Raw genomic sequence first — 144179 nt, 5'->3', positions numbered from 1 at the left:
GAGAGGATTTTGGAGGCAGAGATGGATACATACAGTTAAGGACCAACAGAATAAATGTAAAGATACATGGGCAGGATGGATATATCACTCCCCTGAAATAGGGACAGATTAAGCCTGGTGGATTGGGGGGTCGGGCAGGGGAACAATGAAGGCCCCTTGACCCGCCCTGCACTAAGGAAAGGGAGCCTTGACTGCTGGATGCTTGGCAACCAAGCGGGGCGTCAGCATAAGGAGGGAGTCGGAGTGGCTCCGCTGGGATTGGCTACGATGGTACGAGGTGAGGGGGTGGAGCCAGAACTCTAGAAATAGCTACACAAGGGGCACATCCCACTACTTCTGAAGAATTGACGTCACAAGAGTTGCCCACCCACCATGGGCGGCCATGGTGTTTCGTCACAGATTCTTTGGCGGTTTTACCTGGCCAGCAATTGGCATTACTTTTTGGGCTAAGCCCTCACGTTGAATTACAGGGTCAGTTTAATGCCTGTCTCGCACTGATGGTGGAAACAGGCCTCTTAGACTAGACACTATCCATTAAGGTTACGCTGAGCCATCACTTTGTGGACATGTCTCCTCCACGTGCCCCCGTTTGGACCTCCATACGCCTTATGCTGCCACAGCTCCCGGAAAAGATGTCCTCCCAGGGGAGTCCTCGGGCCTCAGGACACCCATTCACAGAGTGTTCGTGAGTACTGCCACTTCAGGCTATTTGATATATACCATCTTCAGATACAGTAGATACCCGCTGTTCCTCCACCTCACTGACACAGACATTTCATGTCTTATTTCAGACCAGACATTGCTGCTCCTGAAGAGTGGATATCAATACTCCACGAAACGCGTCGAGCCTTTGTACATGCAATGTTTCAGCCGACCATGTGTATCTCTCTACACTCTCATGGACATTTTGCACATTATTACGGTCATTGAGATGTTATGATACGGGAAGGTTCTCAGATGGTGTAGCACATACCCCTACCCACTGTCATGTTTATCATGTTCCTATGTACATATATGAATTTTGCTGTGATTTTATGTATTTAACCCATGGATTGTCATTGATTTACATTTTAATACATCATTTTCTGGTTCTTTACTGCTGACTGCGTGTCTCATTCAAAGTCCCGCCCTCCTAATTTCATAGACTAGACAGTTTGTTCAGAGATGCTCACGGTGAAACCGTGACTGGCATGGTTTTTGGATTTGAAGTTTGTTATAACAATATGTTTCAATAAAGCTGTGGCCTTGCCCACTTCCAACTTTAAATGGTCTGTGCGTAATTATTGGGGGGGGCAAGGTTTTTGTTATGGTTGATTGCTTCTCAGCAGTCAAGGGAGGATCTTGATATGTGGATGGTATATGTATATCATGGTGAATACCATCTCCTCCCTTCTTCCCCCCCCCTTTTTTTTTTTAGGAGGTTCACTGCCTATTATACACAGGGGTAATAAAACACAATAGTAACACATAGTAAGGCGCTAGTAAACTGCACTAACTCACTAAGGGTGACTCACTGGATATTGTATAATTGTGTAATGGCGCATATAATAAGGTGCCCTTAAGCTCCTTTCTTAATACAGTGGTTTATTTTTTGTAGGATAAGTTTTCAAAAGGGGAAAAGGAAGAAGGGAGTCCTTTTTTTTTCTCTCCCACTATATGGGGTTCACTGGACACTGCATATGGGTGCAATCACACATATAATAAGGCGCTATTAACCACTTAAGGACCTTGCCTGTTTTTCAGATTTGGTGTTTACAAGATTAAAACTGTTTTTTTTAAGAGAAAATTACTTAAACCCCCCAAACATTATTTAAAAAAAATTCTAACACCCTAGAGAATAAAATGGCGGTCATTGCAATATTTTTGTCACACCCTATTTGCGCAGCGGTCTTACAAGCGCACTTTTTTGGAAAAAATTCACTTTTTTGAATTAAAAAAATAAGACAACAGTAAAGTTAGCCCAATTTTTTTTATATTGTGAAAGATAATGTTATGCCGAGTAAAATGATACCCAACATGTCACGCTTCAAAATTGCGCCCACTCGTGGAATGGCGTCAAAATTAAAAATCTCCATAGGCGACATTTAAAAAATTCTATAGGTTGCATCTTTTGAGTTACAGAGGAGGTCTAGGGCTAGAATTATTGCTCTCACTCTAACGATCGCGGTGATACCTCACTTGTGTGGTTTGAACAACTTTTTCATATGCGGGCGCTACTCACGTATTCGTTCACTTCTGTGCGCGAGCTCGACGGGGCGCTATAAAAAAAATGTTTTGTTTTCTTATTTATTTTATTAATTTTTACACAAAAAAAAAAAAAGGGTCACTTTTATTCCTATTACAAGGAATGTAAAAATCCCTTGTAATAGAAAAAAGCATGACAGGTCCTCTTAAATATGAGATCTGTGGTCAAGAAGACGTCAGATCTCATATTTAGACTAATATGCAAAAAACAAAAGTGTCATTTTAAAAAAATGACAACAAGAAAAATGCCTTTAAGAAGCATGGGCGGAAGTGACGTTTTGACTCAGGGTTACATTTTTGTGCTAGGATCGGTAACCCCGAGTCAGATTCGGGCTCGCCTCGCAGCATCCATAGGCAGGGTTTACTTGCCTTGTCCCTGGATCCAGCGATGCATCCCGCTGTGTGAGCGAGCGGGTCCTCGCTCGATTCATACAGTGTCCCCGTGTGCCGCCGATCTTCGTTCCCTGCGACGTTACGACGCACGGGGGCGGAGAACGGCGCTAAATTCTAAAACATAAACAAACACATTACATACAGTAGACTGTAATCTTATAGATTACAGTACTGTATGTAAAAAATACACACACCCCTTGTCCCTAGTGGTCTGCCCAGTGTCCTACATGCACTTTTATATAATAAAAACTGTTCTTTCTGCCTGCAAACTGTAGATTGTCCATAGCAACCAAAAGTGTCCCTTTATGTCAAAAATGGTTTTAGAGCAGCTAGAAAACAGCGATAATAAATTTATAATCACTTGCAGAATTGAGCGATAGCGATTTGTGGGGAAATTCGTCATCAAACACTGAAAGTAATGACAGCGACAATTCTGCAACTTGGCAAATTTCAGTGATTTTGAGTTGATTCCATTATTGAATAATTTTTATTATAATTATATTATTATTTGTTATAATTATTTATTATATTATAATTTATAATTTTGTTTTTAAAAAAAATTCATACCCGGGATGCCTACTAGACTCTTTTTTCGTCAGATTTAAGTGAGTTATTCCTAAGAATTACAGGCCTACAGTATAAAACGCCAAATTTCCTTGCAAATAATGGTACCGTTTTCAGCACCTAAAATCTGAAATAATCATACCGCCAGGGAGGTTAAGTGGTTAAGCTTCTTTCTTAGTGTTTTTTTTTTCTCTCTTCTAAAGAGGCGAGAGAAGGAAAAGAGAAAGATTTATATAATTATTATTTTTCTTCTTTCCCACTATAGGGTTCACAGGACACTACATATGGGTGCAGTGGCACATATAATAAGGTGCTATTAAGCCACTTTCTTAATATGGTCTTTTTTTTTCTTTAGTGGTGTTTTTAGAGAAAAGCAAGCAACCAATGTGTATCCAAGGAGAAGGGGGGATAATATGTTTTATGAGGTAAAGAAGGTAATTTTATCTGTGTTATGTGTACGTTGTATGTTGAAATTTGTGATAATAAAGGAAAAAAGTAATTATAAAAAAAATTCAAAACATATGGAAAATGTGCCAAAAAAATTCCAACCCCCCAGAGATGAGGATCTCACACAATCCTGCAGATGGGAAAGAAAACAAGAGGCGAGTATCCTCACTGAAAACAAGACAGAAATTATAAATAGATCATAGTGAATCTCTTCCAGTTTTGTTTTAATTTTCCCCAGTATTTCTTCTTCATTTGCCTGATTGTCATTTTCATTCTGTCAAATGGTTTGCTTGTCAGAATGTTTAAGCCAATTTATTTTGGCAATAACTATGTTTTGCAGTCTGACTGCATTGATGCTATGCACTATACACCTCTGAACTTGTTTTGAGTGTTGTGATCATGTTGTCTTGCCAGTATAAATCGATAAACAAACTTCTGATTACTAACTTTTTTGTTGTGGTATATCTATTAATATTTAAAATTTTTAGTATATTCTTTTAATTTTGTAAGATTCATCTCCCAAATTAGATGTGCCCCTTCAAACCTCCCCTCTTCCCCTACTCTCTCTCCTTCCCCCGTTTATCATCTGGGCTTTCCACTTTTCCTGCATGGACGTCTGGGCAGTCTGGTTTGGATTTTAATCAATCAATCCAATAAAAATTCTCTAAAATGCAGTAAATTGCAACTATCTCTAGTATACTCTAATTGATTTTTTTTATCTTGTTTATATGTTTTTGCATTCAAATCCACATATGAATGCTATATATATATATATATATATATATATATATAATATGCATTTAAATGAGCGCTCATATTCTTTTTTTGTTATTTCCAGTACATTAAAACACCATCAATTCATCTCCTGAAGAAGCTCTTTTGGGAGCGAAACATGTCGAGAAAAATGGTCTTGCATGTACTTTCTTAGGAAAAACTAAATCTGTTGTATATGTACTGTCTCATGTTTTTATTCATTTTATAATAAAATTATTTTCTAAATTTCTGTGTTGATCAGTATTTGGTCATTATATATATATTTTGACACCGTTAAAATCTCAAGGTATCTGACCTCTCGCCCTTTCCTTTTTGCCCTATGTTGAGGTGGTTAAAGTGTTACTTAACCCACAACAGTAAAATCAGTCTGTATATGCAGTAAAGCACGCTTGTTATACTCGCTGTGTAATCCAAGGGGTTAATCCTCTGCATTGTGTAAAAAGGTTGTTTGATCCGGTCTCCTCTGATCCCCCCCCATTCTTCCAGTCTCCATTACATCTTCTGATAGTTCAGAGGCTAGGGGACAAGCTGCACATGCTCAGTTTGGCGTCTATTGCTAGAGGTTTTTTTGTTTGTTTTTTCTTGGGAGGGTGCACGTGATCAGCACAGGGCCAATCAGCACTGTTCAGAAAGAGGGTCAGGGGCCCTGCAGCCTCATAGGACAATTGTAGGAGAATGAAAACTCCTACAAGCTTTAACCAGATAGTTATAGAAGTCACAAGACTGCTCTAACTTTTGAAAAGGTATTTACATTTACTAAAACTATTGCATTTTCATGTTCTGTTTACTGTGGGAGATCAGATATCGTGAATGTAGGGTCCTGGGTTTAGTAACACTTTAAGTAAATCAGTTACTTTTGCATGACAGTTTTGGATGGTGTGGGAACATTGGAGTGCTGGCAAGCTGCTATCTGAGGGGTACTATTGAATGTGTGGCAGCATGGAAGAATACAGAGGGGTTTTTTTTTTTCTTGGAGTGGTGACAGAGGTTTCCACTACAAGAAAATACTCAGTGGGAAGAATCCTGACCTTTCTTTAATCGGGGTTGAAACAACATTTGGCACCGTATACCCAATGCAATCTTGTTCTAGACACTGGTAGCCTCCTATTTGTTTAAGACCTTTGCACAGGGTTCCTCATGTAGCTCCTTCTGTACAATCTCCTGTGATTCTGTAGAATTGGAATTTTGTTTTCTTTTGGCAAAAGCAGCCCTTTGAACCAATCATGAATATTTCTCTGTTCACCCCCACTAACAAGGTTGCATTCCTTGTTATCACCTCTGTGAGGCAAGTGTCTCCAGCTGGCGGCCTTGTCCTGTAATTAAACATTTCTAATCCTATACAAGGATAAATTGTCACTGAGACCTAGAGCTCCCTTCCTTTCTATGATAGTTTCAGCATTATTCCTCAACCAGAATATTGTTCTTCGATCTGTAGGTCTGGCTCCAGTATACAAGATGGAAAATTCCCTTTACTGCGTGATATAGCTCGTGCTGTATGGTTTTACCTCTCACCCACTGCTACTATTAAAAAATGTTTTTGTCATTCCTGATGGTTCCCATGAAGTAGAATCAGCTTCTCACCACACCATTTCTTAGGCTGAGTTCACACTGGCATTAAAGCAGAGGTCCACCCAAAAAAAAAAATGAAAAACCAGCAGTTGCACATAATGCAGCTGCTGGCTTTTAATAATGGGACACTTGCCTGTCCTGGAGTCCAGCAATGTCGGCACCACAGCTGATGTTTCCATCAGCTGCTGGAACCATTGCGGCTAAGGGTACCCAGCAGTGTAGCCTTTCGGCTTCACTTCGGGAACCCTACTGTGCATGCGCAAGGCTCCTCTCCTCTCTCCTACTGGCCCAGCGACGGGGAGTAGGAGGGAACCCTAGCCGTGATGTCAATATCCGCAGCTGAGGCTCCTGGAAGTGGGAAAGGATACCTGTCAAAGGCAGCTATCGTGACCCCCCCCCCCCCCAAAAGGTGGCGGGGGAGGAATCAGATGAGCACTTTTGGGTGGAACACCGCTTGCCGACCACCGATGTATGTCGGCAGAATGGCACGGCTGAGCATATTGGCGTACAGGTACGTCCCCTTTAATATGCACAGCCTGGTCGGGTACTCCGTGAACGCGCCCGCGGGACCCGATCACCGCCAGTGTCCCGCGATCGGGTCACAGAGCTGAAGAACGGGGAAGGGTAAGTGTAATCAAACCTCTCTCCGTGCTTCCTTGTTGGACTGTCAGCGATCGTCTGTTCCCTGTCACATCGTGGCATGGCGTGTCAGTGACATGACACCCCCACGCAGTAGGAATCACTCATCAGGGCACACTTAAACCCTTCAGTGCCCCCTACAGGTTAACCCCTTCACTGCCAGTGTCATTTTCACAATAATCAGTGCATTTTTATAGCACTGATCGCTGTAAAAATTACAATGGTCCCAAAATAGTTTCAAAAGTGTCCGATGTGTCCGCCGTTAGGTTGCAGTCAAGATAAAAATCCCTGCTCTAGTAAAAAAAAAACTATATATATATATTAATAAAAATGCCATAAAACAATCCCCTATTTTGTGCAAACCAAATGCTTATTGCGATTTTTTTTCCCCCAAAAATATGTAGAAGAATATGTAGCGGCCGAAACTGAGGAAAAAACAATTTTTTTTTATATATTTTTGGTGATTTTTATTATAGCAAAAAGTAAAAAATATTGAATTTTTTTCAAAATTGTCGCTCTATTTTTGTTTATAGCGCAAAAAATAAAAACCGCAGGAGGTGATGAAATACCACCAAAAGAAAGCTATTTGTAGGAAAAAGGATGTAAATTTTGTTTGGGAGCCACGTCGCACGACTGTACAATTGTCAGTTAAAGCAACACAGTGCCGAATTGCAAACAGGGGCCTGGGCCTTTAGCAACAAAATGGTCTGGGGCTTAAGAGCAGGCATTTGAGAGGCGTTAAAAAGGCCCCTTAAATGCCTATGCACAAGATACAATAGACCACACATAGCATTGTTCACAATAAGCGTTTGCGTTGCTTTAAAAATTGAAGCCTTGTTTCGATTCAGGAGGCATTTGAAGCCTTTCAGCAAACCAATTTTAACTTCACCCCAAAAACAAGCTCCTCAACAGAGGAGGTCCAACAGTAAACAGCCGCCTGCAAAACCTAGCAACCGAAAGCAGCATCAGAAGATGCACTCACAGCAACCATGTAAAATCTGGAAAAAGTGTGGACAGACGACCAAGTCACCGCCCCACACACCTGTGAGACAGACGCATAATGTTGGAAAACCCAGGAAGCACCAATTGCCTTGGTCGAAAGTGCCGTGACCGGAAAAGAGGCGCCCGCCCCCTAAGAGCATAGGTCTGTATGATGGCCTGCCTCATTCACCAAGAAATGGTGGTCAACAAGACCGCCAGGCCCTTTTGTGGACCAGAAACCGACACAAAAGTAGGGTCAGATCGCCAAAACTGATCTGTAGCAGGCAGGTAAACCCGCAAAGCACGTACCACGTCTAAAGTAAGAAACGCAACCTCCTCCGGCCGAGGCCATAAGGATAAAGTCCTCATTCAGGAGAAAGGCCGAAACCACTTTCGGAAGCACCACCACGTAATCCTAATGGAGGATCAAGCATGGCGACTTGCAAGGCAAGACCGCCAACTCAGAAACCCTTCTGACAGAAGTAATGGCCACTAAAAATGCCATCTTCCGAGATAGTATCAAGAGAAGAATCTCTCCGTTTCCAAAAAGGAAGGTTTCTGAAAAACCAAGAGCACCAGAGTCCAAACTCATGGGGGGGGGGGTGAACCAAGAGGGGGAAGTATATGACAAACCCCTAGCACAAAAGGGTACCCACCGCAAAAGGCCACTGACAAAAAACACAGCCAAGGATGAAATCTGCCCCCAAACGGTGCTTAAGGCAATTTTTAGATCCATTCCAAGCTGTAAACAACAGCAGGACCATGTACACCGAGTACGTCCGTGGACATTACCCCATCTCTTTGCACAGAGACGTAGGCCTTCTAGGTGCGATGGTAAATCCTCCTGGAAGGAGACTACCTTGCTTTCAGCATGGGTGAGATGACCGAGTCGGACAGACCCTGGTCTCAAAGTCTGGCTTCTAACAGCCATGTCGTGCAAGCCAGCGACTGTACCACAGGAGGAAGTAAAGGACCTTGAGACAGAAGGTCCTCCCACCCTGGCAACCACCAGGGTACATCCACCACCAAGCACCCGAGATCGGTGTACCAAGGACGCCGAGGCCAATCTGGAGCGATTAGAATCATCGGGATCCCCTCGGCCTCCACTCTGGAGCAGCCGAGGAAACTACAATGGAAGAAAGACAAAGTAGCCGATACAGACCCCACAGGGCCACCAACGCGTCTGACGCGTCCGTACAGGGATCAATAGACCTGGCCACGAACTCTGACACCTTGTGGTCGAGATGAGCGGCCAGAAGATCCATGCCCTGTGAGTCTCAGAGCAAAGCTCACCAGCCACCCAGGAGTCATGGAGTATGTTGTGGCAGACCCAGCCTCCTTTGCAAAGATGTGCTCACGCTCGCTGGCCGGACTGAGTAGACTACAAGGATCTATATATCCAGCCTGTCTCTCAGCCGACAGTGGATAGAAGATTCTTTCAAGAAAAAATTAAATACAATTTTTCCTCAGAGCGCTGGGCCCAAAGGGAGCCATACATACTTCTTTGCTAGGCAGAATGAAACTGAGGCTGCATACTGCAGGGAGGAGGGTTATGTCTGGAGGGACCTCCCCCTGGGCAGGCCTGTTCAACTCTGTTAAAGTAACATGTATTTAATTATCTAACATGTTTCTGCCTAGTCCTTTCCTGTAAACAGGGAACATAACCCACTTGTCAAGATTTAAGGAGCCATGTCTGTCCATGGACGATAAGAGAAAGTCCGTTTGGGTCAACTAGGCACAAACAAACTATTTGGAGTCGAACTAGACATGCAATCCTGCTTTAAATAAGACAGGTTCCATCTACATACTCACAAAGGCAGTCCTAATGATTCGTAACCCAATATGGAACGCACATTCTATTTTAATGCAATTTTGTTGATATAGATAAAAAAATAATTTCATATTCCATTTATTGCAATTTATCGCCTTTATCTGGTGAGCACTTGAATGAAGATCTAATGCTCGCATGTTTAACGATGTTGGGGGGGGGGGTTCCATAGTAAAGCCACAGCTAGAAAGTCATAGCAAAAGATGACTAGAGTGCAACATAATTAAACATTAAAGTTGAGTTCTACCCAAAAATGGAACTTCCACTTTTTAGAATCCCTCCCCCCCTTCGGTGTCACATTTGGCACCTTTCAGGGGGAGCAGATACCTGTGTACTACAGGTATTTTCTCCCACTTCCTGGCATAGATCATCGCAGTGACCTACATCATATCCGGTGCCTGCACTGTCCTCCCCCACGGTCTTCTGGAAAACACACAGGTCCCAGAAGACAGCAGGGACCAGTGAGGACACGCAGCACGACTCACGCATGCACAGTAGGAAACCAGGAAGTGAAGCCGCAAGGCATCACTTCGCGATTCCCTCACCAAGGATGGGGGCGAGGGCAGCCGATAGCTGATCAATCGCTAGGCTTCAGCTGCTGACATTGCGCAGGCACCCTGGACAGGGAAGTGTCCATTTATTAAAAGTCAGCAGCTGCAGTATATGTAGCTGCTGGATTTTAATTTTTTTTTTTTTTTAGGCTGTACTCCGTTTTAAGGCCACTTGGCCCTTTTTGTTGAGGACACTGAGTGGCATCATAAGATCAGTATATGCACAGGGCTTCCATTTTATACATCGTTTTCTGGCATTTTGAAGGTTGGTCTTTTATAAGAAGATATCCATTGAGAAAATCAACACTGACATAAATCATATTATAGTCAACACATTACAAATAAAGAGTACTTTTTGCAGTGACTAAACAGTGATTTTCAGTATCGTTTTGGTCTGTAAATTTATTTTCTTCAAATTCTCACTTTTGTGCACCTGATTATAGTTGCAATAAAAACATATTCCAAACAGGCATAGATGTGTTATTATGTGGAATATATTATATACAATTTAGTTTGTGATTTTACACTTTAGAGATTGTAACATTAACATTTAAAAAAAAAAAAAGTCATTTATTCAGTTAAGGGTATGCAAATCCACCTTAGAGTAAAAAAAAAAGGGGGGGGGGAATGAAATACAATATGCCAAGGTCTTCACCGATGTTCCACTTCTGTCAGTACCACAACAACCAGTCCATCTCACCATTGCCAGCCCATACACAAAAGTAGCCATGGAACTGCAAATTGGGGTATCATGAAATTGCAATTGGGATGCAACACCTGAAGAAGAAAGGGAAAAAAAACATGAAAACATGAATATAGTTCATTAAAATGGCCATTGATCTCTTGAAATGCTCTATTTTCTACACAATATAATCCTGGTGTGGGTGTAAATTTTAAATGTGGTATACTTTTCCTTTCTATAACTCCAAAAAGCCCTCCAATTTGCTCATCGCATACCACAAGTATAAAAGATTGCTGTGTGCAAGAATCAAGTTTAAAAGGGTTGTAAAGTCAGAAGGTTTTTAGCTTAATGCATACTTACCAGAGCCCCATCTCTGTACAGCGATGTACACAAGTCATTTGAGACTCGCACGATTAGCTGAGACACAGCAGCAGTGCTATTGGCTCTCGCTGCTGCCAGTCAGTCAACCAATCAGGAGAGAGAGAGGGGGCACACATGGAGCTGTGACTCAGCTTGGGCGCCTCCATAGCAAGCTGCTTGCTGTGGGGGCACTCGGCAGGCACACAGAAGGAGGAGGATCTGGCCTGCTCTGTGCAAATACACTGCAACAGAGCATGCAAGTATGACATTTTTTTTTCTCATAAAAATAACAAACAAACACAAGACTTTAAAATCACTTTAACAAGGAAAGAGAAATTAGAGATCATTGTAAGCCATGAGATCCATCTCAAGCCATCTCCAAAGAATATACAATGACACAACTTCATATTGTAGAAGCTATGGTAGTTCTAGTATGAGAATGTAATTGTATTAGAGATAATTCTCTTAAGTGTGGCATGGGAGGGGGGTAATAAACTGACCAACTGCCTACCAACTACCAAATGGAGCTACAGAGCACAGGCCTGGGTGGGAAATGGAGGAAGTAGGAGTTTGATGCATTGGGGGAAATAATTTGATACCCAGCAGATTGTCAATTTACCCACTTACAAAGAAATAAAAGGGTCTGTAATTTTTATCATAGGTGTATTTTAAATAAGACAGAATATCAACCATCATTTGGTTATTTTTGTTGTTGTTGTTGTTGTTTTTCCCTTTGTTATCATAGTAACGCTGTAGTACTATTTATTCAGTTCAGTGAGTAAAATACGTTTTTGATCCCCTACCAACCAACAATAATTCAGACTGTCTACAGTACGTGGTACACAGATTAATCCTGTCAATTTAAGAGCTCCCAACAACAACTTGTTATGTGTATAAAAGATACCTGTCCACAGAATCTTTCTTGCATTCAAACCTCACTTCCATTGGCAAGACCAAAGAGCTGTCAAAGGACGTCAGGCACAAGATTGTAGGCCTGCACAAGGCTGGAATGGGCTACAAGATCATCAGCAAGAAGCTTTGTGAAGACAACTGTTGGAGTGATTATTCCCAAATGAAAGAAATACAAAATAAACGTCAATTGCCCCCGGGCTGCATGATTTCGCCTCATGTGGCAAGGGAACAGCCCAGAACTACTCAGGAGGAGCTTGTACATGAGCTCAAGGCAGTTGGGACCACAGTCAAACAAACCACTGGTAACACAATACACCGTCGTGGATTGAAATCCTGAAAAGTGCCCTCAAGGTCCCCTTCCTCAAGAAGGCACATGTACAGACCTGTCTGAAATTTTCCAAGGAACATCTAAAATCAGTGGTTCTCAACTCCTGTCCTCAGGACCCACAAACAGGCCAGGTTTGCCAGATAACTGAAATACATCACAGGTGATATCATTTTCTGCTCAGTGATTGCAGTATTGCATCTCCCCATAATAATACTTAAAATCTGGCCTGTTAGTGGGTCCTGAGCACAGGAGTTGAGAACCTCTGATCTAAATGATTCAGAGGATTGGGAGAAAGTGCTGTGGTCAGACTAGACCAAAACTGAGCTCTTTGGCATTCACTCGACATGTTTGGAGAAAGGAAAATGCTGACTATGATTTAAGAACACCATCCCTGCAGTCAAGCACAGAGGTGGAAACATCATGGTTTGGGGCCGTTTCTCTGCTAAAGGTACAGGCAGACTTTGCCGCATTGAGAGGCCAATGGTCAGGGTCATGTATTCTAAAAATTTTGTATGAGAACCTTCTTCCCTCAGCCAGAACACTGAAGATGGGTCTTCCAGCATGACAATGACTCAAAACCTACTGTAATGCCCTGGTCACACGACCGGTTCATCCGATGAAAACGGACTGATGGATTTTTTTTTTCCCCCCCCAATAGATATCCGATAAAGTTGACATTCAGTCTTGCCTACACACCATCAGTTAAAAATCCGATCGTGTCCAACGCGTGACGTAAAACACAACGATGTGCAGAGAAAAATTAATTTCAATGCTTCCGAGCAATTCTGAGCATGCGTGGAGTTTTGACCGATGAATTTCCCCACAGAAGATCGTTTTTTTCACCATCAGAAAATTTTAAAACGAGTTCTATTTTTTTTTTCACCGATGGGGAAAAAAAACGATGGGGCCCACACACAATCGGTTCGTCTGATGAAAACGGTCCATCGGACCGTTTTCATCAGACGAACCGATCGTGTGTACAGGGCATTAGAGGCAAAAGAAGTGGCTCAAGAAGAAGCACATTAAGGTCATGGAGTGGCCTAGCCAGTCTCCAGACCTTAATCCTATAGAAGGCACATGGAGGGAGCTGAAACTTCGAGTTGCCAAGAAACCTTAAGGATTTAGAGAAGACCTGTAAAGAGTAGACCAAAACCCCTCCTGAGATGTGTGCAAACCTGGTAACCAACTGTACTTGCCAACAAGGGCAAGCATGTTTTGCTTGGGGATCAAATATTTATGTTACTCACTGAACTGCAACTCAATTTAGAACATTTGTATCTTCAGTTTTTTCTGGATTTTTGGTTTATATTCTGTCTCTATTATTTAAAATACACATATTATAAACATTACAGACCCTTTATTTCTTTGTAAGTGGGTAAACTTACAAAATCTGCAGGGGATCAAATAATTATTTCATCCCACTATATCTGTGTGAATAAAACAGGAAATTACTGGGACCTGTAAAGCAAGCAAGCAAGAGATGTGGTGGGTATATATGTACTGAGGTGAATAGTGCGGTATGACAAGTATATTAGTGTTAATGGCATTGTCCCTTACGAGGACAGCTGAATATATTGTGGTGCAGAGTGACGCATTCATCTTGCACAATGCCAAATGTATTATAAACAAATGTAGCCAGTTTATTGAAAGCATGATGTGGTATGTTGAATGTATTGTGGCACCTTGGGGCATTAGGCTCAGTGTAAAAAGGTTAAAGCCACGCAATTAACCTTTATGGCCACTGAGATATAACAACCTGTTGCTTATCTCATTTAGCAACACATTGATTTCCATGTGTGGAAAATGAGGATAATGCTAAAAGTTCTATCTCTTAACAGAGAGATTAAATTGCTAGTGCAGCACTAGTCCAAATATTTACTTGCTGCATTTACCATATTTAAAAATTAAAGGGAAACTGTCACCTGCCCATTTAAAACAAAGTGACCATGCCCCGCCCCACCGCACAGTGGCAGTCGTGGGAAAAACGCCACACCCCAGAGTGGTGCTCAGTAGGGAGAATGTCTCACCCCACAGGGGCAGTCGGTGGGGAGAATGAAACTACAGCCATGACCCCCGTTCTAACCACTGATCAAATGGATCTGCACAAAGACAAACATGTGAACCTGGCCTAAGGCTGGATTCACACTTAGGCTTTTTTGTAAATTTTGCAGATTTGCACTGCAGAACGTGTTCCATAGGAAACCATAGTAAATGGACTGTAGAGCAAATCTGCAAAATGCAATAAAACTGCATAGGTGCGAGTCCAGCCTTAGGAGCTCTGAAAATTATCCCTCATTCACACTTGAGTGTGAGTGTAGATGGGCGATTTAGCATAAGCAACTTATAGTACAGGAGCCCAATCGTGTATTTTTGCCCCCATAGGCTTTGAAATGGGTGCACCTGAGAAAGTCGCGTAAAAAAGGTGTCTTTCAGGTGCTTCCATTAAAGTGTTTTTAAACCCTTGTACTAGTCAAGAAAATCAAGAGGCATCATTCATATACCCGATCGAATATATATATATATATATATATATATATATATATATCCACACAATATCCTAGTTGTGCCTAGAGAATATCTCTGTTGCCCTGCCTTGAAACCACCCACGCTCCCAGCACTATGGCAGTACACACTATTAGCTACATTCAATCCAAGCGGCCAGCTTCTGTCGGACCAGCTGGCATACACATGGCCCAAATGTCTTTATTGAGTCAGTTGGCATGCAACCCATGTGTACAGGGCTTAACCTTCAGCAGGCCTAATTGGATGAATTTAAAGCCACCAGAAAGCCCATCACCCGTTCAACATATCTAACCACTTCCAGCCCAGGCCAATGCTGGCATTTCTCTCCTACATGTACAAATCCTTTTATGCTAGAAAATTACTGAAAAAAAAAAACCACACACACACACACTTTAGTCAGAGCTGCACAGTTTTTTTTTTTTTTTTTCCTACAAGCACCCCACTTGCAAAGGCATTTTTTTTGGTAAAGGTGAACCAAGTCCGTAAAACAGGGGTCTCAAACTGGCGGCCTTCAGCCGTTGTGAAACTACAAGTCCCATGAGGCATTGCAAGGCGACAGTTACAAGCATGACTCCCACAGGCAGAGGCATTATTGAACTTGTAGTTTCAGAACATCTGGAGGGCCGTCAGTTTAAGACCCCTGCTGTAAAGTCTAGGAGGCCAATATGATCTGCAAGCTCATTAAAGCGGAACTCCACCCAAAATGGGGAAGCACAGTGCCACATTTGGCACTTTTTGACCGGCTTTGACAGATACCCACTACAGCTTCCAGCTCAAATCGCCCCTCTTATTCCCTGTCTTCTGCGACACATCACATGTCCCAGCAGACTACGGGGCAATTGGCAAAGCGCAGCTCGGCTCAAACATGCGCAAGGCTTCACTTCCTGCTTTCCTTTGAAGAGATTTTGGCGCCTGCACCCAGAGCTGACTGAAGAACTGGCTCGGGTGATGACATCACTGGATCCCTGGACAGGTGAGTGTCCTTATAGTAAAAGTCAGTGGCTACAGTGTGTGTGTGTGTGTGTGTGTGTATATGTGTATGTGTATGTGTATGTGTATATATATATATATATATATATATATATAATTTTTCTCTTCAACTTTTTCTAGCTTCATGTCATAGGCAAAACTCTCAGGTGTGAATAGGCTCATTGAGACCATTGGTATCCTTCATCCCGAGCACTGTCAGGCTGCAGGACTTACAGGACAAAAAGGTCTGGGGTGAGATGGAGGTCAGCCACACAGCCAAAGTAACAATGTTTATCCCCTAGAAGTGTCGGCTCCCAGCCCAGTCATGGCGCACACTCTTACCTGCCATTGCTGGTCCTCTACACGCCCGGCTGTGGAGCCATCAGGTCAATGTCGGCCATGTTTCTAGCCACCCACACTCCAGCAGCAAACAGGCCGAGGTTCACAAGGAGATTCCTGCCAAGAGAAGACATGGTGATATTATTCCTAGCGCCACATGCAGGGTCTGTCCTGACACACCTGTTCACAACCGCGCACATTCATACCGGCGAAAGTCATTTTTATCGGTGATAAAGTGACACATTCCACGAATCCATCCCCGGCTACCTCCACCCGAGCTGCCGGCTCCCCTCTCCACGTTACTGGCCGCCATAGTGTCCAGGCAATAACTTCCAGGTGACCTGAAGTGCACTTCCGTCCTTGCCGCAGAGGACACACATTCACACACTTCCGGTCCCTCCCATCACCACCACCGAACGGAGTTTTTTGCACATGCGCACATTCTGCCTTGCGCTGTGAGGTATTTGCTTGGAGACGCCACAAAGCTGAATAGAGCATTCGGTGGGAGAAGTAAATAACCATAGAGCCCTATGCTGGAAATCTCTTCACTGCCTGCTGGTTTCCCATTGTGTACATTTACTTATTGATATAGACATATATAGGACTGCCTACTTTCATTTAATTCAATTATAGCTCATTTGTTTTTTTTGTAGTGAGGATTAGAACCCCTTTCAGGTTTTGATTGCGGCCTGTGTCCCCATTAGGGAGATTCACACTATGTCACGTTTACCATTTCAACTAAAAGTGCAAGAAAATCCCAAATATTGGGTAAGGCTCCATTCACACTTAAAGCGGAACTCCACTCTAAGGCTCCATTCACACTCAATTTTTCTCAACTCCAGTCCTCAGGGCGCACCAACAGGTCATGTTTTCAGGATTTCCCTCAGATGAAACTGCTGTGGTAATTACTAAGGCAGTGAAACTGATAAAATCACCTGTGCAAAATAATGGAAAGCCTGAAAACATGACCTGTTGGTGTGCCTTGAGGACTGGAGTTGAGAAACACTGGTTTAACCTGTTTATAGCTGGTTGTTAAAGGAAATGTAAAAAAAAAAAAAAACGCAAATCGTGGTAAACACGTCAAAAAACGCAGCAAGCACCGCAAAAAGCAGTGCAAAAATGCTCAAAAGCAACATGCATAGGTGTGAATCGAGTCTAAAATGGAACTTCCGCTCAATGGAACCCTCCCCCCCTCCAGTGTCACATTTGACACCTTTCAGGGGGGAGGAGATACCTGTATTTGCACCCACTTCCGGGAGTCCTCCTGTGAGTAATTCGTCACTTCCCGCACCCGCCCGTTTTGTTCTGGGAAACACTCAGCTCCCAGAACACAACAGGGACCAGTGAGGACGGCGCAGCGCGACGTGCGCATGCGCCGTAGGGAATCGGGCAATGAAGCCGAAACGCTTCCCTTTATTATGGTTCCCTCACCAAGGATGGCGGTGGGGGTAGCAGATAGACAAGCGATCGCTCGTCTTCTGCTGCAGACATCGCAGGCTCCCTGGACAGGTAAGTGTCCATATATTAAAAGTCAGCAGCTGCAGTATTTGTAGCTGCTGGCTTTTAATATTTTTTTAACGGCGGAGCTTCGCTTCAAAGTGAAGGTCCACCCTAAAAATTTTTTTTTTTTAAAGCTGCTGACTTTAAAAAAAAAAATCGCGGGTGGAACCCTGCTTTAGTAACTGACCACACTCAGCAGGAGAGCAAACTGTGGTCAGTTCTCTAGCTATGCTGGGAATTCGGTATGCTCTTCTCCAATGATCAGACTTGTCCTGACATGCCTGGGAAGCTCAGTGTGCTGCTGCTTCTCCTCCTCCCCCCAGCTCTCATACGGCTAAGAACAGAGGGAATGCGATTACTTATTAAAAAAAAGGGAAAAAAGTATTTATAATGTTTTTTTATATCTATCCAAAAATGTTTTGCATTGCATTTCTATTTTAAACTGACTGGGTTGTTTTACAAGTTGATCGCAACAATCATTTTAAAGAGGAACTGCAGTCTGCTCACATAATTTGTATTCAGAAGCTTCCCCCCAACAACTTTGCATATTATTTTATATATACTGTGATTCTGTACTTGCCAAATATGCTGCAGAAATCTCCCTCCACTGAGTCTGGCTGCAGCCATTTTAACTGTGGGCAGCTGAAGCTGCTGCCTGTTCACTTTCTGGATTTTACACACTTCCAGCTCTGCAGCTCTCATTGGCCCTCCCCCCTTCGTTATCAGACTAGCACAGGGCGCCAGACACTGTCTGAGAGTCCTCCCACACCAGCTCTCAGGTGGCCTGCCGGTACCATGGCAACCCCCCCACCTATCACACACCTCACCCCCTTATAAGCTGAGTGTCACCCTTCACTAGTTACTTTCCCTCCCGCCTGTAGTGTACTCACACCTGTTCTGGGAGTCTGGAGAGGAGACGAGGACAGCGTCACAGCATGCAGCCGCGCGCCTCATGTCTGCAGTGTGAGATGTGACAGGCTCACTGGCTCAGTAGGGAGGAGGAAGAAGGAGAAGCATGCACACCAGGTGCGGCACTGGAGGTGTTGTTACAGCGGGGTGACAGGGGTCAGCTGTAAAAAAAAAAAAAAAAAAACAGGGCTTTCCTCACCCTCGGGATAGTCGGGGTGGTGCCACCTCTCTAGCGGGTGTCACCCGGGTGCGGACCACACCCCCCGCACCCCCCTTGCAACGCCTCTGGAATGGAGACAGATGCCATTCAATGCCCATTCCATTTTTTTCTCCAGTTTACAAACAAGGAAACCAGGACCACTGTAACCCCTGTGGCTGGCTGGATGTAAATGGTCTGCAAATGTTTACCTGGATGCAAAATTACTGCATTCTATCCAACAAACTTGAATGGACCTGAGGCTGGTTTCACACCGCAGCACGGAGCATCTCCCAGCAGGGGCTCGGTGCGTCCCAATTCACTGTTTCACGTCCAATTTCAGCCCGAATTTTGGCTGAATTCGGACCTGAAAAGGATTCTGTGCAATTTGCACCAAAGCTGCTCTGGAGATGTGTGAACTTGCTCCATCCATAGAGAGCCACAATCTCCTGAGTCCTGGCATGCAAATTGAATGTGGTAAAAATGCATCCAATTTGCAATAGTGTGAACCTAGCCTTATTGTAAATAGATTCAGGAGCACATCCATTCACATCCAGGCACCCGCAGGGAAAGGTTGTAGCCAGTTTTTGATCTATTTAATCACAGGTCAAAAACAGACTGATGGAACACCCGATGTGAAAAAGGCCTAAAAGGCAAAGCTAGAGGTACAGTAACTCACAGATTGCACCTGACTCCTCAATGCCTCCTGTAGAATTACATTTAAAGGGGAAGTAAAACCCTGATGGGCTTTACTTCCTCTTTTGTTTCCTAAAAAGTAAAAGCACAATCATACTAGCCCATTATGTGGCACTTACCTGCAAATGAAGCCCGCGCTGTCCCCGATGGAGGGCGCATCCATCTTCAGCCCTCTTCCTTCCGGGGCCGTGGGACGGAGGGCCGTTTCTTCACAGCTCATCCGCCAATGACATCATCAGCACGGTACAGAGTAAATATCTCCTAAACGGCGCACGTACCTATTATTATAGGCTTACCTATAGGTACAAGATGAAAATGGAGGAGTATTTTAGGGAGTATTATGATAACCGATTAATTTTGTCTAGTAAGAGACAAGACACTGCTACTTCTAATTTTTAGTGACAAGGCCCAGCTACAGGGGTCCCCGGGTTACGAACCCGTTAGGGACTTTCTTCCTGTTTGTAGATTAGAAATGTTCGTAAGTCGGTCGCGCATGAGCAGACTGGCATTTACGGACATTTCCAATGTTCCGTTGAATTCCGTTCTGCGCATGCGTGGCCAATTACGGACATTTCTGACATTTCCCGAGGCTCCACCTGGCCGCACATGCGCAGAACAGCAGACAGTCCACGGAAAATGGCAGGGGGTCCCTGTAGCACCCGGTTCGTAAGTAGGAGAAGTTTGTAACTCGGGCGTTCGTAAGTCAGGGACTCCCTGTACTTCCCTTTTTGGTTGTTAGGCAGATAAGATATATTAAGGACCACCCTTTCAGCTCCTGTATAACATTCTATGGAATTTTTAAAAGCTACCGTAAGTCCTCTATGAAAAACCTTGTATAAAATGTGTTTAGCAATGTGCTGAAGCATATGTACATTTAAAGGCTAAATCCATATTCTGCAAAAAACTGTGGTAAAGGTAAAAGTTTTTTTTTTTTTTTTTTACCTTAATGCATTATCTGCATTAAGGTAAAAACGAGGGATACACCGACACCAGACATTTGAGCGAGTGTCGGTACTTGCTCAAATGATACCGAAACCAATACTTTGTGGTGCGATTTGTGTCACTACATTTAAAGTCCCCTTGACCAATTTTTCCACTTTCTGCAAACACAAAATGAATAGGCGCAAATCGCACTGCAAAGATTTGCATGTGATTTGAACAGAAATGTGGTGCGATTCCTGCCCAAATCGCATGCAATTTCCCCCACTGCTCTTGTGTGTGTATGTGTGTAAAAAAAGATTAACGCGCCATCTAGTGGGCAGTTTAGTACATATCTGGTAGCAAATCAGGGTCACTGAAGGTGCTCACACGGTTGGAGGAGATGTAGAAGCAGTCTGCCCCCAAGATGACCCTATACCCACGGGGTCCCGAAACTTCTCCAGCCCTGTGAGCACCTCTAGTGGCGCTGATTTTCTACCAGATATGTCCTATGAGCTTTAACATTGTTTAAACTGACTAGAGGGAACTTTAATCCCTTTCTACACACACCGCTTGCGATTCTTTGCAGTGCGATTTGCTGCAATTTTTTTGTACTGACACAAATTGCACTTGACCAAAAGTATCGATACTCGGTATCGGAGTGTACTTGACCAAAAGTATAAGTACTCGCTGATAAAAAATAGCAACCCTAGTAGAAACCCTTCTGTGAACAGGATCTCTTCCACCCCCCTCTCCTCACTGGGCATGGAGGCAGCCTGTGAGGAAAGAGCGAGGGCAGGGTCCAGCCATGCTGTGTGTCTCTATGTGTGTGTCAGGATCAAGCCCACATGAAAAAAGGTCTCCCTTGATGATTTACATAGTTTATTGAAGATATAAGTAACAAGTAGAGCCAATGCGTTTTGAGGGAATTGCACCCCCATTCTTTTAAAGGGCGAAATGATTCAGTGAGGGAAGAGTTGTCATCTACCTTTCAGTCATTCAGAGTTTTATTGCATGATTTCTCAACCTCCCCACCCCCCCCCCCCCTACCCCTCTCTTGACAAACACACACACCCTGCCAGTCAGTTAGTCCTATCCATGGCATCTTCCCTGGTTCATGATGATAACGTTATCACAGTGCTTTCCAATGAGACAGCAGGGGAGTAATTTGTCAGCAGAGAAAACATCAAAAGGAAAATGCAAACAGATCTTTTACCTTCTGATAATGAACTAATAAAAACAGTTCTTGCCATTGAATTCATGAAGAACCCAAACATTATCTATCCATGATAAGATGTGTAAAGGGTTGCAGGAAGTTCTATACTTTTCCAGTTACTGATACTCTACAAGGGTCTCATAAACAGAATAGAAATAGCTGGGAAAGGGGTTGTTTTTACCTTCCAGTCTTTAAAGGGGTTGTAAAGGTAAAAAAAAATCCTAAATAACTTCCTTTACCTTAGTGCAGTCCTCCTTCACTTACCTCATCCTTCGATTTTGCTTTTGAATGTCCTTATTTCTTCTGAGAAATCCTCACTTCCTGTTCTTCTGTCTGTAACTCCACACAGTAATGCAAGGCTTTCTCCCTGGTGTGGAGTGTTGTGCTCGCCCCCTCCCTTGGACTACAGGAGAGTCAGGACGCCCACTAACACACAGCTCATTTCTCTATCTGCAACGTAGAGAGCGTCCTGACTCTCCTGTAGTCCAAGGGAGGGGGCGAGCACAACACTCCACACCAGGGAGAAAGCCTTGCATTACTGTGTGGAGTTACAGACAGAAGAACAGGAAGTGAGGATTATTTCAGAAGAAATAAGGACATTTAAAAGCAAAATAGAAGGATGAGGTAAGTGAAGGAGGACTGCACTGAGGTAAATGAAGTTATCTAGGATTTTTTTTTTTACCTTTACAACCCCTTTAAACAAAATTCCCCCTTTCTGAAGATGTCCTAAACTGTGGGACAAATGTCTAATGCCGCGTACACACGACGTTTTTCGGGTTGTAAAAAATTAATTTTTTTTTAATGTCACGATTGTGTGGGCTCCAGAGCATTTTTCACGATGTAAAAAATGGGCATTAAAAATTTAGAACATGCTCTAATTTTTCACGACGTTTTTAACGTTGTCGTTTTTAACATCGTAAAAAATGATCGTGTGTGTGGGCTTTAACGACGTGAAAAAAACACGCATACTCAGAAGCAAGTTATGAGACAAGAGCGCTCGTTCTGGTAAAACTAGCGTTCGTAATAGAGTGAGCACATTCATCACACTGTAACAGACAGAAAAGCGTGAATCGTCTTTTACGAACACGAAATCAGCAAAAGCAGCCCCAAGGTTGGCGCCATCCGAATGGAACTTCCCCTTTATAGTGCCGTCGTACGCGTTGTACGTCACGGTGCTTTGCTAGAAATTTTTTTTTCACGATCGTGTGTAGGCAATGTCGTTTTAAGGACCGGGTTGAAAAAAAATAATTTTTTTCTAGACCATTAAAAACGTAATTTTTTACAACCCGAAAAACGGTTGTGTGTACGCGGCATAAGACCCCTTTCACACTGGAGGAGTTTTTCAGGCGTGTTAGTGCTAAAAATATTGCCTGTAAAGCCTCATCTGCCGTCCCAGTGTGAAAGCTCAAGTGCTGTCACACTGGGAGGACATAAAAAAAAGAAAAAAGACCTGCAAGTAGCATCGTTAAGGCGCTTTAGAAGCTCCTAAACCCCTTCCCATTGAAGTCCATGGGCAGCTCCGCCAAAGCGCCTCGGCAGCGGCGATTTGTGGGCTCTTTTAACCCCTTTATTCGGCCGCTAGCGGGGGTTAAAAGCACCCCGCTAGCGCCTGAAAAATGCTGGTAAAGCGCTGCTAGTTTTAGTGGCGCTTTACCAGCGTTTTTTGTGTGAAAGGGCTCTTAAAGTCAACGCGTCTTTGTCACGTTTGAGAAAAATACAGATCTATTAAACCCGCACTGATGTCTCTGAAATCGCCCCCCAAAGTCGGAACTGACATGCGGGAATGAAATAGTGCGAGTTCAGCTAAACTTGCACAAGTTCATTCCCGCTGTCAGTGTGAACCAGGGCTTAAAAAAAGGTGTTCAAGCAACATATTGCTTCCCAGTTGCCTCTGAAAAGTGACCCCCTTGCAGATTGCTTATCAGAGAAACTGCAAGGGCTGTCTGAACAAGACGTTACGCTTTGAAAATGAAAGCTAGAAGCTGATTGGTTGGCAGATTCTATTGCAGTTTTTATAAACTCCTCCAATGAATTCTTCTTTGTTTATGGAAAATGTAGTAAGTAACACAGCTTTACATTTGGGGAGGCGAACAACATCCTGGCAGTTGTGTTTATTTGTGTCCCAGCACTAAATACAACATTGTCTAAGAAATGTAGATGTCAGTCCACCTTCTATTGACAATGTCACATTTTATTGCTGGGACACAATCCTCTCCCCTATAGCCCATAGGTGGGAAGAGCTGTGCATAGTGGCTTGTGTGTGTGTTAGTCAGGGAGAAGGATGAACCATAGCAGTGTGTGGAGGAAGGAAGGAGCTGGACTGGGGACTGGGGAGGGGTCTAGATAAGCAGCTGGCCTTGGATGGGAGGCAATGTGAGAGAGGCTTTTCAGCTGTTCACATCCACATGTTCAGTTGGGTGCATTTCATAGCCTGTAATTCTTGTGCTGTCAAGCAAAGGGTAAAGCCTCCAGGTTGGTGCTGAAGATTCTGTACAGGCAGACAGAACGGACTGGGCATACACTGTACACCGACCGTACTGCAGAGAGGTGAGTGTGCGCTGTGCAGACCCTGAGAGGATGTGGGGGAGGGGCTATCACAGGAAGGAAGAGCTGTGTACACAGAGGAGTTCACTCCATAACACTGAGGGAGGAAGGAGGCACAGAGCGGAGGACTGGCCTGCTCCTAGGTAGGCACATGGCCTCCTCATTGTACATTTCTAGGGTCAATGTTTATCCTTTGTGGAATTGCTGGAACTAGACAGGCGCACTTTCTAGGAGCAGAAGACTCCAACATCATACAACTAGCTCCAACTTCCTCCTATACCATTAGCCCTGTACACAGAACACCTCCTTTCACTTTCATCCTATACACATCCTAATGCCAGAGCTTACTTTACACTCATCTATCCATGTGTATTCATTCAGGCTGGCATGTCTTGTTTAGTACCCCCTCCTTATATATATATTTTTTAATGTTTTAACCATTTGTCCTCCAGAAGGTTTTACCCCTTTCATGACCAGACCATTTTTTTTTGCTATTCAGCACTGCGCTACTTCAAAGCCTGGTAACACAATGAGAAAATGAACCCCAAATAAGTATGTTTTCTGCTTCACTGATGGGCACTGATATGCAGCACTGATGAGGAGGCACTAATATACAGAAAGACCCCCCCAGGGGGGTGGAGACAAAAGAGAATGGACGTTGTCTGACTCATTTTAATGTTTATTTGGGTGTTGGTGATGGGTATCCGAGAGTCTGTTTTTATGTAATTGTCAATTTGTACCAATAAACCATTCTTTATGCGGCACGGTCTACCCATAGTGAAAAGGGAAACTGCTGCTCTAGGTGAGTGCACTCAGCAATCAGTGTCCTCTTAGAAGCGTGGGTGCTGGCAACGCACAAAGCAAAGACCGGAGAAAAGACTGGACAGCCGCACTTCCACAAAATTCTTAAAAAGTTGCTTTTAATGGTAAAAAATGGAAACAGCACTACAAATCGCAGCAGGCAGTGGGGTGGATATCTGACGCGTTTCGCACTGGGGTATCAGCGCTTAGTCATAGTGCGGCTGTCCAGTCTTTTCTCCGGTCTTCGTCTACCCATAGTGTCTTCATCCAGTGGGTACCTCCTCTTTTGTCTCCCCCCCCCCCCCGGGGGGGGTGTCCTTTCTGTATTGTTATTACCTATGGAGACCGCACCTTAATGGGTGAGTCCGCAATTAATGGGACAGTGTGATAGGTGTACACCCTGCACACATTTGTCTGATAATTGGTGGGCACTAATATGCGGCACTGACGAGAAGGCACTAATATGCGGCACTGATGAAAAGGCACTAATATGCAGCACTGATGGGCACTAATATGCAGCACTGATGAGGAGGCACTAATATGCAGCCTTTATGGGCACTGATGGTTGACATCGATAGAAGGCACCGAGTGACATCACTAGTGGGCATCGCTGATGGGGCTGCACTGATAGTCAATGCGCTTATTATCAGTGCAGACCCCCATGTCAGGAGAGCCGTTTATCATCTCTCCTCTACTCACGCCCTGTCAGCGTGAGTAGAAGAATGCCGATAACTGGCACTCCCTAGTTACACTGTGATTGGACACCACTGATAACGTGGTAAATCGCCTACGTCATAGGTTCTTTACCGTGATCAGAAATGCAGTGTGTTGAAATAGCACACCGCACTACTGATCGCTGCGTGCCCCCACAGCTCGTTCTGAAGGATGTCATATGATGTTCAGTCAGAACGGGAGAGTCACCGCCCGGGCGTCGTTTTGCTGTAGGCCAGGAGGGATGTGGTTAATCAGTACAATATTTGTCTGTAAAAAATTGAGCAACCAAGATGGTGCATGCTTGGAAACAAAAGAATACATTACATAATTGCGGGAAGTCGTATTCTGTCTTGTGAGAATTTTCATATCTCTAATAACCTATTTGTTTCTGATATAAGACCAGCATGCAAAAAAAAAAAAAAAAAGGTCCAATCACTTGTCCGATATTTCATCATGTGTGCCAGACATAACTGGCAATTGTGCAGTCATGCAACATTGAATACAAATTAACTTTATATCATTTTTTTTCCACATAGAGCTTTCTTCTGGTCGTATTTGATCATCACTGGGTTTATTTTTTATTTTATTTATATAAACAATTTTATTTTATTTTTATTTTTTAAACAAATTTTTGTCCACATCTAATGCCACGTACACACGATCATTTTTCGGTATGAGAAAAAACGAAGTTTTTCCAACTTCATCATTAAAACGACGTTGCCCACACACCATTTGTTTTTAAAAATGCTCTAGCAAAGCACGGTGAAGTACGACGGCACTATAAAGGGGAAGTTCCATTTGGATGACGCCACCCTTGTGGCTGCTTTAGCTGATTTCGTGTTAGTAAAAGACGATTCACGCTTTTCTGTCTGTTACAGCGTGATGAATGTGCTTACTCCTTTATGAACGGTAGTTTTACTAGAACGAGCGCTCCCGTCTCATAACTTGCTTCTGAGCATTCGCAGGTTTTTAACGTCGTTTTAGCCCACACACGATAATTCTTTACAACCCGAAAAACGACATTGGTTAAAACGTCGTTAAAAAATGCAGCATGTTCGAAAAAAAAAAAAAATTTGGTCGTTTTTCAGAAGCGGAAAAATGATGCGAAGCCCACACACGATCATTTTAAATGAATTTTTTTTAAAACAACGTTTTTTTCATGGCGAAAAATGATCGCTATGTTTAACTACTTCAATACAGGGAACTTTCACACCCCCCCTTTTTTTTTTTAACCAAAGACATGTAGCAGAATATTTTTTTCTAGAATTTTCTGTCTTATATAATGTAATCAAATACCACCAAAAGAAAGCTCTATTTGTGTGGAAAAAAATGATACAAAATTTTGTTTGGTTAAAATAGCGAAGTGCTCAATAGCAAAAAATGGCCTGGTCAGGAAGGGGGGTAAAACCAATCTCCAGCTTTAGTTTGAGCTGGCCCAAATGAGCTAACATGTGCGTCTGCTGCATGTGCTGTATAAACTGCATGTAGCTGAAGCTGCATACAATATACAGCACTGTATACTGTGTCCTGTTTGTGAGACAAGACCTTCCTGTCTCGCACCCAGAACAAAACAGATGTCTGCATACTTAGATGTGCCTGTTTTAATCAACCATGTGAGTTGCTAAATGTTGAACCTTCAACCATATTGCTACACTAAAGGCCCATACTCACGATAGGACTTTTTGACAACAAACTTCAAAATTACCAGGTTTTTCAAAAAATAGGACTGTGTGTACGCTCCATCGGACAAACTTTTCGGTTTTAATCGGACAAAAGTTTGCTGTGCAAACAGACAAACTTCCGTGCAACAAAAGTCCTATGGTGCAAAATCCTGCCGTGTGTACAGAAACCCATCGGACTTAGGTCCAAAGTACAAACACGCATGCTCAGAACCAATGCAAAACATCAGACAACAATACAGAAGTTGACCAAAGGGTGGCGGTAAAGATCTGAAAAAAACACGTGATTTTGGGAAAGATTGCTGAAAAAGTCCAGCCGTGTGTATGGATACCAAGTTCACTGCCAACGCCCTTGGAACAAAAATCCACGGAAAAGTTTGTTTGAAGTCCGATCGTATGTATGAGGGTTTGAGTAGGGTTGTCCCGATACCACTTTTTTAGGACCGAGTACAAGTACCGATACTTTTTATCAAGTATTTGCCGATACCGATAATTTTTTTAAATCTCATGTGACCGTGGCACATGTCAGTATTTTTTTTCTTTATTTTTTTTACAATTCTTTTTATTTATTTTTTACAATTTGTTAAATTTTTTATTTTATTTTGTTACAATGCTTTCTTTTTTTTAAGGGGGTGGGGAGGAATGGACAGTGTTGTTTTTTTTTTTTTTTTTTTACAATTCATTTTTTTTATTATTTATTGCAATTTCTTTTATTATTTTTTTTTTATCAGCCCTGTTGGGGGGCTTTGGTGAGATATCAGGGGTCTTAACAGACCTCTGACATCTCCCCTCTGAGACAGAGAAAGGGACTAGGGACACTAATTCCCCAGTCCCTTTCTCAGCTGCACTGAAAATGAATGGAGAGAAGACAGCGGCTTCTTTTCATTCATAAACTGAAAACATTGTAAACACAGTTTACGATGTTTCAGTTATGTGAATGTACAGGGTCATCACTGACTTTGTACATTCGGAAAAGGTAGGAGACGGATTTACCGGCTCCTAATGCCGCTCTCCATCCTGACAGATCGAGGGGGTGGAGGAGGAGAACGGAGGGTAGACACGGCGGCAGGACACGGAGGCAGCATGGAGGGGGGACACGGCGGCAGCAAGGATGGGGGACACGGCGGCAGGACACGGCGGCAGCAAGGAGGGGGGACACGGCGGCAGCAAGGAGGGGGGACACGGCGGCAGGACATGGCGGCAGCAAGGAAGGGGTACACGGCGGCAGCAAGGAGGGGGGACACGGCGGCAGGACACGGCGTCAGCAAGGAGGGGGGACACGGCGGCAGGACATGGCGGCAGCAAGGAGGGGAGACACGGCGACAGGACACATCGGCAGCAAGGAAAAAGACAGCAGCATGGAGGGACACGGCGGGGGGCTGGTGGAGGACAGTCAGCGGTGATCAGTGCTTGTAACTCCCCCACAGCACTGATCACACTGACTGTCAAAGTATAGGGGGGAGCATCAGAGCATTTGCCCGAGTACAAGTACTCGGGCAAATGATCGGTATCGGTCCCGATACCGACACTAGTATCGGTATCGGGACAACCCTACTTTAGAGGCACATCTCTTCTCTTTTATACTCAGTTGTGACATGATGCTACTTGTATATCAAGACATCGCTTGTATATCAAGTCAAAATTTATTGAAAATTCGATCTTTGACTGGAAAAAAAACAGATCTAATTTATTGCTACAATATGCTCTTATGTTATATAATTGCAAATGGGCGTACACATTCATTATTAATTGCACATTGATGACCTATGATTACCTAATACAATCACAGTTAAATTTTTCACATCATGTCAAACTACAATCTATGGTAGGGTTTTCTTCAATTAATGTTTAACTACTCCTTTACAGGACATATTTAGCAAAAGTAAGCAGAATTTTTTTTTTTATTTAAGAGGGTATATTGTGTGTGTGTGTATGTATGTGTATATACATATATATATATATACACACACACACACACAGTGCCTTGAAAAAGTAATCATACCCCTTGATATATTCCACATTTTATAATGTTACAACCAAAAACATAAATGTATTTTATGTGAAGGACCAACACAAAGTGGCACATAATTGTGAAGTGGAAGGAAACTGATAGATAAATTTTCGTTTTTTTTTTTTTTCCAAATATATATCTAAGTGCCGTGCATTCATATTCGGCCCCCTTTTTACTCTGATACCCCGAAGAAAAAAACAAGTGGAACCAGCATCACCTGTGCAATTTTTTATTTTTGGTAGTATACACTATAGAGTTGTTAAAGACCTGGGACACCTTTGGGTGTCCAATAGTTAACAGTGGAAGGGGCTTAAAGGGGCATGGTTAAATAAAACAAATACTTTGTTTACCCATATTATGAGCTTAGATTAATAATAAAACTGTGATCGAGACAGCGTATGAACGCAAAACTGAATAAGGGCCCTTTCACACATACGGACAAACGGTCTGTTTATTACAAGTCCGTTTACGGACTTGTAATGAATCCCTATGGGATTGCAGACGTTAGCGGATGATGCATCCGCTAACGTCCGCAACCATCCGCGTCCGCAAAGATCCGCTTTTGCGGACGGAAGAAAACCCTATTTTTCTTCCGTCCGGCGGAACAGATCGGATGAATACGGACACACGGTCCGTATTCATCCGATTCCCCATAGGGGAGAGCGGAGGAAAGACAGGGTGGTCTCTGCACAGTGTGCGGGGACCGCCCTGTCCGTCGACAGCTCAGCGGGTATTTACGGAGGAATCCCCGCTGAGCCAAACGGGCTAACGGTGCCGATCAGCACCGATCGGCACCGTTAGCCCGTTTGGCTCAGCGGGGATTCCTCCGTAAATACCCGCTGAGCTGTCGACGGACAGGAGCGGTCCCCGCACACTGTGCAGAGACCACCCTGTCTTTCCTCCGCTCCGTGTGAAAGAGCCCTAAGTCTCCCGACAGAGTTCTCTGAGGTAAAAAAAATAAATAATTAATAAAACAAATGTCACTGTAAAAGTATAAACTTGGACTTCTTTAAAAGTGGGCAGGTCCGTGTCAGTAGGGCAGTGGCTGGTGTTGGTATTGGAACACTGACAAAGTTGCTAAATCTCTTATAACATTGGAGTCATGTCCTCCTTCCACAGACATCCAGTGCAGGTTGGGCAAAACACACTGGACTGAAACAAAGTGTGACACAAAAAAGAAAAAATGAGATTTTAGTGTGTGTGGTACTCTTGCCCTCCGCCTCCTCACTTTGTTTAGCCTCTAGCAGCAGTGGCCCTTCTGGTATCCTGGTTTCTTTATCTAACACAGCCTCTCTTTTCTCAGGCACCACCCCCATCCTATAGTGCTGTGGTGCTCCCGTCCTCGCACAGTCAGGACACTTATCTCACCAAGGAAACCAGGCAAACTTCCTACTTGCTCATATGACTCTCTGACAGCCAATGGCGCGCGGGACTGGGTTTCTAGAAGGGGCGGGACTTATGTTGTGAAGCAGGCTGGGGACATTGCTGACAGTTCACTGTGTGTGCCTTCAATGATCTATCTACGCCACAAGTTTGTGAAGAAAAAAGATGGCTCCAATGTCTCAGGGCCGCCCGATCTTTGCTGCAGATCTAGCACCTGTGATGTGGAGAACATCAGGTGCCAGGGATGCGATGCTGCAGGGGGAGAAGATCAGATGAGCCTGCCAGCACCCCTCTATGTGGCACTTGGGGCCCATGCCCCCCCCCCCCCCCAGTTTCGGCCCTGCTGGTAACTACCAGGATTTCCTTTTTTTTGGAGGGTTTTCCTCTCACTTCCTCTTTTGGCTATTAGACAAAAAGTGAATAGAAATCTCTCAAATGGGACACAGATTTTTTTGTTTTGTTTTTTAACTGACTGGTTATAACCCTTCCTCCCTCTAACCAAAATGGGGGAAAATTTGTTTGCCTTTTAGTTCTGTTTAAACTTTTCAATCATATGGCCTGTTGTACACGGGAGTAAACATTTTTATATCTGGATTGAACTCTTATTTGGTACAATTTTTATTTTTTTATATATAAATAATATCAAATCCTTTCTTAAGGACCGGACCCATCAAGTCCGGATGAACACATGCAGCTCGCCAATTGAATCCCTTCTTTATGGAGTCCCGCAGGGTTCGGCATTGTCTCCCCTGCTATTCAACTGCTATATGTGCCCTCTAGCTGACATCATTGCTACACACAAATTAGCTTGGCAGATCTACGCAGATGACACGCAGATCTTGGCTGATTCCGCCGAAGGGACTAACATGCACTTACATCTGAGAAATGGACTTCTCCATATACAAAAATGGATGGCCGATAACAAACTGGGCCTTAATGAAGTAAAGACACAGGTGATGCTGGTGGGCCCTCAATCTTCCACCAATTTCCTCTCAGCCTGGCCCACTTCCTTCTGCCCTATTCCAACGCCGGCAAAACAGGTCAGGAACCTAGGCATCATCTTCGATCCATGCCTGTCATTTATTCCTCACGTAAAACACTGTATTAAAGACTCATATGTTTATATACAGAGACTCAGAAAAATGTAAGAACTGTTCTCGCACGAAAACCGGCTAACTCTGGTGCAGGGCCTTGTGCGTTCCCGGTTGGATTGTTCGAACATTTTTTTTCTTGGACTTCCACTAAAGTGGCAAAAAAATTGCAAGTGACCCAGAATCAAGCTGCTCGCCTGGTCTCCGGATGTGCAAGAAGATACCACATAACTCCTGTGCTCACAAAATTGCACTGGCTCCCCATTGCAAAGCGGGTAATATTTAAGGCAATGTGCTCTATGTATAGGGCACACTGGAAGCTGGGCCCTATAATCTATTTGTCTGAATGGGCCTCTCACTATGTACCATCGAGAACACTTCGATCTGCCAATCTACATCTAACAGAACCAACAACTAGCAGACTACAATCCACTGGCAACAGATGCCTGGTCACAAAGTGCAATGAGCTATGGGACTCGCTACCATCGACCCTAAGGTCATTACCCTCCCTTCTGAGCTTCAGGAAGGGTTTAATGACCTTTCTATTTATCCAAGCCTACGGATAAAAACCTGACAATAATCCTGCTATATTCATGGTATCTCCCCATGCTCCCCCCCCCCAACTCTATTTGTTTTTTCTTTGTTCTACCTCCCCCTCTAATAGCTCTGTACTTTCAACCCAGGGCCCTCTACCAGTTTATTGGTCATCTAAGTTGATTCTAGGGTCAGTGTGTGCCTAGACGCACTCCTAAGGGGGTGTATTTGGCGCAGTATAAATCCTATATCATCATCATCATCTATATATAAAAAATTCATTACATAGGGGACAAAAGTCCCATATGTGATGATTTCTTGATGACAGGCTCGCTTTAATGAGACATCTGGGGTCCAAAAGACCACTGTCACATTTACATTTGGTGCAGCTGTGTGGGTGCAGTGTTCTGTGAAGGAATAAACTACAAGTCACTTCTGCTAGAGTGTGTATATATTCACCAGCACACCATAGATCTACAATCGCTGTCCGAAGGTTTTTTATTGCAGAGAGATCATAAAGACAAGTGCAACGTTTAGGAGTCGCGCAGGACCCCTTTGTCAGGCTTGGGATGATATCAGATCATCCCATGCCTGATGAAGAGGTCCTGCGTGACTCTGGAATGTTGCACTTGTCTTTATTATGTGATCTCTCTGCAATAAAAACCTTTGGACGGCAATTGGAGATCCATGGTGTGCTGGTGAATATATACACTGTCTTGATGTTTCCAGGATTCAGCTGGTAATCGCTACATCACCCACCATTGATGAGCCTTGTTTTCCAGGAACGTGTGCAACAGGAATATAGAGAAGACTTCTGCTAGAATGGCTTGGAGTTCTCAGTGGGTTATGAGTGCGCTAATTAGCGTGCTCACAGTTCATTCACAAGACCTTCAGCTTTATTTCAGCCCACACAGAGGTACAGATAGGCTTCTGCAGACATGTCCTGCAGATTGTGACAATGGCACCAGCAAATCACTGATTGCAGGCTCCTGTGGGGGGGGGGGATATAATTTTTTTTTTTTCGGTAAAAATATGTGAATTTATTTTCCCTAAAGATTAACTTATCCTTTAAGCCTAGAGCATTTTGTATGTTTGTTTTTGTAGCTGCTCTATAATGCAAATAATCTGGGTGGCAACAAATAAGAAAACGTTGGTTAACTTCAGAATGAAAAATCAAAAGAATTTTAGGTCCTATGTATTAACTTTTTACTTTTACATTTTAGGTCAAGCTGGCCTGGTTTGTAAGAAATGTATCATCGTGGAGGAGACAGGGGGTGGCATCAAAGACATCGGAGAGATGTAAGTGCTCTTAGTACATGTTAGGCTAAGGATTAGAAGGAAATTATTGCAGATATTCCTCACAAGTTTTATATGAATAAAAATACCACACAAATACTTAAATTATTGTGAAGGTTCAAGTACACTATGGGTCTGATTTATAACAGAGCAGGTATTGCTATTTTCTCTTGGTTTTACTATGCTGCAGCCCACATTGTATGGCATATTATTTTAGTCAATTGCTCCACATTTACAAATGTGCTTCCTGGAGTCCAAAGTTAGTGGTGCACAGTGCAAACTTAAAGGGTCAATAAAGGAATTTTTTTTTTGCTGAAATGACTGTTTACAGGGTATAGAGACATAATAGTTAACTGATTCCTTTTAAAAATAGATAAAAAAACAATAATATAATGTACCTGCAGTTTAGTTTTGTTTTTGCTGTTGTTTCCTGGTTCTCTGATGTACAGAGACAAAGAGCCAATAGAGGGCAGTGATGCTTTGTAAAACGTAACTGGATTGGTGCTGACACACAGTAATCACACCTCCTTGATTAGTCACCACAGTGAGAAATCTCCCAGTACTGTGGTGATCAGGAAACGGACAACCAGGAAGTGTCCAGAACAGAGAGGAGTTACAGCAACATCAAAGCAAAAACGAACAATGAGGACATGAAACCAGGACTGCAGTAAGGTAAAGGAAGCTATTTAGCTAAAAAAAAAATTCCTTTAGTGACCCTTTAAGCAAGAAAAAAAACAAGCCAGAAGGAAAACCTAAGAACTAGTTCTGGCCAGCAAAGTAGATTTTATACACTTAGGATTGTCCTAGGAATATCTGATTGCCTCCTGGGTGATCGGGAAGGAACTCTTAAGGTGGCGTGTCCGCTGCCCTACCTAATTTTGCTAATAGGTGTCCTTTGTTCCTATCTCAAAAAGTTGGGAGGGATGATTAAACCCAAAAACAGTAAAAGGCCTACCAATCCTTAGATTTGGCTGGTGGCTCCTTTTTTTAATTTTTTTTTTTTTTCTGTTTCCCTTTTTATTTCACCTGGTCATCCAGCCATAACACAATTGTCAGTCTAGGGAGATGGTAGTGATCAGGACACACGATACAAAAATCAGAAGTAAAATGTAGTCCGACGAGCGATCTGCTGATTTTTGCATCGTTGGTACGGTGCTTTTCGACAGCGGATTGCGATTTAATTTTTTTTTTGTCTGACAAAAGCTAGATTTGCAGACTGTACATTTTTTGTCGTACGTGAACTCAATGTCTGCTTTTTCGTTTAAGTACGGTTTCATCCAAAAAAAATCATAAGAGCAAGACTACGCATGCTCAGAAACAAAAGAATACATGCAAAACTATTCAACACATGATGTCAATACTGAAGTTGTATTCTGTCATATGAGAATTTTCGTATAGTGAGTAACCTCTTCACTTTTGACATGAGACTAGCATGCAACACAAAACGGACGAACGGTCGTCCGGAAATCTAAATCTGTGTATAAACTGAGGCTGGACTCTAGCTAAAGCTGGCCATAGATGGTTCAAAATCTTGGGTACAACCAGCATGTCGGATTTTTCATGCAATAATCACTGTGTTCTCTCAGCATGGATGGATCACTGCACACCCCCACCGGAAGAACACTATAGTTCCGTGTGATGGATTCCGCCATTAACACTGACCCGTGGTTGCAGAAAAAAAATTGCACCATCTATGGCCGGCTTAACACTTTTTATAATCAGTTACAGCAAACTGTTTGTTCTTTTTTGGGATACAGGTTTTACTTAATTGAATAAAAGCTGACCGTTATACACACCTCTGTTAGTGTTAAATGGTTTGTCTCAATCCTCTAACTGCTAATTTGTCTCAACAGCATGTTCTGTTAAAATACGTTGAAAAATAACAGACACACTGGCCAGATCATCAGGTGAAAATATTAAGGGAAAAACCTTAAAAAAAATAATAATGCAGCCACCACATCTAAGAATTGGTAAGCTGCAAGTTTAATAAAAAAAATATATATATTTTTTGGGGTGGGGATATTGTATGCAAATGACAGTAAACAGAAGGAAAGTATGGATGACAATGGTCAAACAGTTCAGTGTGTTACTGTAGCAGCGCTACAAACAGAGTGTTCACTCTGAAACAAGTTCTATGGTGACATAGATATCCCAAATAATGGTGCGGGTGGACAGCGACAAATAACAGTGTCTTTATCTCAATGTGCTTCTTATCACCAGGAATGTTAGTGTTTCACCGCGTGGGGGGGTATTAGCCCCTTATGGGGATGCACTCACCAGACCGCAAGTAAAAATCAGCATTGGATACATCAGCCTCTGCCACCAGCTTTGCACTCTCCACAACTCTTGCTTAAGTGAGTCTTGCTTGTATACATACAAAGGAATAAACTTCTGATAGTGTATTATCGTTTAAAAGTTTATTGAGCAAACCCACAAGTCCCCTTATAATATATGCGTACCATAGTGCAATCAAACATAAGCATAAATGTACTGTGCCTGTTTGTGAACAGTTTCTGGCGCTCCAGCGCGTTCATCTGTTCCTGATCCACCAGGTTGACAGTCTATCGGTCGTCTGCTGCTGGCCACACCCTGACGCGTTTCGTCATTGGCTGACTTCGTCTGAGGGTGTGGCTGTAGCATTCAGCGACCTGTTAAATAATGGAGCGATCATTTGGGTACCGCCCCTCATTCGCCGCGATCACGTCCGTCTTGCGCATGCGTGTTAGGCAACACGAGGTCAGCGTCATACGATGGGCGGGAGTAGGGCGTGTACTTTGATGTCCTGTCCAATGCGGACAGGATGCGTCTGATGCGGCTAGAAGACGCTGGCCCCACCTGAACGTATGGACGTCAGCGAGGCCAGTGCCAATAGCAGGGCGGAAGTCAGCTAAAAGCTAATTATCTCGCGCAGACGCACATTGAAAAGTGAAGCCACTGCCCATAATGGGTCCGGACTTAGCAATTCAATGTTGAGACAGAAAGACAGAATGGATGCGCGCGCATCTCAATGTTGAGAACTGCAGGCACGCTCATCCAAAACCTATCAGCCACTACATTTGTGGTGTCAGCAAGTCTCAATATAAAATCATACAACAATACCACTTATGTATTCGTCATAGCGGGAGATTCATACATAAGTGTGTAAGTCCTATTACTATGCCATCACCAAACAGATGATTAGTTAAATTAATAAAAAATCACCAATAAATATATATATATAAAACATGATAAAATACATATATAAACAACGGGGGCATCAGTAATAAAACATATCATACTCAAACATAAAATATTATAAAATTATATACTGCCCACATAAAATTAGGCAAAATATATAAAAGATATATATTAAAATATATATATATATAATCCTAAAAAGAAAGTTTTAAAATATATTAAAAATATCTATCAGAGCCGTATAGATATAGAATATATATTACATTATTTATTAGAAATTAGAAAGCATATCTAAAAAGAGGGAGGGCATTCTTCGAGTATAAGAACCAATAGCAATAATAATGAAAAAAATCATACTAGTACATAACACAACTGAGACTAGAAGGTCTTTAGTCTGAGAGATGAGTAATCTCATAGAAGTATGTGTATGTTATGTTTATTGTTATTGTATATGTAGGAGTGGTGCTTAATGTCTATAATGATACCATTGGAGGGTCTCATCCTTGAGCCAAATCATACGAGTACAAACCTAAATAGAATGTGACTTTAAATACCCTTCCAACGGACAAAGGTATACTCCGCAAAATGGATGAAAAAATATACATATCTTTATTAAAATCAATTTAAAACTTCATAATAAAACCTACAATTTGTACATGGACTTCAATTCTACCACTTGTTTTGTATTCTGTTTATACTAATATGACTTTAAGATGCATGTTGTGTTTTGCTTCTGGCTACCAGTGAAGCAAAAAAGCAGGCAGATGCATAGGACTAGTCCCCTGCATTGCTTGTGTTCTTCCTACAATTTATCTTTCCCCATTAGACCTCTTTCCCACTGGGTCGGTTTGCAGGTGCTATAATGCTAAAATTAGTGCCTGCAAACTGACCTGAAACAACCGCTGCTGTCTCTCCAGTGTGAAAGCCCCGAGGGCTTTCTCACTGGAGCGGTGCGCTAGCAGGATGGTAAAAAGTCCTGCTAGCAGCATCTTTGGAGCGGTGTGTATACCGCTCCTGCCCATTAAAATCAAGCGCCGCAAAATTGACGGTAAATCGCCGCTAAAAATAGTGGCACTTTACCGCTGGCGCCGCCCCTGCCCCAGTGTAAAAGGGGTCTTGCTAACTTGCAATGCCTTTTTCTGTAAACTGTCTTTTGTGTGGAGGTGGCCATTGTGGTACAAGCAGGGTTTTGCATTCTCATGCCAGAGCCTCCAGTAGAAACTGCAATGAGCAGCACAGTAGAGACCTCACCAAATCTCGCAAGGCAGACTACAGAGGCAGCAAGTTCCTTATTCTCATTTTTCAGATATACAGTGATGAGGCACAAGAATACATGGGCACCAAGATAGGAGGTGCTCTGCAATTTTTCAGGAGATATTCCATACAAAATGGCACATTTCTAAATTGCATGCATACATATGTGTGAAGAAATACATATTTTTATGCATTTACAAAATGCATGGTGAGCAAACGGAAGAACAGTCTAAATCGATTTAATATTTGGTGTGACCACCCTTTGGCTTTAAAACCAGTATCAATTCTTCTAGGTACACTTGCACACAGTTTTTGCAGGGACTCGGCAGGTAGGTTGTTCCAAAAATCTTGGAGAACTAACCACAGATCTTCTGTGGATGTAGGTTGCCTCAAATCCTTCTGTCTCTTCATGTAATCCCAGACAGACTTGATGATGTTGACATCAGGGCTCTGTGATAACTGCAAGTTTATCTAGAAGAATTAATGATGTTTTGAAGGAAAATGGTTATTTCACCAAATTTGGGATTACTTTTTTTTTTCATCTGTTCATTTACTTTCCATTTTGTTTATTGATGAGAACAAAGGCTGTACATGGTTCGAATCTCGGCCGGTTCCTGCTGCTCTGGCCAAGATTCAAACTGTGTATGGACAAGTTAAATGTACCAAGTTAATCTATCGAACTTTGATACAACCAGCATGCTGGAATTTACATGTGATTATCACTAGCAGCTGCTATAGCCACTAGCAATAGTCACTGTCTTTTTCCCGGCAGAGACGGCTGCCCTCGACCCTCAAACAAAGTCCTGCCTTCTATGATGGACAGCACACTGGTCCAATGCTAGGAAATTTAAGTAGTGTGATGTCCTATCCTAGAAGCCGGTCCAGAAGGTGAGACTTTGACAGGGGCCGGCATTTCAGATCCAAGCTGTGTCAGTGTGATCCTTCCTGTTGTTGTACTGATGGGCACAGATAAAGTTGTTGCTGATGATGATTCCTTTTGTACCTTAATACTGCATACAACATTTAACAGTGTCATTTCATGAGAAAATTTACAAGGGCGTGTTTAGGGGCGGTGGCAGGGTAGGGGTTTGGTGGGGCAACTGGAGACAAATAACTCTTAAGGCCTGGCTAGTAGCTCAGGACTTGAATTTTTTAGGTGTGTGTGTGTGTATACTCTCCCACTTCCAGCTGATCACCCAAAAGTTTGGCCCCCTCCTCCTTCCTCTTTCCCCCGCTGCCAAGCCATTCACAAAGCGCAGCTCGCTTTGCTCATGCGCAGTAGGGAACCAGTTTCCCTTACAAGAAATGGTCGGCGGCATTACCTGATGGCCGATTGGAAAATTGGCTGGGGTTTAGATACTGCTGGATTCGTGGACAGGTAAGTGTCCTAATATTAGAAGTCAGCAGCTACAGTACTTGTAGCTGCTAACTTTTTTTTTTCTAAAGGAGCCTGGAACTCCTCTTTAACCACTTGTCCACCGGGTCTATTTTGGCACTTCTCTCCTATATGTAAAAATCAATTTTTTTTTGCTAGAAAATTAATCAGAACCCCCAAACATTATATATATTTTTTAGCAGACACCCAAGGGAATAAAATGGCGGTCATTGCAACTTTTTTTCTTGCACGGCATTTGCGCAATCATTTTTCAAACGCCTTTTTTTGGGGGGGAAAAAAAGGTTTCATGAATTAAAAAATAACAAAACCGTAAAGTTAGCCCAATTTTTTTGTATGTGAAAGATGATGTTACGCCGAGTAAATAGATACCTAACATGTCACGCTTTAAAATTGCGCACACTCATGGAATGGCGACAAACTTCGGTACTTAAAAATCTCCATAGGTGACGCTTTAACATTTTTTACAGGTTACTATTTTCGAGTTACAGAGGAGGTCTAGTGGTACAATTGTTGCACACGCTCTAACGAACGCGACGATACCTCACATGTTGGGTTTGAACGGCGTTTACATATGTGGGCGGGACTTGCATACGCGTTCGCTTCTGCGCTCAAGATAACGGGGACAATTTTCATTTTATTTTACTTAATTTTTTTTATTTTTACACTTTAAAAAAAAAAAAAACTTTTTTATCACTTTTATTCCAATTACAATGAATGTAAACATCCCTTGTAATAGGAATCAGTGTGACAGGTCCTCCTTTATGGAGAGATGTGGGGTCAATTAGACCCCACATCTCTCCTCCAGGCTTACAAGCATGAAATCGTCATATGACGTCCTCCCGTGGACAAGTGGTTCAGGTAGAACTATAGGCAAAACTTATTTTTTTCTTTTTCTCATTTTGGATAGAGACAAGTGAGAGTTATAACCCCTGTTAAAAGTGTTTTTTTTTTTTTTTTTTTCTCTTTCTGTCCCATAGCCAAACCGGATTTGAGGGGAAATCCCTGCAAAAGAATGGATTCCCTTGGGGACTTCCCAACTTACCAGAACCAGTGTCACTGTTGGAAAATTTCCCCTCCTATTATTATATTTCTGGGGCAATTAGAAATTTGGGATTTTCTTTTACTGTCACTTTCCCTGGTAATGGTAAACGGAGGGGGTGAATCTCCTTAATGGGGGCACAGACGGCAATAAAAACTGAAAGTTTTTTGTATTGTTATACATTTTTTTTTTTTTTTATATTACCTTATTAATTTTTCCATATCCAAATATACATTCCACAAGTTACATTAATCTGCTCTAACAGGCGCTCCATAAAATTTATAAATTATACATTTATTCTTCCCCTTAACCCCCTATCCTATTTGGTGTGGTTTACCCCCTCTCTCCATGCCCCTGAAGCCGTTGTGGGATTCTCTATTCAGTTTGTCCATACTCTCTCATATTTCTCCCCATATCCTCTATTACACAATATGTCTCCATATATAATGGTAGATTACTGTTTACTAGATTTTTCCCAGTGGACCAATGAAGGGGCCTCAGCCTTCTTCCAATTCAGCACTATTGCCTTTCTTGCATAGAAGAGCAACAAACCCACCTGTGTTCTTTTTGTTGTAGGAGTGATATTATTCCCTACCAATCCTAAAAGGCAGATCTCTGCCTTTTGATCCAGAGAAACTGATGTTACTATAGCGATTGCTCTCAAAACCTTCCTCCAAAATACCACTATCTTCGGGCAAGACCAAAATATATGAATACAATTTCCTGGAATATCTGCACATCTCCAGCAATTTTAAGGATTCGATGGAAATATCATATATAAGTTATACAGCATATAATGGCTCCTATGTGTTCTCTTTATTAATCTCGAAGTGACACTAATATCTGAAATGGAAATGTTCATATCTCCTCCCAGTTCTCTTCTACTAAGAACGTCTCTTATCTAACATTCACATAATTTACTCATATATGACAATGCTGCTTTTAATAAATAAGTGTACAGAGTTGAAATTTATTTCTTTTCACTTATTTTCCTAACCATTTGCTCTAATCCTGATTTTACTAATTGTGGGATGCCCTAAAGGAACTGAGCTAATGGAGCATGTACCAGCTGCATATATCGAAAGGTATAACTCTCCAGTATATTCCAACATTGCCTCATTTCTACTAATGGGGAAAAAAAAAAATTCCCCATGTATTACTTGGGATAGTTTTTTAATCCCAAATTTGGTTCATGCCCCTTGAATAGATTCTAAATGTGAAAGACAAGGATTTCTCCATAGTGGGGTATTTGGGGATAAATTGGCTTTCAGATATTCCTCTTTTGCTACACCGACCCTCCATACCTTAACTGTCATTATCATAAAAGGGGCCAAGTCATACCCAGATTTTAACCCACGGAGTGGCAATGCCTGGAGTGCCTCCACAGAGAGTGCATCACTGCAGCCTCTAACATTGTAGCAGGATTATATTTATCAGGGTTCAACCATCTCCCCACCATTACCAATTGTGTAGCTAAATAATATTTGTAAAGATCTGGGAAGGCTAATCCTCCCTGTGCCGTTAGAAGCATAAGTGTGGTCAATTCTAGCTGGTTTATTTTTCCATATAAATGAGGAGAAAATGCCATATAGCTGTACTAAAAAAAACCTTGGGGAGGCATTGTGGAGAATTTCTAAACAAGTACAAAAATGTAGGAAGGATCTTCATCTTTATTAGATTTATGCGTCCCAACAATGACAGGGGCAACTCTTTCCATACCTTATATTTTTTCTTAAACTCCTGTATTACTGAATCCAAATTTAACATTCGGAATTATTCAACCTGTTAAGATACTATTATTTCAAGGTATTTAAATTCTGTCACCCATTTCAATGGCACGTTTGAGGCAGCTGTATCCTGCAATTCCTTGATCGATAGGGAATAATAAAGATTTACCCCAATTCACTTTAAGCCCTGTAAATAATGAGAAGCTATTTAGTCGTTCCAAAGCTCCCTGCAGTGATGGACCCACATCCTCCTCCAGCTCTCCCACACGATACCCTTGGATATTGGGGGAAGTCCTAAGAGCCTCTGCCACCGGCTCTATTGCTATCGCAAAGAGAGCCTAAGAGAGAGGGCAGCCATGTCTCTTTCCTCTGTATAGCTGACAACCTTCCTCCTAATTTAATCGCTGACATAGGTTTTTTTATATATTGTTCATATCCAGATAATGAATACTAATGGGAATCCCATCCTTCTAAGTATTTCCCATAGAAAGGACCATTCGATAGGATCGAATGCCTTCTCTATGGGAGGCCACCTTTCTAGATCCTTCATTAACACGATGCGTATGTATATTGGTGTATAATCTACATATATTAACATCTTTCGTTCTCTGTGGCATACATCCTGTCTGATCTGAATCTATAATAGTTTTTAATAGGGTTTGTAATCTTGGTGTTAATATTTTTGTTAGTATTTTTAAATCTGTATTTAATAGTGCTATCGGCCTGTATGAGGAGCATCATTTTTTGAGTTATATGTGCCTGTCTCATTTAATTTGGAAGGGCCCCTTTTCAACAATCCACTTGTAAATACTTCTGCAAGTTTTGGGGCTAATAAAACTCCATATTTTTTATAGAATTCCACAGGAATTCCATCCGGATCTGGTGATTTCTCCCCTGGAAACGTATGTATTATCTTCATAATCTCCTCACTTGTAATCGGGTAAACCAATGCCTCTCTCCCTATCCGCCAGCCACCTGGTCCAAAAGGTCCGACATGACCCTTGGGCAGAATTCGGAGGGGGGAGAAGAGGCATATAACGAGCTATTGTACTCTCTAAAATTCTCCAAAATCTCCTAGGGTTCTTTTACTATCTCTCCTTCTAGAGTCTCAATTTCTGATAGAATTTTTTCTATCGAAATTAATAATGCTGGAATCCTGACCATATTTTTTCTTCTGTAATTCTATCTGTATTTGTAATTCCTGTACCTTTTAGCCTTCTGTTTCTTGTTAACCACTGAATTGTTTGAAATATATTGTCCTCGCAGATACGCTTTAAATGCATCCCAAACAGTATCTACTGAGGACGACCCAGCATAATTTTCTCCAGTATTCCGTTATTATAGATCAAATTTTTCCCACTATTTCCGGGTATAAGACCCATTGAGGCACTAATCTCCACAATGATGCATCCCTCGGAGTAGGGATACGCATTGATAAAATTAGAGGAGAGTGGTCTGAAAGACCACTTGGTAAGTATGTGGCCTCTGCAATATCTGCTAACATTGTTGAATCTGCAAAGGCTAGATCTATTCGAGATGCTGTTTTTTATAAGAGGTGGAAAAACAGGAGTAGGCTTCTTTTTTTTCTGTTAGCCCTGTCGCCTGTGCCCAATTACACATTCAGCTGCGTATTGCTTGGGGGGGTTTTGGTCTTTCCAGCTCTGGAGATAGAACTGAATTAAAATCTCCAGTAAGTGATAACTTTGCTGGAAGATATTGAATAGTTTTCTCCATTATCTCATTCAAAATTCTAACAGAAAAAAGAGGTGGAATATATGCTGCCAATATAATATGTCTTTGTTGTCCAATCGTATATAGTAAGATAACTTACTTCCCTTGTGTATCTGTATAAGCCTTTTCTATTTCTCCAGGAAAGGATTTATTTACTAGGACTGATACCCCTCTAGCATACGAGGAGTAGGTAGCATGATATACCTTCTGTATCCAGGCTTTTTTTTTAAAGTTATTAATTTCCCTCCCTTTAAATTTGTCTCCTGGAGTTTAATTACCTGTGGACTATATTTTCTTATATGTTGGAACATTAATGCTTGTTTAAACTTAGAGTTTAGGCCTCAAATTCCAGGATATTACAGAATAACAATTATTTTTACTTGGCATTATACAGAAGATATGGGGACAACAGATGTCTCTTCCATATCCTAAACCACCGGGCTTTCAAAAGAGATGTCCACAGAGCCCTTAAACCACACCATTGCTGAGCCTCTAAACTCCACATCCTTACATTCCCCTAACCTTCCTCCTCCCATCCCACCCTATCCTTTTCCACTCCCCTCCCTATCCCTTTCCACTCCCCTCTCTTATTTACAACCCCATCCATACATGGATGGGAGTGGAGAGGATCTTTCACTGACCATAGTTTCTATTCTATACTCAGTATCCAACATAACCCAAATCAACCCCAATACAAAAAACAGTCGCCCTTCCTTTCAAATTGTCAGACGGGCTCTCTGATTGTCTATCTCAGATGCCTTATCAATAAATCACCATTTACCCCATCCCATTGTCACCTCAAGAGGATATATTATTATACATTGTTTAATATATAGTGCTGTTGTCATTGCCAAAAATCGATATTCATTCGTGTACCCCCCACCCAAAAATAAAAATGTTCTTCTTTAGTGCTATTATTATATCCTTTGCATTACTCCATTACTTGATAATTCCATATATACCCTCAAAAAATGGGGGGAGAGAGATCTATTCTGCTGCAGCAGTTGGTTTTTCAAAATACCGTGTGTATGTCCCATCGATCACCCTCAGTTTACTGGGGTATAAAAGACACAATTTTATCCCCTTCTCTCTGTCTTCTCCGTACTTCCGTATAGGCTCTTCTTTGCTGCTGAATCTCCAGAGGATAATTGGGGGGAAAAATAATAGTTTAGCATTTTCGTATTGTAAGTCCACCCTTATCCTGGCTGCTGATGGAATACGATCCCGATTTCTATAATTCAATAAGCACATAAAAAATAGTCGGGTGCCCCTGGTTTTGGAGAGCAGAAATAAATCCTATGCGCTTTCTCTACCGCAAAGGTTGTAGACATATCTGTAAGGCCGAGAGTTTTTAATCAATAATTTCTCTGAAAATTCAAAAAGGGGTTATTACCTTCCACCCGTTCTGGTAAACCCACAATCCAAATGTTATTTATTCTCAAACGGCTTTCTGTATCAATTGCTCTGACTTGTAGTGCACTAATTTGTTTTTTCAATATATGTCATTCTCTATTATCTGTTTTTATTTGTCTTCTACCTTTTAAAACACAGGTTTCCATTTCTAAAATCCTTTGCTGTATTTTATCAACTCATGCCTTATTAAACTGACATCAACTGCCGAGGCATACATTTTTATTGTAAGGGCCTCACTACTTGCTTTAATATCTTCCATGATAACTTTGCCAGTGGGAACCAACTCCACCTCTTTCTCTATTGCAGTCTGAGTCTGCTGATATTCCAGCCTGGGGGGATTTTATTGTTGACTGTTGTCTTCGCTGCCATTGATGTAGGGGAGGAACAGGGGGTATTTATCTGTGCTTTAGCACGTGGCTTATTTTGGGGCCATCCAGACCCACTGATTGGGTAGCCTTGCGGCTCCAAAAATTCCCCACTTCTCAGCAGAGATCCACGTCCTTCCTCACCTGGCCTCTCCTCTCTCCTGCGCATACAGTCTTTGCCCCCTCTTTCTCTAAGGCAGTTTTCAGCCTACCGCTCTGTCTGCTGCTCCGTTTTCACTCCTTTTCGACCAGGGATCTCACCATCACCTCCTCAGCCGTATACAGGGCCTAAACCGCGCTGCTGGATCCCAAGCATCACCTAAAGAGGGATCTTTTATCCCGTCAGCCAGTCCATTCGTCCGTCTTGGGAAGCTAGAGGGCCAAGAGTCCGGGACCACTCAGGAACACCTGCTGCCCTCCCTTTGCCACTTCACTGCCCATTCGGGAATCCCTCCTTGTGGGTTACCGTTCGGATCCGCCACAGGGAGGGAGATCAGCAGACGCTTAGCTGAGACCGGCGTTTCTTGCTGAAAGTCTTGCTAGATCAGAGTCCGCCACATCACACGCTCTCACATGTTCATCGCCATCTGCTTTAGTTATACTTTAGGATATTTCAAAGAATTTAATAGGCCAAGCATAGCCTAAAAGAAGATAATTAACAACTGTTCTGTTACAAACAATAGGAAGATAACATTACACTTCCTGTGTCCTATTAGCCCCAAAACTTGCAGAAGTATTTATGAGTGGATAATTGAAAGGGGCCCTTCCAGATTAAATGAGACAGCCACATATAACTTTTATATATAAGGAAATTAAGGATCCAAAATGTATGCTCCTCATACAGGCATACGATGGCACTATTGAAAATGTATTTTAAAATACGGACGAACTGCATTTACCTAACAGTATATTAAGCCAGTCCTAAATTCTTATAACAGTCCCGATTTTATCCTACTGGCCAGTGATTGATGGGGAAAAAAATGTTGGATGGCAAAGTTGGGGCCCTTGAAGAAAGCACAACAGTTCCCAGCAGACATAACAATGTTAGTCTCTTAACAGACCAATGGAGAACTCTTCTGGGTCTCCAGACATGTGCTCTGATTCATTTTAAATACTCAGACAGGGATAGAAGTTGCTATGATTTCTCTCTTTCAATCCTGCGGAGACGGTCACTCTTTTTTCTTTAGTTACAAGCAGTGGTGCTCTCTAGTAGTTTTAACACACCAGGCATCCAAATCACTCCTCACACTCTTCCAGGGAGAAGGTTCCCAGTCTCTGAGGCCAGATCTTGTGCAATGAGCTTTGCTTCTCTCAGGTCTGATTGTGATCAGCAATGGCAGAATTTTGTTCAGTCAGCAACTTAGTCCCTGTTCCAACACCCCTGCTATCCTTTCTGACCGTCCCCTCCTTTCCTCTCAACAGTCTGCAGACACACTTCTTGCTTTGTTAAATCTGCCAAACACAGTCCTCCCGACCCCAGAATACAAATACAGAGACTGAAAAAAAGCTCTCACTTATCGTTTTGTCGCTACAAGTCAGCGATAGATTCAATATTTATAACTAGGAAGCAGATAAGGCTATACGTTGACAGGTCGTCAACGTGCAGCCTTATCTGCTTCCTAGTTATAAATATTGAATCTATTGCTGACTTGTAGCGACAAAACGATAAGTGAGAACTTTTTTTTTCCTCTCTACACACATCAATAACTCCTCTATCCATTGCACAGTTCCTAGGAATTGAGACAGATTATGATCCTATCTAATCAAACTAAGGAGCTAAGACTCTCTATCATGCACTTACAGATTAGTGGTACTCACAAACGGCAACCAGTACTATATTTTTTAACATTTTGCTAGGCAAGCTCTATTTATCTAAATGATTTTATAAAATGGTAGTGCAGAATTACACAGTCCCTTTCAAAAGGTTAGAGGGCAGTTGGTAATACAATTTTGCCTTATGAGCACAAAACAGAAGTATACCAAGGAGTGTTCTAAGAGCTATTGTGGAGGCTACCTCTTCCACCAGTACCAGTAGACAGAAATAGATGCTCGGATGGACAAAGCAGTAACTTTTAGCTTTGAATTTGATTATCCCCATTTTAGAACTGTTGAATCAATGGACGTTGCCAAAAGATAGATGAAAGTCCGCGTAAGAATAAGTTCAATGCCAACATTCAGAGAAGAGTGACTGATTAGTAAATTCCTGGAGTGAAATAGATTCTATGTTAAAATATATAATGGATAAGCCTGTCTCTGACAGAGACTAAGTGCATGAATTGATAATCGCACATGTCTTCCCAATCTTCACTCTCCGCAACATCTCCAGTCCACGTTTTTCTGCAGTGTACCATTGAAGGAGGATGCACAGAGAATTTCTTTATAAGTTCTGGAAACGCGGCTTTCCCAAATAGTCATTACTGTACACCGTAACATTTTAATTTTGGAGCGCATCAGACAGGACAAACCAAATTGTGTCAGCTTGATGAATCTGTAAATATCAATAGAAATTGGGCATGGTAAACTTTTATTTGTTTACGTTTATTGTTGGAGTTTACATATTTTCAATACATAAAGCTAGATCACCACTATCATGCCCCAAAGCTGTGATTAGACTGTGAAGGATCAGCAGCAGACTGAATAACTCATCTCTGCCCTCTCCTACCTGTCATTATGTTCCGCATTATGTTCCGCATGTTGATATTTGTATCACAAGACAGATTTAGGTAATAACACTGGTTGAATTTAAAATTAATTTTTTATGTAGCATTTTCATTTTCCGTTTAGGCCAGTCCTGAGAAATTTTTGTTCTAAAAAAAACAAAACAAAAAAAACCCTAATTGCTAAGCACCAGATCGCCTGGTGCATTTTTTTTTATTTTTTTTACCAAAAACCTGTAGAATACATATTGGCCTAAACTGATGAGGACTTTTTATTATCACAAATACCACCAAAGGAGAGCTTTATTTGTGGGGGGAAAAAAATATATAAATTTTATTTGTACAATGTCGTGCGATTGTCAGTTAAAGCGACACAGTGTCGTATTGCAAAAAATGGCCTGGTCATTGGGAGTAAATTCTTCCGGTCCTTAATTGGTTAAAAAAAGTTTTGCATTTTAATGTGAGAAATTGTTAGAATTGTCCCAGTTTTGAAGTGGTTAAAATTTTCTTTTCATTTATAGATTTTTACGTAATTGTATGTAATTCTGCAATGTGTAGGCTCTGCTTACACTGGGACTTTGTCCTCCTGTTACCTGAAGCCTGGTTTGGGGTATACTTCTCCTCTTTATCTTACTATAGATTTATTTTTTTAATGTCCTAGACCTCGTTTAAAAAAAACAAAAACATTTTTTTTCAAGCAAAAAAACAAAAAAATGACTTTGTACAAAAGAGATCCAGTGTACACAACCACAAAAAAAAAAAAGATAAAATAATATTAACAATAAATAATTAAGCACAATATCTCATGTTATCAACATAGAAATCACAAGGAGCACACATAGTAAGGGGACATTGCATACTCCATATCAAGTTTTATAATTGTTATAACCATGATGATGTCCTAGTTTATGGAAGTTTCTGTTATATGAATATCTTAAACACTTTCTCACCCTCCCCTTAGTACTTGTTTTTGTTTCTTATCCTGAGTTGCAGAGTTTGGATATTTAAATACTGTATGCACAGTTGGTAGTCTCCTTTTTCTTCTACTGGTTTGGATAAGGGCTCTCCCCCTTACTTATCTAGAAACCCTTTCTATCTGAATGTATGAAGGAAAAAACAGGGAGGGGGAGGCGCCGACCTGAGTGTAGTAGTAAAATGATGACTTTAATAAGATAAGATTAAAAACCCTTACAAGATTATAGAAGATGTATGCTCGTCAAAATAAAGTGCAGTCCTGGCATTCCCCTGGCTCTGCGCGTCCCACCGCTGTTTTGGATAGCTGTCCAATCTTCCAGCTATCTGAAACAGCGGTGGGACACGCACAGCCATGTGGAATGCCAGGACTGCACTTTACTTTGACGAGCATGCATCTTCTATCATCTTCTAAGTGTTTTTAATCTTATCCTATTAAAGTCATTATTTTAATACTACACTCAGTTCGGCGCCTCCCCTTTCCAGTTTTTTTCCCTTTACATGTCTTGCAGAGTTCTGGACACACTCTGAAGGATGGCTGCCTTCCTTTTTAATCCTTATTATTTCCCCTGTCTTTCCAACCACCCAACCTATGGATGCATCACCATCCAGCTATTACAGCCACAGACTAAGGCCCCTTTCACACTGGGGCGCAGGTGTCATCAGTGGTAAAGTGCCACTATTTTTAGAGACACTTTATTGTCATGTTTGCAGAGGTATTCGGCCGCTGGCGGGGCACATTTAATCCCCGCTAGCAGCCGAAAAAGGCTAAAAGCACCGCAAAGCTGCACTTTGCCGGCGGTATGGCCGCGGTGCCCAATCATTTCAATGGACAAGAGCAGTGGAGGAGCGGTATACACACCACTCCTTCACCGCTCCAAAAATGCTGCTTTCAGGAAAAGAAAATTGCGTTTTGACAGCGCACCGCTCCAGTGTGAAACAATAGAACTGTCCCTTTTTTCTATATTTTATTTATGTCCTTTCCTGCAAGACCAAGAGACATAGCACTTTATTACCTTAATACAGAATGCCCCTAGTTGGTAATATGTGTCTCCAGAGGTCTTTATGGGACCTATTTACTAGATGATGTAGTGGAAAGAAAAACAAAATAACTTCTAAATCCTCATGTACACTGCTGCTGGTAAACGGATGTTTAGGAGCAGTTGGGCATTTTTTTTCAACTGCTCCTAAACTCTCCTCTATGTTATCTTATCAGTACCTGTACACAGGGTCGTTTACAGTCGTTTCTAGGCAGTTGAGTTTAGAAACTTTTTTTGGAATGCAAATAAATGGGTTCAGAATCTGAGTTTTGAGACATTTCAAGTGCCAAATGCTTCTAAACGCGTTTAGAAGCATTTGGCGCTTCAAATTCCTCTAAATGCGGTAACACGTGTTTAGCAGCGTTTCGTTTACAGGTATTTTCCGTTCTTGGCTATTTAGAAACGCTTCTAAATGCAAATACGGCAAATTGCGCCATGTAAACGTGGCAAAACTAAAATTACTCAGGCACAGGATGAACCATTAGTACCTACTGGATATAGCGACTTATCTGTCCTCGCACAGAAAGATAGAAACATCAAACAGGGTTTGTGTTCAGGAGTAATGCTAGTGTGGTATAAGGAGGAGCTAGAGAAAATCGGTGCAACCAAAAAAAGTGACAGCCACATCTGGATAAGAATAAGTAGTTCTACCCTTATGCCGCATACACACGACTGTTTTTCATGACGAGAAAAATAAAATTTTTAAAATTTGGTCGTGAAAAACGGTCGTGTGTATGCTCCAGAGCATTTTTCTGGATGAGAAAAATGGCCTAATTTTTTTTAGAACATGCTCTATTTTTTCTCGTCATTTTTCACGTCGTGAAAAACAGTCGGGTGTATGCTTTAACAAGGGGGAAAAACACGCATGCTCAGAAGCAAGTTATGAGACGGGGAAATTAGCATAAGCAGCCCAAAGGGTGGTGCCATTCGAATGGAACTTCCCCTTTATAGTGCCGTTGTATGTGTTGTACGTCACCGCGTTTTGCTCGAGCATTGTTTTTCACAAATGTGTGTATGCAAGGCAGGCTTGAGAGGAATCACGACAAATTGCGTTGAGAAAAACTTTTTTTTCATGACAAGAATAACAGTCGTGTGTACGCGGCATAAGTTTCAGTCTGACCTCTACCTGTGTGCAGCATACATTGCCTTACCAGAGTCCCCATATTTCAGATGAGACACCTATAAGGTCTTAGAGTGATGCTATCCACTCTCAATCCCTAGGACAAGTGCTAATCTTTGGAGACATCATTGCTAGGACAGGAAGGAAAAATGACTATATAAGTTCTGATGGCAACGGGTATATACTGGGTTCTGCAAATTACTGTCACGAGTTGATACGGATACAAAGAAACCGCTATGGCAGTGCAATCAACCTAAATGGAAGAAAATGGCTGAATTTGTGTCAGTCTAGGACTCTACATCCTCAAGGGCCACACCGAGGGAGAACATGGGGTGGAATCCATCCAAGCGGATCTGCCTGCTCAGCGGGGGATCTCTCCAGGCGGATAACAAGTCCTTGTTTGCTCTGCAAAGCAGAGCGGACACAAATTCATCCCGCTGTACTCTATGGGGCTGTCGGATGGAAACGAACTGCATGTCTATTTCCATCCGATTGTCATCTTGACGCCGTACAGATGGCAAATGTATCCCCAGCCGTCTGTTTTTAGCGGATCAGATGCTGGCGGGTGACAAGACACGTGTCCGCTGACATCTGCCACCTTATAGAGCACAATGAGTGGTCCGATTTTGTCCACCTGTCAATTTTTGAGCCGGACCTGATAATCGGTCCGCTGGTGTAAAAAGGGCCTTGCAGTCACTCCACAAACACACCTGTCAGACCACAACCAACTACTGTTACAGATATAATATATATATTTATATTATATCTCTAACCATCGACAAAATTTCATCAGCCTTCTCTCGGCAACCTACCACCATCATTTAAATTTGCCAAACAGTGTACTACAAATTGAAGGGAAGGTAACTGACAGACCTGACACCACGAAACGGCTCAAACTTCCAAAACTACGCCTGTGAGGTAAGCTCACGAGGTGTGAACCAGACTGCAAAGGACTTCCACAAAATATTACACACTATTACAGAAACCGCCCAGCTGAAAAAGTCAACTACAAGACTCCAATCAACAAACAATCCGTAAAATGGTTTGACAAAAAATTACAAACACATAGACCCTGACAACACTGACCTAAGGATAGCCGATTGAATCCTACAGAAGGAATGCAAACAAACCCATAAAAAGAAAAACTTCATCTCCAACAACCTGCAACAGTTAGAGGCACTTCAGGAAAACTCTTTCTGGGAAATATGGAAGAATATTGCCTCATCACCCAGGAAGACAACCTCCATGTCCAAAATGGCGACATCTGACTCAACTACCTTGGCTCTAGCTACACCAGGTTCCAGGGCTAGTTCCAAGTACTCTAGTCAGTTCTATCCAAAGTCCTTCTAGTGTGCAGAGTTGATGTCTCCCTGCACAGCAACAGATGATCACAGTAACTGACCATAGATCTGCCCTTGGTTCTCAGCAGAGCTAGGATTGAGGCAAGGGATGAATTCAGCCCAAAGGTGAGTGGCAACAACTGGGAATTTTGAGTACAGCAAAGCACAGAAAGTTAGGAAAGATAAGGATAATGAAGATACGCATCTTAAATATTGATGGAAGCAGATGATGTTTATTCTGGTTTAAACAACTTAGGGGAAAAACACACACACACACACACACACACACACACACACACACACAATATATACACTCCTATACCCAAAGTTGATGCAGAAGGAGGCAAATAAAAACCCAAATAAAGCATGATCCAATTTACTCCAGAGGGGGGAAATAATTCCTTCCTGATCCCCCCAACAGGCAATTGGCTATTCTGCGCTTCTTCTACAAACCTGTTTAGGGCCTTGAGTCCAGAATCGGCTTATTGGCACTCTTCTTGGACACAACTAACAAACTGTAATAGAACCCCCCCCCCCCAATGTGCTATTGGTGAGGACCTGAAGTTACCCTCTTGGCTACACAGGACCTTTAATGGTCTGAAAAAAGTTTTGCAGCACACTGAGGGCTAGGGAAATATTTTGAAGCAAAAAATCTTTCTGGAGAAGGACTCCATTGTGTAAACAGTACCTCCTATACCCATGTGTTTTGATAAGTCGGCAAATACAAGCTTAAAAGATGCCCCCTATCAGAGCAAACCTTCATGCCAGAGTTTTGGCCCGCCAGTGCTACTTGGAGGTAGTCTAAAATGCTGGTTTGGAAGAGCGAGCAGTCTTGTTCTGGGTGCCTGGTGATCCCTTACATGTGTGCGGAGTAAAAAATACTGTGGGAGAAAGGGATGCATGCATACATTCATTCATACATACATACATACAGTGGTACCTTGGATTATGAGCATAATTCGTTCCAGAAGAATGCTTGTAATCCAAAGCACTCGTATATCAAAGAAAGTTTCCCCATAGAAGTCAATGGAAACTTAGATAATTCGTTCCACAGTGACTTCTATTGTATGCAGTACCGCATTTGGCCAGATGTGGGGGGGCACCGGACACTCTTGGAAACACTCAGAGAAGCTTATTTTTTCTGAGTGTTATCAGCACCCCCGCAACTCGCGGTACTGCACACCGCAGAGGCTTGAATCCTGCTCATTTTGCGAGACCGCTCGCAAATCAAGTCAGGACTTTAAAAAATTTTAAAATAGCTTGTATTGCAAACTGCTCGTTAACTGCATTAATCTCGCAATCTGAGGTATTGCTGTGTGTGTGTGTGTATGTATATGTATATGATTTTTTTTAGGCATTTTGCCAAGGCACCCCTGAAGAAACCTCAGGGCACCCTGATTGAAAAAGGCTGGCCTAGATGCAGTGGCGTATCAAGTGGGGGGTGGGCCACCCCGGGTGCCACACACTGGGCGGGTGTACGGCCGGCGCCCCCCTCTACGCAATTGAAGCGGTGACAGCGGGTGGGTTTAGGCAGCAGTGCCGCAGTGACAGGCAGGTAAGGGCATACATGGAGAGGCGAGCTGCAGTGGCTTTGCAAGGTGGGGGGTACAGGCCGCACCCGGGTGACACCCGTTGTCAGGGCCCACAATGATCCCCTTCTCTCGTGGCTGGGGGCTATCTGAGCGGCTCTGATCAGTCCCGGTATTCTAACAAAATGGGTCCCCTATCAGATAGTGCATGGCCTGGACTGGGCATGCGCAATCGGAGATAACGGAAATCTCAGAGAATGAACATCTGTTCCATCAGCTGTAGTTGGAGCATGCACAGTTAACACGCTGCTTGCTCTATCATAGGGGGGACCCATCAAGATAGAACAGCGCTGGCCTTAAATACAGCAAGGGGCGGATGTTTTTTTCAAAGGGGCGGGTGTATAATGCTTATCCACACCGCTCGTTGATAGAACAGTGCTGGCCGCGCTCACTCAATACAGCAAGGGGCGGATGGTTTTAATCAAAGGAGCAGATATGATTATAAGAGGCCGCGCTCACTGAATAAGCATAATACATCCGCCCCTTAGAAAAAAACATCCACCCCTTGCTGTATTTGAGCGCGGGCAGCGCTGTTCTATCTTGATGGGTCCCCCATCTGATAGAGCGAGTGGCGTGGATAAGCATCGCAAGCGGCATGTTAACTGCGCATGCTCCAACTACAGCTGATGGAACAGATGTTAATTCTCAGATTTCCGTGATCTCGGATTGCGCATGCTCAGTCTAGGCCGGGCACTATCTGATAGGGGACCCATAATGATAGGACACAGGCTGTCTAAGAGCCAAGCAGAGTGAAGCCCCCTCCTCCTCCTTTGTCTACACAGGAGGAGGGGACCCAACCTGCCGTGCATGTCCTATGCTGATCATCATCTGAGGTACATTATGGGTCTGTACTGAATGGGGGGTCTGCACTGTAGGTGGGATGTACTGAAAGGGGTGTCTATTCTGAGGTAGAGGGGTCTGTACTGAGGGAGGGGGTTCTGTGTAACCAGCAGGGGGTCCAGAACTGTTGGGGGGGGATCTGTGTAACATGCAGGGGTCCAGAGCTGTGGGGTACTGTGTAATGTAAAGGGGTCCAAAGGTGCAGTGTGCTGTGTAATGTAAAGGGGTCCAGAGTAGAGGTTGACCGATATATCGGCCGATATTTGGCCATTTTTAAGAAATCTGCATCGGCCGATTATTGTGAAAATTAGGCCGATTTTCGGCTGCTACACTAAACCCTGCTTTCCAGTGCCCCGCTCCACCTACAGCAGCACGATAAATCAGACCCCCGCGCCGCTGATAGCCTGTGCTGGCCCCTATGGAGGAGAAGATAAACAAGTTTCAGTAGCATCGCCCAGCCCCGCCCCCCTACCTCGGCGGGCTGTAGCAGAGGAAGAAAGCATCATGATGATCAAACATGTAACAAGCCCGAGCCACTGCTGCCTGTCTGACTAGTAACTCAGACAGGTGATCGTGGCCAGCACTACCTCCTCTTCCTTCTCTGCATGGATGGAGGGTAAGTCAAAAATGTAATGTGTGCTGCTGTGTCCCCTGTAGACATTAATCTCCTTTGATGGGACACCTGGCTAAGACTGACAAGCTGGCATTGAGTTGCATTGTGAAAATGGATGAAGATGACTCTGGGTGGATATCAGCCTCTTCACAATGTAACTCTCATCCTAATCCATTTTCACAATGCAACTCAATCATCTTCATCCCCCTCCACAATGCATCCCCCACCCATGGTCAGCTCCATCCATCCATCCATCCCCCCTCCACAACGCATCCCCCACCCACAGCCAGCACCATCCATCCATCCCCCTCCACAACGCATCCCCCACCCACGCCCAGCACCATCCATCCCACACCCAGCACCATCCATCCCCCTCCACACCGCATCCCCCACCCACGGCCAGCTCCATCCATTCCCCTCCACAACGCATCCCCCATGGCCAGCACCATCCATCCCCCTCCACAACGCATCCCCCGCCCAGCACCATCCATCCACCCCCCTCCACAACGCATCCCCCACCCACGCCTAGCACCATTCATCCACCCCCCTTCACAATGCATCCCCCACCCACAGCCAGCACCATCCATCCATCCCCCTCCACAATGCATCCCCCACCCACGGCCAGCACCATCCATCTATCCCCCTCCACAATGCATCCCCCACCCACGCCCAGCACCATCCATTCATCACCCTCTACAACGCATTTACCACCCACGCCCAGCACCATCCATCCCCCCTCCACAATGCATCCCAATGCAAAACTCTGCCCAATATATCGGCCGCAAAAATCGGCATCATATATCGGCATCAGCCAGAGAAAAACCCATATCGGTCGACCTCTAGTCCAGAGGTGCAGTTGTAGAGAGGGGGTACACCGTAGTGACAAAGAGCTATTAAAGGATGCAGTGGTATGCAGGGGGCACAGCTGCAGCTGCTTAAGATGGACAGAGGGTGCAGATCTAATGGCTCGTATAACGATCCAAAAATCGGACGACAGATCGTCTGTTTTTTTGTTTTGTTTGTTTGCATGCTAGTCGCATATCGAAAATGGAGAGCTTTCTAAAGTTAGGAAAATTTCCCGTATATGACAGAATAAGAAATCGGAAGTGATGTCATGTGTTGTAGTGTATTTCTATTGTATTTTTGGACGACGAGTGTACTGATTAAACGAAAATCGTACGATCTGGTATCCTACGAGAAAAATGTTTGTGTTTGTCCGATCAGATAATATCGGATGAACTGTCGTGGTCGGCTCTCGAAAGCGATGTGCTAACGATCTGATTATCGTACTATCACTTCGAAAGTGGTATTTTTCGTCCCATTTTGAGATCGTGTGTACGGGCCATAAGTGTAGCTTAAAATTACATGTATTACATGAGAGAGACAAATGGCAACTCCAGACTATGAAATGCAGAGCACATATCTCAGTCCTTGTGACATGTTTTCTGCATTTTATAGTCTTTGAGTTGCTTTTGTCTTTCTCATTTAATAAATGTAATTTTAAGATACACTTAAATATTCGCCCTCTGGTGTATCTTTTTTCACAGTCACTGATAGGTAGTGCCCCTGCTGTCATCCGCCCACCCTCTGAAGCTCTCTTGCAGGCAAAAGCATTTTATGTTTGTGGCTAACTTTAGCCTACATGTTGCCCTTTTTAAAGGGGGCTCTGGAGCAAATGATGCAATGTTTTTAATACATTTTGAACTGTGCCACTACTAATGTTATGCAGAATTACATTTCTATTTTAATATACTGTATGGCCATCTGAATTTTGCATGTATGTTTGATTATGTTCATTGTGGGGAATACAGTTAACCAGTTGTATTTTTGTCTTCTGGTTTTTGTTTTAAGGTTTTTCCTCCTAGAAATCACCAGTCGACTCCCTACAGAGGTGGCTATCAGGATCATCGGTAGGAGTAATAACAATATATTCTTTGTTTTTGCATGCGTGAAATGTCTCTCTCCAGAAATGTTTTAAAAAAAGAAAAGCGATGCTTACAATTAATGTTCATCTGTCACTATGCTCATATAGGCATGCAAATTATTTCCGAGGCACAAGCTCAACCTCAGTGCTGTTTTTTTTTTTGAGGGTTACAGCTAATGTTAACATGTCAGAAAACAACATCGCAGGAATTGGTGAACACATATCACACTGCTTTATTAAAATGTGGCACACTTATTACATATTACGTAAAAAGCCTGTGTCCCACTCCAAGTGCAGAAAGAAGTGGGTGAGTATAACATCAGAAAAAAACACATGGACAACTCCGATCAGTGTGCCTCTGTGTACTGCCACCAGAGCCTCAAAAATAGATTACCATTGGGCGTCTATGGCTGCGCTTCGCATCTCTCCAACAAGGAACAAAACAGTGTTGTAGTAGTGGGCAAGTGTGAATGTGTTTGAGGGGCCTTCGTCATTTTGTCAAGCCTGCCTGAATGGGAAGAGAGCCGGCTTAAAAGCAAAGCGGGACTGGGAAACACAAGATACTGTAAGCTCTACACTAGGCTCAGTGAGAGGTGACATACTAAAAGCACCATCTTTTAATACAAATATTGCCACACAAAGTACATGCAGGATAATATACAATAATCGGCAAATGTTGGAGAACATAAACATTTGCTCCAGCTGCAGTGGGTCTCTTAATAGGATATCACCTATGACTCCCTTTAGACTGTGTTCCTTGACTTTGGCAACATGTCTCACACCTGAAATAACGCATATTGCTATGCTTATGCAAGTGAATGTATACAGCCTATTTTATAATTTTCTTGTACTGTGTGCACCCTCATGTTTTTTGTGCACCCTCATGTTTTATTGCAGTCCGATTGAATTACTCTTGTGATGAATGTGGAACCACCCCCGCTATAACTAATCCCCCTGTGTATCCCTCAGATGTGGCTGTAACTAGAGCAGCTCTTTTCAGACCAGGGTGCCTTGGCCAAATGCCTAAAAATTGCCCGAAAATTGTGTACAAGCCAGCAGCTGGACCAAACCTACCTTTTTGTTACACAAAGCCGTAGGTTTTCATTGTGCAACATTACAACTATGGCACTGTGCCAGCCAGCATCCTAACAACTGCTGATGTCGTCATTGATGATGAGGATGTCGGGCACCTGCGCGGCATCCTTGTTTAAACCCCCTGTCAGCACTGGGGCAAGGTTGTAAAACTTTGTTTAGCTTTTTACATTTTACAATGGGGTGCTTTGAGATTGTGCATAAATGTAACCACTTGCGGACCAACCGCAATGTACTGTGGATGGGTAGCCTGTACAGGCAAAGTGACGTTCTGGTACACTGCTGCCTCTTCCCAGGTTTAGGGCATGCACGCCCTGATTGTACACAGTGGGAGTCTGTCAGCAGGTCCCGGCTAATGATTGGCTGTATTCAATCACAGCCCAGAACCCTGTGTTGACAATCTGTTTCTTAACCTGCAAAGTAAAAATCGGTGCACGTTACACACACTACTCATTGTTAGGCACACATTTAAGCCCTTGATTACCAGAGTCTTTAACCACTTCCCTGCCAGTGTCATTAGCACTGATAACTTATTCATGTCAGTGGCCGTTAGTCTGTTCCCAGTTAGTGTCAGATTTCCCGCTGCACTCAGTCCCATTTTATAGGTCGCTGATCATGGCCTTTAGTAGTATAAAAAAAAGTAATAATAAAAATTCCAGTATATATACCATAGCTTGTAGATGGTATAACTTTCTTGCAAACCAAAGACATGTAGCAGAATACATATTGAAAAAGAAGAAGAAAGGGCAAACCACACAGATAGATAGAATTAATCAAAAAGGAACAAAAGCTGGTTTTAGCAAAAATATTAATTATTTATTATAAATAATCCCACCATATAAAAAGTATATAAAAAAACGATACCTCCACCATATATTATGTAGGGAGTGATAACGTTATCATAATAAGGATAGCAACACCACACATATTCATTTAGACCCAAACAAACAGGTGTCAGCTGAGTAGTGATTAGTTCCTAATAAGCAAGATACTGTATCCTCTGTATGTTTGAGCTCAAAAGTCAAGCAGTTTGACAGTACATGTAATGGACATGAATTTGAATAGAAAAAATGTAGCTTAAAAATTCCTGTATGATGGGAGTAAAAACCATTATAAACTGTCTCAGAAAGTAGACCATAGGACTAGAGAGAGGAGTGCGGAACCAGAAAAAATGAACATATAGTCCTCTCTTTACTTGGGAGCACTATTAATTTTCGTGGTGATCTTCAGTGCCGTAGATGTGTGTGTTGTGTGTGTGTTTTTTTCAATGGGTTCGGGTGATATGAGTCAGATTGATTGACATACTCTCAAATAGAACTCGGGTACACCCTCACATTGGCTCTGAGGAATTCGTATACCGAAGGAAACGCGTCAGTAAACATGATGCCTCTGCGCTAGCTGCATCTCTGAACAACTGAACATGGAGTAAAAGCAATTTGTAATCCCCCACCTTCTCCCTACTTATTCACCTTCTCCTTTCTACAACTGTACACCACAGTGAAAGGCATCTTCCACGGAGTGAGTGAGAAAGCATCTGTTTGTCTCTGTGCCACCCTCATTTACCTAAACTGACAACAAGGCGCTTCTCTGAATACACTCTCTTGATCTCTGTGACCCCATACACAAGCAGTTGAAAACAAGCCAACAGCAAGGACACAGCTCATCGGCCGTTACGGCCCTATTACGAATGGAGTGATTAATCAAATTTCCTCTCCCCTGTGTATGTCCATACGGGTACGAGAATTCACTCCTCTATTTCCTTCTCTGCATGTCCTATTATATTGCTGTTCCCTTGGCGCTAACCTGCAACTATATCAGTGTGGCTGATGCTAATGCTTAACTGGAGAGACTATATTTGGTTTACCTTATATTGAAATTAACTTTTTTGAAGGTACCCTTCCTGATTATAGACTACATTGGGTCTATATACAGTGCCTTGCGAAAGTATTCCGCCCCCTTGAACTTTGCGACCTTTTGCCAAATTTCAGGCTTCAAACATAAAGATATAAAACTGTAATTTTTTTTTTGAAGAATCAACAACAAGTGGGACACAATCATGAAGTGGAACGAAATTTATTGGATATTTCAAACTTTTTTAACAAATAAAAAACTGAAAAATTGGGCGTGCAAAATTATTCAGCCCCCTTAAGTTAATACTTTGTAGCGCCACCTCTTGCTGCGATTACAGCTGTAAGTCGCTTGGGGTATGTCTCTATCAGTTTTGCACATCGAGAGACTGAAATTTTTGCCCATTCCTCCTTGCAAAACCGCTCGAGGTCAGTGAGGTTGGATGGAGAGCGTTTGTGAACAGCAGTTCTTAGTTCTTTCCATAGATTCTCGATTGGATTCAGGTCTAGACTTTGACTTGGCCATTCTAACAACTGGATATGTTTATTTGTGAACCATTCCATTGTAGATTTTGCTTTATGTTTTGGATCATTGTCTTGTTGGAAGACAAATCTCCGTCCCAGTCTCAGGTCTTTTGCAGACTCCATCAGGTCCTGTATTTGGCTCCATCCATCTTCCCATCAATTTTAACAATTTTCCCTGTCCCTGCTGAAGAAAAGCAGGCCCAAACCATGATGCTGCCACCACCATGTTTGACAGTGGGGATGGTGTGTTCAGGGTGATGAGCTGTGTTGCTTTTACGCCAAACATAACGTTTTGCATTGTTGCCAAAAAGTTCGATTTTGGTTTCATCTGACCAGAGCACCTTCTTCCACATGTTTGGTGTGTCTCCCAGGTGGCTTGTGGCAAACTTTAAACGACACTTTTTATGGATATCTTTAAGAAATGGCTTTCTTCTTGCCACTCTTCCATAAAGGCCAGATTTGTGCAGTATACGACTGATTGTTGTCCTATGGACAGAGTCTCCCACCTCAGCTGTAGATCTCTGCAGTTCATCCAGAGTGATCATGGGCCTCTTGGCTGCATCTCTAATCAGTCTTCTCCTTGTATGAGCTGAAAGTTTAGAGGGACGGCCAGGTCTTTGTAGATTTGCAGTGGTCTGATACTCCTTCCATTTCAATATTATCGCTTGCACAGTGCTCCTTGGGATGTTTTAAAGCTTGGAAAATCTTTTTGTATCCAAATCCAGCTTTAATCTTCTCCACAACAGTATCTAGGACCTGCCTGGTGTGTTCCTTTGTGTTCCTTGTTCTTCATGATGCTCTCTGCGCTTTAAACGGACCTCTGAGACTATCACAGTGCAGGTGCATTTATACGGAGACTTGATTACACACAGGTGGATTCTATTTATCATCATTGGTCATTTAGGTCAACTTTGCATCATTCAGAGATCCTCTCTGAACTTCTGGAGAGAGTTTGCTGCACTAAAAAGTGTAAAGGGGCTGAATAATTTTGCACGCCCAATTTTTCAGTTTTTTATTTGTTAAAGTTTGAAATATCCAATAAATTTCGTTCCACTTCATGATTGTGTCCCACTTGTTGTTGATTCTTCAAAAAAATGACAGTTTTATATCTTTATGTTTGAAGCCTGAAATGTGGCAAAAGGTCGCAAAGTTCAAGGGGGCTGAATACTTTCGCAAGGCACTGTATATATGTAGCGCTACCCCTGGAGGAGCCGCTGGTTAGATTTGGGACGGCATGATTAGGTTACTTCTGTGATGTGTCTAGGGATGATGATGGAGAGGATGGTGATGAGAGCAAATGACGGAATCTCCAGACAGCAGGGTGACGTTTTCTGTGCTTTTATTACTGGTCCAACATGACCAACAGTCAACTCAAGGTAGATAGAATAGGTTGGTGAAAGGAGAGAAACTTGCAGATTCAGGCCTCTAGATAAGCGAAGCAGTCCTGCTTCAGGATAATAACTCTTGCTTCATCGCCACTCCAGCCGGAGTGGGTGTAGTGCCCCTGGACAGGTCCCTCTCACAGGCCTGGCAGCCAAGGTGTCACTTAGAACTTCTGGGAAGGAACAAGTCTCTGCCACCGACTTGGCTCTAGTAAGATTTAGATTTGCAGTGAGACCTCTGCCACAGGCCCAATACTCATGAACATGGATGATAGAGCGAATCCTCCCAGTAAACACAATTTCGCCCGAATCTTCCTCAGGTAGACTTGTTAGCTTATGGTCACCGACTGACAATTTGCAAGCATACAACCTGTCAGTGTCCAGTCACCCAGATCCCCGATGGATCGTCTAAGCCCTATTGGATCACCTGCCTCCGGGTTCACCTCAGACCGACTCCCCACCGAATAGCACAACTCGCTTGGGATCTTCTTAATAAGAGGTGGGGGACCCAGTAAGTCACTGGGGCCCCTTGGCAGCAGCAGTCGCTCTGGGCCATGAGGGCCCAGAGTCAGGAACTCCACGTGGCACGTGCGCCCCGGCCTGGTAGGCCATATCGCCGGGGCCAGTGATGTGCGCACACCCTAAAGTTGGGTGCCCTGCACCTGGAACCAGGAACGGGCGAAGAACCCCACAAAATGGCGTCTGTCACAGAAATACCCTCCCCCAGCATGCCCCGCGAGGGAAACACTTCTCTCATTGGCTGCTGGAGAAAGGCGCTCTGCCTGGACCCCTCTGGCGCCACCTGCTACCCAAAGATGGGAAGGTATCTTTGGAAAACACTCTGACACCACAGGACAGCCCAGGGCTGACAGAAACCCAATTTAACAGATCAAAACGGATGAGAGCAAGGTAACTCTCTCATCCCCCAACTAAATTTGACATAGCACCTGTACTGAAAAGTACACAGGCGCTACATACATTATCATTTCTATTTTATACCGTTATCCAATCCCTGGACTATATGTTCATTTTTTCTGGTTCCACACTCCTCTCTAGTCCATGTGTTCTACTTTCTGAGACAGTTTATAAGTGGTCTTCACTCCCATCATACAGGAATTTTTTGGCTACATTTTTCCTATTTAAATTCATGTCTATTACAAGTACCGTCAAACTGGTTGACTTTTGAGCTCAAACATACAGTGGATACAGTATCTTGCTTATTATGAACTAATCACTACTCAGCTGACACCTGTTTGAGTCTGAATGAATATGTGTGTGGTGTTGCTATCCTTGGTATAACCAGTGTTGCCAACCATCAGTATTTTTACTGGCAGCCAGTAAATAACGGGCACTTTTCTCCTGCCAGTAAATGCCAGTGACAGGAAAATGTTGGCAGTAAAAAATATGGCTGTAATGCTTCGCTTGGAACTGTGCATGCACAGTTTTGGTCCAGAGCCGGCCGAGACCATCCGAGTGCCTGCTACAGTGTGCCTGCTACAATGCCGGTGGAGCCGTTGCCTAAACGGGGCGTGTAATGTCATAGTAAAAGGGACCAGGAGCCTAGTTTTGCGGGTCTGTGGGACGGGACCAAGGCAAGCCAGGAGCGGGACTGTCAGTGTTGTTTACACTGGAGAGGACTGACGTTTTTTGCCTGTAATATCTACCTTCAATCACATTGCCAATTGTATTTGTTAGTAGCCTTTATACTGAAAATTTGCACTTAAAACTGTAATTTTGTAGCTTTTGAAAATGTCAGTCATGTCAGTAAATTTCAATCTGGTAGGTTGGCAAAACTGATTATAATGTTCTCGTGCCTTACATAATATATGGTGGAGGGATCGTCTTTTTTTATATACTTTTTATATGGTGGAATTATTTATAATAAATAATTAATATTTTTGCTAAAATCAATTTTTGTTCCTTTTTGATGAATCCTGTCTGGGCGGTTTGCCCTTTCTTCTTCTTTTTCAATATGCATTAACCATGATTCAGAGGAAGACACCCAACTCTACTCAATTCATATAAATTGGGTGTATGGTCTGTATCTGGGTAGCTAAAGTACCTAAGCTGTATTACTATTAAGCCGCGTATACACGACCGTTTCTCATAACATGAAAAATGCAATTTTTTAAAATGGTCATTAAAAACGACCGTGTGTAGGCTCCAGAGTAATTTTTCATGACGTGAAAAATGGGCATTAAAAATTTAGAACATGCTTTAATTTTTCCTCGTCGTTTTTCACGTTGTCGTTTTTCTTGTCGTGAAAAACGGTCGTGTGTAGGCTTTAACGATGGGTAAAAAACGCGCATGCTCAGAAGCAAGTTATGAGACAGGAGCACTTGTTCTGGTAAAACTAGTGTTCGTAATAGAGATAGCACATTTGTCACGCTGTAACAGACTGAAAAGCACGAAGACTGAAAAGATCGAATCGTTTCTCACCAGACTTTTACTAACACGAAATCAACAAAAGCAGCCCAAAGGGTGGCGCCATCTGAATGGAACTTCCCCTTTATAGTGCCGTCGTACGTGTTGTACGTCGCCACGCTTTGCTCAAGCATTTTTTTTCCACGGTCGTGTGTATGCAAGGCAGGCTTGTCAAGAATCACGTCAAGAATCACGTCAAGAAAAATGACTCACGACTAATTCTTTACTACCCAAACTTGGATTTTAGGGTGATACTACTTGACAACCTCTTTTTGTTTTTCCATGTAGCAGAATACATTTTGGTCTAAATTTATGAAGAAGTTCGTTTTTTTTTATTATTTTTTAAATTCATTCTTTTTTAATTTCATATATTAAAAAATTTACTCAGTGGTGATAAAATACCACCAAAAAAAAGCTCTATGTATGTGTGGAAAAAAATATATAAATTTTGTTTGGGTACAGCGTTGCAGGAGCTCACAATTGCCAGTTAAAATAGCACAGTGCTACAGACCCTGACATAATCCAGATTCTACAGTCCTCTTTACCTTTTTTGATGGGCTGCCGATTAAATTTGATATCTTGGGACAGAAAATTACCCCAGATCTCTCCAAGAAATATGTAGCCAATTGCCAGCTGCTTCTTCTTAAGCTTAAATTACATTGTCACTCTCTAACTCTGACGTTGGTTTGGTCATTGCAGTGCTCTCAAAATGATGATGCTTCTTCGAGTCCACTACTTGCTGCAAGCCCTTTCTATATGTCTATAGTTCTGGAATTCTCATCTATTCTCACAAGAAACCACGTCAGACGCTGCAGAGCCTATCTTTACTTAAGTATTCTGTGGGCCTTGCCCTTCCGGATGTTCAAGCTTATTATACGGCCATCCATCTTGCTAGGATAGTTGACTGGCACTGCCATGGTGAGGCAAAGCTATGGATTTCCATGGAATTGGAGGACTCTCGGGGTACAGCCATGATTTGGCCTTGGATTAGAATCCCCCTTGCCTAGGGAGCTTTGCGTACATCCTACTCTTGGAAGTATTTTACAGGTCTCCCAGGAAACGTTCCAAAGCTTCCCAGTTTCTCCGCTTCCCTCGCCTTCAATTCCCATGCTGGGCAACCCTGAATTCAATACTGGCCTCTACCATGGGCAATTTCATTGCCTTTTAACTCAAGGCTACACTCGCTTATCAGACTTTCTAACATCGGAGGGGACTTTGATCTCTTCAGATCTCGCTTATCTTGCTGATCCTTCCTTGGACTTCTAGGGTGACCTTCAACTATGCTATTTTCTTTGGCAGCACTCCCGCATTGCCCGTCCACTTACTGACTTTGAATCCTTGTGCCATGGATGCTTTATTCCGGGGAGGAATATACCCCCTTGTTTCTCACAAAATGGGAATCCACTTTAGACCTGAGTCTTACTCCTATTCAGAGAAAGAGAGACAATTCTCCACTTTGCCCAAAAGTCATTTATCGCTACCATAGTTCAGGGGACTAGCTACAAAATCCTCACCAGATGGTAGTGTTGGGTCGGCCCCAACTTCACCATATTTTTCTGTATGGCAAGATGCAACCCCTCTCATTAAACAACTTGCCACTCTTGACCTGCATGACAACCCGGAGGCCTGCCCTGTTGCAATTGATTGTGAGTCAAAAAATGCAAAAACTATTTTACTATACAACTCCTAAATGCTGTTAAGGCCTGCATTCCTCTTCGCTGGAGAGATGCTGACCTTCCTACGAAAGCTCTCTGGTTTGCTAAAGTTAACAACTTCTGTAGTCAATATTCTATTAACAACTTCTGGGACATGGAAGACCTTACAGCCATGCTGAACAACACAGAAGAGCGGTTTACTGAAACTTGGAGACCCTTTAACTACTTTTGTGTATTCCGACACCTACCTCCAACGAGCTGTCCAACTCTCTGTGAATCCCTGCCTACCCTGTCCTTACCTGGGAGAGGGGTGACCTTGTGTCCTTTCTCCCCTTTCTACCCCTCCTTTTTTTTTTTTTTCTTCCCCTCTTTTCTTCCTGCCTCTTTCCCCCTTGGCCACACCCTGTCTACTCCAAATGCACCTCCTTCTGTACTCCCTATCCCTTCTCATCCCCTGTCTGCCTTTTTCAGTGACAACCTGTCCCATACGTTATAATCTACTATGCCATTTTGTGTTTTTTGTCCGGGTGTCCATCCACTCTCCATTTCCAGTTATTGGCAGCATTGCTCCACTTTGCTTTGTTCTAAACGGATGTTGTGTTTGATACCGCAGTGTATGCTACCTCTTATTTATAGTGGTTGTAAAGGCACAAGATTTTTTACCTTCATGCATTCTATGCATGAAGGTAAAAAATCTTCTGTGTGCACCAGCCTCCCCTAATACTTGCCTGATCCCCCTCTTGATTCAGCAATGTCTATGAGAGCCTTGACTCTATGGGGACCCGCACTTCTGATTGGCTTTTGGCCTTTGGCTTTTGGCAGCAGCGAGAGCCATTGGCTCCCGCTGCTGTCAATCACAGCCAGTGAGTCAGTCAGTCAGGAGACGAAGGGGGCAGGGCCAAGCCATAGCTCCGTATATGAATAGACACACAGAGGCGTGGCTTGGGAGCACACCTGCTTGGGTGCCTTCAGCGTAAGCTGCTTGCTGTGGTGACATCTGGCAGGGGGGAGGAGCCAGGAGCGTCAGCGTAGGACGCGAGAAGAGGAGGATCCGGGCTGCTCACTGCACACAGCAGGTGAGTATAACATGTTTGTTAAAAAACAAAAAGCAAAAACAAAAGGCTTTAATAGCGCTTTAAATGTTTATTTCCTTATCTGCAAGACAAATCTACGTAACTGTCCATGGCTGTATTTTGGTATTGGACTGTTTTGTTGGCCTTCTTTTTCTCTGATTGCTGCTCCTGGCAGTTTTTGTAAAAGTTTTTTTTGTACCTGAATGCATTCAGGTAAAACACATTTTTAGGGTAGCTCCTCCTGCAGCCCCTGCCCCTATACTTACTTGGGCCAGATCTCGGTCCAGCGCTGTGCACTCTGCAGCCACTTTACTCTCCTTTTCTTGCTCCCATTGACTCATGCTGCTCTCATCCAAGCCTATGTTAGCCAACACATGTGAGCAGAGAGTGGGGGGTGGGGCTGAGCCGCGCTGTGTGCATCTGAATAGATGCAAAGAGCGTGGTTCGGGAGCGAGCTTGCACAAGCGCCCCTATGGAAAGCGGCTTCCTATGGGGGCACTCCGTGGAGGGGTAGGATCCAGGAGCACTGGCGAGGGACCTGAAAAGAGGAGGATTAAGGTTGCTCTGTGCAAAACCATTGCACAGAGCAGGCAAGTATGACATGTGTGTTGTGTTTTTTTTTTCTTTAATTAAACATTTTTTAACCTTTGTAATATCACCTGGTCCTCTGTTCAAACTTTTTTGAAGTTCTTCCAGGTGGATGTCCAATCTTCTGTGGGTGCAGGGTTCTTGTAGCAGCACTTTGAACTTTGGGTCTTTTTGACCCTTGTTGTTGAGCCTTTTGCCACAGTTCAATTTGCCTAGTTGTTGCCCGCCCTTCACATTCATTGCATGGGGACCTCTCAGGGTCTATGAGTACTTTGCCTGTGTCCTGTTATGTACTGTATGATTTTAAAGTAAGAGTAATTTTGACTTGCTTTTAACTTCCATATCAGTACAGTACTGGGCACCCTCTCTCCTATTTCTTACTCTACATTGCTTGCTATAAAACTGAGGAGTGTAGGGTTATAGGAGAAATGCCCCCAAAAAGCTTGCCAGTGTAACTGCCGATAACCCATGGTCTATAAATACGCTGCCTTTGTCCTATACTGTGCTCCAAGATAAGGAAGTTACTGGTAAGTCAAAAGCCCACTTTTTTTATTGAACAATCCAAAGCAAGATAAAATAGCACATTTTTTTTCAAGATAGAGCCCAGCTTCAATTTTTCTTTATTGCTTTTTGAATATGTATACCAGCCCTCAAAATTTCCACTCGCCTACTAGCATTTGGCGAGTGGATTTAAGCGGGGGGCGAGTGATGACAGGGATGCATGACCAATCTCCCTCCAATCTGTGCCTACACTTAGAGTCCCGATGAGATTGGAGGCTGAAGAGGAAAGGTGCATGCTCCGGAAAAGTAGTCTGGTGAGTCGTGCACAGGCAGAGCAGTACACAGGTGCTCTCCTTACAATCCTTATTAAGCCATGGGAACTGATAGTATGACCTCTCTGAGCCTGCCCCCCTCCCCCCGACCAATGTAGCTGGAAAGCAGGGAGCAGGAAGTAATGAGTGAGGTGGAGGATTGCGAAAATTACCACTCCGGTGCAGCGCTCACTGAAAGTTGCCCTGACATGAGAGCGGCAGCCTTCCAGTTTGTGCAGTTTTCTTCTCCTTGTGCTCCATGTAAGTGTCCACCAGTTCAGCCTGAGCACTGTGAACAGACTGGTCTCAATGTGTGCTGTGCGCTGTCAGTGTGCGCTGTGCTATGGTGTCAATGGCTGTGCAGTTGTGTGGATCTCAGCACTGGATTGTACTCCCTCCCGCTGTGCTGCAGCTCCTCTCCTCACTGCCAGCCTGAATAAAAGGGGGAAGTGGGGACATGCAAGTGTGGAGCCGCACACACAGGCTCTGATGATGAGATGAATAGGAGAGGGAGAGCGAGAGAGAGAGAGAGAGAGAGAGAGAAAGAGGATGGATGGGAGTTGCAGAGGAGACAGCAAGAGAATGGGGAAGAGACCCAGTTCTAGTGCCCTGTCCCTCTGGTCTGCCCCCAGTGCCCTGTTCCATTTTGTTAAATTTGTTGTTGGTAATATTTAATTGTGTAACTTGATTCTGCATAAAACATTTAACAGTGTCATTCTATGAGATAATCTACGAGGGCGTGTTTACAGGTGCAATTAGGCGCAGGGCAGTGTATGAATTAGGTGGGGCAACTGGTGGCGAGATAACTCTTGAGGCCTGGCTAGTAGCTCAGGACTTGAAATTTTGAGCCCTGATGTATACGTTATATTTGTATACAATCCAATAATCACCAGCCACTTTATTAGGTACACCTTGCTAGTACCAGGTTGAACGCCCTTTTGCCTTCAGAACTGCCTTAATTCTTTCTTTATCGTACATCACGGGACACAGAGCAGCATAGCCATTACATATGGGTTATATAGTGTACCTTCAGGTGATGGACACTGGCACTCTCCGACAGGAAGTTCCCTCCCTATATAACCCCCACCCATAGTGGGAGTACCTCAGTTTTTTCGCCAGTGTCTTAGGTGTTGGTGCACGTTGAAGGTTGTGCCTGCAGTTTGTCCTTGGGACCAGGGCCAGCCGACCGGATCCGTCCAAGGTGCTTCATAGCCAAAGTGGACGGTACCCGGGCCCCAATTCGTGGATGGGGTTTTGCCTATAATGCCTCTCCTTGGAGGGCTGGACTCTGGGTTCCAGGACTGGGTTTTTTAACCTATGGATACCTGCTGCCAGTAGTGCTGTATAGGTCCAGGTGTGTGGTGTTCCTGACTTGGACCCCGGTCCCTGAAGGTCTATGACCATACCCACGGTGAAGGGGGAAGATTGGGCCTCTTGCATGAGCAATACCCTGCGGCGTGGAAAGGTAAGCGGGGGGCCTACGGAACTTGGTTTGTCAGTGGGCTCCCCACAGGGGACTCTGGGGAAAAGCCTTTTTTTATGCCTCTGTGCATGGGCTAAAGAGAAACCACAAAGTCTGCATGACTGGATGGCTCAAACACCCAGGTATACTGTTCCTCTGGCTGGGCTAATAGACTGCTGCTGCTGCTACAAGGTGTTTTTGCTCCATGAAATGTAAAGGGGAGCATGTCAGGTTTAAATTACTTACTTCCTGATGTCTGTGTGTCTCCAGCAGCTCCCGGGCTCCTCTCCCCACATGGATTCTGCTTCCTGCTTCCTGTAGAGCGGCGTCGGGAGCGCGCGCGCGCGTGCGCGCGCACTGTTATAGGTGCCGACGCTGCGTGGAGGGGCGGGGGACGCCCAGGGAGTTCCCTCCCCTCTGTACATTAGAGGGAAAACTCTATTTAGCCTGTCAGTTTGCTGAAGGCTGTGAAGGGACACGGAGCAGCGATGCTGAGCTGAGCTGAGCAGGATAGGTTTGCCTATGTTATGCTGACACAGTGACACCTAGTGGCCGTTTTTTTGTACACACCTTGCTAAAGAGCTGTTTAAGCTCATATTTTCTCTGAAAAGCCGGTGTACTAAGTAGCAGTCAGAGTACTTAGCATTTGGTACTCTCTTAGCCCAGCATTAAGGGAAGCAATATTAGGATATGATTAAGCCCTTGGGGCTCAATATTGCTATCTCTTGTTAGGTTTTGGGAAGTTTAGTTTTCTGTCTAACATTACCCTAGCCTAATTTTTTTCCTCATTTATTTAAATGTGTGTTTTTCTCCAGCTATTACAGTTAGTTGTATATTAGCGGAGTATCTCAGATTTGTTTATTATGGCTCCTAAGGGTGCAGGGAACGCTAAAAATGCTAAAGGTGTTAAAAAGCCGAAGGGTTCCCCATCGGGCTCGGAGGATATTTCCCAGAATCCACCTGCCCCTACCTCCCCGGAGGATCCGGAGGTTGCTGCCCTGGGTGAGCCATCGGGGTTGCTAGGTGCTATGGCGGGCCCTATTCAACCAACTCCTTCCTATGTAACGGAAGAGATGTTAGCCTCCACCTTGGGTGGATTTGAAAAAAGGATGGCCGCTCTTATTACGGCCTCTTTATCCGGGAAGAAGCGGGCTAGGTCCCCGTCTCCCAGGTTTGAATCTCCTGAGGAAGATGTCCTTTCCACTGAGGAATTGGAAGATACAGGAGACCAGGCTGAGGCACCTGGACCATTTAGGTTCTGAAGATTCTACTATAGAAGAACCTTTTTCAGCTTCTCACGCAGAAAAATTGTGGGTCCAGTCCTTAACGGATATGGTGCGGTCAGCTTTTAAAATGCCTTTGCCTCAGCCTCTGGCCTCCGCTGTGTCCTCATTGGGCTCCCTAAAAGCGCCCCAAGCCAACCTGGTGTTCCCGGTCCATCCTTTATTAAAGGACCTGATATTTCAGGACTGGGTTAAGCCAGACAGGATTTTTTTGCCTCCTAAAAGGTTCGCAGTTATGTACCCTTTAGAGGAGGAGTTTTCAAGGAAATGGGCTGTCCCCACTGTTGACGCAGCCATATCATGTGTCAATAAAGCGTTAACGTGTCCGGTGGACAATATTCACATGTTCAAAGATCCTGTGGATAAAAGGCTTGAGACCTTACTGAAGGCATCCTTTGCCACAGCGGGGGCAGTGGTCCAGCCAGCTGTAGCTGCCATTGGCGTCTGCCAGGCTTTAAAAGACCAGGCCAAGCAGGCCCTAAAGGACCTTCCGGCTCAACAGGCTCAGGACTTAGCCGATCTACCTAGAGCTTTATGTTTCGCGGTAGACGCTATCAAGGATTCAATCCAACAGGCGTCCCGCCTATCCCTGTATTTGGTTCACATGAGAAGATTACTTTGGTTAAAGAACTGGTCTGCAGAAACCCCCTGCAAAAAACTCCTTACAGGATTCTCCTTTCAAGGAGAGAGATTGTTTGGAGAAGATCTTGACAAATATATTCAAAAGATCTCTAGTGGTAAGAGCACCCTTTTGCCGGTTAAGAAAAGGTTCCGAGGTCCCTCTTTTAAGCGCCCAACCTCTCCAGTTCCAGGGCCCTCATTCTCTAGGCAGTATCGACGGCCTCCTGGACGCGCAGCTGCAAACAGGCCCCAGGGGCAAGCTGCAGGGAACAAGAGACCGTGGAACCGTAAGCCGGTTAAGGCTGCCCCTAAGGCAGCCTTGTGAAGGGGCGCCCCCACTCTCTCGAGTGGGGGGAAGACTCCGGTTGTTCTCGGAGTTGTGGGGGGCCCAAGTTACCGACCAATGGGTTCTGTCCTCAGTAACTCAGGGGTACAAGCTGGAGTTTCGGGAGTTCCCCCCTCCTCACTTTCAAACGTCAAGACTTCCAGGCGACCCTCAGAGACAGGCATCGCTTCTGTCCGCCCTAGAGCGACTCCTGTCTCAAGGAGTGATTATGGAAGTACCAGCAGGGGAGCAAGGACAAGGGTTTTACTCAAACCTCTTCGTTGTCCCGAAGCCAAACGGCGACGTCAGGCCTATTCTGGACCTAAAGTTATTAAACCGCTTTTTAAGAGTCCGGTCTTTTCGAATGGAGTCCATTCGTTCGGTGGTGGCCGCCCTCCAAGGAAAGGAGTTCTTGGCCTCCATCGATATAAAGGACGCATACCTGCACGTTCCGATTTTCCCAGGCCATTACAGGTATCTGCGTTTTGCCCTAAACTATCGGCATTATCAGTTCGTGGCTCTTCCGTTCGGACTAGCCACGGCCCCTCGGGTTTTTACGAAGATCCTGGCCCCCGTATTAGCCATCCTAAGGGAACAGGGCATTCTGATCATGGCCTACCTAGACGATCTTCTGGTAGTCGACCACTCAGCGGCCAGTCTAAATCGGGCAGTGTTGCTAGCAGTAAACTGCCTAGAGTCCCTGGGTTGGGTTCTAAACCGGGACAAATCGGCTTTACAGCCCACAAGAAGGTTGGAGTATCTAGGTCTGATTTTAGATACAAGACAACAACGGATCTTCCTGCCCCAGTCCAGAGTGGACTCGATAAGGGAGTTAATCCACATAGTCCTAAGCAGCACAAGGCCATCTATACGCCTCTGCATGCGCCTGTTGGGAAAGCTAGTGGCCACCTTCGAGGCAGTGCCCTATGCCCAGATCCATTCTCGGAGGCTACAGAGAGCAATTCTCACGGCCTGGGACAAAAGACTCCAGGCCTTGGATCTTCCCATTTCCCTTCCCTATGCGGTAAGGCAGAGCCTGTGTTGGTGGCTAGTCACAAAAAATCTTCTGAAAGGAAGATCGTTCAATCCCCCCTCATGGAGGATAGTAACCACGGACGCCAGCCTATCAGGTTGGGGTGCAGTCCTAGACGATTTAACCCTACAGGGGAAATGGTCAAGGGCAGAATCAGCCCTACCCATAAATGTCTTAGAGATCCGAGCAGCTCGGTTGGCTCTTTTGGGCTGGACGGAGGTTCTGCAGGGCTCCCCAGTAAGGGTACAATCCGACAATGCCACTGCCGTAGCTTATATAAACCACCAGGGTGGCACCAGGAGTCAGGCAGCCCAAAGGGAGGTAGATCGGATCTTTTCATGGGCAGAAGCCCATGTCCCCTGCATCTCAGCTATCTTTATCCCCGGGGTGGACAATTGGCAAGCGGACTTCCTCAGCCGCCAACAGATGTCCCCAGGGGAGTGGTCCCTCCATCCCGAAGTGTTCCAGGTCATTTGCCGGAAGTGGGGTACTCCGGAGGTGGACATTATGGCGTCCAGATTCAATGCCAAAGTAGCAAACTTTGTCTCTCGAACGAGGGATCCATTGGCCTGCGGGACAGATGCCTTGGTGTGTCCTTGGCATCAGTTTGCGCTAATCTATGCCTTCCCTCCAATACGGATGCTACCCCGTCTTCTTCACAGAATTCAAAGGGAACGCAAGCCAGCGATTCTAGTGGCCCCAGCGTGGCCCCGAAGACCTTGGTACTCCTTGATAAAAAGGATGACCGTAGAGGAGCCTTGGGTCCTCCCTCTACGTCCGGACCTCCTCTCACAAGGGCCATTCTACCACCCTGCCTTACAGGCCCTAAATTTAACGGCCTGGCGGCTGAGTCCCTGATTCTCAGAAACAGAGGCCTTTCAGGGCAGGTCGTTTCTACCCTTATAAACGCAAGAAAACCAGTTTCCAGGTTAATATACTATAGGGTGTGGAAGGCCTATATTACCTGGTGTGAAACCAGGAAATGGGATCCCCGCAAATATACTATTGGGAGAATCCTGGAGTTTTTACAGTTGGGAGTGGAAAAGGGTTTGGCGGTCGGCACAATCAAGGGGCAGGTGTCTGCCTTGTCGGTCTTTTTCCAGAGATCGTTGGCTGCCCATTCCTTAATGAAATCCTTTTTACAAGGTGTTATTCGGGTGAATCCCCCGATTAAAGCTCCCCTGTATCCTTGGGATCTAAATTTGGTTCTATCGGCCTTGCAAAGCCAGCCCTTTGAGCCCTTGTCCGTGATCCCTTTGGTCCTTTTGACTAGGAAACTAGTGTTTCTGGTGGCCATGGCATCCGCCAGAAGGGTGTCGGAGTTGGCAGCCTTGTCATGTAAGGCACCTTATTTATTATTGCATAAGGACAGGGTCGTTTTGCGGCCGCTTCCGTCCTTCCTGCCTAAGGTGGTATCAAATTTTCACCTTAATCAAGATGTGATTCTTCCATCATTTTTTCCAAAGCCTTCTTCTAAGGAAGAGAGGTTACTACATTCCTTGGATGTAGTTAGAGCTGTAAAGATTTACTTGGAAGCTACAGCCCAGATTCGTAAGACGGACGTCTTATTCATTCTGCCGGAAGGGCCCAAGAAGGGCCAGGCAGCGTCTAAGGCCACTATTGCTAAGTGGATTAGGCAGACGATTATTCAGGCCTATGGCCTGAAGGGGAAGAGTCCACCCTTATCGGTTAAGGCTCATTCCACTAGAGCTATAAGTGCCTCTTGGGCAGCGTATCACCAGGTCCCTATGGCTCAGGTCTGCAGGGCAGCAACCTGGTCATCTGTCCACACATTTGCAAAATTTTATCAAATGGACGTTAGGAGGAACGCTGATTCAGCCTTTGGGCAGGCGGTACTGCGGGCCGCAGTTTAATCTCCTCTTGTCCGGTGGCACCTCTTGTTTGGTTTTTTCTGGTTGTCTCCCTCCCCTCATGGAGCATTGCTTGGGGACATCCCATATGTAATGGCTATGCTGCTCTGTGTCCCGTGATGTACGATAAAGAAAAAGGGATTTTTATTAACAGCTTACCTGTAAAATCCTTTTCTTGTAGTACATCACGGGACACAGAGCTCCCACCCCTCTTATGGGGAATTTTGGGATGCATATTGCTTGCTACAAAACTGAGGTACTCCCACTATGGGTGGGGGTTATATAGGGAGGGAACTTCCTGTCGGAGAGTGCCAGTGTCCATCACCTGAAGGTACACTATATAACCCATATGTAATGGCTATGCTGCTCTGTGTCCCGTGATGTACTACAAGAAAAGGATTTTACAGGTAAGCTGTTAATAAAAATCCCTTTTTCTTGGCATGCATTCAACAAAGGTGGTGATAACATTTCTCAGAGATTTTGGTCCATATTGATATGATGGCATCAAAAAGTTTCTACAGGGGGCGTGTCCAACCGCCGAGCTGCATGGAAGCCTGATACCACAGCTCCTGCACTGACCGGAGAATCCGACATCTAAGCGGCCAACCTACACCCTGAAAATGCACCACCAGAGCCAACACATGATGGGGAACCCGCCTGGCACCTCCAGGAAACGAAAAAGAATACCGCCCGCCGAGAAAACTCACTGATTTTTTCTCCTCACCTCACGGCGCTCGGATCCAAGATGGCGCCCGCGACCGCTCACCGCGAGGAGAGAGAGCATACACTGACCTGCCGGACGATGGGGACGAATTCGTACACCCCAGCTCACCCCCTCACGGCCCACCGCCACCCTCCGGACCGTCCTCCACAACTGCCAGTCCTGCTAAAGCGCGGATGAAGATGGACCTTCACCCCCAGGCCTCTGAGGTAAGGCCTACACTAGACAGCCTCCCCTCACTGGATCCAACATCATCCCCTATAGCAGCATTTCCCACCACCGACCAGCCTGTCATGGACACAGTGCTAAAGGACATGCTAATCTCCTTGCACACATCGCTGCATAGTGACATCTCCACCATGATCTCAGCTTTTAAAAATGAAATGACACATGTCAATGGGAGGGTGGACCGTATTGAGCACCAGATGAGCGCCATGACAGTTACAGTTAATGACTTAGTAGATGCCCATGACCACGCAAAAGACGACCAACAGTGGCTGCGCGCCAAGATGGCGGACCTCGAGGACAGGTCAAGGCGCAATAATGTGAAAATACGCGGCATCCCTGAATCGGTCTTGCCTGCTGACCTCAATTCATACACCAGAAAAATGATCGCCACGCTTTTACCCGATCTCCCCCCTGTGGAGACAATCATCGACCGTATCCACCGCCTGCCAAAACCTTCCCATTTGCCACCTGAAATACCCCGTGATACCCTCATGAGAATTCACTTCTACCACGCCAAAGACATGCTCATGTCCAAATCCAGAAGGCTGGGCCAGCTACCTCCGCCATACACAAAGCTGCAGCTTTTCGCTGACATCTCCCAATACACCCGTCAGCAGCGGAGACAACTCCAGACCATCACCAAACCTCTGAACAATCACAAGATTCCCTACCAATGGGGATTCCCGACCAAACTTATGATTACAAGAAATGGGGTTAAATACAATGTACACACGGTGGAAGAAGGTATTCACCTCCTCAAAAAATGGCACATTATTCCAGATGGCAATGCTACACCCCGTGACACCTCTCCTAACCATCCGCACCCCAATGCCATGGAATCTCACCCCAGTGTTGCTAACTGACCATAGGGTTGGTGCGCTATTACCTCTTACTTAAACATGCACTCCGGTCGGTGCCTGCTTGTTGCAGTTGATACACGGACTTTTACCCCCCAAAAAGATTCAGTAGGCGTTTCTGATATACTACTGACCACGGTGTTTTATACACACCCAGAACTGTTGTTAATCTGTTTACACCCATCGCTGTTACTGTTAACCCTTCCTTGTGCTCCCTGACCCTCTCCTTTCCTTCCCCTTTCTACCGGATCCCTGGAGAGCTCCACACATCTGAGAAAACGTATTTCCTGAACTAAGACTTGGATCAACGCCACAGCCCACCTGATCCAACACCTGGAAGACCCGCAACGAACTGTGAGTAACTAACTATCCGCTCTTACTACACTGTAGCGAAAATGCCTAAATTTATGACCCTAAACGCTAAGGGCCTAAACCACCCTGCTAAAAGGGCGTCACTATGGAAAACAGCCCGCACGTCCCTATGTGACATCATCTGTGTGCAAGAAACGCACTTCAAATCCACGGCAAAGCCGACCTGTACCAACAAACAATTCCCAACTATCCTTAAGGCCTCTGGCCCTGAGAAGAAAAATGGAGTTTTAATAGCCATCAAAGACACCATAACATTTACCCTCCACAACAGCATGACTGATATCAACGGAAGATACCTTGCACTGGACTGCTCCCTGGACAATGTAAGATACACTATAGTCAATGTCTACGTCCCTAATACGAGGCAGATCAGCTTCCTATCCAAGCTTATGAAAAAACTCACTCGCTTTAAGCAGGGAAGACTTATCATCTGCGGAGATTTTAATATAGTCCCTGACAACTCGATGGACGCCTCTTCCCGAACGGGCAGGACTGCATCGCCTATGGGCTCCTTCATGAGAACACACGACCTATACGACGCCTGGAGATGTCTGCACACCACTGAAAGAGACTATTCATATTTCTCCCCCCGCCACAACTCCTACACGAGGATTGACTATTTCCTGGTAGACAAATGGTCCCTTCCCAGTATCTCGAACTCTGAGATCTCTACCATTACGTGGTCCGACCATGCACCCGTCACCATGTCCTTAAATGCCTCTCCCTCCCTCGCACGATCGAGGATCTGGAGAGCTAATGCATCCCTCATTCACTCACCACAACACTCTGCGTATATTGCAGACCGTCTAACTGAATTTTTTCCCCTGAATGCAGGTTCTGTGAAAGACAATTCTATGCTGTGGAACGCACACAAGGCGTTCATAAGAGGAATATTTATTCAAATAGGGGCAAGAGAGAGGAGGTTGAAAACACATCGCCTAGACACTTTGACCTCTGAAATAAGAATACTGGAGGCTCAGAACCAATCTAATCCCACCCTTGATACTAAAAACAAACTAGACCTCCTGAGGAGTGACCTTAGGGCACACCTGCTGGAATCTTATGAAAGGGCCCATACCTACTTCAAAGCCACACACTACTCCACAGGCAACAAAGCTGGCAAGCTCATGGCCAATAGAATCAAGGGGCATATTACCAAAACCAAAATTACCCACCTGTTCCATCCTTCCTCAAAACAGAAACTTATTGACCCCACGGAGATTGCTGATGCCTTCAGCCATTATTATAACACCTTATATAATCTTAAAGATGACAGTTCGGTGCCCCAACCGTCTCCCCAAGACATAGAAGCATTTCTCCAAGACATCAATCTCCCTAAGTTGTCTGTGGACCAGTTGGAGTCGCTGAACGCACCTTTCACTCCCCTAGAAATCCTACAAACGATCGCAGGACTGCCCTCTAATAAATCCCCAGGCCCTGACGGCTTGACTAGCGAGTACTATAAGAAATTCGGCCCGATACTTGCACCTTTTCTGACTACTGTCTGCAACGATGCTGCCTCTTCCTCCTCTCTCCCCCCTGAAATGTTATCCGCCCTGATTGTTACTTTGCCGAAGCCAGGCAAGGAACCCACTTGTGCCCAAAACTTCCGTCCTATTTCCCTCCTCAACTTGGACGCCAAGATCCACGCCAAGCTAATAGCCAACCGCCTAATAGACTTAATGCCCCTGCTCATCCATAAGGACCAATCCGGCTTTACTAAAGGTAGGCAAGCCTTTGATGCAACCCGTAGACTCATTAACCTCATCCATGCCGCGGGGTCGACCTGAACGCCTTCTCTGCTCCTATCACTGGATGCGGAGAAGGCGTTCGATCGAGTCCACTGGGGTTACATGCACGCGACTCTCACGAAATTTGGGTTCCAGGGTCCCATACTCTCCGCCATCATGGCACTTTACTCCTCCCCGTCAGCCCAGGTATATACCTCGGAAATACTCTCAAAACCTTTCCTGATTTCCAACGGCACACGTCAAGGCTGCCCCCTATCACCACTAATCTTTAACCTCATCATGGAACCCCTAGCAGAACATGTTAGAACTCACGACTCAATAACCGGTCTAAAAATAGGCATCTCAGACCATAAAATCAATTTGTTCGCCGATGACGTGATAATAATGCTAAGTAACCCCCTTTCCTCCCTGGCTTCGGTACAGTTATTACTAAGAAGATTTGCTAATGTGTCTTACTATAAGGTAAACGAACAAAAATCGTACATTCTAGACATAGGACTGGACGCCATCACTAGCAACCTGCTTAGACACAAATACCCATACCCTTCGGCGGACACAGGTATACCATACTTAGGTATCACTCTGACAAAATCCACATCAACCCTATTCCCCCAAAACTATACCGAGATGAAACAGATGCTTATCCGAGAAACTGCAAAAATTTCCAAACACGAATTTTCTTGGGCGGGGAGACTTGCGGCCTTTAAACTGATGATCTTACCCAGACTACTGTACATCTTCCGGACGCTCCCAATCCCTCTACCACAATCCTACCTTAAATCCTTACAGTCCATACTTGGACACTTTCTATGGCAAGGCAAAAAACCCAGATGCAACCAGGCTAAACTCGTCAAACATAGGTCTGTGGGAGGCATGGGCCTAGCAGACATCAGAGATTACTATATGGCCACTATAATCTCACAGATGCGCGAGTGGATGGTGGAACACCCCACCACACTTTGGGGCGCTATAGAATCCCACATGGTCCCTGGCCCCAACCTTTCCCAATGGCTATTCAGCACGACCGCCAAACACCCACTACTCTCCATATACTCCCCTACTATTCAGGCTTCTGTCAAAGTATGGAAGACACTCCATTCCTCCTCCTGGCCGACCCTTGCTACCAAACCTACCCCAATACCCATACAAACACTTCAGCTGCTGACCCCTGACCTGCCTATTCCCCACTGGCTGACCGACCGCATATCCCACGTCCACGAACTACGTCCCCTAGTGGCCACCAAATCATTTCTCCACGTCCAAAAGACCCTACAAGCCCCTGCCTCAGACTACCTTACGTACTATAGACTGCAACATTGCCTTAACAACTCTCGTCCTCTGGAAGGACACTTACCTCTGCACATATGGCGCTTCCTCTTCTCTGATACGACGAAAAACAAAGGTACTTCCATAATTTACTCAACCCTCCAGGAAAAAAACTCCTTCACCAAATCCAAACCACTCCTGGAATGGGAACATGACTTACTTACCCCGTTCTCTGACCGTCAATGGCAAACAGCGATTAAAGCCAACCACAAATATACCTCCTGCACCTCCCTCTGGGAACTCTCACAAAAATTGCTGATGAGATGGTATCTTACACCAACTAGGATAGCCAAATTCCACCCTGCCACATCTCACGAATGTTGGAGGGGATGTAAAAACCCTGGTACTCTTCTCCACATCTTCTGGTCCTGCCCATGCTTAAGACCGCTATGGTCATCAGTGAAGTTGATGCTACAGAACATTCTTGGTACACCCATTTCACTGACACCCCCGCTAGCTATCCTTAATCTAACCATTGAGGACATCCCATCACCCCTGAGACTGGTAACTGTACATGTACTGTTAGCAACAAGACTACTGATCGCTCGAAACTGGAAGTTCAAGAATGTCCCATCACTGACGGACGTAGTGCGACTGGTGAGAACCCACTACACATACGAGTCCACCCTTGCACGTAGGAAACACTCCTACTCCACGGTATTGACCCTCTGGGACCCCTGGCAAACTTGGTACAACGGTCAATAGACCGTCGAATTATCCTCTGATTGTATTGATACTTATGATGCTCTCTACCCTTCCCCCCCCCTCCCTCCCTCTTTATCCCTCCTCCCCCCCCCCTTGTTTGGTTACGTAATGGTATTCTGTTCACATTCTGTTTATATATTACCTACCGTCTAGATACCCACTTGGTGGGTGCATAGACGGTACAGCAGGTAACCCGGTACTGTACCTTCTATTTGAAACTATGCAAGTTACTCTGCACTGTATGCCACACGGTACTTGATAACGTTGTATTGATATGCTTGACATATACCAATAAAAACTATTTGAAAGAAAAAGTTTCTACAGATTTGTCGGCTGCACATCCATCAATGTTCCACCACATCACAAAGGCGCTCTATTGGATCAAGATCTGGTTACTGTGGAGGCCATTGGAGTAGAGCGAACTCATGGTCATGTTCAAGAAACCAGTTTGAGATGATTTGAGCTTTGTGACATGGTGCATTATCCTGCTGGAAGAAGCCACCAGAAAATGAGTACTGTAGTCATAAAGGGATGGACAGGGTCAGCGAAAATACTGAAGTAGGTCATGGCATTTAAACAATGCTCAATTGGTACTAAGGAGCCCAAAGTATGCCAAAAAAATATCCCCCAAACCATTACACCACCACCAGCCAAGACCGTTGATACAAGGCAGGATGGATCTATGCTTTCATGTTGTTTATGCCAATTTTTGACCCTACCATCTGAATGTTGCAGATGAAATCGAGACTCCTAGGACAAGGCAATGGTTTTCCAATCTTCTATTGTCCAATTTTGGTGAGCCTGTGTGAATTGTAGCCTCAGTTTCAGTTTCGCTGACAGGAGAGGAATCCACTGTGGTCTGCTGCCGCTGTAGCCCATCTGCTTTGATAAGTCAGTCTTTGAATGCAAGTCATTGACAGCAGACAATTGCATTCGTCTTCAATGTAAGTTTACTTCAGAATACACTGCATACATGATCACACCTCCCAAAAGCTTACGAAGGACTGTGATGACACATAAGGTTTATACAGACATTTTATAAGAAATTGATAACATGAGAGTCTATGCAGGGCACGAAGCCCAAAGTTTGGATTACACAAGATTTCACAAGATTCCATAAATCACACATATATAATGAGTAAAACTGACATCCGGCCATCCTGACCTAATTAGAGCATCATGTGAAATGGTTATTTTTACAATTAAAGAGATGGATTATATGTGAGGGGTAATTACCAAGTAATAAAAGAAATGGAAGGGTTTTTCCAGACACACTGTTTACTGTTTACATAGACTTCCTATCAGGTCATTTGGCGGAACATCTCTTGTTTTACATGAGACAGTTGTTCGGCCATGAGAATGGGAAAACATGTTATTGAGAATATGTTGCAATGTGTAATACCAAATAGAATTTAGAAACATAAGCTTATTTGCAGGGAAAGACACAGGAAAAAGGGGGAACTCTACTGTTGTGTGTGTATATAAGATATTCAAGTGATACACATTTAATATACAAGGTAGATCAATGTAGATTTTCATATCTTGTCAGTCCCTCCTGTGTTTCGAATTCTTTGGTATTCTCTGTTAAATTTCATGCTTCCGGGGGGTTCTCAGGGTCTTTAGGTAGAATCGCAGGAATCCGCGTCACCATTTCATGAACGGTCTTAACTCTGGACCTTGAGGGCTCAAAGGAACCGGCATTAATACAAGCACCACAACATGCTTTATAGGTATGTGTGGTCATCTTCATGCAACATTTGCAGATCATAGGTGCACATTTGATTATAAGGATAAAAAGTACAATAATTCCAACAATATAAAGAATACCATGTAGTACAGGGCTCAAAATTTCAAGTCCTGAGCTACTAGCCAGGCCTCAAGAGTTACTCGCCACCAGTTGCCCCACCTAATTCATACACTGCCCTGCGCCTAATTGCACCTGTAAACACGCCCTCGTAGATTATCTCATAGAATGACACTGTTAAATGTTTTATGCAGAATCAAGTTACACAATTAAATATTACCAACAACAAATTTAACAAAATGGCACTGGGGGCAGACCAGAGGGACAGGGCACTAGAACTGGGTCTCTTCCCCATTCTCCTGCTGTCTCCTCTGCAACTCCCATCCATCCTCTTTCTCTCTCTCTCTCTCTCTCTCTCTCTCTCTCTCTCGCTCTCCCTCTCCTATTCATCTCATCATCAGAGCCTGTGTGTGCGGCTCCACACTTGCATGTCCCCACTTCCTCCTTTTATTCAGGCTGGCAGTGAGGAGAGGAGCTGCAGCACAGCGGGAGGGAGTACAATCCAGTGCTGAGATCCACACAACTGCACAGCCATTGACACCATAGCACAGCGCACACTGACAGCGCACAGCACACATTGAGACCAGTCTGTTCACAGTGCTCAGGCTGAACTGGTGGACACTTACATGGAGCACAAGGAGAAGAAAACTGCACAAACTGGAAGGCTGCCGCTCTCATGTCAGGGCAACTTTCAGTGAGCGCTGCACCGGAGTGGTAATTTTCGCAATCCTCCACCTCACTCATTACTTCCTGCTCCCTGCTTTCCAGCTACATTGGTCGGGGGGAGGGGGGCAGGCTCAGAGAGGTCATACTATCAGTTCCCATGGCTTAATAAGGATTGTAAGGAGAGCACCTGTGTACTGCTCTGCCTGTGCACGACTCACCAGACTACTTTTCCCGAGCATGCACCTTTCCTCTTCAGCCTCCAATCTCATCGGGACTCTAAGTGTAGGCACAGATTGGAGGGAGATTGGTCATGCATCCCTGTCATCACTCGCCCCCCGCTTAAATCCACTCGCCAAATGCTAGTAGGCGAGTGGAAATTTTGAGGGCTGATGTAGTATACCCGAAAACCACCCACCAATACCTGAAAACCAGTTGAGCGGATTGATCCAGGAAAGCCAGCTTTCCCAGCTACCATCGATCCAAGCGGTTTCGGTATGCTCCTTGCGAAAGTTAACCTTTAAGCGCTGTACTTTTTCTATATGAGCAATGATGGCGTCTTCGGCCCTAGTATCATTCCTAATATAGTTACAGCAGGCAGTTCCCACTATGGTGCATATTCCTCCTTGACTTGCAGTGAGATAATCCAACACCAGCCGGTGTTGCAAAACCTCTTTCTTGATCATTTTTAGCTCTGTAGCCATGGCTATAAAGTTTCTATCATATAGGGCAGTGACATTATCCATCAGGTCTGCCAGATCTATGATGAAACTGAAAGCCTTTTTAATACAACATCTATTCACCCATGGTATAAAGAACAATGGCTTAATTTCCCTATCATGTGATAATATCGGCATTTTCCATGCAATGGGAATCTCCAAGTGACTTTGTAGTACTCCGATAACCTTGATCACGCTGTTCAGGAGAGTAGTTTCGAGTGAAGTTGATACAAACCGCAGGTGTTCTCATTGGGGCATTTGTGTATAACCACAGTGAAACAGTTCTTTCAAACATGTTGGGGCTTACTTCATCGAAATGGGCACTATCCTCCATTTCAACCAAAGTGCTGGGTATGCCTAGCAAGGGTATAGTCATGTGTGAAATAGGGGCATGTGTGCATATCCAACAGTTAGTAATGTTCAGTCTTTTAGCTGCTTGCAGATGCAGGGACACAAAGGAGTTATGGAAAGGTTCTGCCAACCTATCGTGGAAATCATGTGCGTCTCTTCTCAGCCTTTGGTCTGGGGTTGAAATAGTTCCAAGCTGCAATAACTTTTTCATTATAGTAGCATTTAGTAGGACAGTGTCTTGTATCTTACCCATTGCTTTCTGGTGTGTCCATTCATACGTCATTACCGTTATCCACACCAACGCTCCTCCACAGAGGATGACACACCAGAGCTGAACATCTGGTTTTAGGCCCTAGAAGATTCATCTTGTTGTCTTCTGGCTCGAGCTCGTGTCAGCAATGGGGACCTGGAAGGTAAAGGTACAGAATAATCCTGGCCAGTGGTACACTGGCTACTTTTTGGAGCTACTGTTTTCTTACAATGGGAACCATGCACCCAGTACTTATAGTCTTCCAGCTTTACAGCAGTAGGAGACACCAGAATGATCTGGAAGGGTCCTTTCCACTTAGGGGACAAAATAGTCCGGGGCGTATGATTCTTGATATACACCCAATCTCCTGAGTTTAGTCCATGAGTTGTCTCACTTGTGTCCACCGATTGTCCTGCTTTGGCTCTGGAAAAGGTATCAGAAAACACGTTTGCCAATTTGCGTACATACTCAATCATGGCATCTTGACCATTACCTAAAGTCACTGTTTCAGGATATATCAATGTAGCAGGAAGTCTTTTGGGTGGTCGTCCGAACAAAATATCAAAAGGTGATAACCCATGTTTCTCCTTGGGGGTGGTTCTGATAGTTGCTAAGACTATTGGCAAGGCCTCCACCCATGAGCTTTTCCCATTAGCAGTTATCTTAGCCAAGTACCTTTTGATTGTTTGATTAGTCCGTTCTACCATCCCACTAGCCTGTGGTCTGTAAGGGGTGTGCAACTGCTGCTTTAACCCTAAAATATTTACCACTTCAGCCATAAGTTTGTTATCAAAATGAGTACCTCTGTCTGATGAGAATATATTTCCTATCCCAAACCTGGGAATCATCTCTCTAGTAAGGCATTTTACCACTGTCCTGGCATCATTTTTCACCATTGGGTATGCTTCTACCCAACCCGAGAATTGATCCACACAAACTAGTAAGTACTTAAATCTACCACAAGGTGGCATGTCTGAGAAGTCTATTTGCACAATTTGAAATGGCTCCTCAGTATGCGGAATATGCTTCATAGGTGTAGGGACTGGTCTTTTGGCATTTGACATATTGCACATTCATTTATTTGCTTAGCAGCATATGTATGAAACCCAGGTGCCCACCATTGTTTGGTCACCGCCCGACTCATCCCTCCTGTTGAGACATGGCAAGGCCCATGGCTCAAAGAGAACAAGAAAGGAAAAAGAGTTGGGGAGCAATCAATTTGTTTTTCATTCGCCACAGGCCATCATCTCCACAAATAGCTCCTTTTGTAGACCAGGATCCTTTGTGGGGAGAGCTTTCCTGTAGGGCTGAAAGAACAACCGGGTCCACCTGGAGGTCTATCATAGGAATTGTAGGTATAGTCAGTGCTGATGGCTGATAAGAGTATATAGTTTCTTTTAGCATGTTTATCAGCCATAGCATTTCCCATAGAAACACAATCACCAGAACCTGTATGTGCTTCACATTTAATCACAGCACCTCTTAGAGGCAGTTGGACTGCAGCCAACAAGCGAACAATTAACCCTTTATGCTGTATGGGGGTTCCTGCAGCGGTTAGATAACCTCGTTCCTGCCAGAGCTGTGCAAAACTATGCAGGATCCCTACCGCATAGGCTGAGTCACTGTATATGTTAACCGTATCACCTTCTGCTAACTCCAAAGCAACACAGAGAGCGGTAAGCTCCGCTGCCTGAGCAGATCTGGAGTCAGTCAGAACTTCAGCATGCAGTAGTTTATGCTCACCATTCACCACTGCACACGCGGCCAAAGTCAGTCCATCTGGGCGTCTGATGGAGGAGCCATCCACAAACAGGTCAGCACAAGGAGGCAACCCTGGGATGGGCTCATCCTGTAGGTCAGCTTTTGGTTTAGTCACCTCATCTATGGAGGTAACACAGTCATGGGTTAAGTAGTCAGAATTATCAATCTCATCGCTATCATCCTCCGGCAAGAAAGTGGCAGGATTCAGAGTTTGACAGCGCTGAATTTTGAGGTTGGAAGCGGATAACAGAACCAGATGGTAATGAGTTATTCTCTGAACAGAGAAATGCTTAGTGTAAGCACTATTCAACATAGCTTCCAAGTCATGAGGGCACATTAAATACAAAGTGTTACCCAGGACAATGTCAGCAGTTTTTTCAACCAGTAGGGCAGCCGCTGCTACTGATTTCAAGCATCCAGGTAGGCCTCCAGTGGATAGTGGTCATGGTCATGTTCAAGAAACCAGTTTGAGATGATTTGAGCTTTGTGACATGGTGCATTATCCTGCTGGAAGAAGCCACCAGAAAATGAGTACTGTAGTCATAAAGGGATGGACAGGGTCAGCGAAAATACTGAAGTAGGTCATGGCATTTAAACAATGCTCAATTGGTACTAAGGAGCCCAAAGTATGCCAAAAAAAATATCCCCCAAACCATTACACCACCACCAGCCAAGACCGTTGATACAAGGCAGGATGGATCTATGCTTTCATGTTGTTTATGCCAATTTTTGACCCTACCATCTGAATGTTGCAGATGAAATCGAGACTCCTAGGACAAGGCAATGGTTTTCCAATCTTCTGTTGTCCAATTTTGGTGAGCCTGTGTGAATTGTAGCCTCAGTTTCAGTTTCGCTGACAGGAGAGGCATCCACTGTGGTCTGCTGCCGCTGTAGCCCATCTGCTTCAAGGCTCGATTTGTTGTGCATTCATAGATGGTATTCTGCATACCTTGGTTGTAAGGAGTGGTTATTTGAGTTACTGTTGCCTTTCAAACATCTTGAACCAGTCTGCCACTTCTCCTCTGACTTCTGATGACATCAAGGCATTTTTGTCCACACAACTGCCGCTCACTGGATATTTTTTCTTTTTCCGACCATTCTCTGTAAACCTTAGAGATGGTTGTGCGTGAAAATCCCAGTAGATCAGCAGTTTTTAAAATACTCCGACCAGCCCGTCTGGCACCAACAACTATGCCATGTTCAAAGTCACTTAAATCCATTTCCTTTCCCATTCTGATGCTCGGTTTGAAACTTCAGCAAGTCGGCTTTACCACGTCTAAATGCATTGAGTTGCTGCCATGTGATTGGCTGATTAGCAATTTGTGTTTCCAAGCAATTAAACAGGTGAGTGTATATTAGGGGTGCAACGGATCGTCACCGATCCGTGATCCGAACGGGTCACCCCGTTCGGATCGGCACACCATGCGATCCGCGGAGCGCTCTGGAGCCTCGGCCGTAGGAAAGTCCCCGGCTTCGGCCTAGCTCCAGGGCGGCGGCCATCTTGCTCCACCCCAACCAATCACAGATCGACTGTGATTGGTTGGATGGGATGTCCCGTCTCTGCACCTGATTGGCCCGCGTGATGAGCGCCCTCTCTGATTGGAAGGCTGCCCGGATTGGCTGGCTGTCTTGGCGGCGCTCTGGGAATCAGGATGAACGTGTGGAGCTTGAGGGGGAACAGTGAGCGCCGCTATGAAGAACTGGGACTCACAGTGCTGTCAGCAGTTGTTACCTGACAGCAGCTGGTCACACAAACTCACCACAGGGGACTGGAGGGCAATGGGTGAGTTTTGATTGGTTGCTAGGGGGTTAGTGCTTAAATACAGTATATGTAAATCCGACAGACTGTTTACATGTTAAATTTTAAAAGCCGCAGCTTCTAGATATTTGCAAAGTCTTGAAACGAACATCTAATGTGTTTGTTTTTTAATTGATATATTATTCATTCTAAATCATATTCTTATTTATAAAATGTATTTTTGATGCTAATTCTGGCATTTATTCTACTCAGGGCTTTTACATTGGAGAATAAGTGCAGGAGCCTGCCAAGACCACCCCCTTCTCCCCCACACACCACAAGGTGCAAGGTTGAGGAGTGCATTACACATGGTTCAGGAGTGTATTTTCACACAGGTTTTAGGAGTCCATATCACGAAGAATGGAAGGGTTCTGGAGTGCATTACAGGGTGCAGGGCTGAGGAGTGCATTGTGCGCAGAGTACAGGGTCAAGAAATGCATTGTACATGCGGTGTAGGGTTATGCTACGCACAGGTTTCAGGGTTGAGCTACGCACAGAGTTCAGGAGCACGTTGCGCACAGGGTGCAGGGTTGAGTAACGAAATAGGCACAGAGTTCATGAGTGTGTTATGCACAGAGTGCAAGGTTCTGGAATGCATTTTTATACAAAGTGTGAAAGGGTTGAGGATGCAGGGTTAAGGAAGGTGCTACGCACATGGTGCAGTGTTCAGGATTGCATTGAGCCCTGGGTGCAGGGTTTAGGAGTGTGCTATGCAAAGAGTGCGGGGTTCAGAAGTGCATCTCTCACAGGCCAGTTTACAATGAAAAATTACCTTCCCCCAAGCCCTCCCCAAGTACAGAGCTCCCCCTCATCTGTTGAGTACAAGAGAGATGGGCTGCTGCAGGAGACTAGCTACAACTTACAGTAAGAGAGTGCAAGCTGGGGGTGAGGACTTCAGGAAACTAGTGTGGCTGTGTAAATCCTCTGCTTTTCAGCTGTCATAGGGATGCAGGGCAGGAATGGTTCTGTGGGAGCTACTGGGAGAGGTATGCTGTTACTTTTAAACACAGAAGATGGCTTTTGTGTTTTACATGTGACAGTAGTGAGCCCAGTGCCAGAGGTGGCAAGAAAAATCCCTGATTCTACTTTGAAGTAATAATCATTTTATTTATTTTTACAGAGACCATGACAATTATGGCCAGTATAATCATAATGCAAGCCATGACAGAAATTATGATGAGGGCCAGTATATGGAATATCAAGAGCCCACATACCATGATTATCATGAAGAAAACCGACCATATCGTGGAAAAAGTCGGCCATATCGTGGAGAAAACCGACCATATCGTGCAAAAGATCGGCCATATCATGGAAAAGAACGGCCATATCACGAAGAAAACCAACAATATCACGAAGAAAACCAAACATATCATGAGCAGAGAGATACCAGAGAGCAAACTTATCGCGTGAGAGGCCGCCATGAAGGTGGCTATCAGAAGGATTTCCATGGAGGATATCAGCAAAGTCATGGAGAATCAAAATCTCAGCATAAGAAGTATGCTTATAAGAGTACCTATAAGCCACAAACAAAAGAAAATGATGTTGACATGAAGACTAATACAGCAAAACCTGTACAGTCAGGTGAGTACAAGCAGGTATTGCTAGAGTAAAGAACACACTGAGAACCATATGCTGCAATTATAGGGGTCATTTATTATTTTTTTATTTATTAATGTAAGTGGGTCAGAGAGATTCCAATATTTTGTTTCCTTTCTAGTGCAGTTATGAAAATGAATGTGGCTGAAACAAAAAAAAATTTAAATGGAATTCTACCTCCATTGTTTTGGATAGAGTGAGGCATATTTTATCTGTGGTCTGTGAACCCCTACCCTAGATATGGCACAGTGGGCAAGTCTTTCTTTGAGTTGAACTTCCTGTTTGACTTTTTAGGCTAACATTCTGTATACATCTCACTGAAGAATCAACTGTAGTGTCTGTGATACCATAATTTGTGTCACCAGAACACTGGGAGTTAATCCAGAGAATAAGATGGAGAATACTCTTCAGGGCTGAGGAACAGGAAATTCATCTCCCAGCTAAAGTGTGGTTTCTAAAGAAGAAGAGAGGAAATCTTCTTGCTTGGGTTAGTGACAGCTGTTAGGACATAGTGGGCAATCGAGCGCTGCTTTACTTCATTATAATAAAAAAAAAAGCAGATTGCTCAAAGCTGAACTCCATGCAAATGCCCAATACTTAGGTTACCTCTGTGCTACCAGGCTGCTATTATACAGTGCATTATAAGAGGCGGATACCAAGCTACATGTCGGTGCTTCCACTAGTGGCATTGAAAAATACACTGCATGACTTTAAATAATATACAAATGAATTTAATAATGTGATTTTTATATTATTTATTATCTGTTAGAGTTTGAATCTTTTTTTATATATAGTTGAGGAATTACAGGGGTAGGCAGAGGGGAATACAAAGTACTAACATTAACAAGCTACTATGGGGCTGTACCATTATTGAGTGTTGGTAGATTCCTCAATAATGCAAAAGTAGAAAAATATACAATAGGTAGAACACAATAGTGGCTAAACTGAATAAACTGGTTCTAAAGGCTGTAGTTTTTTTTTTTTTTTACCTTTCATGCTTTCTATGCATGTAGGTAAACAACTTTCAGTGTGCATATCCTCTGAAAGCCCCCTAATACTTAATCCTGATCTCGATCCAGCAATGTGCACGAGAGCCGAGGCTCTCGCAGGTCTTTCCCTCCTGAATGGCTGAGATGCAGTTGGCTCCTTCTTCTGTCAATCGCAGCAAGTGAGGAGAGAGAGAGAGAGCAGGGCTCGGGAGTGAGCACACAAGAGCACCCCCCCTAGCAAGTGATTTGCTTTGGGTGTACTTGGCAGGGGACCTGATAAGGGGAGGATCAGGGCTGCTCTGTGCATGTAAGTATAACATGTTTGTTTATTTAAAAATATTAGGGCTGTTACTAATCAAAAATGTTCTGTTCGATTAATCGACTAATTTCGATTAATTATAACGCACATACAGATCCAACTACTTTTAGCTGATCTCCTTGCAGGCTGATTCCCAGTGCAGCTACCAACCACTGGAAAAATGGATAGCGGGATACAAAAAACGCACAAAGGCAGCGCTCGATGGGAATAGCATTAAAACTTTTATAGTCTTCAAGTAGGTAACCAAATAAATATTGCACTGGAGATGAAATCGATGTAGCTACATAAACTGTAAATATGGTGCGAGTAATACCAAACGGTACCAAAAGCAGTCATAAAAACATGTAGCTAAGTATGATACTTGTATAAAAATGTGTACAACGATACCACTGCTGAATCCAGATGAGGAGAGGTTAACATCAGTCCGTCAGCATGTAGATGTCCCATGAAGGGAACTATCATAACTCCCAGTGGATGGCTGTAGAATCCCAGGTTGATAGAGGGAAGTGATAGAGGGAAGTGTAACAGCCCTTGCGTGTGGCAGATAGTAAGGTCTTGCCGGCATGCAGATATGAAGGCATAGCAAAGGAGCCCTTCAGATGGACACAGCAAGCCCCACCGGTGTCCGTGACGTTACTGGATCTCCGATGGAACTCCCTGAAGGCCCAGAAGCCGGCGGAGAGGTGAGTACCAATCAAAAGAATTTTAATCGATCAAAAAGATTTTGATCGATCAAAAAAATGAAAGATTAATCGATTAATTAAAAGTTAATTTGCACAGCCCTAAAACATATATATTTTTTTGCCTTTTACAAACACTTTAAATTGACCAGTCTTAAAGTGGTTGTAAAATCTTATTTCCAAGTGAAGGTGATGCACAGAGATGAAACCAACCCACCTACAAAAGTTTTACTAGTTTATCGGTAGTCTTCTCCTCTTGTCTACATCTGTTTAAAGTGCTAAATATTTAAAGCTTGTCTGAAAATTCAGAAAAAATGGGGTGGAGAGCTGAAATCTCACTCTACAGAGCTTAGTGAGAAGAGCTCTGAAAGCTGATTGGAGGAGGGGGGACACACTCCCTTCACACAGCACACAAGAACAGAGCTGAGGCTGTCAATCAGTTGGCGATCACTCCCCGTCATAAGTGATGCTTGCTGATAGCAGAGGAACAAAGCAGCAGATAGAAAGAACACTTGGTGCTTTTAAATAAGACAGTACACGCTATAGAGGGATGTTCTTTTGTTAATTTTTCATGTCTGAGGTTAACAACCACTTTAATGGGAGAAAAACAAGGTGCACCAAAAACGAAGTGCAGCAGAAGATGCAACAAATTGTATATTTACCGTATTTATCGGCGTATAACACGCACAGGCATATAACACGCACCCTAACTTTAAAAGGAAAGTTTCAGGAAAAAACTTTCCATAGCCCCCTGCGTATAACACGCAGGCACAGTTAACCCTCTATTTTCAGGGTAAAAAAGTGAGTGTTATACGCCAATAAATACAGTAATTAAAATCACAAATGGCCACTCACATTAATATAAAGATCAATAGGCATATAACTCCAGATGATATTCCATTGAACGAAACATGTTGGGATGGACTACTGATGCCACTGTTATGGTATGCTATGTGCCCTCCTGTCTTCTTCTATAGCATTGCAACCTACCTGTTTGGGTGTCATAACCTATAAAAACATCATTGAAAGCTCCTCCTCTGAGACCTTGGAATCCGTGTCTGTGGAGACACCTTTCTCCTTGGTCCATTGACCATACAAGCCAGATTGACCTAGTGAGTGTTTACTTATCTAGGTTCAATCTTTTCGGTAAGCCTTATCACATACAGTGGCGGATCTTCCATCAGCTTTATTACTAGTCATGATTAGACTGCATATATCCATTCACTATTTGGAACAGTGTCACATATTATTGAATATTATCAACAGGATTTTTGAAGGCTATGGAATTTTCCATCACAGGACTGTTTTATCACTTTTTGTTACTTAGTTTTCTCTATTTCACAGTTCACTCTAGTGTACCTATGTGGTGTTTTTGTCTTTGTGTACTTTGGATTTTAGCGCTGCACTTTTGTTTTCTATATAACCGTATAATACTGTGGTCACTCAGTGGGTCCCCGGTGGATGGTGGTGTGTAGATGTTAACACGAGAAGAGGGGAACAACCGGCCGGACATCTGTCTTGTCGTCTCAAAACCAGCTTGGAACACACTCTGAGTCGCATCGGCGATAGCGTTTCAAAGCATCTGCTTCATCAGATCTAAATGGCTATAAAATCTACACAGCACCATCCACCGGGACCCATAGTATTATACTTTTATATACCTATTGATTCTTGCATTCATGTGAATAGCCATTTAGCTGATTTTAATAAAATATACCATTCATGCATCTTCTGCTGCACTTAGTTTTTGGCACACCTTGTTTTTCTTCGCTCTCAAGGAAGCTGCCACTAATGCTGCATACGTATACTTCCTGGATCCGTTCTTCAGCTCCGTGACCGCGCCCGCGGACCCGATTGCCGCGGGTGTCCCGTGATTGGGTCACAGGAGCTGAAGAACGGGGAGAGGTGAGTGTAAACAAACCTTCCCCGTTCTTCTCTATGGCTTGTCACTGATCGTCTGTTCCCTGATATAGGGAACAACGATCACTAACGTCACATTTCCAGCCCCGCCCCCCTACAGTAAGAAACACACATGAGGTCACACTTAACCCCTACAGCACCCCCTAGTGGTTAACCCCTTCACTGCCATTGTCATTTTCACAGTATCAGTGCATTTTTATAGCACTTTTCACTGTGAAAATGACAATGGTTCCAAAAAAGTGTCAAAAGTGTCCGATGTGTGCACCATAATGTCGCAGTCACGAAAAAAATCGCTGATCGCCGCCATTAGTAGTAAAAAAATATATATTGATAAAAATGGCATAAAACTATCCCCTATTTTGTAAACTCTATAAATTTTGCGCAAACCAATCGATAAACGCTTATTGCGATTTTTTTATTTACCAAAAATAGGTAGAAGAATACATATCGGCCTAAACTAAGGGGAAAAAAAAAATTTCATATATTTTTTGGGTTTGTTTATTATAGCAAAAAGTAAAAAAATATTGAATTTTAAAAAAAAAATTATCGCTCTATTTTTGTTTATAGCGCAAAAAATAAAAACCGCAGAGGTGATCAAATACCACCAAAAGAAAGCTATATTTGTGGGAAAAAAAGACGCCAATTTTGTTTGGGAGCCACGTCGCACGACCGCGCAATTGTCAGTTAAAGCAACGCAGTGGCGAATCGCAAAAACGGGCAAGGTCCTTAACCTGCATAATGGTCCGGGTCTTAACCGGTTAAGATGGCTGCATGGGCAAGTTACTGCTCCATTTAACAGCCAAAAATATCTTCCCTTACAGTTCCAAGTGTCAGCTACTGGCCTTCCTTCCTTTTGTGATGCATCCGTTCTTCGTCAATTATTTTTCCTTTTTAAATCATTGGACTTTTATACACTGACCATATCCTTTACCCTCAGGTTGTGTACCCTGGGGATTGTATCTAGACCCAACTATGTAGTGCTGGCCCATAATGTTTGCTTTGGGCATGGGATCCTGCATTGGATGCTCACCTTGACACATATAACAACATGTATAGTTGGCTACAGGGTCCTACTGTATACAGGTCTAGGGTCATGGGCCTTTTCTGTTTCTTACCAGACCCTGAAGACCCCATTTGGGGGTATGCTTAACATGACCGGCAAAGTATGGACACTTAGTAGGCCCAGGTAAGACAGGGTTTGCCTGTATATGGGCCTGCGTTTCTAGTTTTTAATATCTGCTGTGCCCCCCCCCCCCCCGCCATTTTGCTTTTAACGTTTCTTGGACTTGGAGTTCCAAGTGCCAGCTAATGGACTTCCTGCCACAGAAAAAAATGACACAAGTCCAACCTATGTGTGTGTGTTTTTATGTCAGTATTACATTGTATATTCCTGTATGTTGTGGTCATTCAGGTGCTTATCTAATAGTTTTTTTAAATTATCTATGCTCCCTGCTGAAACCACTGCCTGTGGAAGAGAATTCCACAGCATACCGTTCTATATCTATATCTTACAGTAAAGAACCCTCTATGCAGTTTAAGGTTAAACCACTTTTTTTTTCTAACTTTAGTAATTGGCCACTTGTCTTTTTAAATTTCCTTTAGCGGAAAAGTTTTATCCCTATTGTGGGGTCACCAGTACGGTATTTGTACATTGAAATCATATCCCCTCTCAAGCGTCTCTTCTCCAGAGAGAACAAGTTCAGTGCTCGTAAACTTTCCCTTATAACTAATATCCTCCAGACCCTTTATTAGCTTTGTTGCCCTTCTCTGAACTCTCTCCAGTTCCAGCACATCCTTCCTGAGGACTGGTACCCAGAACTGGACAGCATACTCCAGGTGCGGCCAGACCAGAGTCTTGAAGAGTGAAAGAACTATTGTTTTATTTCTGGAGTTTATCCCCTTTTTAATGCATGCCAATATTCTGCGCCAACTGTGTGTTGCTGTGTATTATAACACTTCTATTTCAGCAGTGAACATTAATAAAGTGCCGCAATGTGCTTAGAAAAATATAAAATTATATCTCATATTCCACACAAACCTGTGCTTTCAATACTAAAATGTAAAGCGAAGCAAATATATGATGCCAAAATAATATATTAAAACAGAGCAAATATTATAATATATTGCATGCAGGAGGGGAAAAATACAGTCCCAGTGCTATATCTTCATTGCTGATCTACCGTTTACCATGTGCTAAATTCCTCATCTGTGACTGAACAAAGCTATTTATCCACCAACTTGTGAAGACACCACCACCTTCTGAAATGGTCACTTACCAGAAACAAGCTACATATGCACCTTTGGTTCATATAAGGGATAACCACTCCATTCATAGGGATCAATCTGAAACTTTCCAATCGGTATGCCAATATTTACTTCTTAAACATCCGTGCTGGCTTATCTCAGAATCTCATATAAAAATAAATAACCATCATCGCGCAATATATTTGCTATTTATTGATAAAATAAGGTATAAAAAGTTGCATGGAGCCTTTTGAGCAGTGTGTATGGGGCTGGTATGTCAGCGTGCGTTCCCCTGTAGTTGGCTTGCGGTCCAAGCCTTGCTATCGTTTGGGTGCATGCATGAAGTGATGTTATTGTTATCTAGGAGGCTCTGTTTTTATATATTTTTTTGGCATCATATACTTGGTTTGCTTTACATTTTACTATTGAAAGCACAGGTTTGTGTGGAATATGTGATACACAGTAAAACCTTGGTTTGAGAGCGTTTTGCAAGACAAGCTAAATTTTAAAATAAATTTTGACTTGATATATAAGCGATGTCTTGATATAAGAGTAGCGTCATGTCACAACTGAGCAGGGATGAGCTGAACACCACCCTAGCCCCCCCGGTTTGGTTTGCAGCAGAACATGCGTACAGGCAAAAAATTTGTTTGAACATGCAAACACCATTAAAGTCTATGGGACACAATTGTGAAAAATCAAAAGTGCTAATTTTATGCAAGTTATTGTCATAAAAAAGTGTTTGGGGACCTGGATCCTTCCTCAGGGGACATGTATCAATGCAAAAAAAAAAGTTTTTGGGAGCAATGATTTTAATAATGCTTAAGTGAAATAATAAAAGTGAAATATTCCTTTTAATTTCGTACCTGGGAGGTGTCTATAGTATGCCTGTAAAGTGGCACATTTTTCCCGTGTTTAGAAAAGTCCCTGCACAAAATGACTTTTCTAAAGGAAAAAAAGTAATTTAAAACTACTCACGGCTATAATGAATTGTCGGGTCTCGGCAATACAGATAAGTCATTAAAAAAAACAGCATGGGTCCCCCCCCCAAGTCCATTACCAGGCCCTTTGGGTGTGATATGAATATTAAGGGGAACCTCGAACAAAAATTGTAATGTTGATGGAGACAAGGGCCTCATCCCCACAACCCTTGCCCGGTGGTTGTGGGGGTCTGCGGGCGGGAGGCTTATCGGAATCTGGAAGCCCCCATTAACAAAGGGACCCCCGAGAACCAGACCCCCAACCCCCCCCCCCCCCATTTTTTCACAAAAAAAAATGTAATTTTTTTTTAAAAACACACAGACACAGCTTGGGACAAGTTCTTTATTAAATAAGAAAAACAAATTCCAATGATGTAATCCTTCCTTGACCCAACAATACGGAAAAACACGCCGCCATGATCTGTTTCCACCTCCATGGGAGACGCCCGCCGAATGATGCGAGACCCGCTGTGAAGGCTCCTAAATGAGGGTGAGGCCACCCGTGACATGCACAGGTGACCCCGCCCCCTCTGACGCAATGGGGAAACACAGCGGGGTTACTCATTGACATGTACAGGTAGGATCTGGGGGTCCCCTTTGTTAAAGGGGGCTTTCAGATTCCGATAAGCCCCCCGCCCGCAGACCCTCGCAACCGCCGGGCAAGGTCCCCATGTTGAGGGCATATGGCCTGGTGCGGTTCAGAAGGGGGGGGCGCTCTCTCACCCCCCCCCCCATTTCCGTGCGGCCTGCCAGGTTGCGTGCTCGGATAAGGGTCTGGTATGTATTTTTGGGGGAACTTCCACGCCATTTTTTTTTTTTTTTTTGGCGCTGGGTTCCCCTTAAAATCCATTCCAGACCTGAAGGTTCTGGTATGTATTTTGTGGGGGACCCCTACGCCATTTTTTTTATTTGGCGCAGGGTTCCCCTGAAGGGCCTGGTGTGGAATTTGGGGGCACCCTCACACATTTTTTTTATACATTTTAGTTCGGGGGTTCCCCTTAATATTCATACCAGACCCAAAGGGCCTGGTAATGGACTCGGGGGGGGGGGGGGGGGGTTGCACGCCGTTTTTTTCAATTACGGTTATCTGTATTACCGGTACCCGACAATTCGTTATAGCCGCGAGTAGTTTTAAATTACTTTTTTTGCTTTTTAGAAATTGCATTTTGTGCAGGTACTGTTCTCAACACGGGAAAAATGCGATACTTTAAAGGCATATTATAGACACCCCCCAGGTACGAAATTTAAAGGAATATTTCACTTTTATTGTTTCACTTTAAGCATTATTAAAATCACTGCTCCCGAAAAAAAATTAGCTTTTAAAACTTTTTTTGCATTGATACATGTCCCCTGGGGCAGGACCCAGGTCCCCAAACACTTTTTATGACAATAACTTGCATATTAACCTTTAAAATTAGCACTTTTAATTTCTCCCTTAGACATTTAAATGGTGTTCTGCGGCTTTCAAATTTGCCAAAAACACCCCAAATTGTTCGCTATTCGGCGAACACCCGATGTTCGAGTTGAACTTGCATTCGATTTGAACATCAGGCTCATCCCTACAACTGAGTAAAAATAGGAGAAAGGTGCCTCTAAGCATAGCAATATGGTTACATTTAATGATGGTACAACATTTAAAAACTCGCATGGTTGATGATTAAAACGGCACATGCAGGCATCCGGGGTAAAGCTGTCCACAAAGACCATCCTCTGCACCACCGTTGATGTTGTCCCTTCCATGAGCGGTTCAAGCCTCCCTTTCAGATCTCTCTACTGCAGGGTAAACTTCCCGGTCACAATTGCAGACTGACAGCGGTGAGGGCCGGCGGTGAGGAGGGTGGTCTATGTAGATCGCTTTACCCCGGATGCCTGCATACTTGGATGTGTCTCTTTTAGAGTTGAAAATATGTTTATTAGAATTTTAACATGTTATACATGAACAGCATGAGGTGTCACAATTAGGGTACAGTCATAAATAGGTAGTAGTAGAGAGTCAGCCCAATGGCTATCGCCCACAGCAGGACTCCCACCAGCATACAACATAACAGGAACAATTATGACAAGAACCCGAAACAAAAATTGTGAGCGGCCAAAATGGCCTCTTAGTAGGTGACAACATTACAACCAGAGTCTCCAGGAAGGAAACAATAAAATCAAAAGAAAAAAAAAAAAATGACACATAAGACAAAAAAGAACCAAGGCCGAAAAAAAAAAAAAAAAAAAAAGGAACAAGAAAAATAAGAATAAAAATGGGGGGGGGGGGTAAGAATCAGGGGCACGAGAGGGCGGGGAGGGAGGGGGAAGGAAAGAAGAGAGAGAGAATAGAAGGAAAGGAGAGGAGAGAGAAGAAAACCAGGGGAGGATCATGGGGGAGTGTGAGAGTTGCTGAGGGGGCGAATGGAAGAAATAATGTATATAAAGTGGGGGGGAGGAGAACCTAGTTTATCTTAAGGAGGTGACATAGACGGAGGCGATCAGGGGTGATCATGGTTGGGTGGACAACATGTTCGCCAGGGTGTCAGAGGAAGAGAAGTGGAGCCAGACGAGCCATAGCAATGTATACTTATCAAAGGTGTCGTTGTCAAGAGCCAGCATCTCCTCCATTCTCATGGTATCGTTCATAATAGAGACCCAGTGTGACAATGGAGGAGTTGCGGTCGACTTCCAGTAGGAGGGTATGAGCTGTCTTGCTGAAGACATGAAGAAACGGAGGAGACTCCGTCTCTGCGATTGAACAGAACCAGGCAGGATAGAGAGAAGAGCAATTTTAGGTGAGGGAACCAGTGATTTATCGTAGACTTTGTTGTAACATTCAAATACCTGAGTCCAGAAGGGGCGGATCCTCTCACAATCCCACCAGACATGTAGATAAGTCCCCACAGCAGTGGAACATCGCCAACAGGATGCCGGGGTGGACGGAAATATTTTGTGCAACACGGAGGGAACCCTGTACCATCTTGACAGAATCTTGTAGTTTTTTTCCTGTGCATAGCAGGAGATCGTGGACTTGTGAGTGAAGTAAAACGAAGTCTGCCATTCTGCCTGCCGGATGTCCTCACCCAAATCTGCAGACCACATCCTAGTGTAAGAGGGTAACTCGGTGTGCGTGAGTGTTTGCAGTAGGTTATATATGGCCGAGAGTAGGTGCCTGGGCGTCTCCGAGAGGGAACACAGTCGTTCAAACTCCGTGGGAGGGCGGTGTACCTGAGAGGAGGAATGTAAGTGCTTTGTAAGTGTGGACAAGTGTAGTGTAGTGAGCCAGTCATGAGCGCCTGCCGGGGTCGCTGGCGACCCCAGCGTAGGATGCACAAAGGAGCGTGCCTGGGGCCATTCAGTCCTTTTGAAGGGGCCTAACGAAGATACACCAAAGCCTTGGGGGAAGGAGGGATTGTCGAATAGGGAAGATAACGGAGAGGGGTCGGAGGACAGTAGGGAACATAACCCCCTGTTGTACCATAGTCTGAGAGAAGCCAGAGTAAGCGGGGAGGGGGGAGGTATGTGTGTCAGTTCAGTTCTATATCCCCATAGGAGTGCTCGCAGGTCAACGTGAGACAAGTCTTGCTCTAGGGCGACGGAGGCCTTCAAGAAAGGATGCGGGAACCACTCCAAGACACGCGCAATGTGCAGCCTTGTAGTAGGTCTCGAAGTCAGGGATGCCAGCTCCGCCCCGCTACTTTGGGCGGGTGAGCACATTGTACTTCACTCTAGAGAGCCCCCGCCGCCACAGGAATCTGATGGCGAGGGAGCGTAAGGAGTTGAAAAAGGACTTGGGGATCAAGACGGGAACCGTTTGAAGGAGATACAGGAGTTTGGGTAGAGTGTCCATCTTCAGGGTGTTGATCCTCCCGAACCACGGCAGGGAAGTCCCCCCCCACTCCTCCAAGTCCTTCCGCAAGCGTGAAAGCAGGGGAACATAGTTCGAAGAAAAAAGGTTGGAAAGATTAGAAGGAATAAGGACGCCAAGGTACGAGATTCCCCTCGTTTGCCATTTAAAAGAAAAATTGGCTTTGAGCCTAGTCATCGTAGCGGCAGGGAGGGAGACGTTGAGAGCCTCAGTCTTGGACAGATTGAGTTTGAAGTTGCTAAATGTGCCAAAACGACGAAATTCCGCAAAGAGATATGGGGGTCCTGTAGGTATACCAAAAGGTCGTCAGCATAGAGGGATAGTTTGTAATGGGAGGAAGGCGTTTGGATACCGCGAATGGAGACGTTTTGTCTGATGGCGCAAGCTAGGTGTTCTATTACAATGACAAATAAGAGTGGGGATAGTGGGCAGCCCTGCCGGGTACCATTGGAGATGTCAAAGGGCGCAGAGGTAGAACCATCCACCAAGACCGAAGCTGAGGGCTGCGAGTAAAGGGACATCACTTTGGAAATAAAGGGCGTTCCCAGGCCCAATTGTTCCAATGAGAGTCGAAGAAATCCCCAGTTGACCCGATCGAATGCCTTTTCGGCGTCGAAAGAGAGGAGACAAGCCCTCAGCCCTTTGCGTTGGATGTAAGAGATTAAGTGGATCGTTTTGGTGGTATTGTCCCTCGCCTCCCGGCCCGGGACAAATCCCACCTGGTCGTTGTGGATTACATTTGGGAGTAGAGGAGACAGACGATTAGCCAGGACCTTCGCAAACAACTTTAGATCCACGTTGAGCAGGGATGTAGGCCTATAGCTGCTGCACTGCGAGGGGTCCTTGCCTTGCTTGGGTAATACAGAGATGTTAGCGGATAACAACGCCTTGGGCGGTGCGGGGGTGTCATTCATTGTATTAAAGGCCTTAGCCATTAACGGGGATAAAAGTGGAGCAAAGGTCTTGTAGAAACGTGGAGTGTATCCATCCGGGCCCGGGCACTTGCCCACCTGTAAACTTTTGATGGCACCGAAAAACTCGGACATATCGAGGGGTTTATCTAGCTCAGTCACATCCGACGCATCAACAGGGGGTAGTGCCGTCTCAACAATATAATCTCGCATGTCATCACCCGAGGGTGTATAACACCTGGTCGGGTCTACGGACTGCAGATTATAGAGTCGCGAATAGTATCCCCGGAAGGCAGAGGATATACCATCTGGGTTGTACGATCTAGTTTGATCAGGGTGTGAAATAAAGCTAATGGAGCGACGAGGCGTCCTGGGGTGCAAGACCCGTGCCAAGTGCTTACCACATTTATTGGCAAGTGAGTAATGAAAGTTGCGCGCCTTATCTCGAGCTATCAAGGAATGCGAGTCAAGAAGCTGAAGGAGATCCCTACGAGCATTCGATAAACGGACAAAAATGGCGGGGTCTAGGTTACGTTTGTGTAGAGGTTCTAGTTCCGCAATGGTGGAGAGGAGACGGCGAATGTCACTCGATCGCATCTTCTTGAGGCGGGAGCCATGTTGGATGAGCACGCCTCTGATCACACATTTAAAGGCTTCCCATTGGACGAGAGGGGGGGTAGTGTCCGAGGAGTGATCCGAGACGAAATGACGGATAGCGGCAGAAACTTCAGCCACACATACAGAATCCCGCAGTAAATTATCATTAAGCCTCCAGTGTGTACCTCTACGTGAAGCGGGGGGGCGTGCAAGAGTCAAGTAGACCAGGGGATGGTCTGACCAGAGCAATTGGCCCAAGGACGTTTGTAAAGGGGAATCTAGCAGAGACTGGGATATCAGGAAATGGTCTAGCCTACTATATGAGTTGTGTGCTGCAGAATAATGACTGTAATCCTTGTCTGTGGGATGCTGGACACGCCAGACATCCACCAGGCGGAAGGAATGTAGGAGAGTCCTGATGCGTGTTAGTGTAGAGTGTGGGATAGAGGACTTACCCGAGGATGTATCTGCAGACGGGGACATAACGGCATTGAGATCTCCCCCAATGATGTAGCAGGGACCCCCAAAAGAGGATAGTCTGGTGAGGACCGATGAGAGGAACCGAGCCTGACCCACATTTGGAACGTATATGTTGGCCACTGTGAAAAGAAAGTTGTTTAGTTTCAGTTTGAGAAAAATGAATCGTCCATTAGTATCAATAAGGGTGTCTAGGACCTCAGGTTTAAAGGATTTATGGAAGGCTATGGATACACCCTTAGACTTCGCTTGGGGATTAGTACTATGGAACCATTGTGAATAGTACCTGTTACGAAGAACCGGCACTGAATCAGTACGGAAATGCGTTTCCTGGAGTAGCAAGATGTCAGAACGCTTTTTATGAAAATGAAAAAGGACCTGACTCCGCTTCTCAGGTGTGTTGAATCCCCTACAGTTAAAAGACGCTAAGGCTATCGGGCAAACAGAAGCCATGTTATTGGCAGGCATGAGTGGTGGGAATACAGAGCAAGGGCACGGGCATAGGCAATATCAAGCATCAGCAACTCTCGGAGATAGAAATAGCGCCAGAAAGAGCCTGGGGGAGGAAAGGAAGGAAGGAAGATAGAAATAAGAGCATAAGAGAGAAGAGGCGGGGAAAGACAGAGGGGAGGGCAAGAGCGGGCGGTAACAAAAAACAAAAAGACATAAAAAAAATAAAGAGACATGTGTTGGGTATGGACTCCGTCCGCACCACTCTCGTCACCAGATAAAGGTAGCAGGAGACAGCTAGGTAGAGGTGGTGGGGAGGGAGACCACAACAACCAATTGAGTAATGATAAAAAAAAACGAGCAATAACAAAAAAGGCCACTAGGTGGCTCCAAAAGGCTACACAAAAAAATAAAAAGAAAAAAAAACATACAGCATGGCTAGTAGCCATGAGCCTAACGGCATCCATAGTGACACCGTAAGAAAAAGAAAAACCCCTCAAAAAAAAAGAAGGGGGGGGCGCGGTGGGATCACTCCAGGTAGGGCGGTCACCCCGGCCCCCAACTCCACAGGAGAACAATCATGGAGCAAAACCAACACGTGTTACAAAAAATAGCGGTACACAGAACGAAAGGAAAAAAAAAAAAAACGAGTTGGTTAGGCACGTGAAATAGGAAACCAAACAGATTATTTAGACAAAAACAACAGTGAAATGCAATTACGATGAAAGAGAACACAATGGTGATACAGCAGCAGAGTGAAAACATGTCATCAAAAGTCATATAATTGAAGATACTTAGGAACAATCTGCGAGTGTCTCCCGGTCTGGAACATGGAGCCCGAACCACCTGAAAAGAGAATTAAGGCCGTAACAGTAACATCAACATTAAGGCAGTCCGGGACTCAAGAGGGACATGGATGTGTCTCTTTTAATCATCAACCATGTGAGTTGCTAAATGTACCTTCATTAAATGTAACCATATTGCTATGCTTGGAGGCGCCTCTCTTCTCTTTTATACTCTGTTGCTCCTGCTGGATTTTGCTTCTTATCCCCTTGGGGAGGCTTGCATTTGTGGATGGACATTTTATGGTTAAACAACCTGGTCACATTGGACTTATGAATAAATGGTTGTGGAACGAATCATTTGAGTTTCCATTATTTATTATGTGAAAAATTACTTTGATATACACGTGCTTTGGATTACAAGCATGTTTCCTCAACGACTTTTGCTCGCAATTCAAGGTTTTACTGTAATTGTATGTTTTTCTAAGCACATTGCGGCACTTTATTAAGATTCACTGCTGAAATAGAAGTGTTATAATACACAGCAACACACAGCACAGTTATCACCTTTCTTTCCTGTAATCCACTATTCCACAACCTTGGTGGGAAACATTTAACTGCAGCAAACATATATATCTGACAGTTGGGTGTAGTAAAATACTGCCCCAACCTCAAAATAAAAGCAGCCAACACAATGAGACTATGAGAAAAATGTGTGAATAAAAAGTGTGGCGCTAAAGAGAATAACCTAACAAAACCAATATGAAAGGTAGGCTAATTAGAGTGTATAAAAGAAATATCTTACAATACATAACCTAGCATATACATATCCCACTGTAAGTGTATACAAATTCCCTCATGCGATATTGAGTTGCAAGATAAATGCACACATTACCGGGGTCAAAGTCTTTGCAGACGAAACGCGTAGGTTAATACGCTGGCCTAAGCCACCCCAAACTGCGCATTTTTTATTGGACTGTTTTTACTGAATATTCATTTGGTTGGATATCTTTTTATAAATTCCGTCATCCAAATTTCCAATGTGGAGGCTTCTCTCTCTTCCTTTATGGATTTATGTTTGTCCAGTGTGTGGAACATTTCCCATCTTTCTACCATAGATATGCTAAATTCACCACTGACTTGCAGAGGAGGGGATTGAAAGGTTCGTCCTTGGAGCTCATTTGGGTGTCTGTTTCCATGCTTGATAGGTTTTGTATTGTAAGATATTTATTTCATATACTTCACTGATCAAATCACTCTAATTAGCCTACCTTTTATATAGGTTTTGTTTGGTTATTCTCTTTAGCGCCACACTTTTTATTTACATATATATCTGACACAATTACGTTTTTTTTGTACCAGTGACGCACACATCACATGCCAATTTTCTGTTTGCTTTCCTTGAAGCAGCTTGGCATTAGATGCCATTGCTGAGCCTGTCATGTACTAGGACCCCCAGGTCCTTTTCCATCCTAGATTCTCCCTATTGAGTAGATTGCATTTTCGCCACCCAAATGCATTATTTAAATTTTTTCCACATTAAAACTCATTTGCCATGTAGTTGCCCGCCTCATTAGTTTGGATCTTCTTGCAAGTTTTCCACATCCTGCGGATAAGTTATTGCCCTGCTTAGCTTTTTATCGTCCGCAAATACTGAGATTGAGCTGTTTATCCCATCCCTTTCCACCCCGGACCATTCCGAGTACTTATTTATCACTACCCTCTGAACTCGCCCCTGTAGCCAGTTTTCAATCCATGTACTCACCCTATGCTCCATGGCAACAGACCTTAATTTGGACAGTAAACGTTTATGGGGAACTGTATCAAATGCTTTTTTTAAATCCAGAAACACCACGTCTATGGGCCTTCCTTTATTTAGATCAGGGGTCTCAAACTCAAATTACCTGAGGGCCACAAGACAAGTTTTCATATGCCATGGGGGGCCGCATGCAAACTTTCAAACTTCAAAAACAACAGTACTGGTGTCAGCGAACACATTATTAACCCCCAGCACTGGTGTCAGCGAGCGCATTATTACCACCAGCACTGGTGTAAGGCAGGGTTTGACAAATTTGCTTGGAATCTAGGAGCCAGCTAAAAAAGTTAGGAGCCAGAAAACGCACCCCGTCCCGACGGGCTTGAGCGCAGAAGCGAACACATACGCGAGCAGCGCCCGCATATGTAAACGGTGTTCAAACCACACGTGAGGTATCGCCGCGATTGGTAGAGCGAGAGCAATAATTCTAGCACTATACCTCCTCTGTAACTTAAAACATGCAACCTGTAGATTTTTTTAAACGTCACCTATGAAGATTTTAAAGGGTAAAAAAGTTTGTCGGCATTCCACAAGCGGACGCAATTTTGAAGCGTGACATGTTGGGTATGAATTTACTCGGCGTAACATTATCTTTCATAATATTAAAAAAAATGGGGATAACTTTACTGTTGTCTTATTTTTTAATAAAAAAAAAGTGTAATTTTTTCCCAAAAAAGTGCGCTTGTAAGACCGCTGCGCAAATACGACATTTTTTTTTTTTTTTTACTCTTTGCTCCCCTCACTTCCACCCTGCCTGCGGGCCATTTATAACTGGTTCGCGGGACGCAAATGGCCCGCGGGCCGGTACTTTGAGACCACTGATTTAGATGGTAGCTCACCTCCTCAAAGAAGGTAATAGATTGGTTTGGCGAGAAGGATTCTTCAGGAATCCATGCTGATTACTGCTAATGATACCATTGTAATTTCTAAAATCTTGTATATAGTCCCTTATCATCCCCTCCAAGAGCTTGCATACTATTGATGTTAGGCTAACTGGTCTGTAATTCCCAGGGATGTAGCACCTTTTTTAAATATTGGTGCTGCATTGGCTTTTCTCCAATCAGCTGGTACCATTCCAGTTAGTAGACTGTTCGTAAAAAATTAGGAACAATGGTCTGACAATTACTTAACTGAGTTCCTTAAGGACCCTTTGGGTGCAAGCCATCTGGTCCCGGTGACTTATTAATGTTGAGTTTTTCAAGTCTAATTCTGTGCTCTGTTAGCCATGAGGGCTGTGACATGTCATGAGGATAGACATTGCAGTTTTGGTTACTGAAGCCCCCCCGATTCCCTTCTGAAGACTGAGGAAAAATAATAAATTCAATACCTTTGCCATCTCTCCATCCTTAGTAACCAGATTCCCTTTATCATTCTTTATAGGACCAATATATCTGACCTCCCTTTCTTACTATTTATGTACTTAAATAATTTCTTGAGATTTTATTTAATCTCCTCCGCTATGTGCCATTCGTGTTCTATTTTAGCCGCCCTGATTGCACCCTTACATTTCTTGTTGCATTCTTTGTAAAGTTGGAATGCTGATGATGATCCCTCAGCCTTGTATTTTTTGAAGGCCTTCTCCTTTGCTTTTATATGCATTTTTACGTTTGAGGTAAGCAACCCAGGACTTTTATTAGCTCTTTTAACTTTATTTCCCGTTGGGATGCACTGGCTAATACACTTATTTAATATGCTCTTAAAGCATGCCCATTTTTCCTCTGTGTTCTTTCTTCCTAAGATTTTATCCCATTTAGTATCTTTTAGCAAGGATCGTAGTTTAGGGAAGTTGAAATTCAGTGTCTTTGCATTTCCATTTTGTTTCCTATTTGTGTGATTTATACTAAAACGAATTGACCTGTGATTGCTTTTTCCTAAATTGCCTCGTATTTCCACATCTGTGATCAGGTGTGTATTGTTCGTGATCAGTAGGTCTAGTAACTCTTTGTTTTTAGTTGGTGCATTTACCATCTGACTCATGAAAATGTCCTGCAAGACATTTAGGAAATGGCGAGCTTTAGATGAGTGTGTGGTTCCTTCTGCCCATGTCTGGATAATTAAAATCCCCCATTATAATGACACTTCCCATCCTTTCCGCTAATCCAAATTGTGATAGGAGGTCCAACTCCTCCCTCTTGTTAGGGGTCCTATAGCATACTCCCAGTATTACTTTCCCTTCCTCCCTTTGTAGCTCTACTCATAAGGATTCCACCTCCCTTTGCTCTCTTAGTGATGTAATCTCTCACATTCACTAAACTTCATAGAACTATGTACATCGTTCTTGATATACAGGCATACCCCTCCCCCTTTTTTTACCCTCTGTCCCTGCAATATAGAGAATACCCTTGAATGGTTGTCAGCCAATCGCGAGAACTGTTGAACCAAGTCTCTGAAATTCCTACAAAATCAAAATCCTCCCCTCACAACAGTAGCTCTGGTTCTCCCATCTTGTCCGCCAGACTCCTGGCATTGGTGAAAATTCCACGTAGTTTAGACCGGTCGCATACTATCTCCCCTGATTGTTCTGATGTTGCAAATAGGACTGTTCTTGCCTTGGGTTTAGGTGCTTTAGTCAACCTCCCACTAATGCCCCCAATACTACCTTCTGGAATTTGTTCCGCACTGACTATCTTTACCTCTGGACACTCCCCCCCCCCCCTGCGCCCAGTTTAAGAGCCCTTCTAACTTGTCGGCCATCTTCACTCCCAGCCGATCTGCACTTTCCCCATTTAGGTGCAGTCCGTCTGCTAAAGAGCTGGTAACTGACTGAGAAGTCAGCCCAGTTCCCCAGGAACCCAAACCCCTCCTTTCTACACCAGCTCCTCAACCACGTGTTTACTTCCCTAATCTCCCTCTGCCTTTCTGGTGTGGCTGGAGGTACAAGTAGTTTTTCTGAGAATACTACCTTGGAGGTCATTTTCCTCAATTTAGCGCCTAAGACCCTAAAAAATTTTTTAGGACACTTCATCTTCCTCTGACTTTGTCATTGGTGCCAACGTGCACCATGACAGCTGGGTCTTCCCCAGCCCCTCTCAGTAATCTGTCCACCAGATCCGGGATGTGCCAGATCTGAGTGGGAAAGAGTGTTGAGTCAACATCGGCGGGAGAAGACGGCACAGAGAGGAGACCTGGCAGAGTAAGAACATGGACAGAGGGAGAAGAACTGGAGGAGGCTAGAAGACATAAACAGAGAAGAACTGGCGAACGGAGAAGAAATCGGAAGAGACGCCGGAGCTGCCTTAATAAATTACTTTAAAAACCTGTATACTGCGTTTTATTTTTGAAACTTTTTAGGTGATTGGGTACAATGTACCCCATACTCATTCACATAGGGTGGGGGGGTCAGGATCTGGGGGCCCCCTTGTTAAAGGGTACTTCCAGATTCTGATAAGCCCCTCGCCCATAAACTCCGACAACCAATGCCCAGGGTTGTCTGGGAAAGAGGCCCTTGTCCTCATCAATATGGCAAAGTGCTTTGGGGTGGGGGGCGCAGGGCCCATTCTGCCCTAAAAGCACCCACCCCCCCATGTTGAGGGCATGCAGCCTGGTATGGTTCAGGATGGGAAGGGGCCGCTCGCTCGTCCCCACCCCCTTTCCTTACCTGCTGGGCTGCATGCTCGAGGTAAGGGTCTGGTATGGATTTTGCCTGGGAGGTTCCCCTTAAAATCCATGCCAGACCGAAGGGTTTTTTATTTTATTTTTATTTTTTTTATTTGGTGTGGAGTTTCCCCTAAAGATTCATACCAGACACAAAGTGCCTGGTATTGTCAGGATCAAAGCCGGATGCCCGTTCATTAAAGTTGGACGGATGTCGCAGGGTAAAGTCGTGTCATACTAGTGTGAACCTAGCCTTGAACCTGGAAGCTGATTGGTTAATATGCACAGCTACACCAGATTCTGTGTGCACCAGTTTTAGTACACCTCCCCTAGTTTCTTATGCAGAGATGGTGGATATGCTAGAAACATCAGTGTCTGATTTCTTTCTTTCTTTATTTTTTCAGTGGTCCATAATCAAGGGAAGAGTGTTATAACTTTAGTAGGCGGCAGCTCTCCGGTGAGATTTCTCTTTATCTTTTAATTTGTTTTGCAAGACAGTAAACTTTAATTGCTGTGATATGTTATAGTTTCTTTGATTTAAAAACAGAATCCCAGTGAAACTAGGACTGTGCCGTCACAGAATAAGAATCTTGCACAGGAGACTGCAAAGCCTGCACAGGAAGATGCAAAGGCTGTACCAGAAGATGCAATACCTGAAGAAAATAATAAGCCTACTCAAGATGAAACAAAGCCTGTACAGAATGGTGCAAAAGATGGAGCAAAGCCTGCACAAGTCAGTGCAGAGCCTTTAAAAGAATATATTAAACTTTTTAGCGAGAATAAGAAGCCTTCAGAAGAAGGTATAAAGCCCTTAGATAAAGGGAAAAATCCTACCAAAGAAGATGTAAAAGTAGAACATGAAGATACAGAAATTAATAAACAAAGTGAAGAACAAATATGTGACATTAAACCAAGCACAACAGAGATGACAACACAACTTAAGTGCTTGAAAGATACCAAAGAGGTAATGTAAAACAGAAATCCATTTAAATATTTGCATACAAAAAATAATATTTGCGTACACCCCTCAATTACATTTTCTTTATTTACCTATTTCTCAAGAGTAAGGATAAATATATACATTTTTAAATCCGGTAACTATAAAATATGCCTAAAGTGTTTATAAGCTCAGTATCCTGCATCTGGTCACTATATCTGGTTTTACTAAATATAAACTGGCAAGTACCTTTTCTCATTAGCAGTTAGAGCAGTCTTGTGACTTCTTCTATCAGTGTTTGATTCAAGCCTGTTGGAGGAGTTTTCATTCTCCCCTGAGGACCCCTGACCCTCTCTCTGGACAGTGCAGATTGGCCCTGTGCTGATCACATGCACTCCTCCCAAGAAAAAAAAATGTCAATGCACACCAAACTGAGCATGTGCAGCTTGTCCCCAAGGCTCTTTTCGGTCAGCAGATAGATTGGGGACTGTGAAAGTAGTAGAGGATCAGAGAAGACAGTATCAAACAGCCTTTTTACGCAATGCAGAGGATTCACCCCTTAGGTTCCAAAGTGAATATAGCAAGCATGCTTTACTGCATATACAGACTGATTTTACTGTTGTGGGTCCCTATTAGATTGTTGGCTCTTCTGAGCAGGGCCCTGTTAATCCTCTTGTATTTTATTGTATTATAACTATTGTTTTCCTTTTATATTGTAAAGCGCTGCATAAACTGTTGGTGTTATATAAATCCTGTATTATAATAATAATAGTAACTCTTTAAGGCAGAGCTTAACACCTTTGTCAAGGCAAAAAAAAAAAAGTATGTAGTACCTTCCTGGAATCCTACAAGCCCTGTCAAATAACTACAAATACTTGTTTTAGTTGCACTCACTATCTCAAAATCATAAAATGTATTTTGTGCCACAGTTCTATATACAAATTAATCAAGATAAAGGCCCGGATTCACGTAGAAGCGTGCATCTTTGTGCGGGCGTAACGTATCCTATTTACATTACGCCTCCGCAACTTTGACAGGCAAGTGCAGTATTCTCAAACCAGGCGGCGTAGCGTAAATAGGCCGGCGTAAGCCCGCCTAATTCAAATGTGGAAGATGTGGGCTTGTGTTATGTAAATTTAATGTGACCCCACGTAAATGAAGCTTTTTACGAACGGCGCATGCGCCGTCCGTGAAAGTATCCCAGTGCGCATGCTCCAAATTAACCCGCAAGAAGCCAATGCTTTTGACGTGAATGTAAATGACGCACAGCCCTATTTGCGAACGTCTTACACAAACGACTTAAAACGTGAAAATTTTGAGTCTGTTTCGACGTCCATACTTAACATTGGTACGCCTCATATAGCAGGGGTAACTTTACGCCGGGAAAAGCCTAACGTAAACGGCGTATCTGTACTGCGTCGGCCGGGCGTACGTTCGTGAATTTGCGTATCTAGCTGATTTACATATTTCTAGGCGTAAATCAGCGTACACGTCCCTAGCGGCCAGCGTAAATATGCAACTTAGATACGACGGCGTAAGAGACTTACGCCGGTCGGATCTAATACAAATCTATGCGTAACTGATTCTAAGAATCTGGAGATACGCCGGCGTAACTCGTACGAGAATCTGGGCCAGAGTCTGTCAAATATATGCGACTGTGTATCTACTTTTGATTCTTTTAGTCTTTCAACACTGTGTGCTCCCTTCAAACCAATGTCCTGCTCAACTTTTGTGCTCATAAGTTATATGCAAAAGAAAGGAGTGCAGGGCAAACCAGTATTAGAATATTAAGAAAGTCAATAAACTAAAATCTAAAATAGTTGCAAAATGCTGTTGAAATGTCAATAGGTGCACATATTCAGTGGAATAAAGCATGACAAATGTAGCATCAATGGGGCAAACGTGCTGGGTCTTACCACCAAGGAGCAAATGAACCGCTCACCTCAACACCATGACCCCTGAGGTAGCAGGAAAGTCATGACAATCATTCTCCGTTAGGGATTAATCCAAGGACTTTGATGCCACTGGAAACACTGCTCCAAGTGCAGGGCTCTGTCACTTGTATATTTAATTAAAGAAGACAACAGTACTCTTCATTTGCAAAAATGTAGTAAAAAGAAAAAAAAAAGCATGAAAACACTCACATTAATTGGCACTGTCCTTCGTGCTTATGGAAAAGTGATAAAATACACAGTGATCATACACAGATTGCCACGGGTGACTTCATCAGCAAAAGGTTTCTCCCCCCAAAAATTAGATGACCTTACTAGATATTCAGCTCAAATGCACTTGGTTTGAACAATCCTCTCCTTCATTCTATGAGTGTTCATCCATTATGTTTTTATGACAATGCTATAGGCTCCACATATCCTCTTAAGCAATGTAAAAAAAACACATGAAGCTCCACATGACATTATGCTGATAATATCACTTTCTATCTAATCAAAAAACACAAATTGCAGTTCCACATAGTGGTGCTAGAAACCGCACCAGTTTAAACAGCAAGCTTAAAAGGATCAAAGAAGATAGACTGTCACATATGTTTGATAGAGATGTTATTTTGATACAATTTGTGTTTGTATGCTTGAATTGATTAATTTGTATATAAATGTAAGGTGTGGCACTTGAATCAAATATTTTACAGAAAAATAAATGTTAACGTAGAACTAAGTAAAAAAAAAAAAAGTGAACATATTAACCACTTGCTTACTGGGCACATATACCCCCCTACTGCCCAGGTGAAATTTCAGCTCCCGACACTGCGTCGCTTTACCTGACAATTGCGCGGTCGTGTGACGTGGCTCCCAAACAAAATTGACGTCCTTTTTTTCCCACAAATAGAGCTTTCTTTTGGTGGTATTTGATCACCTCTGCGGTTTTTATTTTTTCCGCTATAAACAAAAAAAGAGCGACAATTTTGAAAAAATAATTAATATTTTTTACTTGTTGCTATAATAAATAGCCCAATTTAAAAAAAAAGTCTAGGCCGATACGTATTCTACATATTTTTGGTAAAAATAAAAAATAAATCGTAATAAAAGTTATAGCGCCTACAAAATAGGGGACAGAATTATTTTTTTTTATTATTTTTTTTTTTACTAGTAATGGCGGCGATCTGTGATTTTTATTGGGTTGCGACATTATGGCAGACACATCGGACACTTTTGACACATTTTTGGCACCATTCACATTTATACTGCGATCAGTGCTATAAATTTGCACTGTATAAATTTGACTGGCATTGAAGGGGTTAACACTAGGGGGTGAGGGAGGGGTTAAATGTGTACCCTGCATAGTGTTTCTAACTGGGGGGAAAGGGGACTGACAGGGGGAGGTGACCGATCTGGACATCACGGCCGCCAGGCCCGCGCATCGGCATCTCAGTGATGCAGCGCCCCCCCAGTGGCCCGGAGGAGCGGAGGCCGTAAAAAGACGGCGACCCAGAGATTTAGAACCATACTGCGGCTGTATATAGTCGTATACGGCCGTCAGGAAGTGGTTAAGTAGGGTGTAAAATATGTCTGTCTTTGTCATTAAAATGAAAGTTTATAGAGAAATGTACCTGCTCCCCCTCCAGCCTGTTGGCTTCCTCTATTGTAGAGACAACATATCTTCCTCATTTTCCAAATGGTTCCATTGTCCCCTTTTGCGTTATGCAGTTATTGAAGAGACTACAGTGTGGCGGCATCATTAGGGGGTGTTGCCTTCTTTCCTTAGAAAGCCCTAGCACATGGGTCTTCAAACTATGGCCCTCCAGTTGTTCAGGAACTACAATTCCCATCATGCCTAGTCATGTCTGTGAATGTCAGAGTTTTACAATGCCTCATGGGATATGTAGTTCCGCAAAAGCTGGAGGGCCGTAGTTTGAGGATCCCTGCCCTAGCATGTCAATCAACTTAGAAGACACGCCACTCATCTCACATTAATTCCACCTATGCCCTTCCCATGTCCCGCCTTTGCCTCTGTCCACTGCCCATTGAATAATGGTAACTGTAATTCCCTGTGTAAAACACAGATGCTAGCATAGTGGAGGGCAATGGCGTGCTATGTCTGCAAGACTCCCCCTAGAAGCACTATATGAATCCAGCAGCACAGGCTCAGGGAGGGGGGTTAGAGCACGCGATTGCAGGTGTAAAATTAGGTAATCATAATTGTATACAATTATATTGTGTCATTTTCATGAACTTTGTTGTTGGTTCACTAAAAATATATAGGCTGCCTTTGGTTGTAATTTAATGTATCAGAAATGCACTAAGCTCTGTTGTGCACTGACAACTGTTTTTTTGTGGAATTAGTGGTGTTACACTTTCAATTGTCCTTTTGCTGAACTACTTCCACACTTGGTACGTTCTATCAAATATAGGCTGATCATGCTATAGTCCATAGTAAGAATTGGAAGGACTAAATATCCTCTTTAGGATGACACAGTACAGCTCAAAAATTCTGCTGCGGTTAGGGGACGGGTGTCTAAGCCTTGGCACATCTGTCTGCGTCCAGGGTCGCTCATTTTTTCCTAACCTCTAGTTGTGCAGATGCATGCTAACAGCATGTTTTATTTTATAAAACTCTGGCATTATTTTGTACAGGCTGAGCGGCCACAGGTGTTTGTATACAACTGTCATTTCAGCCCTATAAATCCACTGGTACATTTTTCAGTGATGAATACAAGCTACAAGACCCGCAGGTGAAGTTTTTTTTAAGGTTTATCTATTCTGTCATTATAACAAATAAGGGGGGATCATATGTGTTCTGATAATGTGAAATATGCTAGGAAGAACAAAGCAATTATTATTCCATTTTTAATGGAGATGTACTCCCTTCACTGATGAGAGAGAAATGAGAGTGGCTGAAAACCTAACACAAGACAACAGACACACAATTGTAGGGTCGAGCAGAGAGTAAAACAAAAATAAATAAATGCATGTTGCATACCCTGCTATGCTTCCAGCTACCGGTCATGTCCTCTGTGGTCAATTTTTCAACGGCTCGCTGTAGTTGGGTCTGGTGACCCTTGGTTTTGTTGGGCCTGTTGGCACAGTTTCTATCTGCCTAGTTGTTGCCCACCCTTCTCACTCAGGACGCTCTCTACTTTGCAGATAAAGGAGCTGTGTGTTAGTGGGTGTCCTGACTATCCTGCTCACCCCCTCCCCCCTCAAGAGGCTTTCTCCACAACAGGGAGAAAGACATGCATTACTGTGTGTAGTTACAGACAGAAGAACAGGAAGTGAGGATTTCTCAGAAGAAATAAGGACATTTAAAAGCAAAATTGAAGGATGAGGTAAGTGAAGGAGGACTGGTAACGGAAGCTATTTAGGGAATTTTTTTTTTACCTTTACAACCCCTTTAAATGCAAGCAACAGCTGTACCAAAAACAAAACCGAGCTAGGGAAAGGAAAAAGAAGGGGAATAAGTTGCAGAGAAATTATATCTCCCAAGAACAATCCCAAAAAGTTCCAAGACACGGAACACAAACAGTGGCCACTCACCCATGTGTCAACACAGAAGGAAAAAATGTTGATCCACCAGGTTGGTCCGAAACAGACCTGTAGACCCAGGGCAGACAAGGGGTTCAGCTACCACCAAAAGGCTTCTCTGTATAGCCCCCCTAACTATTAGCACTATGTAATGCACCTCCTCAGCTCTCTGGCTCTGGAGGGGAAATGACGGCAAATACCCACCATGGCCTTCTTAAATACCCGTCCACGCTTCGGTCGCTAATGCCGCATCCCACACGCCGCTATTTCCACATGGCGGAAAAGCAGCACGTGAATGATGGAGCCACGTCAATAGGCGATTGGCATGGGTACCGTCATGGAGATGATACCTCACTTCCGCCGATCCGTGGGTCACCGGAAGTTGCTCTGCGGCCATATTGATGATGGGCACGCCAGTCTGTGAGGCTAACATCACTTCCGGAGAACCTCCGATCGCCGGAAGTTATTCAGAGGACATGATGGAAATGGGAGGACCCAGTTGTGGGAAAACTAAACAGGAAACTCGGTGCCCTCCAAGTTCTCATAACCCTATGCATGGAGCGTGTTCCGATAGAGTGAACCCACCCTCGAGTATTAATTCTGACCCATGATTGTAAAATAACGGGGACAAGAAAAAAGGAAAGAAACTAATACCACCGTTGCCATTAGGTGCCCATAAGAATGTAACACTACACCCAAACCGGCAAAAAGGGAGGAAGCAAAAATACCTCCACCCCTTACCCGGCAACGGATGGGAAAGAATATGAGGAAATGATCACTTAAGGGGAATGAAAAAAATTAATTATAAAACCGAAAGAGATCCCCACCCCTGGGCCACGGGATTGATCCACAAAGGTGAATCACATATCCTGAGCCCCAGCATTGGGACCCCAATCTACCGCACCTACAATCAAGCTGGTGACTTAACCAAGGGAAACACAAAACACCATAAAGTTGGAACACAATCAATTCTGTTGATACATGAATATTTAAATGATACTCATAAAATGAGTTACGAAAATAACAAAAAAATTTTGCAAACACTTGCATAAATAATGCTAGTGCTAAAACGAAATACCTAAGAAAAATATACATAAGCAAAAACACAAAACCCTTATATATGTATCCCCAATTTGTCTATGGGTTCCGAAACCCCCACATGAGACAATGAGCGTCCAAAGGGAGGGGTGGTTGTTAGTTACAGAATCCCCAATGTCCAGAATACTGGTGTAAACCCGACAGAGGGGGACCCCACTCGATAATGCGAGATTAGCCCAAGGCCACCCAGCCAGAACAAAAACGGAAAGTCTATGTGCTATGCTCTCCTCAAGAGAAAAATCTGGGACCCCATACTAATCCGTTTTACCCGAGCTATATCCCTCCAAGAAAGGTCTGTAGCTTTCTGCCTCATTCAGGTCAGGGGGTGTCGTAGCCTTTTCAAACAGAGAAGGCACCCAGTGGGTATGTCCTCTAAAGCTTGCCTGTGTCCAATTTAACTGAAGGTATTTGCCTATAACCCAGGGTCTATGAAAACTTTGCATGCGTGTCTTGAAAATGTTCTGTTGTAAGCTGCCCTAATTTGGATTTTATCTTTGTTTTCCTACTTGTGAGTTTAAGCGCTAGTTTACTCTTAAAATCCACCTCTGAATAGGCTTCTGGCCTTCATTGTCCAGAAAGCTTACCCACCCTTAAGTGTTTTCATGCCTAAATCATTTTAATGTATATGTTTCTACCAAAAAGCTTAACCCCATGCAACACACAAGCGTCCTAGTTTCCCAATGCATTGTGCACTCAGAATCTTGTCTTAAAATGGTCCACCAATGGTACTATACTCCAGTGTTCCTATCTAGACCCTTTACTCAAAACTACTTCTGCTTTCTGGAGAGGTTGTGGAGAAGAAGGCACACTTGCACACCTATGGTGGACATGTTCTAAAATATCTACATTCTAGTGAAATATTTTCACATTTATGTTTTCGGTACTGAAACAACAAATGTTTCCTGACCCTGCTTTAACTCTGCTACTTTTAACACATGATAATTGACCTAAACTTCACCAACCTTTCATAATACACTATATAATTGCCACAAAGACTGGTAGCTGCTGCATGGAAAAACTACGGATAGCCCCAAATTTGCAAAGGGGAATTATTCTGTTCACAATGATTGGTCTGGACTCCACATATAGAACATACCATATGGCCAGAATTTAAGCATTTCAATACCAATGTACGTACATATTTATCCTGGTATTGAAGCTTTTTTTATAATCCTGTTAATATTTTCTAAGTTTGGTGATTTTGCACATTTGTTTTTACTTTTGTAATCCTAACCGCTGGATTACTTTTACAGGTGGTGGAAGGCGGTCCCACCTCCTCCAGCTGTTGTCTTTATCAGGCTCTCCCGAGCGATTGAGGAGCCCAGTAAGGATGCGACTGGCGGCATCAGCTTCCCCAGAAACAAATGTTGTTCCTTCCCTCACTGTGTGATGTCAGGAACTGGAAGCAACAAGGATTTCCACTTTAAGGCAATTTTATTAATTTGGAATAGGCTACCTCAACAACCAAAAAATGTAAAAAAAAATTATAATTTGTATTTATTTTTTTAATGCAGAGCACCACATGGTGCTGCAACGCTGGTGTGTTGCTCTCTAATGTAGCTGTGCATTATGTTGTCAATCTAAATTCTATGACATATTACCTCAGCTTACACTCACCGGCCACTTTTATAAGGTGCACCTTGCTAGTACCGGATTGGAACCCCCTTTACCTTCAGAACCGCCTTAATTCTTCGTAAAATAGATTCAATAAGGGTTTGGAAACATTCCTCAGAGATTTTGGTTTATATTGACATGATGACATCGCACATTTGCTGCGGATTTGTCAGTTGCACTTCCACGATGGAAATCCAAGGTGCTCTATTGGATTGAGATCTGGTGACTGTGGAGGCCATTGGAGTACAGTGAACTCTTTCTCATAATCAAGAAACCAGTTCGAGATGATTTGAGCTTCATGACATGGTGCATTATCCTGCTGGAAGTATGGATGGACATGGTCAGCAACAATACTCATGTAGGCCGTGGCATTTAAAGAGGAAGTAAACCCTCTCTAAATAAAAAAAAAACCCTGCAAGACAAAGGAATAATGAGCTAGTATGCATAGTTATGCATAATAAGCTAGTATGAATAACTTGCCTGAGATCGAAGCCCCAGCAGCGGTCCTCAGACGACACCTCCTTTGTCGCCGCCATGATACACGGAGTGACTCCCAGGTATTGCTGCTTCGGCACTGTGACTGTCCGGATGCGCGTGGGTGCCGACACTAACGGCATAATCGCCGTTAGAAGCGGCACACTCAGTGCGCCTGCGCCAGATGTCTACGACGCATGAACCATAGACATCTGTGCCTGTCTTTTCTGCAAATATCTCCTAAACCTTTTTAGAGACCTTCTAGATTAAGGCTTACCTGTAGGTTAATGTGTGTTAAAGGGGTTTACAACCATTTTAAACTATGCTCACCTGGTACTAAGGGGCCCAAAGCATGTCAAGAAAATATCCCCCACACCATTGCACCACCACCAGCCTGAACCGTTGATATAGGGCATGATGGATCCATGCTTTCATGTTGCTTACGCCAAACGCCCTATCATCTGAATGTCGCAGCTGAAATTCGAGACTCATTAGACCAGGCAACGTTTTTCTAATCTTCTATTGTCCAATTTTGATTAGCCTGTGCGAATTGTAGCCTCAGTTTCCTGTTCTTGGCTAACAGGAGTTGCACCCAATGTGGTCTAATGCTGCTGTAGCCCATCTGCTTCAAGGCTCGATGTGTTGTGTGTTCAGAGATGGTATTCTGCATATCTTGGTTGTATGAAGTGGTTATTTGAGTTACTGTTGCCCTTATATCATCACACCAGTCTAACCATTCTCCTCTGACGTTTGGCATCACCAAAGCTTTTTTATCCACACAACTGCCACTCACTGGATATTTTCTATTTTTTCTGACAATTTTCTGTAAACCCTAGAAATGGTTGTGCATTCAAATCCCAGTAGATCAGCAGTTTTTGAAATACTCAGACCAGCCCGTCTTGCACAAATGACCATGTTGCGTTCAAAGTCACTTAAATCCCCTTTCTTCCCCATTCGGATGCTCAGTTTGAACTTCAGCAAGTTGTCTTCACCACATTTAGATTCCTAAATGCATTGAGATGCTGCCATGTTATTGGCTAATTAGCAATTTGTGTTACCAAGCAATTGAACAGGTGTACCTAATAAAATGGCTCTGTGAGTGTAAGTCTGAAGGGAACCCTAAAGGAGAAGTCCAGCCTGAGCTCTTTCGGCTGGGCTTCTCCTATGGGTCACAGGAGTGCAATTTGTTTTGCTCTCCTCTGACCCGTTTTCAGCAGAGAGCAGTCTGAAGTCCGCTGTCTGCTGATGTCACACAGATCAGTGCAGGCATCACGTCATCCCGACTCTGACAGGCAGCAGCTCTCTGCTCGGGGAGCCGAGAGAACAGAGCCCTCGGCGATGTTCGATGGCTCGGTTCTCAATGCAGAGACGCCGGGGGACAGATGCTGCATCCACCTAGGTAAGTATAATTGGGGTTGGGGGGGGGGGGACCAAAACTCATACTTCTCCTTTAAGGAAAGCTTATGTCTGACTAACCTGCAAGCACTGATGCTTTTACCTGTTGTTGAAGGTTTCTGAATTCTTCTGATTTCTTTAGGACTTTCAGACAAGGTCAGTATTTAAAGAAGACAAACAAGAATACAGCAATTCTGGGGATGAAACCCAAGAGGAAACCTTTTTGGGAAAGAGAATACGCAGACAAGATGAAGACCAGTTCTTCGTGAATAAAAGTGTGGAGATCCCATTACTGGTATTGGCCCATTTCATTGTTCATGCTACTTTATTGTATCTTTTTATATTTTTTTAATGCCCTTAAACAAACCCTTACTGCTAAACAGGACCTGTAGCTTTTACAATGTTCTTTAGATATGCATATGAAATCGGCTGCATGCAAATAAACTTTAAAAACCCTAAAGTTTGTATTGTTCACAATTTATTGTGGTCACATTATAGATGGATTAGGGACCTACTGATGCACTTTTGCTGCACTGGAACGCACCTTTCCAGTGGAACAAAAGCAAATCAAAAACGACTTGCCGTTTAAAGCCTATGAGATTTTTTACCGCGCTGCGCTTGCACTGCGGGTTTAAAAATTCTGCATGCCGATGCTCCCTCCTGTTCCCAACGCTGTCTCTCCACCACCTCCTTCCTCTTCCCGGTGGTAGCATCGCTCCTGAGCTGGAGAATGTTGACCATGGGTGAGGTATTATCACTGGTTAAGGACGCTGTCGGGTTCTGGCTCCTTAAGAACCACCCGTCAGCATCCTTATCTAATGAATAGTGGCGATGGTGTCCGTAACAACCATCTATTCACAGCTTATGGGCAGTGTGAAAGGGCCCTTAGCCTTATAAATAGAAGGGTGTTTTCACCATAGCAGAACAAATGAGTGAGTTGCCACATCCCTAGATACATAGAAAAAAAATGAATACCCCCTAGGTGGGACTTTAAATTGGCAACAACACTAAAGGTGTATAAGTAATTATTGAAAGATAAGAGATAAAAAATCATCAATCACATATGATGATTATTAAAACGCATAGACAATTGACAAAAAACAATATACAAAATACATATTATCTTGCAGTAGAATATTGGCACATATAATTACATAGTAGGCGAGGGCACAAGTCCAACATATGTGTGCGATTTTATGTCCGCATTACATTTTATATCCCTGTATGTTGTGGTCGTTCAGGTGCTTATCTAATCGTTTTTTTTTTAATTATTGATGCTCCCCACTGAAATCACTGCCTGTGGAAGGGAATTCCACATCCTGACTGCTCTTACAGTAAAGAATCCTCTTCTTCTAATTTTAGTGAATAGCTGCGTGTCTTATTACATTCCCTTTTGCAGAAAAGTTTTCTCCCTATTGTGGGGTCACCAGTACGGTATTTGTACATTGAAATCATATCCCCTCTCAAGCGTCTCTTCTCCAGAGAGAATGAGTTCAGTGCTTGTAAGCTTTCTTCATATCTAAGGTTCTCCAGTCCCTTTTATTGGTTTTGTTGCCCTTCCCTAGACTTTTTCCAGTTCCAGCACATCCTTCCTGAGGATTGGTGCCCAGAACTGGACGGCATGCTCCAGGTGCGGCCAGGCCAGAGTCTTGTAGAATGTAGGGAGGCGGGAAGAGGAGGAATTGATTGCTTGAAATAAGTGACAAATTGCCAGTGCAATCGATCGCAACCTCCACCACCTCTGCCTCTTACTGAGCCCATCCCCTCACCACCTTTGCTGCCACCCCTCCTCAACACCACCATCGCTGCCACCCCCCTCAATACCACTGCCACCCCCCCCTCAACACCGCCGCTGCCACCCCCTTAATGCCACTGCTGCCACCCCCCTCAACAATATCAACCCCCCTCAACACCACCGCTGCCACCCTCAACACTGCCACCTCTACCAACCCCCCTCAATACTACCACTGCCACCCCCCCTCAACACCACCACTGCCACCCCCCCTCAACACTGCCGCTGCCACCCCCCTCAACACTGCCGCTGCCACCCCCCTCAACACTGCCGCTGCCACCCCCCTCAACACTGCCGCTGCCACCCCCCTCAACACTGCCGCTGCCACCCCCCCTCAACACTGCCGCTGCCACCCCCCCTCAACACTGCCGCTGCCACCCCCCCTCAACACTGCCGCTGCCACCCCCCCTCAACACTGCCGCTGCCACCCCCCTCAACACTACCCCTGCCACCTCTTCTCAACACCGCCACTGCCACCCCCCTTAATGCCACTACCACTGATGCCACCCCCCTCAACACCCCAGAAAATAAGTATCGAAATCATGCTTTTTATCGATTTGTGTATGTGTGTTTTATTAAACATCATATGTGATTGATGATTTTTTATCTTTCAATAAATATTTATTTTATATACCTTTTAATGGGCCGTACAGACGACCGAACATGTCTGCTGAAACTGGTCCGCGGACCAGTTTCGGTAGACATGTTCGGTCGTGTGTAGGCCCGAGCGTGCAGGATTCCAGCAAACATTTGCCCGCCGGGCCTTTTCCCAGCGGACAAATATTTCTGGACTTGTTTTAAAACAGTCCGCTGGAATCCTGCCCGCTCGGACATGTTCGGTCGTCTGTACAGACCTACCGTACATGTCCGAGCGCCCGCCATCCCTCGCATGCGTCGAATGACTTTGACGCATGCGTGGAAGCATTTAACTGGCAGGCCCGCCATCGTCGCGGCGACGCCGCGGACACGCCCCGCGTATTGTTTACGCGCGGATTTCTGTACGATGGTTAGTACAGCCATCGTACAGAAATCCCCGGGCAGACATGTACGGTGAAAACGGTCTGGCGAACCGGTTTCATCATACATGTTTGCCCGTGTGTACGCGGCCTAAGTGTTGTTGCCAATTTAAAGTCCCACCTAGGGGGTATTCCATTTTTTCGTAGCCTTTTTAAAGTGTTACTAAACCTTAAAACTTTTTTACCTTTAATGCACTGTTTGCATTAAGGTTAAAAAACGTTTTCAATTTCCCTGTGCCCCCCTTCCCTGTGTGAAGAGTAAGAGGGGGAGAATAGATCAGTGCTGTGCATGGCTGCATCTATTCTCCCCTTCTGCTTCACACAGCATTTGAGAAGCAGCAGGAGTCATTGGCTCTTACTGGTGTCAATCAAATGCAGTAAATAGGAAGTGGGTGGGCAGGCCTATGTCCCGCTGTGTAAGTCGATGGAGACACAATAGACACACAGGTCGGGAGCGAGCAGACGTTTGTCATCATAGCAATCGGTTGGCTATGATGGACATAAAAAGAAGAGGAGAAACCAAGATCGCCGCCGGGAACCCCAGAAGAGGAGGATCTGGGCCACTCTGTGCAATACCAATGCACAGAGCAGGTAAGTATAACATGTTTTGGTATTTTAATTGAGAAAAAAAATGACTTTAGTAACACTTTAAGTGAATGTGGTAACACATCAGCCCTTTCCAATAATATTGGCATCTATTTGATGGGCATAAAACGATAAATAAAAAATAAATTGAGTTTTTGTGATTTAAAAACTTATGAACCAAAGTATTTGTCTAACTTTTCTCTTAATGCTTTACCAACCGTTTGCACAGGTTATTTGCTGCTGTGTGCATTGCAAAAAGAAAAATGCATACATATAAGGTATCCTTGTTCTCTGATTTATTAAATACAAAAAAATATATTTTTGGAAAACTTGCATGACCATATTCTCCCCTTTTTTCAAATTATGACCTATATCCTAAATACATTTTTTTTTTTCTGTGAAAGGTGCAAAATGTAGGATTGATTACAAAGGCTGTTTGGTGCAGAATTGAGTTAACAGAAATAAGGATTTTGCTCTATATGGCTATAAAGACTTGAACTGCCTGCACAAAGTAAAACATGGAATAGAAAAGAAAATCTTTTTATGTATGACAATGAAAGGAAAACGGTTTGATATGATTTCATTATCTTTTCTACTTTTAGGGTGGTTGGGCAGATATGCCCTCAAACTCTACAGAGGCAGCTGGCACCAGTACAAAGAGACATTCGGAACCAGTTGTGAACTATGGACTCTCTCATACTGCGCAGGAACTACGGAAAGCATTTATTTTGGCGAAGAAAGAAGAGATCGAGTTGGTGAGTTTCTTTTCATTAGTTGAGGGTTGAGTGACCTCACAACTACTTTAAGGCTGAGCAAGAACTAGTTATTATAGGGTGAGAGAGCACGTCTTATTGTACACTTCTTAACCACTTTAGCCCTGAAAGGATTTACCCCCCTTAATGACCAGGCCATTTTTTGCGATACAGCACTGCGTCGCTTTAACTGACAATTGCGTGGTCATGAGACGTTGTACTGTAACAAAATTGATGTCCTTTTTTTTTACCACAAATAGAGCTTTCTTTTGGTAGTATTTGATCAACTCTGCGCTATTTTTTTGTTTTTGCACCATAAACAAAGAGCGACAGTTTTGAAAATAAATAAATATATTTTTTACTTTTTAGCCGACTACTTTATGAACCTGTTGATGTAGGATCACTTTACTGTATGCTTCCTAAAGAGGTTCCAGGGCAAAATGTCTGAAGATTCACCTACTAACTTGATTTGGATCTGGTCCTGTATGCTAGTTTATCAAGGTCCAGAGTATTTTAATGCAATTTAGGACCTCCCTGTACATATGCATACAGGTCCTAGGACTCGTGGTTTTGTCTTTTTTAGGCCACTTTCTCACTGAGGCACTTTGCAGGCACTGTAGTGCTAAACATAGCACCTGCAGAGAGCCCTGAAATAAACCTTTTTCTCTCGCTCCAGTGTGAAAGCCTGAGGCTATTAAAGGGGGGCATGTGAGGAGTGGAATAAAAATACTGGCAACCACTGTCCCTTATAATATATTATGAATATTACCACAGTCAGCTACCCATATTATGAATGACTAGCTAGCTAGCTGACTGTGGTAATATGGGGTAGCTGTAGCTGACTCAGACTAGGTAATATTCATAATAATAAGGGATAGTGGTCCACTCATTGCTCGGCTCACTCACAGGCTCACATGCACCCCTTTAATAGCCGTGACGGTCATCATCTGCTGGAAGCCAGGCCTGGGCGAAGCTGACTGTGTTCACAGTGTGCGTAGTGTTCATAACCCTTTCACGCCGAGCGTACGCATATATGCGTCCTCGGCTTTCGGGGGGTTATACCGGGATGAGGCCTGCAGCTGCAGGCATCATCCCGGTACTGTTGTTTAGAGCCGGCGATTGGCTATCCAGGCTTAACAACCGATGCGGCTAAAAGCTGCTCGGTTGTTATGCCGGAGGAGCGGGAGGGGACACCGGGAGACCCGATCCTCCATCCAGGGCCTCCAGTGTCCAGGCGCAGACTGAAACTAAGCCGTAAACGGCTTTGATTCAGTCTCTGCATTGGAAACACGGAAGCGGCGTCATGACGTCACTTCCGGGTTTCTCAGCTGCCAATGGCGCCGGATTTTAAAAAGTACACAGTATTCAGAATCGCCGTTTTCGGCGATCTTAATACTTTGAAGTGCATAGGAGGGATCGGGGGTCTTTTAGACCTCCGATCCCTCCATAAAGAGTACCTGTCACCACCTATTACTGTCACAAGGGATGTTTACAGCAATAAAAGTGATCAAAATGTAAAAAAAAAAAACAATTTAATATTTTAAAAATTAATAAAATAAATAAGGAAAAAAAAATAAAATAATTTAAAGCACCCCCCCTCCCCGCGAGCTTGTGCAACAAAGAAAAGGCATACGGAAGTTGCGCCCGCATATGAAAACGGTGTTCAAATCACACATGTGATCATCAGAGCGAGAGCAATAATTCTAGCATTAGACCTTCTCTGTAACTCTAACCTAGTAACCGTAAAAAAAGTTTAAAGCGTCGCCTATGGAGATTTTTAGGTACCGTAGTTTGTCCCCATTCCACGAGTGACATGCTTGGTATCTATTTACTCGGCGTAACTTCATCTTTCACATTATGCAAAAAAATTGGGCTAACTCGACTTTTTCATTTTTTAAAAATTCGTTAAAGTAAATTTTTCCCAAAAAGTTGCGTTTGAAACACCGCCGCACAAATACCATGAGACATAAAATATTGTAACAATCGCCATTTTATTCTCTAGATTCTCTGCTAAAAATATATATATAATGTTTGGGGGTTCTAAGTAATTTTCTAGCAAAAAATACGGACTTTAACTCGTAAACACCAAATGTCATAAATAGGCTTAGGCATGAAAGGGATAATATATGTTATAGTACAGTACAGTTAGTGGCACATGGAAGGAAGCCGCATCACACTCTGAAGACTGACGTCAGTTCCAATATCCGCCATTTGCGTTCCACGCTAGTTACGTTGAACCGGCGGCGACATACGAAAATCGCGGGTCACCCAGCCTGGAGATCGTGCGGGGGGGGGGGAATGGATGGAGATCGCGCTCTTATCTCGCTTAGTCGTGCAGCTCTACAATATATCCAAGCAAATATAGATTTTTAAACGCAAAAGGATCTAAAACAAAACATTAAGCGTACAGAATATGAAGGGTTAAAAACAGGAAAAGTCCCAGGAAGCCTGTATTGTTCATATAATGGTCACTGTAGTGCATAGCAAAGCACTATACACAGCACTTCGGGTTAAGGAAAGTGTCCCCTGTTGACGTAATAGCTTATTGTCCTTTGGTCCATTCTGCGCCAGGTCCAGATGGGACAGATCTCTTCTTTTCCTGAACACGTAGATTGTACTTGACCTTTGACAGGATTTGATCAGTCCCCACTCAGTGGGTAATGATCAAATCTGTCAGGGCCCCTACACAGGTTTCAGCACCCTTCTCCAGGGGGTACTGCTTAACCACTTCCTTACTGGGCACTTAAACCCCCTTCCTGCCCAGAGGACTTTTTGCGATTCGGCACTGCGTCGCTTTAACTGACAATTGTGCGACGTGGCTCCCAAACAAAATTGACGTCCTTTTTTTCCCACAAATAGAGCTTTCTTTTGGTGGTATTTGATCACCTCTGCGGTTTTTATTTTTTGCACTATAAACAAAAATAGAGCGACAATTTTGAAAAAAATAAAAATAAATTCTTGTTGCTATAATAAATAGCTCAATTTTTATTTTATTTTTTATCCTCAGTCTAGGCCGATACGTATTCTACATAGTTTTAGTAAAAAAAAAAAAAATCGCAATAAGCGACTGGCTTGCGCAAAAGTTATAGCGCCTACAAAATAAGGGACAGAATTATTTTTTTGTATTATTTTTTTTTACTAGTAATGGCGGCGATCTGAGATTTTTATTTGGACTGCGACATTATGGCGGACACATCGGACACTTTTGACACATTTTTGGCACCATTCACATTTATACTGCAATCAGTGCTATAAATATGCACTAATTACAGTATAAATGTGACTGGCAGGGAAGGGGTTAACACTAGGGGGTGAGGAAGGGGTTAAATGTGTAGCCTATTAAAGTGTTCTAACTGTGGGGGAAGGGGGGTGACTGGGGGAGGTGACCGATCTGTGTCTCTATGTACAAGAGACACAGATCGGTCTCCTCTCTCCCTTCGAGCACCGCTGTCTGTGAGAGCCGGCAATGAGAAATGATCTCATATGTAAACATATGAGATCATCTCTCATTGGGCGCACAGATCGCCTAGCAAACGGCCACTCCGATTGGCCGTTCACGGCGATCTGTGATTGGCTGTGTCCAAGAGACACGGCCAGCACAGGAGTTCCCCGCTGCGCGCTCGGGAGCGCACGCGGGGAGCGCGGAAAGGGGCGGACGTCAATTGACTGCGCCTCAGAGATGTAGAACCACCCTGCGGCCGTCAATAGTCGTACGGCCATCGGGAAGTGGTTAATAATTTTCATTGGGGATAAAGAAGGGAATAATGATGAATGATATACAGACAATGTATAAATACAGTTGGTCTACTGCAATTCTGTAATGTACCCAGCTATAGGATCCTGCAATTCCCAAGTATCCACAGTGTGAACAATGTCTAATGATACATGAAACCCATCATCCATCCAGTCTCTTATAAGATACAACATGTGACCTGAATGGCTTTAAAGAGGCAGTAAACCCAGTTTAAAAAAAACAACAAAAAACACCACCTGCAAGAGAAAGGCATAAAGAGCTAGTATGCATAGCACATTATGTAATACTCCCCTCCGATCGGAGCCCCTGCAGCCGTCCTCGTACAACGCTCGGGCGGCCGACATCTTGCCCGGAGTTACTTCCGGGTATCGCGGCTCCGGTGCTGTGATTGGCTGGAGCCGCGATAACGTCACTCCCGTGCGTGCACGTGGGAGCCGCCAGTCACGGCACAGCCTCCATTAGGAACGGCACGCTCTCCGTTGCTAAAGTGTAAGTGTAAGCGCCAGTCCCTCAAGGGATAGTGGAAGTTGCAGGGTTTTTCAGGAAATTCTAGGAGCGCACCCGGCCCATATGAAAGTGGTCATTATTTAAACTATTTTCTGAAAGAAGCAATTGGGAATGAGAACAGGGGTATTACAGAACACGTAAAGGAATTTTGGCAGTAACGTCATTTTAAGTAGGTTAATCCTCCCAACCTGGAAGAGGGGCAGGGACCTCCCAGGTCTGGCATCTAGAAGTGAGGCGTTGGAGTACGGAGTAGACATTATCAGTTAAGTATAGGGAGGGGTCTTTTTGGATTTCTATACCCAAGTACTGAAATTTAGAGACACACTTCAAGGGAATATGGGTTGCTATAGGGGAGTTTGCGTGAAACAGTGGGAACAGTAAGGATTTGTCCCAGTTAATCCGGACTCCTGAAAACGAACCGTATTGATTTATAAGCTTCAGAGTTACTTCTAGGTAGTCGGACGCATTGGGGAGTTAAAGGAGCGCAAACTGTTTTAATGTGTCTGGGTCAATATCTGCTCTGGAGGTGTATAGGGTCTCATAGTACTTTGCAAACCGGGCATTAACCCGCAGGGGGGCAGATTGGATTGCAGTGTGCCCTGCTCATCTCTTATATTTGCTATGTGGGATATAGAGGAGCGCTCCCTGGCTAACCACGCCAGCAGTCTACCTGTTCTCTCTCCTTGTTCAAAGATCCTATGGGTTTGGCTTAAGAGGAGTTTCCTACTAGCGGTAGTTCTTGGTAAGGAAATGTCCCAAATGGATTGCCTGCAGAGTGAGATATGTCTCCGCTTCTCTGTGGTGTACATAGTCGGACTCCAATGCTCACGCTTTTAGTTCTCCGCCCTCCAATGCTAGCTGCGTATCCTTTTTAACCTTGCCAATAACTCTTTGATATCGACTACGAGTATATGCCTTGTAGGCATCCCACAGCCCTGGTGGGTCGGCCTTACTGACATTGTGTCCCAAATAGGATCCCAGTTCCCCCGCAATCTCTGGGCCCACCCTCTCATCTGTGATCCAAAATCCGGATAGCCTCTAGAGGGTTGACCCAGCCGGCGAGTCCATGCCAAGCTTTCAGTACCATCGGAGCATGATCCAATATGCCGCAAGGCAGAATCTCCAGTGCCAAAGTGCGGGAGAGCAGGGAGTCACCAGACAGAAACGGGTCAATTCTGGTGAAAGAGGCATACGTTGCCCAGTGACATGTGTATTGTTTAGCGTTAGGGTTTTTCCACCGCCAGACATCCTGCAGCCAGTACACCTTTGTCCAACGTGACAGGGTGGAGTCCACAGCTTAATCGGCGTTAAATCTGTCTATACTTGGGTTTGAAGTCACCAGCTAGTAATACACCAAATCTGGGGTAAAGAGCTATCAAAGGGGTTAGTTTGTGTAGAATGGTCATGGCGGCCGATGGGCGAATATATAGTCTCGCAACGAGCAGCTCAAGCCGCTCGCACATTGCGTGAAGGGCCATAAACGTTCCAAGATAAAATGGTTAGAGGAGCCATCATCTTCTTCTTAAATGTAAACGGAGATAACGGATTACAATTAGCATTGCATAGATGGATATCTGCATTATCTAAGGCACAACTGTGCTAGGTATTAATACAATACATTCAAATGGGGTCCCCACGCCATCTAGTGGAAGTAGAGCAACACCACACAATTGGGACTGACATAAAATAAAAGTAAAAGGGAAGAAAAAAACTATGCCAGAAATCATTGCTGCACACCGTTGAAACCCCTCGGTGTGCTTTCCCCCCAGAACCAGATAACATGGCAACTGCTGTGGAGTGTTGCGAATGAAGAAGCACCCAAGTGTTTTAGTCCTAACACCAAGAGTCCGGCCGGACACATAAACAGGATTTTAACGGTCCCTGCAGATTCATGGTTCTCCCAGAAGGATTCCGGGGGCACAAAACTTAGTCCAGTTGCAAACAGAACAAAAACCTCACCCGACCGCCCGCCCGCACAGGATTGATGCAAGCTTAATAAAGTGTTGGGGGAGCATAGGTGACGGTGAAAGTGTAATGGCTGTCTAACATCTAGGGGAAGATCTGTGTAAGTCTGTACATTTCACATGTAAAATTTACAAATATTTGTTAACTCAATGCAGTTTTTTATCTTTTAGATTTGGAAAAATGTTGCGGAAATTTCGCCAAAATGTTGTACGTTTTGTTGTTTGTATGTGCTAATAATGATCTTAGTGTACTTTTAGCAAACATATTGTTGTGATAAACATTAGCACAACTATTGTTGGTCCTAAAAAAAGAAGAAATCAGTAGCACCTTTTTATTACCTTTTAAAAACTCTGAAAGTTGTAAGGGTAGAATAATAAAAAAAAAAAAAATATGGAAAAATTGCAAAAAAGGTCCAGCCACCTGAGTGTAATAGTTGATTGCAAGACCTGGCACTAAAAGGATTAAGTAACGACTTTGGATAATATGTCCTATTTAGCACAGAGAGAGAACTTGGATAGAGTGGGGCAGCAGGATTTTTCTGGTACCATCAATGGATATTACAATTTTTTTTCTTTTTAAAACAATACATTTTATTTGTATACGCATACATTATATAAAAAAGACAGTCCATCAGGACAACAAAATACAGGCAAACAATTCCCTCTTAGCGTGTCCTACATCCCCATCGAGGGAGCCACCTCCTACCTGGGGAGTTACTTCAGATGGATTTTGGTGTAGGCCATCAGGCTCTCAACATGTTTCACGGTTACCCGCTTCTTCAGGAGAATATAGAGGGGTTATGTACTAAAATACAATTGGATCATTTTATGTATGTGTGCGTGTGTGTATATGTATGTATTTATGTACATATAGTATCTAACAAAAGTGAGTACATCCCTCACATTTTTGTAAATATTTTATTATATCTTTTCATGTGACAACACTGAAGAAATTACACTTTGCTACAATGTAAAGTAGTGAGTTTACAGCTTGTATAACGTTTTAAATTTGCTGTCCACTCAAAATATCTCAACACACAGCCATTAATGTCTAAACTGTTGGCAACAAAAGTGAGTACACCACTAAGTGATAGTGCCCAAATAGCCATTTTCATTTCCCGGTGTCATGTGACTCTTTAGTGTTACAGGGTCTCAGGTGTGTTTAAATTTTGTGTTATCGCTCTCACTCTCTGATCCCGGTCACTGGAAGTTCAACATGGCACCTCATGGCAAAGAACTCTCTGAGGATCTGAAAAAAAGAATTGTTGCTCTACATAAAGATGGCCTACTAGGCTATAAGACCCTGAAACTTAACTGCAGCACGGTGGCCAAGACCATACAGCGTATTTGTGAAGTAAATTGCGATAACTTATATTTATATAAACATTTTACCACGACTGATCCTGTAAACTTGTTAGTTAAAAAACAAAAAGTATGTACATGTGTCTATAGTTATTAATTAATGTGCAAACAATCAACAAATAGTGTGCAATAAATACCAATACAGTGCCCTGTGCAGAACTATAACATAGGAATCTCTTAATCCATAAAAAAAATTGAAATACATCCAACAAGATTTCAAATATGATACTGTTACAATCCACAGACTGAATGTGCCCCAAGAAAGCAAGAAAAATGTATTGTATATGAAAAAAATATAGAAAATATATGTATATGTGCTAAGAAAGGCCTTAATAGATAATTTCTTGCAGTGATGCCCAGCTATGTTTCCACCTTGAAAGTGGAAACATAGCTGGGCATCACTGCAAGAAATTATCTATTAAAGACTTTCTTAGCACACATACATATATATATATATATATATATATATATATATATATATATATATTTTATTTTTTTATATTTTTTCTGTGGATTGTAACAGTAGCATATTTGAAATCTTTTTGGATTTATTTCAAATTTTTTGATGGATTAAGAGATTCCTATTTTATAGTTTGGCACAGGGCACTGTATTGGTATTGCACACTATTTGTTGATTGTTTGCACATTAATAACCATAGACACATGTACATACTTTTTGTTTTTTGAGTAACAAGTTCACAGGATCAGTCGTGGTAAAATGTTTATATAAATATAAGTTAGCGCAATTTACTTCACAAATACACAAATCTAAACCCAACCTTTTGAGGTTGCATTTTTATTGCAGCAAGACTTAATAAGAATATTGATATCATCTTGGCGCCGGTAACACACAACTTTTTCTAAGACCATGCAACGGTTTAACAGGACAGGTTCCACTTGGAAAGAGGCCTCGACCAAAGAAGTTGAGTGCATGTGCTCAGCATCATATCCAGGGGTTGTCTTTGGGAAATAGACTTATGAGTGCTGCCAGCATTGCAGCAGAGGTTGAAGGGGCGGGGGGGTCAGCCTGTCAGTGCTCAGACCATACGCTGCACACTGCATCAAATTGGTCTGCATGGCTGTCGCCCCAGAAGGAAGCCTCTTCTAAAGATGATGCACAAGAAAGCCCGCAAACAGTTTGCTGAAGACAAGCAGACGAAGGATATGGATTACTGGAACCATGTCCTGTGTTCTGATGAGACCAAGATAAACTTATTTGGTTTAGATGGTGTCAAGCGTGTGTGGCGGCAACCAGGTGAGGAGTACAAAGACAAGTGTGTCCTGCCTACAGTCAAGCATGGTGGTGGGAGTGTCAGGGTCTGGGGCTGCATGAGTGCTGCCAGCACTTGGGAGTTACAGTTCATTGAGGGAATCGTGAATAACAACATGTACTGTGACCTACTGAAGCAAAGCACGATCCCCTCCCTTTGGAGACTGGGCCGCAGGGCAGTATTTCAACATAACCCCAAACACACCTCCATTATGACCACTGCCTTGCTAAAGAAGTTGAGGGTAAAGGTGATGGATTGGCCAAGCATTTCTCTAGACCTAAACCCTATTGAGCATCTGTGGGGCATCTTCAAATGGAAGGTGGAGAAGCGCAAGGTCACTAATATCCAGTGATGTCATCATGGAGGAGTGGAAGAGGACTCTAGTGGCAACCTGTGAAGCTCTGGTGAACTCCATGCCCAAGAGGGTTAAGGCCATGCTGAAAAATAATGGTGGCCACACAAAATATTGAAACTTTGGGCCCAATTTGGACATTTTCATTAAGGGGTGGACTCACTTTTGTTGCCAGTGGTTTAGACATTAATTACTGTGAGTTATTTTGAGGGGACAGCAAATTTACACTGTTTTACAAGCTGTACACTCACTACTTTACATTTTAGCAAAGTGTCATTTCCTCAGTGTTGTCACATGAAAAGATATAATAAAATATTTACAAAAATGTGAGGGGTGTACTCACTTTTGTGAGATATTGTGTGTGTGTGTGTGTGTGTGTGTGTGTGTATATGCACACACACATCTATCTATCTATCTATCTATCTATCTATCTATCTATCTATCTATCTATCATATATAATATATACACACACGCAGTATACAAGATAATTTTTATATATATAAATTACCATAGCAGATACATGTCATACAGTTCTTTTAAACATGTTAAAGAACATAGTAATGTGGGGACGCTCACCCCAAAATATGGGACTAGCTGGCAAACAGCCACAGAAGGGCATCAAGGAAGAGGACCCTGGGCGAACATGGGAGCAGGTAAGCCAGAGCCACTGGGATTTCTCTGTATATATTATAAAGACATAAGTATATGTAGTATCCATTTATGAAGGGTACATTTTATGTAGAGTATAAAAGGCAGGTTGATTAGGATTATGTCCCTACCATCTTGAGGCTTTACTAGTCACTTGCTGGCTGTACAGGCTTTGGGGTGAGTAGCACTGCCTTTTGTATCTATGTGTATGTTTAAATCCCCTGTGTTTTTTACAGGGCTGTGAAGTCGGTAGATAAATGTTCCGACTCCTCAGTTTTTTTGTACTTCCAACTCCGACTCTCCGACTCCTCTGTATTAATATTTACGAATGTATTTTATACATTCCTTGAAGGAAACAAGGCAACATACCTGTCATTACCACAGGAGTTTTTATAGCCTTAGCTGAATGACAGCAGTTTTTCCAATGGTTTACAGCTTCAGTCTTGAACTTTTGACCCTCCATTCCCTTCACTTATACAAGTGTCTCTAGTCCTGCAAAAAAACATATTTACTTAATCCCTTATCAGTGAGAGGCTAGGTTACCCATGGGCGCTGCGTTCCCTGTAACAGCAGAACACAACACTATGGAAAGTATAAGTATTGCCGCTCCTAATTGTGCGTTGCGTGCCATATAGTGAAGCACATGAAAAGCATGCTTTTTCATGGTTACTTAACGTGTTCGTTTTGCGGTTACGTGAGGCACTGCATGCATTGGTCTTTATTCTTAAAGCAGAGAAGTCATTAATTATAACTTTTTGTGAATTGGGACATTTAAACTTGCTTTTTTAATTCCAATCTAAATTTAGTAGGAGTCGGTGCCGACTCCAGGTACCCAAAATCTCCTCCGACTCCGACTCCACAGCACTGTTTTTTTATGCATGTTTTTTTTTTTTTTAGTACCCTTATGATTTAGAGATATTAGTCCTATACCATCTTCTTGTATATCCCTAGGTACGCTGCATTATTTAACAACTTTATCTGTATATTGCAACCTACCTCATAAGCTATACATCTTGGAAAAGAACCATTTTAATCTATTAAATCCCAGCACTGCTTTACCTATGACATAATTTCTTGAACTAAGACCAACTTTAGTTCCTAACACTATCGTACTAGTATGTAAACCTCTATCCTTATGGTAAATACCCTGCCTTTTATACTCTACATAAAATGTACCCTTCATAAATGGATACTATATATACTTGCATATGTCTGTATAATATATATAGATAAATCCCAGTGGCTTTTGCTTCCTGCTTCCATGCTCACCGGGGGTCCATTTTCTTGATGCCCTTCTGTGGTTGTTTGCCGGCTAGGCCCAAATTTTGAGATGAGTGTCCCCACATTATTATGTTCTTTAACATATTTAAAAGAATATATATATATATATATATATACACACAGTCCCTGACAAAAGTCTTGTCGCTTGTGTACAAATTGACCTGAAGTGCCACTAAAATATATTTCTAATCAAGATTTTGTTGCAAGAAATGGGTCATTTTAATCCCAACAGCTTTTGTAATCATGTTTCAGTGCAAAACGAAACTGACAAAAAGTATTCTAATATTCACAGCTTAGTAAAGCCCATTGAGTAAATTTTTGCCAAGACATAAGTGTTGTCGCCTTGTTATATGAGCTGTGGCTAATAATGGATCAATTAGGTCTCAGGTGTGTATAAAAAGAACACCAGTACACTAGACCTTCTCAACTGCAACTAGACCTCTGCAAACATGCCTAAGATTCACCCGGAGTCTAAAGTGTTGATTATCAAGAGGCTGAAGACCAGATACACTGCTGATGTGGCAGACACCTTCAATGTGTCTCAGCGTCAAGTTCAGAAGATAAAAAAAAGATTTGAAGAGACTGGAGACGTTTTGGACAAGGCCGGGTCAGGCCGACCCCACAAGACACTTGCTCGAGAGGACCGTTTGTTGGCTCAAAAATTCAAGGCCAGCCCATTTTCCACTGCAGCAGAGCTCCACGAGACCTGGTCACCTGAAGTCCCTGTATCAACCAGAACAGTTTGTCGGATTCTGTCTCGAAATGGCCTCCATGATCGAATCGGTGCCCATAAGCCAGCACTAAACAAAAGACGATTGAAAAACCGTGTGGCATTTGCCAAGGGCCACAGCCTGCTAAAAGGATGGACTCTGGAAAAGTGTCAGAAGGTGGATTTTTCAGATGAATATTCTGTTGAATTGCACCACAGTCGCCGCAAATATTGCAGGAGACCTACTGGAACCCGCATGGAGCCAAGATTTACCCAGAAATCTGTGAAGTTTGGTGGAGGCAAAATCATGGTCTGGGGTTACATCCAGTATGGGGGTGTGCGAGGGATCTGCAGGGTGGAAGGCAACATCAATAGTCTGAAATACCAAGAAATCTTAGCTACCTCTTATATTCCCAACCATAAGAAAGGCCACATTTTGCAGCAGGATGGTGCTTCATCGCATACTTCCATCTCCACATCAAAGTTTCTTAAAGCGAAAAAGATCAAGATGCTCCAGGGTTGGCCAGCCCAGTCACCAGACATGAACATCATTGAGCATATGTGGTGTAGGATGAAAGAGGAAGCATGGAAGACGAAACCAAAGAATATTGATGAACTCTGGGAGGCATGCAAGACTGTTTTCTTTGCTATTCCTGATGACTTCATCAATAAATTGTATGAATCCTTGCCAAACCGCATGGATGCTGTCCTTCAAGCTCATGGAAGTCATACAAGATATTACATTTGGATCTCACAGCACCACTACTTAATTTGCTGACATATTTTTGGATTTTCAGTAAAGTTGTTCAATTTCTGTATAGGCGACAAAACTTTTGTCTTGCCAAAATTTGACCTTTCTGTCTTGATTAAATGATAAATCTTTTTTTCAGTAAAACTAATTTATTTCAGTGCATTAAACATCATTTGGGAGGGCTTTAGCTTTTCATATGAGCTATTTCTAACACCAATTGATTAATTAAAAGTCAGGTTAATAGCAGGAGTTTCTACAAAATAGAGAAGCGACAAGACTTTTGTCAGGAACTGTATATATGTATATATACATACATACATACATACATACATACATACCTTTTCCATTTGTATTTTAGTATGTACACTCTCTATTCTTCTGAAGAAGCGGATAACCGCGAAACATGTTGGCCTACACCAAAATCCCCCTGGAGTAAACTCCTCGGGTAATCCCTCAATGGGGATGTAGGACACGCTAAGAGGGAACTGTTTGCTGTATATTGTTGTCCTGATGGACTGTCTTTTTATATATTGTATGTGTATACAAATAAAATGTATTGTTTTAAAAAAAAAAAAAACAATGTTCTTTGATGGTACCAGGAAAATCCTGCTGCCCCACTCTATCCAAATTCTTTCTCGATATTATTTAGGATGTGGGTATTTATATTTTAGAAATTGAACCAGCTCTGAGCAGTGATTTCCTATTTATTATACTTGTCAAAACGGACTACAATTTCTTTAGCCATCCCCATATGTAATATTGGGTTGGAATGGGCTCACATGGGCAATATCCCTGTAAACAAACTGGTAAAAGAGAATATATAAAAGTGCATAACTATGTTTTTGTTTTTTTTCCCCCTTTTTAGGCATTTTCCCAAGATTGCAGGACATTTGCATATGTTGCCAGCACCTTACTAAAAAAAGACCCATCTCTTGAGGTTTCTGTGTCAAATGCCTTACGGTCTACTTTGCAGGACATTGCTGGACGTTGTGTGCAAGAAATGAGCAAATTCATAGACCGTTATGACAATATCCCTGTCGACATTTCAGAAAGACTGCAGAATTCCGATATATGAGGACTGATGCTGACCGTTTGTATATATAGGGATCAGCAAGATTCTTTATTCTTTTTCTTTTCTTTTTTTTATCATCTTGGACTTGTTTCTAGCACATCTAGAATTTTTTTATAGAAACTGCACCCAAGTGCCCAAGATTGCCGCAGTCAAGGCATGTCTGAGTTGTATTCTTGATTGTGTTATTCTGGTTTGAAATAAACTCCCACTTTTCCCAAACAGTATTACATATGGGGAGATAAATAAAACCATAGACCAAAAAAACATAATCTGGTTTATTTATATGCTACATGAAGGGTCCAAGGCTGTATTTACCATGCTCAAAACTGGAATAACAGTATTCTAGCAGACCATACAGTGCTTTGCACCTGTATGTGTGTTGTCTTTATGTGTGTTACATGAAATGAGAGCCACTAAGCAGGAAAGATGTCTCTTGGTTATATTTAATAGCAAATCCTTCCTGTTTGGTTGGCTTTCAAGTTTATACTCCAAAAAACAATAATCCTCTCCATGTATGTTGTATACATTGCAAGGTTTTTAGCAAAATTTAGTGTAGACACCTACCTGTTGCTGCTGGTAGAACCTTGTACCTGCATTCCACTCACCACTTCCTGTTTTCTGAGTGAAAGGGTCTTCTTGTTTGCTAATAAGCATTCCTCAATATATCAGCTAAATACATTTTTGAGCTTAAAGCAGTTCTTCACCCATTTTTTTGACATTGGGCTCATCCTAATGCCCACCCATAGTGTATTATTATTTGGATATTGTAATTTTTATTTTTTCTTGGAAAGTACCTTTTTAAAAAAAAGCTTCCTGGTTGCGGCCTAGATGAGTGATGCAATTAGGATATCTTGTTGTCTCCTGGGATATCGGTACAATCAATCACAGGAGTCTTCAAATATCCTAGGCACGACCTACGTATGCTTTTCACATTTTTTATTTGTTTATTTTACAGTGTCCCTTTCATTTTTCTTTTTTTGATCACTTTTATTCCTATCACAAGAAATATGAACATCCCTTGTGATAAAAAAAAGGCATTACAGGTCCTGTTTATGGAGACATCTGGTATCTATAGGACCCCAGATCTCTCCTCTACCATGGAAAGCATGAGGCCAAAAAAAAAACTGCCAAAAAATGGCAGTGCTTACATCTTCCAGAGCTAGAAATTTGGTAACCTGCCGCTGGATTGGATCCTGTGCTCCACGATCACGCGGGAGAGGTGTGCGGCGGCATGGGGGGGGGGGGTGAACTTCCCTCCCGTTGCCTGTAAAAGCAATCCAGCAGCTGATCAGCTGCCAGGATGGATTTTACATTTTAGGAATTTTTGGTCTGAAAATAAAGATGCTGCAGGCATCTGATATCTCCACTTCAGGTCCAGTACGTAATATGATGTCCTATGGGCTCTAAGCGGTTAAATATCTTTACTGTGCAGGACATGAGTATTCATAGACTAGCAAGCTTTTGCGGACACACCCACTGTGTGCCCCCCCCCCCCCCCAAACACCACTCCATGAGTTTTCAGTTTTTTGCTAGTGTCTTATGGTGACAGACATTCTCCTTTTACAGAGCAATCATTTGTAGCTTAGTTATGCTAATATTTTTTCTTTAAATTCTTCAAGCAACTTCTCACTGTTCTCTGATACAACAATGGAAATCATGCATCTTGATGGGTGTGACCTCTGTAAAACCTTACAGACCCCAAGCTGTGGAGATGACCTGTAACATTGCTTCCGGCACTGAATCCAGCATGGGAGCTCACCTCAGGCACCTTATTCAAAATGTGTAATTGCTCTGGGAGCATGCCCACCATGACGGATAAAAGCTTAAACCCTATATTGGGACCAGTGTCGTGAACAGCTAGGAGCCTGTATCTGACCGTTGCTGTAAAAAAAACTGCAATGATTGTAATTATTCCCTTTAGCCTGGGTTCACACTTGTGTGAACACAGACATTGCATGTGATTCGCACCCACACTGCAGTGACGATCGCATGTGATGTCTGTGCAATGCGAGTTCAGCCATACAGTTGTATGAATCAACAATGTTGGGCTCCAAATCTGAACAATTAAAAAACATGTACAGATATTAACCTGCAACCTCCAAGGTAGAAAAATGGTGAATGAATGACAAAGATTGTGAAAAATAGTAAAACAAAAAATTGAAAAATAAAGTATAAAAATTGAATGTGTGTGTGTATATATATATATATATATATATATATATATATATATATATATATATAAATTATATTTTCTCCTATCGCCTTCCAGGACGGCACACCTGAGAGATGAGGGCTCCTCCCCCACAGGAAATAATCAATTGACAGCTTGCTATAAGTCCCCACCCTTCCCCTTGAAGCCCAGCTCAGAGGGGGAGTTGGATCGAAACCTGTTAAACCAGATTCAGGAGGATGCAAGGTTAAGGAGACACCCCTTCACCCTAGAGGGTCTGGATGGACTCCTGCAGGCAATATAGGCCACTGAGGAGATTACAAAAGCCCCTAGAATAACTTCAGCAAGGTATATAGGGGGCTGAGCAAGGCTCAATCCAGGGTGTTTTCCACTCCATCAATCCCTAAAGGGTCAGGGCCAGCTGCTATGAATCTGGCAGGTAGCTTACGATGGTGCATTTAGAGGTTTTTAGCCCCTCAAAGCCTGCCTCCTAAACTGTTACCCATAGGGTGGGGCACCCTAGTGAACATATTATCCTTGAGGGGGTTGCTTATTAGGTGCAACAACTCCACAAGGTCCAACCTATTACTCCTTGCACTGCTGCTATATCTATCAGTGTGTGAGAGTTAATCAAAACCTCTTGTGGCTTGGGCTACAAACCACCTGTGGGATGTATGAGAAACATAAAATGCTATCCTGCAACCCTTAATTGAGGGGTTCCTGGTGCAAACCTCTATGCTAAAGCTACATAAACTAGCCTGTATTTCGTGTGAAGCCCTACAGGTGTCTGATTGCCTCCAGGCTAAGATTGTGATCACCTCTTCCCGAGAGACTTAATTGATTTTTGGGTCTGTGCTCGTTAAGAATTTAGATGCCTGGGAGGCTTGGACTTGCTCCCACCTGTGTGTGGACCAGCTACACCTACTCAGACCTATGCAGTGGTAGAATAGCAGCTACCACTACTGTGGTATAGTCACACACATCAGACTTCCATTATTTGGAACTACCATGTTCCTTCACTGGTGGGTGAAGGATTAGTATCTGGAGTTCAGGCTATGCCTAGGATAGATTGTTGGTCTGACCACACATCAGAAATGCACAACATTGGAAGTTTGTTTTGTGTTTTTTCTGTTATATAACTATCTTATGGCTCACTAGAAATGCATAATATTGATTATGTGACTGTACACTGTTGCTTATCAGAAACAAATAACATTGAATTGTTAGTGACACTATGACTGTACAAGTTTGCTAATCAGAAATGCACAACATTGTATTATTGGTAGTTTTTTTCTAGTGACATTTCTGTTGGTCATATGACACTACAAGGTTGCTATTCAGAAACGCACAACATTGAATTATTGTTGGTGAAATTTCTGTTGGATATATGACCGTACACTATTGCTTATCAGAAACACATGACATCGGAGTTACTGATAGGATACCTTCATCACACACTAGGGAGTGGAGGTAAAAAAAGTCAAGTCAAAATCTGACATTTAGCAGAAAGGCCTTGCACCCTAAAGTAGGCCTGTTGGTTCCTTTATTATCCTTTCAGGTGTACCGTCCTGGAAGGTGATAGGAGAAAACCTACGTTAGACTTACCGGTAACGGTATTTCTACAAACCTTCCAGGATGGCAGGTCTACTTCCCGCCCTATGTGGAGGGAAAGATAAGCTAAACGCTAGGTGGTAAGTACCTATGTGGAACGATGTCCTTTGTGAACCAGTTCAGGATTACTTTATTACATACTGGGGATAAGTTGGGGACTTATAACAAGCTGTCAATTGATTGTGTTTCCTGTGGGGGGGAGCCCTCATCTCTCAGGTGTGCCGTCCTGGAAGGTTTGTAGAAATACTGTTACCGGTAAGTCTAACATAGGTTTTTTTATTTTTCAATTTTTTGTTTTACTATTTTTTATGATCTTTGTCATTTTTATATATATACACACACACACACACACACACACACACACACACTCTGTGTGTGTGTGTGTATATATATATATATATATATATATATATATATATATATATATATATATATATATATATATACTGCTCAAAAAACTTAAAGGAACACTTTGAAAACATATCAGATCTCATGCTGGATATCTATACTGATATGGACTGGGTAATGTGTTGGGAATGAAAAGATGGTACATCATTTGATGAAAATGAAAATTATCCACCTACAGAGGGCTGAATTCAAAGACACCCCAAAAATCTAAGTGAAAAAATTATGCAGCAAGTTAGTCCATTTTGCTGAAATATTGCAACAACTCAAAATGGTCCTCAGTAGTTTGCTTGGCCCCCAAGTGCTTGTATGCATGCCTGACAACATCAGGGCATGCTCCTAATGAGACGACGGCTGGTGTCCTGGGGTTTTTCCTCCCAGATCTGGACCAGCGCATCACTGAGCTCCTGAACAGCCTGAGGTGCAACCTGGCGGCACCAGATGGACCGAAAACATAATGTCCCAGAGGTGTTCTTTTGGATTTAGGTCAGGAGAGCGTGGGGGCCATTCAATGGTGTCAATTTCTTCATCCTCCCAGGAACTGGCTGCATGCTCTTGCCAGGTCCCACTGTACCAGCATAGGGTCTGACAATGGGTCCAAGAATTTCATCCCGATACCTAATGGCAGTCAGGGTGCCATTGTGTAGCCTGTAGAGGTCTGTGTGTCCCTCCATGGATATGCCTCCCCAGACCATCACTGACCCACCACCAAACTGGTCATGCTGAACAATGTTACAGGCAGCACAAAGTTCTCTGCGGCTTTTCCAGACCCTTTCACGTCTGTCACATATGCTCAGGGTGAACCTGCTCTCATCTGTGAAAAGCATGGGGCACCAGTGGCGGACCTGCCAATTCTGGTGTTCAATGCAAAATGCCAATCGAGCTCCACAGTGTCCGG

General features: G+C 43.5%; 2 protein-coding genes across 4 annotated transcripts; one reads left to right on the top strand and one right to left on the bottom strand.

The window, feature by feature from the left end:
• Nucleotides 1-10647: 10647 nt before the first annotated feature.
• Nucleotides 10648-16491, bottom strand: TOMM6 (translocase of outer mitochondrial membrane 6). Its single transcript, XM_040337692.1, has 3 exons — nt 16310-16491; nt 16107-16220; nt 10648-10767 (listed from the first exon to the last, which is right to left on the bottom strand). The coding sequence occupies exons 1-2, from the start codon at nt 16414-16416 to the stop codon at nt 16124-16126; spliced, it is 204 nt and encodes a 67-aa protein (XP_040193626.1). The 5' UTR covers nt 16417-16491; the 3' UTR covers nt 10648-10767; nt 16107-16123.
• Nucleotides 16492-23880: 7389 nt separating this feature from the next.
• LOC120927185 (dentin matrix acidic phosphoprotein 1-like) lies at nt 23881-139554 on the top strand. 3 transcript variants are annotated; one of them, XM_040337689.1, is made up of 10 exons: nt 23881-24085; nt 33519-33594; nt 43039-43086; nt 57716-57774; nt 90208-90668; nt 110691-110743; nt 110834-111250; nt 121421-121573; nt 125274-125426; nt 138889-139554. In XM_040337689.1, the coding sequence occupies exons 2-10, from the start codon at nt 33544-33546 to the stop codon at nt 139096-139098; spliced, it is 1605 nt and encodes a 534-aa protein (XP_040193623.1). In that variant the 5' UTR covers nt 23881-24085; nt 33519-33543; the 3' UTR covers nt 139099-139554. The 3 variants fall into 3 exon arrangements, with proteins under 3 accessions (XP_040193623.1, XP_040193622.1, XP_040193625.1); XM_040337688.1 differs by lacking the exon at nt 23881-24085 and adding an exon at nt 24142-24225; XM_040337691.1 differs by lacking the exons at nt 23881-24085; nt 43039-43086 and adding an exon at nt 24142-24225.
• The last annotated feature ends 4625 nt before the right edge of the window (nt 139555-144179 follow it).

This window comes from Rana temporaria, chromosome 2 (assembly GCF_905171775.1).
Source record: "Rana temporaria chromosome 2, aRanTem1.1, whole genome shotgun sequence".
Lineage (NCBI taxonomy): Eukaryota > Metazoa > Chordata > Amphibia > Anura > Ranidae > Rana > Rana temporaria.
The sequence above is the reverse complement of the archived record's forward strand: the minus strand, read 5'-3'. Positions and strand labels throughout refer to the sequence as shown.

What these genes read in the sequence shown, in the direction of transcription:
- TOMM6 (XM_040337692.1), bottom strand. Translation starts at nt 16,416, where the DNA reads ATGGCGGCCAGTAACGTGGAGAGGGGAGCCGGCAGCTCGGGTGGAGGT. An exon ending in GATAAAAATGACTTTCGCCG is followed by an intron (nt 16,221 to 16,309) that starts GTATGAATGTGC and finishes TTCTCTTGGCAG; the next exon opens with GAATCTCCTTGTGAACCTCG.
- LOC120927185 (XM_040337689.1), top strand. Translation starts at nt 33,544, where the DNA reads ATGTATCATCGTGGAGGAGACAGGGGGTGGCATCAAAGACATCGGAGA. An exon ending in GTGATTTCTCCCCTGGAAAC is followed by an intron (nt 43,087 to 57,715) that starts GTATGTATTATC and finishes TTTTGTTTTAAG; the next exon opens with GTTTTTCCTCCTAGAAATCA. An exon ending in TAGTAGGCGGCAGCTCTCCG is followed by an intron (nt 110,744 to 110,833) that starts GTGAGATTTCTC and finishes ATTTAAAAACAG; the next exon opens with AATCCCAGTGAAACTAGGAC.